This window comes from Diplotaxodon limnothrissa, linkage group LG6 (genome assembly GCF_057381915.1).
Source record: "Diplotaxodon limnothrissa isolate DT_005_m linkage group LG6, D_limnothrissa_male_GT1.1, whole genome shotgun sequence".
Classification (NCBI taxonomy): Eukaryota; Metazoa; Chordata; class Actinopteri; order Cichliformes; family Cichlidae; genus Diplotaxodon; species Diplotaxodon limnothrissa.
Window position 1 is genome coordinate 19,666,210 of NC_140601.1, and position 142,905 is coordinate 19,809,114.

The window sequence follows — 142,905 nt, forward strand, 5'->3', positions numbered from 1 at the left end:
GAAGATGCTCCCTTGGTCTCTGCTGTTAACTGGAATGAGGCATCATTGTTCGGGTAGAGCTCATTCTCATGCATGCATGCTGCACAGGATTAAGAATGACTGTAACCTACTGAATTTTCAACTGATTTTCAGACAGTTTAATCTGTTACAATAGCTAGATCTTTATTCATAACACAGGATGATTAATTGAGTTTAAAATGTGGGTTTTCAATCCAAAATAATTTATGCAGTGGTGACACCAACACCACAAGAAAAAAAGGATAATAACAGCACTAAGAAACATGAAAGAAAGACACAAGCAAAAATGATTATTATCATTTGTGGGTTGACCCCCGGCCACATGGCAAACCGTTTCATTCTGCTTTTTGCCTCACAAATACAATAGTTTGATTGCAGTAACACTGGGTTTGAATAAAATTTGTATTTTTCTTTTCTAATATCTTTCTTATATGCGTGTCTGTATGTTTACTTCTCCACCGGCTCCCCTGAAAGAAGGAAAAACGATTAGTCGTGTGCAATGAAACCAAAACACAGAGTTGAAAGGTCCTGAAATGCTCTGCGGAGCAGAGAAAAAAAGGAATAATTATTTGTGGGTTTATCAGCGACATGCTGAAAGAATACAGACAACCACTCGCTTCACTACATAAAGTTATTTCCATCTGTTTTGTTTCCATTTTTCTATCACTTCCAACCTTTTAGAAAAGTCCTTTTTATAGCTTGATCCGCTGCGGTTTTCCACTACTTTGTAGCCTGCAGTGTGTTGCTGAGATGATCTTGACACTTCCTCTCACTTGCCCGGCACACAGGCATTGAGAAGTACTTCAGCTACTTTTTAACATCACAACATGCTGGAGCCAGTGGCTCACTGGTCTGACTATTGATCCAAGTCACCACATCAAGGTGAGCATCAGTGCTGCAGAGTCCATTGTGGGACCTCATCCTGAAAGAGCAGAGCTGTCCACAGCTCTAGGCGATGCCCAAAAGAGTGACAAGTGCTGAAACCACTTCAAGGGGGCTAACAGTGCCCTCAGCCCTTTCTAGTCCTTGCTTCAAAGCTGAGAGCAGGCTCTGGCAGATCACCCCCTCCTTTTACTCCCACCCTCACTCCCTCTCTTTATGGTCCTCTGGGGTAGCTGGTCCTATTCTTCTCTCTCAGGGCCGTCAATGTCAAAGCATGAGTGAGTCCGGTCAAAGCTAGTCCCCCTCCCTCTAAAACACACACACACGCACACACGCACACACGCACACACACACACACACACACACACACACACACACACACACACACACACACACACACACACACACACACACACTTGTTTTTTCATTTCTTCCCTTTAAGTTTTCTCTTTCCCTCTGATGCACAGGTCCCATCCCCTCTGCATGACTAGCCCTCACTGACAAGTGGAAATCACAGACATCCTACTGGCAAAAGATGGAGAGTGAAGAAGACTTCAGAAACGTGTACCCTACAGCTATCAGTGTCCTGAACTCAAGAATGAAGACACCAAGCACAGCTCCTTCACTATATACTATAAAAACTAGTGAGACATGTTCACAAAAATTTATAGGGGGTTAGAAAACAGGGTATGGTGCATGGTGATTTTTTTTTTTTTTAACTTTCTAAGATAAATAAGTGATAGAAAAGAGGGAAGAGAGGGAGCTTTACGTTGCCAAAAGGGACCTTGGGCTTTGCCCTGTGGGCATGGCAGCTTTCATTTTCCTCTTTCCTCCTTTGATATTCCCAGCCGGTTTCCGGAGTTATGATTGAGTTTCACATATTGGAGTTATATCTGGCAGCCAGACTTGTTTATCTGCTGGGGCTGATAACTGTACTGGCCTGAGTATGAAGCAGAAAGTGAGGGGAGGGAGAAAGAGAGTGGGAGGGAGATACAAAGAGACAGACCGCTCGTATATTCTCATCTCCTCCAGTCTTTTCTCATTGATTTAGCATGTCTTCATCAACAGTCTAACCCAGGTATGGCTTTTTTTCTTTATCTCAAACTACAGCTAGACCTCTGGTGTGCACTCAACAGGAGTAGCTGCCAAACGTTTGTCAGTCAAGCAACTGAAAAAGGACTGAACCAGATCAAGGACAAATTATGTTTTGGGAGATATACCAATATTCATTATTATATGTTTAATTGCACACGTCTGTACAGTGTGGTTGGACTTAATAAATCTGCTATGTCTTCACAAACATCACAGATTGTTATGCACTAAATTTGCTTTAGTACTTTAGGACTTATCCCAGATACTCGGGATAGAATCAGAAGAGTTGCAGTTCTAGTTGCTGTAGGTTTTTAATATGCCATTAACTGCAGAGGAGAAATGAGTAAGGGGTGTCAGGGGTCAAGATACAATTTGTTTCTGTTAAAATTCACTAAATGCCACGCTATCTTCAAGACAAAGACTGCCAAGGACTGGCTGTTGAATCCAGCTGAAAGGCAAAGTGAGACAAAGAGACTTAGGGAAGGTTGACAGAGGGGGAGAAACAAAAGGAGGACTGAGGGAAAGCAAAAGAGAGAGAGAGCAAGCAGTGCTTGCTGGACCCTGACTGCGTGCGAGGCCTCAATTATTCATGCGGCAGTGCACATGTCAAGAGCTCACAGACAAGCACAACTGCAAGGCCGAGCGCAAATCAAACAGCGCATCCGTGGGCAATGCCCACAATGCACCTGGAGGAACACACCTCGGCCCATTTCTCTGTTGTTCTCGGATAAACAGAGAACAAGGCTACCTGAGCACTGCCTGATTCTCCTCAAGAGCCAAGAGCTGCTGGAATAGTCTTTGTTTGTTTGTTCTCCTCACCCACTTTATTTACTTGTTTCTTTTTCTGGCAGCAATGCTGGTGCCAGTGGGTTCCATCTTTTCATGGCTCATTAGCCTGCTGTTTCGTTCACTTTATTTCTCTGAACTAGCTATCATGCCCTTAGTGTTGTTTAAGTCCACTGCCTCTTTTTGCCAGTCCCCAACATGTCTACATTAACTACAGCTGAGGTTCGTCTCCTCAAGTGCTGCAGGTTAACGGATGGCTCTCGACTTCCATTCTCATTTTGTTGAAGTTTATCGACCACTGCCTCGCTGTCTGCTCTGCTTCTTCTCTCCATATACTCCCAAGCCTGCTTCTAGTAATACAAGGTTTCTTTTTTTTTCATTATTATTACTATTGCAATTTTCAAGGCTCCAAAAAAAACCCTGCAGGACCAGGAATTGCAGTAAAATACCTCAGGAGACTTGGAAGGTTAAGGTGCAGAAGCACATTCAGAGATTTGTGTTTAATAGATTAAAATATGTTTTATCTACTTCATTATTTGCCTGCCATTGTGCTCATTGTAGCTTCTTTTTTTTTTTACTGTGCTCCAGCCAGGTAGGCATGATTGACATATTTGTCAAGTCTTCTTTATTTTCTGTCAGCGCAGAAGCAAGAGCGGTTTTTCAGAGGTTAATATTTGCCTGTTAGTTAAGGAAAGGTGCTGATTGATCGAGCTCATTCACAGAAAGATGATGTTCCCATACTTCCAAAGCTCCAGTCAAAATGGTTTGAATCAGGCAAATCTTAAAATGGAGTGCAGTAACAAAAAAAAACACAAACATACTGTCTATTAGCCTTGTAGGATGTACTCCAAATATTCTCTTCACTTTGCATGTCAGAGCTGCATAAGAAAGCTCAGTTATGATCCAGTTGCATAAGGTTTCTCATGTGACGTCTTGCACACATTGCTCGAGATTTGTCCTCCATAATGGACACAACAACACAGCCAGCTGCAAGGAAAAAATGTGTTTGCACCCACTGAGTGGCAGTGGTTTCTGGAGGTGGGTGCTGGGTGAGATCAGTTGCACTGAAGCTGCTGCACTACAAACCTCCCAGTGATTGCTGTGGTTGATTACAGGTTGCCACAATTTCCTGCAGTTTTTCGCGTTTGCGTGCAAACACTCGCTAATTACTAGCTGAGCAGCGGAAAAGCTTGAAAACGTGGAAATGGAGAAAATTTGCCTTCAAAGTAAAAGTTGTCCCTCAATTTTTCAAAAGGCACAACTTTAACTTTGAAGAAAATGGTTGTTGTTCCAATTTGTGTTGCCTTTTTTTACAGTTTCACCGCAGCTTGGAGAGCAGCTGAACAGTGTTTGTAGACAAGTCTTTCACTTCCTTGCAAACTACAGGCATACAGCAATGTGCTGGCAACCTATGCAATCAGGAGGTTACTGACAATCAATTAAAAAATAGACAGTGACAGGTGGCTCACTAGGGAAAAATGACTCTCTAAACCTGTGTGAGTGGGTCCTTGAGATGCATTCCATTTCATTTCCCAGTCTCTAGTCAGAATTTTCAACTGGAACGCTCACTCAAGTCTGATTACCAGCTTGGAAAGTTGGAGCAGCCCCACCAAAACCAACCTCACAATCCAAGATAGCAAGAGTGCAAAGAGTAGTAAAACTGTAAAACTTTTCATCTCTACTGCCTCTGTTGTGTATTTGTTACTGGCTAAATAAGCTATACGCAGAACTCTGACAAGTGCAAGCATAGCACTAGATTGTTAGTGATGCATGAATGGGCCTAGCTTGCTAAAGTGCAAAATAAATCCTGTCTTGATGCATGCTCAATCTTCCAGGTAAGTAAATCTCCAAAAGTTGATTCTGTTCATCTGGAAAAACTCCAGATGAACAGAATCAACTTTTGGAGAAAACAAATCCTGGTTTTTCTTGGTTTTTGGTAGAAAGTGCTCAACTTGGGAGTGACATCACTCCCAGCTCCAACTTCTGAGATAACGGAAAGCGAGATAACTCACTTGGTACTTCATTGTTACCTTGATTGACACATAACGTTAATGTCACGCAGTTAGCAGCAATGTGTCTGCGAAACCTGACACAAGGGTCAGATTCTCAGCACCCTGTCTGATTGTTGATGAAAGCAGACCAGGCACACTGGGTAATGGGATAGCTGCCTAAATTCTTGAGATGACTATAAAGCCCCACCATAACTGTAAACTGTATATGTACATGAATAAATTGCTTTGGAAAATAAACGTTTGTTAGAATAAAAATAAACATCTAGACGAGTGATCAGAAAAAAAAAACTAATGATACCATACTGTTGCTATGGATTTTCCTCTTCTTTATCCAGGAAAAAATACCAGGAAACTGGCTGTTTTGCTCAGTTCCAGGCAAACATTGGCAGTTGTGTTTGCAGTGGCACGCACTGCCTTCCATCTATTTTTACTGTAAGCCCATGAGATGGAACAAGACAACTCCTCTGTTGTCAACAAGCTCTCACTACACTTTTCTTCAATACTTGAATGCATTATTGGTATAATCCCTCTGTGTGGTATCGTGAACTGAATTTTCACTGGCCTGACAGACATGAAAAGTGCATGACACAGCTTTAACTGAGGAGTGGCTCAGGGAGAGAGAGAGAAAAAATCACTTCCTTGAGACATAATTTTACCGGTCAGTGAATCCTATTTCTTTCTTCAGGGGGATTTCTAACCTGTAGTAATGGAGTAATCTAATGTGTTTCCTTTGGAGCTGAACTGCTCAACATCAATTTAGAGGTATTTTCAGGAGAGACCACATGGGCCATTCTTACATTGCCATGCAACATTAATATATTTTTGAAGGTGATGTGGCCTTTTGTTTTTTGTTGGGTCACTTTAAAGCAGCGCTGTTTAGAAAGAGGGTCTGGATGATGATGGAAGTACACACAACAAGGGATTTTCTGAGGTTCGAATTCAATCGTAAACAGTAAAACAAGCTTCACAGGATCATAAGGAACAACACAGCAGAAGGAGCAGGTGTGCATAAAACACAAAGGATCACTCTCACCATGTTCCCACTGTGGAGGCTTGCTTTCTTAATGATACATATATATATATATATATATATATAGATAGATAGATAGATAGATAGATAGATAGATAGATAGATAGATAGATAGATAGATAGAATAAAAGAAGTGAAATTTCAAGAGCAGTTTTTCCACATGATAAAGAAATCTTTCAGCGTGATGACTTTTTGGGCTTAAATTCTAAGAAATAAACATGTAAAAATATTCTGGTAGGTCATTGTCTACATGGTCCTGTAATTTTCTGTTAATTCGGTGTTTTTTGTGGAACCTTTGGAAAAACATACATTTCTATAGTCAATAGTCAAAAACAGAGATTTAAAAAAAAAATTGATTTAATTACCATGGTGTACTATGAATACCTATGGGTAAGGTCTACAAAAGAAGCTGCAAAGCCTACTAAAATACACTGAAAAGTCCAAAAATTTATGTTTTCCTTCACATTGTTCAAAGTCATCCAGTGGGCCAGACTTGAGTTTTTACCGGGCAAATTCTGGCCACCAGGCCTTATGTTTGACACCCCAGCCCTAAAGCATATTGCACATCATGCAGTACTAGTAAAGAATTTACTGAGAGCTTAAAGCCAGTGCGCAGCAGAATCGTTTTCTAATAGTTTTCTCTACAATCGACATTCTTTTTGCAACCAAGTCATGCCACGGCAGGACATTTCTACCCTGTCTTTACTTTTCTGGTCTAGAGGATATTTTTTTCTTATGTGATTACTCAGAAACGTATCTGCAAGCTTGTTTTTCCCCATAAACCCGGAGTAGCCAATCTCTGTGTTCTCCTTGGTGGCAAATGAGGGAAAAGCCTAGCATGAGTTCAATATGCAGTGTATTTTGTGTAGGTTCTGATAAGAATGGCTGCATGGTTAATAAAAACTGACACACATAAAAATAAATTAATTTAAACAACTGGAAATACAAGCAGAGAAACTAGTTTATGTGAACTTTAGAGATGATGGGAAATATTTCACCAGGTGGCCTACTGGGTATCATTAAAGCAGAATTTTGCATTTTTTTAATTGCATCTTAATACATCTTAAATCAAAGATTATTAAATGTATAGTTAATGCACATTTTGCACATGGGTTTGCGAATGTTGTTTCAACATTTCACATTATTCTGTATATAAAATGTATGCGACATTTGTGGCATGTTTTTAATTGATTTATACAGAAATATTAAAATGACACAAAATTAAAAAGTCCTGCATAAGGTCTGTAAGCATTCCCCATCTGTATACATGTAGCTGGCGGCTGTTTGCTAGGGGATAGTCCAGGATTCAGTATGTTTTGCTCCCACTGGCTGTTGCTACAGTTGTCACGTCAAAGCTAAGATTGATTCAGTGTAACTCACTGCTTTCATAATGAATTTCATTGACTGTCCATGGTCACTGGGCGCCATATCACCACTAGTTTTATCTAACTTTACATGGACACTTCTAACCAAAGCTGCAGCCCATTCTCAGTGCCTGAGCATCAATTGCTGCCATTTCATAAGAGTGCTTACAACTCAACTCTAGCTGGATTCAGCAAGGAATAGCCTTCTCTAGTTTCTTTTTTTGTCCATGATGCTGCGCCATACCAGGCACCTTATGCATGGCAGTGTTTGACACTGCAAGATAACAGCTCATTGATATAGCCAGGTGACAAAGGGAGACTTCAAACAGCTCACTAAATAACCAATAGGCAGTGTTGGGGAGTAACGGAATACATGTACCGCCGTTACGTATTTAGAATACAAAATATGAGTAACTGTATTCCGTTACAGTTACCGTTTAAAAAGGTGGTATTCAGAATACAGTTACTTTGTTGAAATAAATGGATTACACTGCGGTACTTTCCTGTTTCATTTTGTCGCGGGTCAGGACTGTTTGGGTTTTGTTTGACAGCTACGTTCTTTCGTTCCAGGCGGCAGCGTTACGGTTGCCATGGTTACAGGGCGACGCTCTCTCTCTCTTTCTGCGACTGTGTGTTTCCTGGGTGAGAGAGCGCCTTTTCGTTGTTGTTGTTGTGCTAAGCTAACAGGCAGAATGCTACAAGCATAGCTCTAAAGAATGTAGCATCATGGACAGTGTAGTCCCTGTTGCAGGGAGAATGCACTGCCATACACGTTATGTGTCTGTGAGCGCGAGGAGGGAGAAAAAGGCGAGTGGAAAGGTACGAGTTGTCGTCGAGGAAAAACGGGAGCTGGAAGCATGTAAATATAATAATAACCACTGCAGCCAAGAAGAGTGCCTGACGAGCCCAGTTGTAAGTAAGCTATTAAGACTCGACTGTACTAGGGCTGCCACGATTTGTCGACTAGTCACGATTACGTCGACTATCAAAATCGTCGACGACTGATTTAATAGTCGACGTGTCGTTTGAAGCTTTGTAAGATCGCAAAAGACGCAGGAATAATAGCAGGATTTAAGAGTGTAATAACGGACTGAAACAGAAGATGGCAGCACTGCATGTACAAGGATGCCAGCTGCCGTTAAACCCCGAAGAAGAAGAAGCAGCTGTGTCCCAGAATTCATAGCGCGGCCCAGCTTAGTTTCCAACAATGGCGGTAGCTAGTTAGTTTTAATATTACTCTTATTATTCTTTCTGGGTCACAAAATAAACGTTTAACATATTTTCAGGCGAGAATGTAGCTGTGTAAACCTCAAATATCGGCTCAGTTTATCAGGACACCACATATTTTCAAAAGCGCTCCGACGTTTTCGGAGACGTCTGTTACCCACTAGCTCGATAGCTAGCCGGGGGCTAGGTCACTAGCGCCGTGAGAACACCGGACTCCCGGCAAATTGTTTTCAAACCCACTGCCGTCTTTCGCGACTCAGGTTAAATATATATGAGTCACTTAGATAAATTAAAAATGTTGTTGTTTGGCTTTTTTTTTTTTTTTAGTATTTTATTTGTTCCTGAGTAAATCGGTTTGGCTGAGATTAAAGTTATAGTTTTTACACAGCTGAATAAACGTCAAGCAGACAGCTGATTATCAGAAGTGTGAGATGCTGGAGAATATACTCCGGTGTCCTGTTATATTTTAGATAGCAAGGAGTTTATTAAACTTTACCAAAACAATCTGCAAATTTCATTAAAATTGAATAAACTATCATCTTGTCTTTATTTTTAGTTAGCACCTTAAAAGCTTAAAGCTGTAAGCTAATGATAGTTATATAAGAGCAGATGCTGCTGGTGCAATAAGCTGTAGTTTTACGTCCAGTGGATGATGATCTGATTAGTCGACTAATCGCATAAATAATCGGTGACTAGTCGACTATCAAAATAATCGTTTGTGGCAGCCCTAGACTGTACACCGTGTTCGTGTTTTCCTCCGAAAACAATAAGTTCCGTTGGAGCAGCCTTTCAACGCCTCTCTCTGTCTCTCGCAAGAAAAATTGACGCACACAACAAAGTAAAGCTATTTTTCGGCTATGAGCCGACAGGGACCCCGCCGTATTAGTCAGAGGTCCCTTTACTACAGTTCGGAGTCGCGGACCTTCAGTAATAGTAATAAATCACACAGCAATAGTACATTCACGTTGTTGTAAAAAGCACGATAATATATTAAGTAATCCAAAGTATTCAGAATACGTTACTCTCATTGAGTAACGTAACGGAATACGTTACAGAATACATTTTGGGGCATGTATTCTGTAACGGAATACATTTTAAAAGTAACCTTCCCAACACTGCCAATAGGTAGTTATGTATGAACATACACATGAGGAGGAAATTAAACGTCTCCTGTAACTCTTAGCAAGAAAGCAAATAAGCACACCCTGAAATGATGAAAATGTGTGGAACATTAATTAGCACACTTCCAGTGAACTGCCAACCTGGAGTTAATCACAGCCCCACTGACCAGATAACTGTCTCACAAACAGCGACACGTACGCACAACTCTTTCCCACATTTCTGCACGCAAGCAAAACAAACTACCAAGTAAACATCGTCGGCCACCTTAGTCTGCCGTGTGCAGGGGCGAGCTGCACTGCGAAGGCACCAGTGACTGCTTTATCAGCATGCCATAATTTATGTTGTGTTAATTAGGTCCCTGTGGCTGTGGCTGGCTGGTAGCAGTGTCTCGTCCCACAAAGGGGAGAAGGGATAGAGAGAGAAAGAAAAGAGAGGAGTAGCCTTCGTAGACACAGTCACATTAACATGCCCTCAGCAATGGCACCAAACTGAGATACAGGCGTCTCATAATTAATGGTAGTGAATTATTAATGTGGCTGTCCTCAATATGTTTGCATGCTGTGTGTGTGTGTGTGCGTATCTGTGCAAAAACCCTTGTGATTTTGCATATTTACCTGCAACCTCTTGTGCGGTCTGCTTTTCTTTTTTTTTTTTTCCGACTGAAACATTCAACGTGGGGTTGGCTTCTTCACAGCCTTTCCGTGGACGAATACGGTCATCCAGAATCCAGAGTGAAACGCAGCTTCTGGAAGGCCCCAGCTCAGCCATCCTACCTGCTCATTAGCTCAGACCGAGGTCAGGGGGTCAGGCAGGGGAGAGCTGTGGCATGCTGGCACTGAGGTGCACAGGGGCCGACACACAGGCATACCTGCAGGCTCCGCTCCTGTGTTATTAGCTCACAGACTGCTGCCAAGTGCCCGTGCAGGTCGCACACTATGGTCTACTACAGGTCCTGTGAGGATCCTGTGTACACACAAATACACTCACTCTAAACTATGAACAGTAGAATACAAAACAGAAATGGCTTAAGGAGAGCATTTCCCAGAAAGGGGGGGGGGGACTTTCCCAAAACACACACACAAACACATATTGTGAGACAACATAAAATGGAAAGGCTGAGTGGTATTAAGATCCATATTGACAGAGTAGAATCCCATAAGCACCTCAGTTCTCTCTGTATGTCAAATATTCCTCCAGGTGCGGATAATTCAGTTTTACTACCTTTCCTTAAAATTCAATTGCACAAGGAATCAAGTCTTTTGATAGGATAAAACACACACACACAAACTGGTGAGGTAAAATACTGTTTATGAGATATATTATTTTTTAGATCTATTTAATTTTTCACAAAATCTGTTCAGGGCGTTTTGATTGACAGATGTGGGGGGGGGGGGAATCACAGAACATAACATTTCTATATGTTTTCCAGCAGTAAGCACATGATTTTTATCTCACAGTGCTTCATGTCGCAGCAATAAGGGTCCTGGTTTGAACCTCTGCTGGAGGGTCCCTTCAGATGTTCTCCCTAAAGACATGCACGTTAGGTTAACGGGTTAAGTCGTTTGTCCCGTGTTTCGCTGGTGACCTGTCCTGACTGTACCCTAGATTTTGCTCAGTGATAGCTTAGAAGGCCTCCAGCTTCTTGTCCAACTTGGATAAGTGGTTAGGAAGGGAATGGATGGACAAATGATCCTCTCCTCCCTTACACCCTCGCACATCTTTTTTTGGTTTTTCCCGACCTTATGTCAACATTGGACTGAAACCCTCTCCAGAGACATTAAATATAACCACTTGGCAATTTCATGAATGCTCTGTGAAAATCTTCAAACTTCCCGATGTCCAGATTGCTCTGTATTTAGGAATGGTGGTAGCCAAGAAACATTTTTTTTTTTTTTTTTTTAAATTTGGAAGTGTACTGCTCAACCTACCTTTGCACTCTGGACTAAGAAGAAAAAATGTGAAAAAACATTTGGCATCAGTATTAATGACTCAAGACTGTGCTAGAATTTATCTTTCCAGTTTAATGTTTATATTTGTAAAAAATATCTGGGTTTGTGTTACTTGATAATGATTATTATTGTTGTTATTATCGCCCTTTTTTTTTACATTGCAATCAAATCTAACATCACTGCAACATCAACTCCATACAGTCTCACCGCCGAACAAAGTTCTGTGATCTTAAACATATCACTGAAGCTTTATCAGGCAATGGAATGTGTGCAGTCGTCATTGTCATCCAACAGAGACACCCTCTTGAACTATAGCGTGTGGCTTTAATGCAAAACCAGTATACATGACCTGTGCATTTTCTGTTGTGCGTTTCTAAATTATTGACGCTATGGTTGAAAAGTGGTGCGAAAAGACTTCTTTTTAATATTTTTTTCTTTAAATAATCCAGTCTTTGTGCAACCTGAATAGAAGGCCCTCCATTTCCACAGTTGAAATTTTATGGTTCTTTAACTTATGTAATTTCATTTGATCTTGCACTGAGTGTTGCGGCACTCGTGATGCATTCCAGAAAAATAAAACCATTTCACAACCAGCGTGATACATAATTTATGCATCTCAGGCAACAAGGGAATAAATATGCCTTTTGAACACACATTACAGAGGCATGGCCTGACAACAAGTAGTTTTATTTTTCCTTTTACATAGCGTGTAAGGAACATAATAAAACTCCCCCTCAAGACATTTAAATTGATAATCACCACATAGCTTTAATATCATACAGACAATAAATAATTAAGACAAATGTCCATTCGGCGTATTTCATTAACTCTCTTTTAAACCTCTCCTTATTTTCAATCTTTCTGACCTTGAAACACTTTAATCCACTGATGTTAAATGAGATAAAATCATAATTATGGCAGCTGAGTCTGTTATTTAAACCAGATCAAGGACAAGAAGGACTTTGGGGATCGTGGGATGTAGTACAGATAGCCATGTAGTTGGAGTAAGAGAGGGCTGTAAATGGGCCAAATCCTCCTAGACCCTTGTTACTTTGTTAAGGTGTATTTTAAACCCATAGACCATGAATGTCTTTATGAACTAATATAGAATCTTTTATACTCAGGACAGGAAGTGTGTGAAAATAAGTAGATTCATAGCAATCCACTCAAGTGAGATGAAACAGACAGCCAATGGTGTTGATGAAAACTCTCAAATCGTGGCTGTTCTTAGAGTCAAAAGCGTCCTCATGCAGACCATTCATAGTGTCAAACAAAGGATGTTTGAATATACTGTATTATTATTATTGTTATTATTATTATTATTAACACAATTTATGTCGTCGCACCAGTGGAGCTGAACGCAACCCAATGCAACACTATTTACCATCTGTGCTCTGGTATTTGGCACCGTGCATGCATTGGGGCATTTTATGCAACTCTTGCATCAGTGAACTGTGAATAAAAAAACAGTATTTGTCTTCTCGGTGACTTGATACAAGTGCAAGAATGAAGTAAATACAGTTTTTGTTATGACCTGACAAAGTGCACCTGTCTGGTGCGGATGGTGTGCAGAGGTGTGTTCACTGTGTGTGTTTGTGTGCGGCAATGGTGCTGCTGGTGGTGGATGGTGGCCTGGCCGGCATCACAGCCACACACTTCAGTGCTCCCCCCATAAGTAGCCACCTTAGCCTGGCTGCAGAAGTACAGGAAAACCACTGCAGGAATAACAAGTCCAAGATGTTGGATAAAATCAGGTCTCTATCCACAAAAGTCAAGAATCAACATGAAAAATGTCAATGTTTGCGCAAAGAGAAAAAAAAGACATCTTAAAATATACATTTATTCAGAGCCTGGGCAAGATCAAACAGCAAAATTGATCTGCTCTTCCTTCAACCCTTGCTCTGCTCCCTCTCTTCAATTCCACTCCTCACCTATCGACTTTCTGCACAGGCCATCGCCATGACGACTCCAGCTTGGCCTGCTGTCACCTCTCCTTGGGCCAGAACCCTGACTATTATGGGATAGGGTTCATTTGACTGCCGTGGGCAATGACGTGTCTGGCGAAGTGCACGGATCCCATTTCACACACACACACACACACACACACACACACACACACACACACACACACACACACACACACACACACACAAAGGTACACACAATCATAAACTTCTCACCTGGCCCCTCTTGGGTGAGATACTGTTTCCCTAGGGGTCTCTTGGACCACAGACTATGGCCTAATCAAGGTTGTGAATGTGAGCCAAACTAATGCTTCAATTCTCCTGGATCTACTCAAATTGATCTAACAGGAAATCAGATTACTCACTCTGCCCCTTCAAATTTAATTATCAATCTGTGTCTGTTTCTTTGCACTAAAGACGTTTCAGGAAAAATAAAATGAACGAAATGAACAAAGTCAACGTCCTGTCCTTAAACAATAGCTTACTTAAGTGCTTTCTGCTTGCTATTTTGCTTTTTGTTTTTTATTCCTTCTTTCCTGTTTTCACTGACCATCAAGACCATTAGTCCTAACACTTGGCACTTCAGGGATGGAATTTTTGATGTTTAATATAATGAGGAACAATGGTTACAGAATTGTATCAGATATAATGTATCACATGATTGCTGCTTTAAGAATAGGCAAATAATAAATCTACACTTTAAAAGCGGCACTTCATTTTTCAGTAGGAGGTCATTTATAATGGCTTCAATTATTTGAACAGTTTCAAAACATTATTGCCAAGGAAAACTTGCTACTGTTGATAAATACATGCCATGAAGACAAAACCACAGATTTGACATAGTTCGGAAGTGGTAAAAGCAAACATATGTGATAATGAATCACGGAAAGCATGGATAATATATTTATTCAATTCAATATATTTTCACAATAAAAGCTAATATTGTGTTATTTCTCTCAAGCCGATTTAACTGAAATTATTTTTTAAGCATGTCAGTAATGTTAAAATGTATGTATAACAAATCAAATCTCTAAAATCCCTCTGGGCTGCCGTTCCTGTTCTCTAAAGAAAGAGTCACAAAAATATCTTATTTTAAAAATTATTAAAAAATAGAAACATGGAAAACACTTCCATAGTGTATTTTAGTGAACTCGACATCATCTGTTGTAAAAAAATTTAGCAACACCCATGGGGCCTTCACAGAGGCACATATTACTTGTGCAATGTGCGTGAATACACTCCATTTTTCCAAAGTGGTGAATCTTTGCTTTTGAAGGCCTATCTGATTTCCAACCATTCATCCGTCCATCCATCCAGTGAGTGCTGGACCCAGTTCCAGCTGACTGGGTGAGAGGCAGGTTACACCCTGGACAGTACATCATAGTGCTTACAAAGAGAAAAGGTGAACCATTCATGCTAACATTCATATCTATGGCCAGCTTAGAATCATCAAATAAGTTAGCACGCATGCCTTTGCACCCTGTTACCTGCAGAAAGCCCTGAGACAGATTCAAACTCACAACCATCCTGCTTCAAGGCAAGTACCATGCGTCTCTCCTTTCCCGAGATGCTCTTTTTCCTTGAAGTCCTTAAAGCAAGACTTACCACTCAGGAACCATGCTGAAAAACCTCTGGGTGATTCTGTAGGCAGCTATTTCAAACATTATTTAAATTAACTTTAGTTTCTTTGGTCACTTGGATTTAAACACTACATATATAGATTAGTAAAATCTTACAACAAAAAATAAAAATAAAAATGCTAAAAAGGTTTTTCTGCAAAACATAAACTCTCATGAGTTCTTTCACCCATATCTGTAGGTGCAAGTGATTAAACCTGATTTTCTTAAGCTTTCTGAAAGTTCAAATGTAATGCTGGCATTCAATCTAAATCATATTACAACAGGTGGACAAAAAACAAAGGAATATTTAGACTTTTGATATGCTGTAGATAAATCAGTTGATTAATTAATTCTGTTTATATTTGCACTGTACACCATCTCCCACCTTTTTGAGCAACCTTGATTTTCATTGAATTTTGAAATGTAGTCTAGTTTAGAGAGTGGAAATCCAAAATTCACTTCATCTGATAAGCGCTGTTGTCACTGGATGAGCACTGGGTTTGGTCCAGTGGTGCAGATATGGATGCAACAGCTCCCGTGGAGGCAGATCTCAAATTGGTCAGAGAGGAGGATCGATATCACCAGAAAGAGATTGAGAGAATGATGGGCATCCCAGGATACTCAGGGAAGTAAATTACATTAGAAAGTTAGACATTGATTCATGATGAAAACAGTAGAGAGGAGGGATAAAAACAGCCAAAGGGAGCCTTTTCCCCCCCAAGATGAGTCAAATCTTACATTTATGAACCCTCAAATTTGGATATATGAAATTATTGTTTGGGTTTTTTGTTTTTTATATAAACGATGTGTAGTTTTTCAGTCAAGGAATTTTAAACGGTAAGGTTCCTTTGGTTGTGACAAGTTGTGACAATTATAATTTGACTCAAAAGTCGCTAAAACACAGCACATGATTAAATATGTAAAACAATATTTGATAACTTTTTCTTTGAGATTATAGGAAGGTAGGAAAAATGATGTGCATTATCCAAATTATTTACTTCAGTATTTGTTTTGTTGAGGTTTTGTTTGTTTGTTGAGGTTTTGTGTATAATTTTAATATCTGGGGGGAAAAAATATTTCTTGGGCTCTTCTTATGATTTCTTTACAAAATCTTGTTGTCTAAGGTTAAGGTTAAAAAAATAAAAAATAATAGTATGTCAGAATTGTAGTTATGTACATGTGCTTCAATAAGTTAATAATTTAATATCATCAAGTCTGTCAAACCACCTTGAGGGCCACATTTTTCAACTCCAGAGTAAGTCTATCTGTGCTCCAGTTCCTTGACCCAAAGCTCCTCCTCTGGTCAGAGCTCACTGATAATGCATTTCTTTTTTAGAACATTCTGCTGATGATCTTGATCTGCCTCCCTGTAGTCCACCATGAATACTATTCGCTGCCCACTTATTGTGTAATGTGACAGTGTAGATGTAGGTGACCAGTGGGTGGGCCCCGTGAGATCCAGCCCAGAGGTCAGCCGGTCACTGTCCCTACGAGGCAGCCCTGCCGTGGGTCACCTGCTGCCCGCTTTCCCCTCATTATTTATCTCTCCCTGGCAGTTCATTCCTCTTCCTGTCAAAGCCCCTCCTCTTCCATCTCCCCATTTTCTTCTCTCCTCTGCTGAGTTTGGCATCAGTCCTCCAATCCTTTCGCCAATACCGGCTACCCAGGCCAAGGTCCACTGAATCACCAACTCCTGTCTGGGTCATATGACATCGAGGTTCAGGGACCTTTCTTGTGATGATGGCCAGGCCACGGTCCTATATGTGAAAGTCCACTGTGCGAGTTGCTCTGTTTGGATGGCAGGGCTCCTCTCAGCGGCCCACGAGAGGGGTAATTACTTCCCCGCACTGGGCTTGGAACTGGACTCTTTGCCCCCTTGAGTCTCCGAGGACTGGCTGGGACGCGGCACCCCCTTTCATTAGGAGAACAGCTTATAGAGGGAAAGTCTCTGAAACAGACAAAGTGAAGGCCCTCCTTCGGCCGGTGATAAATTGGTTTGCCTCACAGGCGAGGTGTGAAGGGGGGGGTTGGCGAATGACACTCAGAGGACATGAAAAGGATGAGGAAGTCACAAATACAGTGCAGGAGAGGAGGGACTGTGCAGATAAAAATATCTTAGGTTGAAGGTACAGAAGGAAAGACATGGAAGAACTGCTTTTTTAGCAAAGCAGGTCTGCTCTGGGCAGCGCTCATCATGCTGGGAAGCACACATCAAGGTCAGAACCCAAGTGGTGGGCATTAATATCAGTGTGGCGCATTAAAAAAAACTTCACAAGGAAAATAACTGTTGTCATCTTCTCTTGGTCACTTTTCTCAACTCCAGTTAGAGCATTTTATACCTTCCCCTACCTCCCAGTGATCATAGGCAGTATGAAGTGACATGGTGAGCTGAAAGAGGAGAGGGGTGAACGTGTAATTAGCAAGTGGTTTTATAAGAGTGCTCTTTGATTTATAATTCAGCATAGCAAGAACCCCTGCTACCCAGGGCTAGTGCTCCTCTGAATTAGCCCTGCGACTGGGAGACGTAGCAGCGAGGAGTGAGGAAGAACCTCACTAATTTGTGTTCTGTTGAGCTGGGTTTGAAAAAAGAAGAAGACGTGAGGTCCATACCTGGACATCGCATCGTAAGATACACCATAGAGGGGTTTAAGGATGAACTGCTATGTAGGCCTCTCACTCCCTGAGAGAGTGAGACTTGCAGAAAAGTTTAGCATCCCGAGCACTGCTAAATTGTGATGTGAATCTTACCCCACTGATCTGTGAGTGACAGCGTATTAATAAGGGCGATGCTACAGTTTTCAGGTAACACTTGTGTATGAAGTTATTTTCTATGGGAATTGAGCAACATTATTCCCACTCTAACTGCGTCTTTGATAAGTGAGGCTTTTTTTGTCAGCAGTGGCCTCGTTTTTTCCTCAGCTCTGCATGCTACATACTGGATTCTCTTTAGTTCCCCATGGGTCCAATGATCCCCAGATCATCTATATTCTGATGCCCTTATGAAGCTAATGTGCTGATTTTACGTTTTCAACCTGCCATGATCCCCCCCAATCCCCTCTGTTCCCTCCGTTTCCTCTTTCACACTCAAGCGAGGATCCGCTACCGCTTTGATCACAGTCCCCCGTTAAAGGTTTAAAACGTCTCAATTCCTGACGATTGTTGGGGCCTCTGTGGTTTACTTTAAGCATTTCCCTATGCCCCCTGTCCAAATTCACTATTGCTAAATGAGGCACCCTTTCTCCCAAGCTTCCCATCCCTGCGCTGCTTTCAAGTTCCCCCGATTGGGTGCCGCAGCTGTAAGCCCTAGATTTTGTCTCCTCCATCTTTGTCAAGCCCATTTGCCAAATACAAAAAAGACCCAATAAGCTAGGTCTTCATTGCTGCTCTCCAAAGTAATCCCCAGATCTCCCACTCTCTCGAAAATCAATGCAAAGGTTGAGATGAGGTGAATCTCCCTTCTTTAACTCAGCGTGCTGGGAAGACTCTTATGATCACTTTTTTTTGTAATCGTCGTGCCTCCATGATGAAACTAATTGTCCTATTTCGTGCACTCCTCAGATTTGCAGCCTTGCGATTGTCCTTTATTGCCACGCTTAAAAAAACAGAGCAGCTGAAGACGCTGGCGTTAGTCATAGATTAAGTCGGAGTCGAACTAAGTTTATTCGTTTGCGAGCACAGGACTCCGAAGCAAACTTTGAACAGCAAAGTGCTAACGACTGATGTGACAGAAAAGAATCGCTTAACTTAGCAAAGGAAAAACATTAAAGCGTGAGCCTCCCTGTTGAATGGCTGTCCTGTATTCACTCACGCTGTACCTGAAAACACACACAACTTTTCTTATGTGGGATATATGTGAGAAGCAGCAGGGTTGGATGTATCTCTGTAAATTAAATTAAGACATTTAAAAGTGGTTGAAAATTTTAATGTTGAATGTTTGTGGGATTGGATGAATGTAACAACAAAAATTTTATTTTAACTGAGACATTTGAATAATTAACGTTCAGATAATGTTTAACCCTGGCACTGACATATTATCACCTATATAAGTCACCGTGTTCTGAGTGTGCAGCCCTGCTTCTGAATCCCAGTGCAGATTTCACTCTTCTTTTACCTCCAACCTTGCCCATCCGTCATTTGGTGTTGACTGGCACCGTCAATGGGTTCATCAAAGCCCCTCTGAAATTAACTGCCTGCTGCACGTGATGATGAGGACTGCAAAAGTGAACCAAACAAGTAAAGGCATATGGCTAATTTATGGTTAAGGGCACTGATAACCTATCAAGCTGAGGGAAAATCCACAGTCATTCCCTTTGGATTGCTTAGTATAAATAATAATTTTAGCATTCTGTTTGATTTATTATTAACACAAATGATCTGTACAGTGTCACCTGCCAATATTTTTACTGTTACTAATCAAGCTGTTTACTACCAAATAGATTTTGTCTTAAAAAAGTTCAAATCCAGCAGTTTACATTAATTATATTGATAATACAGAGAGTATGTTAGAAACTTAATGCAACAAGTGTTAGTACATCTTTCCATACTGACATTAATATCTTTCTGTCTTTCGTTGCTTTGTGTGTCAGCCTTTATTTTCCAATGAGGATTGTGCTGTTACACAAATTGTTGAGAGATGTTCTGCCGTTCTTTGGAGTCTGTTTTATAGCTGCTCTTTGCTGGAGGGGTTGTGTTGCTCCATCCTTATCTTTCAAATACTCCAAATGTGTTTTATTGGATTCAGGTCTTGTCCAGGTCATATTTATTTTTCTTTTATCATCTTTAGAAAGTCTCTTGTTTTTGCCAGTATGATTTGGATAGCTACCAGGCTTGAATATTTCGCTTTTGCTGAGCTTCACCATTTGGGGGGTTGTCTTTTCAGTCCCTATTTTTATTTATCCACATGATTTATATTGCCAACTATAAATGCTATCTCCTGCCTCTGTGCTTAACTGCTGGAGTTATGCATTTATTGTATTAGACAGGTTTATGCAAAGCATTCTGGACCCATATGACCACACGAAGAGTGTGTTTCTTTCACGCTCTTCTAGAATGGCTACTCTTGTAATATTGTGGTAATAAAAAACAGTGTTTTATTTTCTATAGGAGGCTGTAGCTCAGGTGGCAGAGCAGGTCAGCCACTAATCAGAAGGTCGGTGGTTTGATCCCAGGCTGCTTCCTGGCTGCATGCCAAATATCCTTGGGCAAGATACTAACCCCGTGTTTGCCTACTGGTGGTGGTCGGAGGGGCCGGTGGCGCCTGTGTCCAGCAGCCTCGCCTCTGTCAGTGCGCCCCAGGGCTACAATGTAGCTTGCTATCGCCAGTGTGTGAATGGGTGAATGACTGAATGTAGTGTGAAGCGCTTTGGGGTCCTTAAGGACTAGAAAAGCGCTATACAAATGCAGGCCATAGATGTTTTCCTCTGATAACCCCTGAATTTAATGCCACAGTTGTGCAGTGACGTTAACATGTTCTCCCTGTGAATCTGTATATTGTACCTTCCTCTCACAGTCCACAGACATGCATGTTCGGCTTTTTGACTATTTGGTATTTTATAACGTGCTTAAAGTGTTTTGAAAAAAAGGCTTTAGGAATGCATGGCTAAATGTTAAACGTGGCTTATAGTTTAACATGCTTTGGCTGGTCAATAGGACTAGAAAGGCAGAAAGGAAAGTGTCGGTCCATTTGCATTTACACTGTAGGTCATTCTCATTTTATACTGCCTGGCTGGAGGGTCCATATGCACAACACATGGAGACAGAATGAAAGCCCAAAAATGGATCTTTAATCTGAGTCAAATGCAGAAATGCTGGCAGTGAATGATGCAAGTGTGGGGCAGGCACCCCAGAAGGTCGTACACGAAAATTAAAAATGAGGAATAAAACAAACCACAAATTGGCAACACTAGAAAACAAGGTACACAAGAAAATGTGCAGAAAGCTGGACTAGTGCAAAACGGGTAGTGAATTGAGAGTGAAGCAGGTTTGGACAACTTATTTCCCTTAATAAAAGAAATAATCACTTAAAAACTGCATTATGTCTTCACTCTGGTTATCTTTGTTTATCTTTAAAATTTGTTTGATGACCTAAAGCATGTAAGTGTGTCAAATGCAAAAGGAGACTGAATGAGTGAATGAACACAGCTGTGGCACAAGAAGGGCGACAAACAGAATGAAGGCTAGAAGAAGACCGTAGTGACGTTCAAGATAATCAGGAGAAACAGGAAGTGACTAAACTCAACAAAATTATACTCATCACTGCTGAAGCCACGTTTCTAGGAAAGACAGACAATCAGACTTTTTTCTGTTCTTCTAGCAGTCTTATTTTCAACGTGGAGCCATGTTCCGCGTCAGTACATAGAAACTGGTCCATAACTGGTCATTTCAGTCATGTTCCTGTAAAATCAACTTACTGGAAATCACGGGCGCGATTAACCACAATTTTTTTTTAAATCTTGTGTCGGTAACCACAGGTAAATTCACTTTTGCTTAAAGTTTCTACTTTGTGGCTGTATTTTCCAAAAACATACCTTCAAAGTATTTCTTGTCAAAACCATGCCTTTATTGAGAGGTGATGCAATTTTCAATCAGTTAGGCGATCTTGCACATCAGTGTGCCCGTTTCTGTTACAGAGCAACACTAACATGTTTGGATAACACCTCAGCTCAGACACAAGCAGCCGTGGTTACACCAATCCAAACTGCTGCCTCTGCATCCGTGCGGTTTGGTTGAAAAAGAGGGGCTAGTGCTGGGACAGCAGAAATTCTGCCAGCTAGTCTTGGCTAATGTCAGCCTGATGGAGGCTCCAAACCAGTGGGGTGGGATGTACCACTACAACCCTCTGCCCTATGGTCTACCATTATAATTAATATGTTGTTGTATCAAAGTTGAAGCATTTGCCTCCAAAATGTCCTGCGCCCAGCCCCCTTATTAAAGACCTGACCTCCAAGCAGCTGAAGGTTGCTCTGCAAACTTGGCACACCCCCGAGCGAAAACATCTGCTTTCCTCACAGGCAGGACCGCCACGGACCCCACGTCTCAGCTGGTTCCCACAGCCCAGCGAGAGAGCCCTTCCCCTGTCCTCGCGCACTGACCCCCACATTTATAACCACACCCCCACCGCCACTGAGACCTCCTTAAGCCTTGGGCGCAGGCCTGGACCTCTCCATCACCTCGCCCCTCCCCTGTCCACATGTAGCACTGTGCCAGTGTGGTCACTTTACTGCTGAGAGGACTGCTCCTGTCTTGTTATCCCCGCATCAGAGCCTGTCGAGAGGAAGGGAGGGATGGAGGGATGAGAAGGAGGGCAGTCGTGGAGGGAGGGGGGAAGAAGGCATCTGCGCTGCTCCCACAAAGCGGCGACTGTTGGAACGCTGACAGAAGCATCTGTCATCCCCTGCCTTCACACATCCACCTGCTGTCCTAGTCCCTCACTCTTTCCATCTTCCTCCTTTGTTTCCTCCCACTTCCTCGCCACCTTCCTGCCTTTTTGAATGTTTTGGTGATTGTGTGGAGCTCTTGGGCGTCTCCTTTAGAAGTCCCATACTCTGAACACCCACTCATTCTCACTTTTAATGAATTAGAGCTTCAAGTGCGGGTCCAGACTGCATTAAATATGGCACCTGTGCTGGGAACTTTTCTTTCGTCTGGTGACTGCTTTCCACTGTACTTCTTCATCTCTAATCATCATAGGCTTTCTTTGCCAAGTCAGTGCCAAATTAAGCCATATTTATTAACAAATATTGCCACGGTGTTAATGAATGTACTGACCTGTCTTGTGACTACTTTATCATTCTCCAGTGGCACCCCGGCCGTTCCCCTAACATGCTGAAGGGTTGCCAGCAGTAAGGGGAAAGATGCCAATCCATGTGTATGACACACATACATACACATAGACACACACGCACACGCACATAAAAAGAAAGCACAAGCTCAAGGACACCATCATTCATTCAAGTCAGGAGAAGGTGCCCTTCAGATGATGCCACAGAGGAGTGTGCAAAAACCCAAATCGATGATTTCATCAAAGTTTGACTGGGAAAAACCTTTGTACATTTTCAACATTACTCGTACTTACACTGAAAGACAGAAGATAGTCTTGCTTGGAATTAAATTCTGCTCATTTCACTCCACACTATGGATTTTGGGGGTATTTGTTTTTGTTACAAAGGCTTTAAGAAGGGGGGGAAATGCAGCTTGTACAGATTTGGCAATCTGGAGCTACAAACCTGACAGACGTGGACTCTAATTTTTGTCTTAGCAGCTTATCTATATATTAGGGATAGGTTTAGTCAAACAACCAATGTGCACACGCCTTCAGATACAAGCACAAAAAGCTTGATTGCACATGAAATATGCACGAGCTTAACCAACTTGCACAGAACAGAAGTTTTATTGTGTAGATTTAAACTTTTTTAATTAATGTAATTTTAAATCTAAATGCAAACTATTCCGATGTTTTATGATACTCTACTGGAACACGTTGTTTTCTTAAAGCTATTTTTTTAAAACCCCCATAAGAGGATTTTGTGGCTCTGCTCCCACTTTTGTCCTCTGATTTCAGCTACACAGCCACTGAACAATTATTCAGATCTTTTAATTGAGTAAAAGTGGAAACACCACAGTATGAAATCACTTCATTAGAAGTAAAAGTCCTCCTCGGAAAATGGAACTCAAGTAAAAGCTGATTTTATTTTTTTGCAAAATGTGCTCAGATAAATACGAGATATAGTGCAGTTACAGAGCATGCACACACCTGTGAGAGACAGCACTAAGACGATAAAAGCTGGACTGGTTAAGTAGTGGTGTGGCTAATGGGGTGAAGAGAACAGGTGTATTGGCAAGTGTGACTGAAAGTAGTGGAAAAGTCTGAGGCCATCTAGTGGCTGGCTAAAAAAAACAGGTCTAGAAAGTGTTGGAGGGGTGCATGAACCTGGTGGGGGGAGTTGGAGGCAGGGACAGGGGCAGGAATCCTGTCTGAGCTACGTCAGCTGTTTCATACGCTGCTGGCTTCATGTTTTTAAAATGACATTTTATGTATAAAATATTAATCCATGAAATTCAAAACATTTTTTTCAAATACAAAACCTTATTGCCAGCATACATTTTTATGGCATTTGTGATTTTATTATTTTTGCCTTCCATGGGTTTTGCATTATGTTTTTTCCAACACAGTTGGAAACACAGTTAACTCATAATAGAACAAAGTGTTCTTTTTTCCATGGTCGCGATTGCACTGCTTAATATAAGGTAAGGCTTCATGGACTTTGTTTTTCTTTGCAGGGAACCTTTCTGAACACCTGCTTCCTTTATTTGGAAAACTAACATAAAGTGCCCTAACATCAGAGCTCACCTGAGAGTCAGACTTTTACCTTTTTGGTGTCTGTGTGTGCTAGTTAAGCAGCTCCATTTGTCTGTGGCAGCTCTGTGGCTCTAAATGCTGCACAGCTTCCATGAAGTCCAGCTGTCTCCTTTCTAGGCTGTCTCATTGTCATGGCGGTCCAGAGGACGGCACTAATGTAGGGAGGTGATTTTGAATGGCAGTGGTCATATATAAAGTAGCTTCCCTCAGCATGAGCGAGGACGCCGCGAAGAAGAGAGGCAGGTTAACAAATGAGTGAGGAAGGATTGCAGGACTTTGTGGCCCTCAGAGACAAAGTGGGTTGGGATGTTCTGCCAACTCCTCGTCTGGCAGGGTGAAGGATACACATTCACGTCCATGCACATGCACACATCTTGTCATCTCTCTATACCTTCATCCCCGGGCCTCTGCCATAGCCGTGTGTCTAAGCAGGAACCCCACTAAGCTGGCTGGGATCCAACTCTAAGGTCTCTCACCTCACAGGCTGGGCAGGGGGCCTGGTAGCTCCTGTGAGTTATTCCTGGGCATGGACCTGGGTTCCACCTCGTTCTCTTCTCCTTTTTTCTCATCCACCCTCCTCTGGCCCACACTGGCCTCCTCTTCTCACTTATCCCCCTCTCTGGGACTAAGTGGCTGGTGCATCTGTCCTTCAACTATCAGCATCTTCTATTGTCTTGATAATACACACAAGCACACACACTTAGATTTATGTACACTTGTGTATCTGTATGGCCACAAGTGCTAAGGTCACCTTCATTTACCTACAACATTTGAGGTCTTATAGTAGTATAAAGTGCTTCAGAGCCTTGTGGATGACTTATGGAAAGATATTTTTATTAGTTTGATAACTTTTCCTACAGTACATTTCAGCCTGTATATAAAACATGGAGGAACAAAGAAGAGAATATTTACATTTGTGAGAAAAGCTGATGCAATAATAGGCTACATTTATATAGTCATATGAGTGTGTTTTATATATGTCTGTGTCTGTGAATATTGCCTGTAGCCAACTTTAGAAATAGGTAAATATGCTACTCTCCAGTGTTTTATCACTCTTAATTAAACTGCCTTTGTATAATAGTGAGGTCCAAAAACTAATTTCAGAAGCTTTTGGTCAGACAGAGCACATCTGAAGACTTGCATTAAGAGCCACGAAATTAATAAGGAGATTTAAGCAGCTAACTAATCAATTAAGAGAACAATCTGGGCATCAACTGATAAGAAAATAGCAGTTATAACTCTAAGATTAGTTAGTAAAACAGATGAGCTTGAAACTCTAAAAAAGAGATTCCAGTGTCCATTGGTAGTTTGCAATATGCACTGTAGTATTGAACTCCTCATAATACCAGGAACCGAAATTTTTTTCATGGGAGTGTAATAAAATGAAGACCACACATAAGTATTTTACTGTAATAATTACAAACTCAGGACTGCGTTCAGTCAATGTGTTATACCTAGATTTGTCCACTAGATGTCACTAAATACAAACCAAATTGAGTCGGGACGTCAGCCATCATATTCCAAGTGATTACCACATCAAGCACAGGCTTTTGCACCTCGTGATGCTGGTTTACAATAAAATGAGAAAATTAAAGGCCTTTTTTGTCTCTCAGGTAATATTGCATTAAAAATAAGATTAAAATATGCCATCCCTGTATGAGAGATAGATGGCATCCGCAGCATCAGGACCAGCTGCCGACCTCCCACTCTGACTCTCATGTCCCAGGAACATGTACTGAGCGATCAGACTGTTGGATCAGAATTAACACTGAATGTAAATGTTTAGAATTCTTGTATCTTTCCTTAGTCCGACCCTTATAAGTTTCCATAGTTACAACTTTGAGCGTCAGCGCTTATCGGTTTAAGCTTTTATATAAAAGCGCATGCGCAGACGTTAACGGCTACTAAAGCTGCATCCATCCCAACTGGGTACTAGCGTTATTACCCCTCAAATACATGCTGCACAAGACTCCAGGTAATCATCACAAGCATTTGGCGTTTATTTAATTATTGTAATGGGTTGAGCTCGATTTGATACACAGAGAAAAACCCAGGTAGTGGCTTTTAATTAAAATCGACTCCCCCCGAACTGCACTGTATTGGTACAGTCTATTGACGTCCTGCGCGGGAGCGGAAAACGTGCATCCGAGTGTGCGGAAAAGGAAAAGAGCAGGTTGTTTTCTTATTAACAATTCTGATATACTATCGATTTTTCGAACCGCAGCAAATAGCCTGCTTCCCCGCGGAAGTCTCTAAACGCTAGAGGTCAGTGGAAGAAGCTGTTTTGTTAGCAATTAATGGCTAAACGCTAGCTAGCGTGTGTGTTTGTTGACGAAGCGTTTCGCTTTGCTTGCATCGCTCGCGCGTGTTAATACACCGGGCTTTCACTTGTTTTAGCCAGTGATAAGATTAGCATGAACACATCAAACAAATCCATATAATATACGGCTGTTTTATCACAGCAAACGTGACTGTCATATTTGAATGAACTCCGGACTCCAGAGGATGTTGGTTGTGGTTAGGGGAGGGGCATTGAATGAGGGTTTCCCATTGGTGAGAAGACGCATCACAATGTGGTACATTATATTGATGCAAGATTAAATTTACTGATTTTTCCAGCTTGGTGATACGTCCAACATGACTCGAGATTGGAAACCTGGCGATCTGATTTTTGCCAAGATGAAGGGTTATCCACACTGGCCTGCAAGAGTAAGTGCGATGCTTATATTGTGGAAAGACATACAAATAAGGCAGATCGTGTGCAAACAAGCACCCAGGCAAATAAGCCACTACCATTTACAGCTGTAAGCAAACACCTGCTTTTTCTTATGTCTTTGCCAGATCGATGAAGTACCCGATGGTGCAGTGAAGCCATCCAACGTCAAGTTTCCTATTTTCTTCTTTGGCACCCATGAAACGTTAGTAACAGGCAGCTTGACACCTCCTTCAGTTTGATGTACTTACGGTGTTCTGCATGTTTCATTTGGTCTGAGTGATCTGAAGAGATTCAACTGGGTAAACTTGTTGAAGATCTTTACAGAGGTTTCACATGACGCTGACTCAAAACTGTAGAAGGATACATGTGACATTTTCATTGTATTTATGAGTCATTGGAATGACCGGAAGGTGACTTCAGTGGTTATGGAAGTACATTTTGTTATTTTTTAAAACATTTTTAGAGACCTGTCAGTCCTAGCAGTGCATGTACTCACCGGACTTTATACTACACAGCAAAAAAAGTATTAAATATACAAACATCTTTTTCTGCAGTGCATTTCTTGGCCCCAAAGACATTTTTCCATACCTCCCTAACAAAGAGAAGTATGCCAAGCCTAACAAGAGAAAAGGATTCAATGAAGGATTGTGGGAGATTGAGAACAACCCAAAAGTGGAGCTTACTGCACCCAAGGTATATCCTCCTCTTTTCTTTTCTTTTTTGTCTTCTCCAAAACCTGTCCCAGTATTTGTCCTGCAGACATCAGGGCATTGGGATTGAATATACATTATAAAACTTGTTGCCCGGCTTTCTGTTTTGCTGACAAACATAAGTGGGCACCAGTTTGCATTCAGAGCATTTAGCCTTTAGCTACCTAAAAACTCAAGTATGGTTTGTTTACAGGAATAGTTTGGGTCATATTTGTTTAACTTCAAAGAAATTACCTGTTTCCTGCCGCCCTGTTCGGATCATCTGACATTACTGAATGTGCACAGCTACTTCTGAGCCCTGTTCGTCTTGTGTTTCTTTTGCCCAGTTTAATTTAACCAAATTCCTTTTTGTTTGTATTTGAAGCCGGTTCCCCCTCAGTCTTTTGGTGAGAAGGATTCAGACAGCAGTCCAGAAGGAGAAGAGGATGCAGATGACAAGGTGATCAAAGCCAAAGTAAGTTTTTCTCTTCAGATCCCCCTCTGCAGACTGTATTTCACTTCACTGCACTCACCTTCTGCTCGTTTGTCCCTGTGTCACCAGCTTCTATCCTTTTGTTTATTTATTTGTTTTTTTGCTAGCCCTCAAGTCTTCCTCTTGCCTTCTTTATGATGAAAACCATATGACTGCAGCCAAAGCTTCACAGATTATTTGCTATTCTTTGATAACTGCTTCAGAGGCTTTTATGCCAACAGTTGTGTGTGTGTGCAGCAGAAGAATACTCGCTAACTTTTCTCCCTTTCAAGACTCGTTCACCCCACCACGCTGCGTCCTATGCTGTGTCTTGGGTGCATTCAGGTTCCAGGAAGTGAGGCTGAGCAGGAGAATGAGAATGAGGAGGAGGAGGAGGAGGAAGGGTCTCTGATCTCTGAGCAGGGTCATCAGGACCAGGATGTACGTACTTTGCATGTTGTGACGCCCTAAAGCGGTGCAGGTTATTCTGTTCTCCTTGGGAAAAGCATGTGACACCTGGTGCTTTTATTTAATTGGTCGAGTTTTTGGTTTGTTTGTTTGTTTTCCTGTTTGACTCAAAATTCTTGTCGTTGGCCACAAAACTTCCCCGGTGCTGGACGTTTCGATTGGAGAGCCTGGTGTGGGTTTTGCTGTTTTTAATGATTTTGAGGTGATCGCTGATTTAGAAACTGATAGGTTTCTAAGAAAGCAGTCTGTTTGTTTTCACTAGATGAAATAATAATAATAATAAGCTCAGGTAAGGTCAAAGCTACCAGTGGAAATGGCTGTAGATCTAATCTGTCTTCATTCAAGACCCAGTTCTGTGTGCGGCTATAAAGAAAACACAAAAGTGTAATTTCTTCTTCGTCTCTTTCCACCTCTGACGTCCTGCTGCAGCGCTTTGCATTTCCTGCTTTTTCCTATCCATATAATGCACAAGTACTGTTTTCAATCAGTTAATGGTATTTTATTTTGCATGGCTTTCTGTGTACCTTGGAGAAAGGTAAGTCAGGACTCATAATTAAATTAAATTAAAATACATTATTTTACTATGACATTCTTCCTGCTGTGACTGCTCACAAGTTGTCCTATTTCTTTAATAAATGCTGATTCATACTGAAGTTTTCATACCCCAACAGAGTGTAGTATTTCAGGTATACCCTAGATGGTGCCACTGACACCCCCTCCCCCACTACCATCACAACCACCACCAAAGTCAAAGACAGATTGATGCTTTCTTTTTCTTTTTCTTTTTTTTTTAAATCGGGGAGGACATTTACCTGCTCATTCTCTTACTGCTACAGCTTTCCTTCTTATGTTAATGAGATAACAAAGAAAGCTCAAATTTGATGTGCGTTCTGATTAAAATAACTGGATGTGTCAATAATTTTAGGACTCTGCTCAGAAAGAATCACCAGATGTACCTAAACCCAAGCGAGGAAGAAAGAAAAAGGTTGGCACTGGCTATTAATTTGTTTAGTTTAAAAGAAAAAGTATAATAACAATAAATTATAGTTTTTTTTGTTTTTGTTTATTAATTGGTCTTTAGTACTTTGTTTTTAAATTATTTTATTTCTTCCTGAATTTCAGAGTGATGCTGACCAGGAGAATGACAAAGATGATGTACCAGCAAGTCCTGTTAGTCCCACCGGTAGGCTGTTTGTTTTGTGGTGCTGGTATGATAATCACGTAGGAGCAATGAGAAGTTAATAAATCAGAAGCTCATATTCATGACAATACATCTAATACACAGGAACGAGGTGGGAATATACCCATTACAGCTTGTAGCCTGTATGATATATACATTAAAGTTACTGGCAACTGTTAACAATGCATTATTATAGGACTGGACAGCTGTCCTTCATAACTTCTGCATATGATCAAAATGAATCGTGCGTCTGTGTGTCTCCATTCATGTGATTAGGTGGAGAAGGCCCTAAGCGAAGAGGCAGGAAGCCCAAGAGTGAGAAGTTGCTTTTGCTTCAGCAGCAGGAACAGCAAGGCTCCGGCAGTGAAATGTAACTACATGATTATCAACAGACACCGTACAAAATTCACGCAGACACAGAAGCTTCATGCTTTCTTTGCACAGTTTCTGCAGTGGCTCTTTGATGCTCTTCAGCCTGCATAAGGGCCAGATCCTGAAACCCCGATTTCACTGGAATGTTAAAAGCCAAATCGGCCCAGCAGTATAAAAACGGCATTTTTCTCTTTCTTTTTTATTTAGGGAGATTGGAGAGTCAGACAAAAAGCGAAAGAGGACAACAGAGGACAAGACCCAAAGTGGAGAGGAAGAGAAGAGGAGGAAGAAGGAAGGAAAGGACACAGAAGTAAAGGAGCCTGAAGCTAAGAAGAAGAAGTCCAAGGATGACAGTTCCTCTGGCTCTGACGATGAAGAGGCAAGTATCTATGCAATTAGACTCTCCCACTGCCATCATTGTTTCTGAAAGAGGTGTCATAAAAACATGCTTTTGAGTACCTTAATCTCTCTTAATCTCAGAAAAATAAAGGCAGAAAGAAACAGCAAAATGCAGATGTGGACAAAGATGTGCGGCGGCGGAAAGCTGATGAATTGAGAGAGTACGTTTATACACAGTAGTCATCAGAAGCTCAGAGCAAATGATAAAATGTAATCCTGGATAGAGTTATGACATGTTGCATTTATTGCTATCTCGTAGACCAGGTAGAGATGAAGAGAAGAAAAATGAAGAGAGGACAGGAGCCAAGAAAAAAGGTAATTTTGGCGGTCAAAACAAAAAACATATATATTCATATTTTTGTGGCAAGCTAAAAGTCAATTGTAGGTGCAAAAAGATTTTAGTGACCAATCAAAATATTTTTTATTTATATTTCAGTAAAGTTTTTTAAAAGTAGTTATTTAAGAATAATCATGTTTTCTTCCCTTTTCTTTCTTCACTTAGAAATGTCAACTGACTTGAAACTGCAGAGACTGCACAGTGAAATCAAAATTTCACTGAAAATTGACAACCCTGTAAGTTCACATCACTCAAATCTTACATGTTACTCAGTCCACATTTCTCTTCTGACAACTTTATGAATCAGTGTTCTCCTGCACTGAGCTGATGAAGACAATGCTTCATCTAAAGGATCCATCAAAGACTAAAATAGTATTTACCCATAGACGCATACTTTTCTCATTGTGGTTTTATTGCACTGTTTAAATTATGCCAGAATGCTTGGACTCTTATGTGGGTACCTTAAGGTTAAGAATAAGCCTGCTACTCCATCCTTGTTAATGCGCTCCTTGCATTATTCAGTCCGTCGGGGCTCAGATCTGCACATGAGCTTTTACTTTAGTTCACTCAGTTTTAACTGGGCTGTGGGAAAACATAACTGGCATTTTTCCTCCTATTTTTACCCCTCATTATAATGCTGATGTGGTATTGGCATCACCTCAAATTGATACCATAGGTGTATCTTCTAAAAATCTGTATTTTTTCCATGTGATCTATATTTTTCCCTGTCTCTTGTCACTAGGATGTGAAGAAGTGTCTGGATGCATTAGATGAGATTGGTGCCCTTCAGGTCACAACCCAGCATCTGCAGAAACACAGCGAACTCATCGCCACGCTCAAAAAGGTAACAGCATGAAGGAGTCTTATTTTGGATGCATTCTGCATCAGCGTTATTTCATGAGTGGTAATGCCTTCCTTATTTGTTCATGTCCTAGATTCGCAGATTCAAAGCAAGCCAGGATATCATGGACAAGGCCACCATGTTGTACAATAAGTTTAAGAGCATGTTTCTGGTTGGAGAGGGTGACTGTGTGCTCAGCCAGGTGCTGAACAAATCTTTAGCTGAACAACGGCAGCACGAAGAAGCAAAGAAAGGAGCGCTGAAGAGGGTTGAACAAGCCAAAGAAAATAATTCGGGTACAGATCATCACATTCTTTCTTTCTACCTTTACAGTAGCTGTTTAGCATGCATGGGCCTATATATTTTTGGACACTTGCAAAATGTATTTTGCAAAAATGTTGCATCAAAGCAGAGACAATCTTATTATGTTGTGATTGCAGCCATTCCTGGACTTTGTGAATGCTACCATGGTTGTGTGTGTTTCATTTTTGTATTTTAGCCTTGTTGTGCTGGGTGGGAGATGAGCACAGCTTTTTAAGATAGACCACAAACATTATCAATACATGATCTAACATTTCACTAACTGTCTTCCCTTGGAGCATATTTCTCTTACTTTTGTGCTCTGTTTAAGAACTACCATTTTATCTAAGAGCTTTCATAAGGGGTATGTGTTTTGTGAATAACTTTGATCTTTATCAGATTATAATCTTAATCTTGAGGGATTCTGTTGAAATATAATTCTAAGAACTTTGACACCAGCAGCTCCTTGTACTTGGAAGCTTTATATATGGTCCTTGGAGCTTGTATATTTTTTCCTGTATTATGCCACTGACATTGTATTAGAAAATCTGCCTGAGGTGTCAGTTATTTAGGGTTCTGTCTTTGTAGTTCAGGGGAGCCGATCAAAGGTTTATGAGTGAGTCAAAGAGTCAACGACTCACTGTGGTTTAACAGCTCCTCACCACATTAACTGTCAATGCAGACATTGGTATTAAAGCTGGTATAACTGCAGCATGTGAGCTCAGTGAGAGAGGTTTTCCACTTGACTGGTGCCAATAAAAGTTTACCTTAATTGGAGGTCTTATCCATGCACGCCTCGACTTGGTTTTTCGGGGCGTTTTCCAGTAGGTGATAGTACCTGCTACCAGGCACTTTTTTACTACCTACTCAGCCAGAGTTCACAGTGATCTGAAAATGTGATGTCAACAGACTGCACACCACTGATTGGCTAGTCAACTCAATAAATTACTCAATAAATCACAAGAGTTTCTCCCACATGAAAATCAACATGAGGGGAAATGGTGTCATAAAAAAACACCACTGTGGTCCTCGAGTCTGACAAAAAGCCATAAACTGAGCAGCCGGTATACCATCGCCTTGACGTCCCCCTTTGTTTTGGCGTTCTTGCAAATGACATCACGGGACTGTCAGCTGATATAACAACCCCACGGATATTAGGTGGTGCTCGGTTGTCATGAAAAACGACCAAAACCGAGTCAAGTCGAGCCAAATAGCCCAATATGATGGCTGCTCTCCATCCAGTGATTTGCAGGATTGTAATGATTCTTTAGGACTGATGATGCAGATCTGTTTCCCTGCTGCGGAGCACCACACACAGCTCCTGGATGGAACATTTCACAATAAATCAAGAACATCACTGATTCCTAAACAGAGGTGCAGTGCATACAATGATAAAGTTACAGAGTGATATGAAGATATTTTGACCTGTTTTCATTTACCAAAATATGCCAGACTGGCAAACAGGCACAGATGCTAAAAAGCATGTTTCTACAGAAAGTAATGCACATTTATTATGGGTTGATACAGATGGTATGTAAAAGGTCTGAAAAGTGAAGTCTCTGTGCAGGTGCCTTAAACCTGCATTTGCTGGCCACCAGGAGCCGACTCCTCTGGCTTCAAGGAAAACAACCCTCGCCTCCCATTCTCAATGACTAATGACTGCCCCGATGAGATGATTTTAGTCCCTGGTTTGGAATCTTGTTTATTACAATGTGACAGTCATTTAGGAAATTATGGTCCCCCACTGAACTTTAGAACAAGAATGAAACAAGATTGCTAGTTGGAGAGTGTGCAGTGTCCCTCAGATACTTGTGACATATGCTTTTAAAACACTAAGATGGCAAAGGCTAAAGAACTCAGATCAGGGTTTCTCAAGACAATGTCACTAACCAGTAGGTGTAGTCATGGTAGCTGCATCCATCCTTTATATACAGTATGTTGTCTGATGGATTTTATTCTTATAACGGTGAGTAGGAGAAAGTTTTTATCAAATTGTGTGGAAATGGCAGAAATAACAGAAAATGTCAGTTTTCTGTCAGTTAAGGCAACACAGATCTCTTTCCATTACGTTAAGCAGAAGGTTTGCGCTTACTACGTATTCAGCCTTTAAGGGCGTGACTGAGCCCTGGGCACAAGCTAGTGATGATGGTAACTGGTATATGGAAATAAGATACCTATAAGCTATTTTGATGACTGCAAGGGAATACAGTAACAGAAATGGGATAAAGTTGCATCTAGGACTTTCTGCTCATTATTTTAAATTCATTTTGAACTTCTAACACACTTATAAATACCAGTAAACAGAAACAGTGATCCTTTGCTATCAGCTTCTTCTCCCCTTCCCAGGGGGACGTCACAGGATCAGTGTGGTTTGCATCCTTTCCAGAAAAACTAACCTTAATTACCGCATCCTTGCTTGAAAATACAGTACTACTATCAAAATGTGTGCCTTTTATGAAAGGTCTTTTTTTTTAAAGTGCATAGCATGTCAAATGGATAGAAAATCGTATTTATTTTTGTAAGATCCTGACCGGTCATGTGCCATCACATGCTCCTGTCATGGCTCAGGTTGTGCAGCGATGACTCTGTTTGACTCAGCCTGTGCGTCTCTGCCGAACAGACAAAGTGACAAATGGTGATGTCGGCCCCGACGAGAAGAAGCAGGAGATGGAGAGAGAGAGGCTTCCCGAAGATGCTTCAGCAGGAGAGAATCAAAGGTAGCTTTGAGAACACAAGCTTGATTGTGATCCTCCTGCATGCTTGATGGCCTCAACAGAAACTGTCAGTGTAAATCAGTTGAACCCATTAGTGCTGGTTATATAACTCCAATTCATAATGTATACATAGTTTTCAGGGCAGTGCCACACATGTGGGTTGTTAACTTTTTCCCCCTCTTGGTCTATTATACAAAAGGTCATCCTGGAAGGTGCTGTGTGATACCTGCCCACTCCCACCTCGTCTTTGAGGTTCATACAAGTCACAAAATCAATGAAGGAAATAAAGCCTTTAGAGCTTATTTTGTTATGTGCTGATTTGATAAAGTTTTCTTACTTCCATTAACAGAATCAAGGCCCTTGCCTCCTGCTCATGACTTAAAGTAGGCATTTGAAAATGCATTCAAATATTTAAGAGATTTGATGTTAAAGGGGACTGGAACTTCTGTTCCTATGTTTCTGTTTTGTTTTTGTTTTTTTAAATAAAGAGCATTAGTAAAATATAACATTGAAATTCAGTTTCTCAAATACACTGTAGCTCTTGATCATCACAGTCTAACACAGAGTCAGTTAAACTGCAGGGATTTCAGTCTGTCCAGTTAGGAAGGATCAAGCACTGTGATTTCATCTGCTTTGGTGCAAATTAAATACAGGTGCACTGGAAAATAGAATAGAATAGCCTTTATTGTCATTGTACAGAGTACAACGAAATTGGAGTGCCACTCCCTTGGTGCAAGTTTCAATAATAAATATAAATGTAAAATATAAAAAGTACAAAAAAACAATCGTAAGTACTCAGACAATAGTATGTACAATATATACAGGATAGCAGCATTAATATAATGACAGTATGAATAGCAGCATAATATAATGACAGTGACGGTATGGAATAGGTTCAATTGTTTTTGTGCTTATTTACTACGGTGGTAGCTCTGGGAAAGAAGCTATCCCTGAATCTGTTTGTCCTGGTTTTATGTGACCTGTACCGTCGGCCTGACGGTAATAGTTCAAACAGTTGGTTGCTGGGGTGAGAGTGGTCCTTGATGATATTGCCAGCTCTGCTGAGGTACCGAGAGTTTGCAGTGACCTCCAGGCTGGGCAGAGAGCAGCCAGTGATCTTCTGGGCTGTGTTGATGACCCTCTGCAGTACTTTCCTGTTCGCAGCTGAGCACCCTGCATACCATGTTGTTATGCCGTACGTTAGGATGCTCTCTATGGTGGCTCTGTAAAATGTCACCAGCAGCCTCTCCTCCAGGTTGTTCCTCCTGAGCACTCTCAGAAAGTGGAGACGCTGCTGGGCCTTTTTAACCACCGCCGTAGTATTTGCAGTCCAGGAGAGGTCATCAGAGATCTGCACGCCCAGAAACCTCATGGAGTGTACCCTCTCTGCACAGTTCCCGTGAATGTAAAGTGGGGCCGGGTCTGCTCTGCCCTTCCTCAAGTCCAAGATAAGTTCTTTAGTTTTCGTGGTGTTCAGTTGGAGGTTGTTAACTGAACACCACTCAGTCAGTCTGTTGACCTCATCTCTGTAGTCCGACTCATCCCCCCTTGAGATGAGTCCAACCACTGTGGTGTCATCCGCGAACTTTATGATGGTGTTTGAGAGAAGAAACAACAAACAGCATCCCCAGGCACATGTATGATTTTGAATCTAGCCTTCACAAGGGTTGATGATTTTAGTTTCCATTGATTGTGCACAAGTGCTACATGAGCCATACATGTTAGAAGGATAACGTTTGGTCTTCCAAGGATTTTTACTAAAAATAAATGAGTAAATATAAAATATCAAGACTTTATCCTCACTATTTTTTAATGAACTGTTTTAACCTTTATCCCTTTATTCTTTATTTTGGACTGTAGTGCCCCGAAAACTCAGGAGTCCACTTGAGTGTCTTGCAGGCCTGAAGAAGGGAGATTTGCTGCTGTAAAACTGGGCTGATCACGTGAGATCTCGTGCCCAGTTTGTGACTGATGACAACCACTGGTTACCAGTTTAATTGATTTGTTGTTGTTTTTCTGCATTGCTGCTGCTGAAAGCTTTCATCAGCCCAACTCCAGGATCGCGACTGAGTGCATATATTTTATTTTTATGCTGTCTGTAATCTTTAACTTCTAGACACCTTCTGCTTAGATGCATCTGTTTGAGTAGTGACACGACTTGTAAATCTGCAACCTTGAGTTTGTCAAACTTTAACGAGGATGGGAGAGAGTTAGTGCGGGAACCATCTGGTGGGGGTGGGGGGTGGGGGGTTCAGCTGGTGGAGATGGTTTTGATTGTTGGAGCATTTACTGATTCGACAGGTGGATCTTAGCCTCAATTATGGGAAATACAGACGATTATCTGTAGGTAGAAGCACCTTGAAAATGTCTAATAGCAGTAGATGTGTTAACTCTGTAAAGCGTGTTTCATACATGTCCACTTCAGATGCACGAAAACATAATTGTGGAGATTGCCAAAGTTTCTAGCCAAGAAAATGCTTTAATTTCTAGTCAGCGCCTGTTTTAGGTTTTTCTTTTTTTGTTTTTTACATAGATGTAAATAAGAGTATTTTTGTGCCTGTCTGATGACCTGTTTCAGCATCCAATAACAAAGTGGTAGCTGTAGTACAACTGTAGTTTTTAAAGCTGATAGCACAGATATTGTGTGATAATATTAAACAAAGATTAGTCCACTTTCTGTCATCTGGATTTTTCTTAGATTTTTTCTTTTTGCCTGTTTAACCATAGCGGTTATTGTTGTTCTGTTGCTGCCATTTAAAAAAAGAAAAATCAAATAAACATGTTGAACTTGGATTGTGCGCTTTTTTTCTTGGTAAACCAATGGATGTGTTAGCTGATTGTGTTTGACTGTGTTTGTGTTTGTAAGAGTCACTCAAAGCCGAAAGGCTTCATCAAAAGCTTAGAAGTACTGTGTAAAAGTCTTGAGCCATCCTTCATTTCTTAATATTTTTGCTAGAAAAATGGGACAAAACTGCAGTGATTTATTCAAATGTGTACAAAAATACATGAAGGAATAGTATATCCTCCTGAGAATCCCCAAACATTGATTCTGTTCATCTGGGCTTTAATCAATGGTCATGAGAATTTGTATATTAAGGATCAAGGAACTGACCTCCCAGCCCATTGTTGACTTATTTGAGCAACCCTACTAAGTCCTGATGTACTAAATGGAGGACATACAGGGTGTTCCATTGATATCTCATGTGTTTGGGTGGACTCCTTTAGCTCCAGAGAAGGGAAATCACAAAAAGTTCAATGGGAAGATTGTTTTTTCCTCAGTTCTCAGGAGGATATAAGGCAAAAAGTTCTTAAAATTCCAACAACCCTAAAGTCAATAGTTTAGGTTTAGTTACCTTTATTCTTCAACAAAGCCTGAACTCTCTTAGGCAAGCATTTATCTAATTTCTTTAAGTAGTCTTCAGGAATAGTTCTGAGGTCTGGGCTCTGGGGAGGCCAATCCATGACCGATAGTTTTCCATTGTTTTTCAGTCCAGGTATGTTTTTTACTGCTTTAGCAGTGTTTGGGATCATTGTCCTACTGAAAGACTTACCTCCGTCAATGTACCTCCGTATATGATACGTACATGACACTGAATTTCAGTCCAGTTATTGTGCAGTTTAGCATACCTCTACCTTTTTCTCTTAAGGATGCCTTCTTGACAGCTGCTTTTCCACTGAGGCCATTTCTGATGGTTTCAGTGAACAATAGATTAGCCTTAATCCAGATGCATCACTCGGGTTCTGTATCAGGTATGTGCTGGAGTTTTTGTCTGTTTTCTAAGGACTTACGACACCTTTTTCAGCATCAAATTCAAGCACTTTTTAAGCACTTTCAATGTCCATTTTCAAGCTTTTCCAGCACATTAGCAAAAAAAAGAATGCATGTTTCACTTTGCATCACCTCAGTAACGCCATGGAAAAATTAAAACAAATCATCCTAGGTTGATTTAAATACCGGTACCGTTGTTCCTCTTTTTGCTAAAACAAAGAAAAATGCAGCACACAAAAATAATGCAAAAGGAGGTTACCTTATATGCATATAGTGTATAAACTCAAAAAAACCCCAAAACATTTCACTTAAAAATTAAGATGTGGAAATGTGAACAAATTAACTTGTTAGAGATGTCATATTCAGTAAAATTCAAGACTTTAAGAATGCACAAGCATCTACCTAAAATCTATTTATTTAATCTATCATCTATGATATTATTATGTACAATTATAATGTATTCTTCCTCTCCCTTAAATAAACAGGCAGCCTTAATATTACCATTTTTTCCCCCCTAGGTGTTGCCAAACGCACCAAGTTAATACTTGAAAAGCTGCAGCAATACACAAAAATATGACCAGTATTCTAATTACTTGGTGACAACTTTGCTTTTAGCCTTTAATTGGCTAGTTATGTAGTTCACAGCATATTCCATAAATTACCATGCCATAACTAACTGCTTTAGTAGCGCTGCCGTATTGCATCACACATAATACACATACACAACATACACATACTCAAAAATGATTTACTAGGACTTACGCAAAAAAAAACCCATTGTGAAAAGGTGCAAATTCTTCATGCAGACTACTCAGGTGGGGGCGGGGGTCTAGTCTGTACAACGACTAGCCCAGAGAACACTGAATCACTTTCACAAAGCCTGGACAAAGCTTTGCTCAAGACCACTTGAAAAATAAAAAAGTTTGACTAACTGGAAACAAAATACCAAATGGAAATGAGAAAGAAAAGGGGGGCGGCTCAAGACTTTTGCACAGTACAGTATAAAGGTGACAAATAGACAGCCTTTTAAAATTGTCATCTCACTAAGGTCGAGTTTCTGTTCCGTGTCACCCTCATTGATTTGAAGTACATCAAAATGAGTTAAACAAGCTGTATAAATGTCCACCAATCAAACATAACTCGGTTACTTTTAATGAATTCAATCAATCAAAAAGCTGTTTTGTGCATTTAAAAATCAATAACTTTACACACACAAAAAAAAAAAAGACAAACCCACACACAAGTATGCTAAACATTAAACTGACCGTGCTGCTGTCAACTGAACTGTTTATCAGTAAATGTTACTGTTTAGCTCAAAGAGGAAAATCAAACCCTAAAAAAAAAAAAAAAACAGTTTTGATGACGTTGCAAGTATCAGACCATTTCCTTCTGAAATATAAACCATGTAACTGTATTATACAGCAATAAGTCATGAGAACCATTAATTAAAGGCACCCCGGTCCACATAGGGATAGGCCAAGAATTCTCCCAGTTTATTACCTTGAGCGTCGTAGTGCATCATACGAAAGCATTTGTCACAGAAGAGACATGGGTCACTCGGAGCAAACTGGTCGTTGGTGGTATACCATCTAGAAAGACGAGATACGTGATCAGCCTTTAAAAAAATAAAAAATAAAAATAATAACACAAAGCTTCCGTTGTTTATGCAGCGCCCTGATGTCTCCTCACCTTCCGATGAAAACATGGCAGACAGCACACTTCTGGGTGAGGACTCTGTGCTTGTGCGTGAGCAGTGGGTACAGATTCTTGTCTAGACAGTCGTTCTTGTGGGCCAGTCTGTAATGGGTAAAGAGCAGGGAAGAAGACGACATTCTCACAGGCTCTGAGCGGTAGGAACACAGATTTGTCTCACATTCATGATATCAGGAGCTGCTTTCATGTGCGGTCGGCCTGCTTACGCCAACGCTACATAAGCTCGAAGATAACTACGCATCCGTTAGTCTTGTGAGAAATGTTAAATCTCGTCTGACAATGCATCTCATTGTCAGATGGGATTGCTGCAGCTGACAAATCCACCTCCTGTACTGCAGTAGTAATCAGTTTATTACTTTACGGTTTATTAAGCACAGGGTTTGATGTTAACTCAAACCAGATAGGCATGAGTATTTCTTATTCATACCAAGCATCTTATTCATGAGGAGCAGAGATAAGCTAAAATGACCCTGTTTGGCTGCATGCTTATTTGGTTGTGTGATTATCTGGATGTACTTTACTGTGAACTCCACCAAACAAGAGCCGGAAACTATTAATGCATTACCGGACTAACAGAAGATAAACATTTCGATGATTTTAGCTCGAACTTTTCAACTTTGACTTGGCCGTATTATCGACAGCTGAAATGTTCAGGTTTTAAGTTGCTCACTGGACACAAATAGAAAACTCGAGTTTATTGCACGTGTGTGTTTCATGTTTGCACAACAGCAATAAAAAGAAATAAAAATGACTTTGTTGTAATGAAAGAGCATCCATTAAAGCAAGTAAAGAATAGTTCCTGGTTGAACCTGGAATCATGGTGTGCACCAAGGTGTGTATTGTTAGGTGAACTGTTTATTCTAAATTGGCTGAAGGTGTCAACAGTTATCTGCCTCTCTGCATCTGCCTGTGATTGCCATTCACACTTTCAGCTTTAATGCATGGGGTTCAACAAAAATCTTGCACTGTTTAGGAACTGTAGCCTTTTTTATATGTAGGGTCTCCTGTTGGTTGAAATTTTTGCTAATAGCCAATAAATATTACTAATTCCTGTTATCCCTTGTTACAGAGCGAGACGTTAGAAAAGAACCAGGTAAATGTTAATAATCAAACTCTTTCACCTTGAGCTATTCAGCTGATATCTATCCATTTAATGTTCACAGGACACAGTGGGCTAAATCCTTCTTGATTTTATGTAGTGGTTCAGTAAGCTTCCTAAGCCTCCGTCCTGGTAGAGCCAACAGTACTGCTAGAAGCATGAAATTAAACCAGTTAATCAGTTATTTAAACTTCAGGGGGCCTAGTTTCATTATTACTGTACTAATTCATCTTAAAGACAGCTGTTATTCAACTGTTGCTGAACAGAGGTGCAGGTGTATAACGCAGTCTCTCTGTAATTTGTTTGAATTGACAGCAACACACAGAATATGACATAAATGTTATTTGAGGTTGTAATAGTTATAGTAATAGTGATATATAGTAATAACCAAAACTGAGCAAGAGTTGGAGTGGGCTCTGTAAAGAAGTTGAATCGCAGAACTAGACAATGAGTAGCACTAACCTAACATCTGTGATGATGACCAGATGTTCGCAGTCGCCCTGGTGACAGTAGAGATACGGGAATCCCACTTTGACTTTCAGATCCTCCAAAAGTGTATCCTCCATCTTGGCCTGGCTGTAGGATGGGAAGTTATGGGACTTAGCCCATTCAATTGTAGTCCTGCATCATAAAGCAAGAGGAGATAAGATGAGAAAAGATGTCTGTTATTCATCCAGAAGTTGGCAAATCCCCTTTTTATAATAGTTAAAGATTAAGTTAAACACAGCAAATGTTTAACAAACAGTATCTATGAAAGCAAAGAATAGTTTGTAGCTTAAAAAAGAAAACACAACAAAACAATTGTATTAGGGTAGAAATAAAGCTGAAATCAGAGTAAATATAATAAAGTAAAATAAGTGAAATAGAAAATAATGATAATAATGATAATAATAGAAAGATTTTAAAAAGTGAGCCGAGTTAAAAATTAAAATATAATATTTGACGTATATTTTTTACATGAGTTCCATGGTTATTTCACAGAATGATACATAATTTTGCACAAGAGCGCTTATGTCAGTGATGGATTTATTAAAAGCACAGCAAATATCAGATGACGAGTCCTTTCAGTACCTCACCACAACAGATTAGCCTGAAAAAGAAATACCAGGGGAAAGATACACTTCTTAATATAAATTATGCAAAACTTTGTGGATTTTTAATGGATTTCTAACATAAAACAAAAAACATTTGGAAAATCTCAGTCTAATTCTATTCTAACTGTAAAACTGTGCTTTTTACAGGCCCCCAAATCTGCTGTCAGCAAGCCGACATTCAAATATCTATATTCGATGTTAACTTGAACTACACTCCTGAGTAAATATTCACAGAGCCAACAAACAAAACTGAAGGACCGAGCTTAAAAAGTTTTCTACTTTAAAAATTATACCAGAAAAAAATGTTCCTGATTGGATCTTGGGAGGAGGCACAAATCTATTAAGTAGAACTATCCTCTGTCAGATCTGAGATGATCAGCTGGGAAGTTGCTGTTGGGCAATGCGATAAAGTGCTTAGTGTGTGCTGAGGTGTAGATCACAACGCTTTGTGACCTTAAACTAAAGTAGATCTACAGTTAGCTTCTGCTCTTTAACAAGCTTCATGAGAATGCTACACAACAGACCAACATGCACTTTAAAGGGCTGAGCATTTCTGGAGATTACGTCCTCATCGATTACTTCAACTGGATTTATGTCTCTAGGAAACAGATGACTGTATCGATACGACTGTAGGTTGCAATCCAATGAATAAAGACACAAAAAATATCAAATCTGCTAAAACTGTTGTCTTTATTTACTGTGACAGGTCTACGTTTTATAAATGTGAACAGTTTGCAACGGTCAGACTAAGTACACTCTTCAAGCTTCTATCTTTATCTGCTTTCATAAGCTGCAGATATCACAGTAATTATTTGAGCGTTTCAAGTTATTTAACAAATCATTAAATAGAACTCTTGAATAGACCTGGTATTCATAGAAATCCTGCACAAAGCCAACATTTAGATATTTTATTCCATTTCATTTTATTAACCTTTCTACGGCTCTCAGCTCCAAGCCCAGGTCACTCCTTAGACACAGTTTGCAAACTGCTGAGCACTGTAGAGTTATTAAACATTACTTAAACAGATCTAATAACTTTATTGTTTGGAATTCTTTCCAGACATGTAGGTCCATAAGGTTTTGGGCAGTAACCTAATTTTTGGTATTTTTGCCTCTGCACCAATGCACAATGCAGATGTGAACGAAGTGCAGACTTTCAGCTTTAACTCAAGGAGCTGAATAAATATATTCTATTAACTATTTAGGAATTACAGTCATTTTTATACAAAGTCTCCCATTTTCAAAGGCTCAAGAGTAATTTTGAATTTTGGACCTAAAACTGTACTTTAAGACTTTAACCGCTTTTACAATTTACTCAAATAAAAACTGAGAACAAATTTAAGGTGGCACAGAAGAAGTTAGCATTGATTCCCACCGTGTGTGTGGAGGTTTTACTTCTGCCTGTGCAGGTTCTTTGTCTTCCTCCCACAGTCCAAATAGAGGCATGTTAGGTTAAAATGGCTATTCTGGTTAAGTGTCAGCGGTCGTTTGTGTCTCTGTCTTAGTGACAGACTGTCAACCCTGTCCTCTCACCCTATGACAGGCTGCCAACCTCCCGCAACCTCGATTTGGACAAGAAAATGGTTGACTGGACATACAGACGAATGAATAATTGAAAAAAACAATCCAATCTAGCGATTGCTTGCATATATGCCTGCAAGTGTTTTGAAATGAAAGCCTTGTTAAGAAGTTAAGGGTTTTCAGCCACTGTGGAGTCAGGACTGTTAATATGAAACGATTGCGCTAAATTTGTTCAAGTTAAGCACCTTGAGGGGGCCATGTCAGGGAAGCTTGCGTGTTAAACTATGATACATTTTTTCCTAGGTCAGCTTTATTACGTTTGCAATTCATTCACTCGTGTTGCATTTCATTTTCAGAGGAGACACATGAGTGCAGTTGATAACTGTTTTGACTGGCAGCCCTGTGCAGGTGAAATAAAAAGATGTTCTACTCTCCAAATAAGAGCAGATTGCAATAAATAATAAACTCAATGATCTCTCTTTAAACTGCCTATTGAGTGAGTCATTGCTTGCTTTGTCACAATCAACCCAAGACAAAAGTCAAAGCAACATGAACAAATGAAAATGTCAGAGTTAGTCTTGTTTACAATTACTTGACCACTTTCTTTGGTCAAATAAATAAATAAATATGGTAAAATGGTAAATGGCCTGTATTTATTTAGCGCTTCACTAGTCCCTAAGGACCCCAAAGCGCTTTACACAACCAGTCATCCACCCATTCACACACACATTCACCCACTGGTGATGGCAAGCTACATTGTAGCCACAGCCACCCTGGGGTGCACTGACAGAGGCGAGGCTGCCGGACACTGGTGCCACCGGACCCTCTGACCACCACCAGTAGGCAACGGGTGAAGCTTCTTGCCCAAGGACACAACGACCGAGACTGTCGGAACCGCGGCTTGAACCGGCAACCTTCCGATTACCAGGCGGCCTCCCAACTCTTGAGCTACGATCGCCCGAATAAATAAAATACCAGCCTTCTACAGATTTAGGCCTGCTGCCTTCAACTGTTGTAAAGGTCCTGGTTAAGAAATGCATAATCTTTAAAGCTTCCTAAAGAAGGAGGTACTTACGAGCTGATGTCCTGGCACTCGGGAAACCGCATGTCATTGTAGAAAACTCCTTCAAAGAAGAAGAAAGCTGACTTGTAATGATCCTGAAAAAGAGCACATAAAATATTTTTCTCTAGCTTACAACAGATGCATTTTTAAATATATACATACATGTATGAGAGTCCAGTCACACTAAATGTACAGAAACAGTTACATTTAGATACGGAGCACAGCAATATTATTCTGTTCGGGTCCTGTATTTACCTTGCTGATGAATTCTGGAGCTACGTCAGGCGTGTTGCTGAACTCTCCACACACTTGCAAGTCACTGACGCAGCAAACAGCATCCCTGAGCTCTGCCAAGCTGTGGGAACCCGTCATCAGGAGAGTCATGTGGGGTCTGACGTAGTTAAACTGCAGGAAATACGCCATTAAATATAGTATTCAACTACAACACACAACACAGTGGCTTTTAAAAAAAAAACAAAAAACAGTTTTATGACAAAAGAAACAAAAACAAAAAATGTAACCCTTACTTTGTCGAACACAGCTGGGTAGTAGACATTGATGGTTAGAATGATCTCTCCTTCGGGAACCATGTCAGTCACCGTTTCTGGTTTCCTGCCAATGGTTAGGCGCTCCTGAAAAATAAGAGAGAGAACCAAGCCTCACGTTTAGATACAAGATGAAAGAGAAAACTAAAAATGTCTGGGAACCTGTCAAGAAGCCCCAGGGGATAATAATAAACACCTACTTTAGAGCGAACAGTAAATGCAAAGGTTAATTATGTAATCTCAGTCCCTAACTAAATTCACCCACCAGTTCATCTGCATAGAGGTCATGTCTGTTCTTTTTAATCTTTTTAAGAGAAGCTCTGTGGTCTTGCCTCTTCTTTCTTTGCCTGTATTAAAAAGAAAAGAAGAAGCAAGTCACATTTAAAATTGCATTACGATACTGATCAATCGCATTTTTCATTTGTATGAACTGAAGTAAGGTCATACACTAGTGTTCTTAATGTGGGATCTGGAGGTACAACTTCTGTGTCAGGCTGCTGATCTTCAGGATGACATCGAAGCGAATCAACACTTCAAAAGAAAGAAAAAAAACAAAGTCATTTGACTGTCTTTGGTAAAAAGAACAGATCATCTTCACAGAGTTATCAGGTGAGAGTCATGCGAGTATCAGAATCGACAGGACTTTTTTTCTTTGACGTTTTGTTTCATAACGGCCATCGTTTTACTTGCAGCTCAATTCTTGTTCCGGAGTTTGCACTAATTAACGAGCCTACTGTGAAACTCCTGGACTGAAATCAACGTTTGAAATAATCATTTATTTTAAAAGCAACCTTCCAGTGACCACAAACGTCATGAGACACAAAAAATAAACATCACCCACTGTCATTAATAAATGTCATTTTAGTCACCAAAAAAAGGATAACAGCCGATAAATCGGCCCATCTCTGTTTAGTTTACAGACTGTGGAAGGAGTTTATATTTTCACACTGTTAAAGCTGGCATTCATTTCTTTAAAGAAGAACTAATAACGTTTTGTTAACTGGATAAAAAACAAAAAATAAAACATCATTTAGTTTTTATGGAAATTATAATAAAGATTTTACAAACTATACAACTAATCAGGGAAACATGGATCTATTTATAATTACAACTGACTTAACCCCATAACCTAAAAAGCTTCAGTTTTAATTGACATTTTTACACGACTTACTTGAACGTAACATGTACGTTGTTCTATATTTCAGTGTCTTTACGCCAACCTTTGCAGTTGTTTTCCCTCTATGTTTGACCACATGGTGGTTTTTGTTGTATTTTACGGTAGTTTATGTTTCTGCCGCACATTGGGACACTCTGTAACTCTTAATTCATAGTTATATAAGTAAGTGTTACAGACCTCTTCCACGTTTGGTGTGTTTACTACCAGTTTTGGGACAAACTAGATTCAGCTATCAGCTATTACACCTCATTATGTAATTTAACTAGTATTCTTAATATCAGTTTACCATTACAATTACTGCAACTGAACTTAATTACCATTAACATATTATTATGGTGCACATGCCTGGTCTAAATGTTTATCAAATGTTGATCTCGACTACCTGCACACAGTCTTAAGTTCAGCCATGGTTTCCGCACCGACCCCCATCTCTTCGGCAAAGTTAGCAAGAAATGCGTCCTCATCCGCCTCCTCATACGAGTAGTCGCTTGGCTTCAGTCTGCTCAGCCACTCCTTTTTAAAAGAGCCTATATGAAATGGTTTTGTATTAACATCGGGATATTCGTACTCCGGGATGTTCACGTTTGCAACTGTCGTCTGCTCGGACGCCGCCATGTTTCCCAGAACCCAAAAGTGCGCCGAGAATCTTGGGATATGTAGTTTCAGCGCTACAGTGCCGTTTAGACCTTGTATGATTAGGCAAACGGGAAAAATATTGGACAAAAGAAAACCAACAAACAGCTTTCCAAACATCTGTTTCATATATTATATAGTACTGTGCAAAATCCTTGAGCCACCCCTCATTAATTTGTGTGTTGCGTCCGAGGAGCCGGACTTTGTTGTAATTATTAAAAGTGATCTTCAGCATTAGTCCTCCAGGGTTTGGACACTGGTGGTAAAGGCTCTAAATACTACATTTTTGGTTCAATTTTTGTCTCATATACTGTATTTCCATGTGTTTGTGCATGTTTCAGCAAATTGCTGCACCTCTGTCCTACATCACAATATAAAGCCTCAAGGGGTAGCTCAAGACTTCTGCACCCTTCTGTATCTACATCTATTGTACTTGCTTTTTTTCCCCCTCTAATGTATTTTTTTTTATTATTTTTTTTACATGGTATTACAGTCCTGTTGTGGACAAGAATGTCAGTACAACAAAAAATTGAGGAAAGGCTAAAGCTAAATTTGTATTAAAACAGACTATTTATGTTAAATGACAATAGTGAATGAGGCTATTTAGGCCTCCTTTCTTTCTTTCTTACTAAATCATCCATGAACTGCTCTTCTAGTATGCTGTAATACCTCATTAGATTGATTCGCTGAAGCTTGAATGAATGTGTGTGAAGTAGTCTGGCTTAAGAGTCAAGGAAGCTGGTTGGTAAGCAGACTCAGCAAACATTTTAAGTTCCCAAAGATAAGCAGTTTATTTACAGTTACCTCCATAACGTGGAACTTAAACCAAACCATCCCAAACTAACTCACGATAACTAAAAACCAAAAATGACACAAACTGCGCAACAGCGCTCACCTTTCCTCCCTTATCTGAACCAACATGAGACTGACTATATATAGGACTGTCAATTCACCTTCAATTTGTCTAGCCTGTACCACTAGCTTAAGCTGCTGAATCTAAAACACAACACAAATAGCAGAGAATCACAAAAGGCTCACTGCTCTCCTGATTAACCCATTTAAACAGTTAAATGGCTCTATATAAGAAAATATTCTCGACAAATCACTCCATAATCCAAGAGACAAGCAAAAGAAAACATTGCTATGGAAAAAAAAACCCTCCTCTTGGTTTAGCCTGGGGGTGTGACACGTGACATCATCAGCACTTTAAAAGTCAGGGACTGCTAGGCAGACCCCTTTCCCCACACCTTTCCTATAATGTAAGACCTTCTGGTAACGCAAAACAAAGAAAGAATGGTAAGTATGAACAAATGGGTTAAATCTGCTACATAATAAAATATAAAGCAATATATTATTGAATATTTGTTTTAATCTGCTGACTGTTTGATTCTGACTGCAACGTAATGCTTGGGGGGGGAACAAAAACGGTATAGTAAGTAAAGCAATGTTACTTTGGCCATAGCTAAGCATAGCAAATGTACATGTAGAGAATGTGCTTTGGTATAAAATGTTGACACTTATTAGACAAGTGGTGAGTAGAAAAGTCTCCTGACAGCTCACTCACTTTGTCACAGTGTAGCGCAGCATGAGAAATTAGGAGGAAAAAAGGAAGTGATTTAGTTATGCAGGGACGTCACATGTATGCAGATAATCAGAAATTGTAACCCGTTCCAAGTAAAACACCCTGCGTACCGCCACAGCGCATTTACGCCACATCAGCTGCATGGGGAACAGCTGGAGGGATGTACCCCTCGATGACAGTCTTTTGTATGGGAAAATGTTTTCCTCGGGTTCTCCGCCTCCCATTCCCATGCACTTGGTACAGTTTTGAGATAAGTTGTACTTGACTATCTCCTTTTCATCTTTTCTTTGGGTTACCATTTTCGCTCAGATTCATTTATCTATTATCGCTCATCTATTGTTATATAACAAAGTCAAACTGGGGCTGATTGTCAGGGCAAAAGTTGAGACATTCATTCGCTGAATGTCCAGGAAAATATAGCAGTACATTTAATGTAAAATGTCTAATGTCACGCCTTTCAGTGTAGGAAGAGAAGTGCTTTTAAGGAGAAAAAATAAAGATCTCGGCATTGCAATGCTTTGAGGCAAATTTGTGGGCTGGTCCTAAAAATCCAGGCCACACCCAACGTCTTACCTTATAAATGGCAAACTACCGTTAGTCTGCGCTTGGAGTCAGTGTCAAGACTTGTTGACTTGTTGCTACAGGGAAAAATATCAGACCTTTTATTTTTCAGTGACTTGGTTTAACTGCTTTTTATTTAACTCAAGCATCAAATGGAGGGTGAAGACAATTCACTACAACAGGTAGGTTCCCTCAGTTTCTCTAAAGTAATGTAATGAAAGAGGCGAGCTTTTAAAGGTGAGTGAATTTCAATGGTTATTTCTGGCTTAAGTGCTTTTATTATAAGTTTTATTTTGCATGTTACTTTGAAATATTAAAGTTACATGATTTCAAAATAATAACACCCAGTAAACCCAGTACCAAAAAGCCTTGAAGAAAACTCTGGATAGTTTCATTTGTTTAAGATGCTGTGGCAAAGGGCTTTACTGTGCAGGTTAATCAACACACTGAATATCAGCTCAGTGAGAACTGAACTGAAATGAATTTTAAAAAAAAGCTAACTTACACATTTTGGCAGCTTTGATTTCAAGTGTCTCTGCTTGTTTTCAGGTGGGTTTGAAGCAGCCCAATGAGGATGCAATGTAAGTGACATCATGCGATGAATATGCTTATTGTAAGAGTTCTAATGCATTTATCCTTCATATTTCAGAGTTATGGAACAAAATTCTTTAGACTGGCTCCATCATTTGGTTTTTGTTATTTTGATTTTGAATATTCATTTTTGACTCTTTGGAAAAAAAAAAATTATTATTATTATTATTATTATTCAGATTGCCTGAAGAATTGCCTAAAATGGCTTTGGAGACAGCATTGAAAGAATGCTTCACTGCCCTCAATTTCTTCCTGAACAACAGGTTTGCCGATGCACTGGCTCTTTTAAAACCCTGGTAAGTCACTGTTGCTCTAACAACCTGACTATGTCCCCTTTAATTTGTTCATGTATTGGAACTTTATGACGGTATTTGGATACAGGTTGTATTTTTACTGTGGATTTGCAAAAAAATCCCCACATTTTGCTGCCTTCCTATCCTCTAGGAAGAGTGAAAGCATGTACCATGCGATGGGCTACAGTAGCATTCTGGTGATGCAGGCCGCTGTGACTTTTGATGCAAAGGACATGGATGCTGCCATGACATCACTGAGAGAAGCCTTGCAGGTCTGCCAGAGGTATCCCAATAATTAGAATGACCATTTGATAAGGTGTAAAGTTTTAGGATCTCTTTGGGTTGTTAAAAATCAGTTTCTTAACAACTTTAGATTTCGGAAGAAAACGGGACTAATGGAAAGCTTGGCTAACCTTTGGTACAGACAACCAGCTGACAATCTGACAGAAGGCGAGTGAATTACTGTATCTGCTGACTTTACAGCTTGGGGAATTAATGAATTTGATCAACATGGTGAAACATGACATTTTAATGGCTGTGTCACCTTATCTGCCATTTATTAAACACACAAACAAAACAAGACATTTGTAATTTTTTTTCCACACATAACATGATGTTGCATTTCTCATTATCAGAAGAGATGCATGCAGAGCTGTGCTATGCTGAAGTCCTGCTGCAGAAAGCTGCCCTCACGTTCTTGGATGAAAGCATAATAGGCTTCATCAAAGGAGGGATGAAAATTCGACACAGTTATCAGCTTTACAAGTAAGAGGTTTGGAGGCGGTGTTTATAATAGAAATGGCCACCAAAAACATTTTTATAATTTTTTTTTAAAAAGAGATATTTTATTATTTGAATTAATGTAAATGTTTTTCCAAACCAGGAATTGCCAGGCCATGGAAAAAGTCACAAAGGATGAGGAAAAACAGAGAAGCACACACATTCATTTTAGGGGTGGGGTCAGCATGGGAATTGGATCATTCAATCTGGTGAAAAAATAAGATTTGTTCCAAAATATTACAAAAAGTTTTATTTAATATATTTAGTAACAATGTTATATTATTTTTGGTTTATATTTTGTTACCAGATGCTGTCTCTGCTTCCATCCAGAGTCCTTAGACTGATGGAGTTTTTGGGCTTCTCTGGAGACAGGGTAGGTGAGACCACATACATACCAACAGAACTCAATAAGTGTGGACAGCAAGTGGAAGTGGGTCTGGAGAAGTGGAGTTATGCCATAGAGAAAAGAGGAATGAAAGTTGGTAGAGACAGAATACATGTGTGAAAGAGAGGGAGGCAGGCGGAAAGGTGAAGCTGTAGTGAAGGTAGACGAGTTTAATGGATGTAGTGAAGGAGGACATGCAGAGGGTTGGTGTGACAGAAGAAGCTGGGGATGGGGTGAGATGGAGGCCAGTGATCTGTGTTGACAAGTCCAAATGGGAGCGCCCCAAAGAAGTTGTCCTGTCCTTAATATTTTGTCAGTTAAAAGAACTGAACTGTCTCACAGGAAGTGGGTTTGTCAGAGTTGAGAGAGGGAGCAACTACCAACAACCTGCGCTCCATCCTCAGCACCCTCACTCTGCTGATGTTTCAGCTCTACATCACAGTGATACTTGGTGAGCACACTGTAGGCTGGGGCTGTTGCTTCTCCTAAATTCAAAAATCGTGTCTAATCTTAAATAATACCAAAGTTATCATTCATTTGACTTTAATTAATGTGAAAATGATTCTTTAAGGGACTGCTGATGTAAACCTAAGTGAATGTGAGGCTCTGCTGAAACCCTACTGTGAAAAGTTTCCTAATGTAAGTTGTGGGTGTACCTTACTACTTGTGCAAATATTAATCTTTTAATGCCTTTTAGTGTAAGAACTCTGACATTTTTCCTTTATAGGGGGCTTTAATGCATTTCTTCAGTGCAAGGATTGCTGTGCTCAAAGGAAACTTCACATTTGTAAGTACTCATGATGTCTAATGTATGTATTTATAGAACTTTCTCTCATGTAGTTATTGCTCTGTGTAGGCCCAAGAGAAGTTCTTGGCATGTATTGCATCGCAGGAAGAGTGGCGTCAGATTCACCACCTGTGCTACTGGGAGCTGATGTGGGTCTACTCCTTTGAACAAAACTGGTTTGAGGCCTATCGATACGCCAACTTGCTCAGCAAGGAGAACAAGTGGTCCCAGGTATCTAATGTGACAAAATCTCTTTAACCCTGTAATCACATTACTGATTCTTTTCTCTATTGAAACCTTTCTGTTGCTTTCTTTTCCCCATTTCTAGGCAGTCTATGTATTTCAGAAAGCTGCCATCTTGAGCATGATGCCAGAGGAAGAAGTGAACAAGTTCAATGAAAATGTGGTGAAATTATTCAGGTGTGCAATATACACTACATATACACTAACGCTCCTTCATGCATCTAGGATGCAGCAGTCTGTCACTGAAGGAGCTCTGCAGCTCAGCAACATTTACATGCATGGGGTGGGAGACTCTGTCCATCAGAAGTTATTTTGGCCAGAGTCCTTCTGTCTCCCACCACCTGCACTAGGTCCAGGGTGCATCCCAGAACAGCTGGCCTTTCTGATGTATACTAACAGTACTATTTAGTTTGTATCAATAAATAAAGTCACTGAAATGTGGTTTGAAGGCAGGTGGAGGGCCTCAGGCTGAGATTTGCTGGGAAGTCGATTCCAACGGAGAAGTTTGCAGCGAAGAAGGCCCAGAGATACTCCTCTTCCACCCCCGTGAAACTTGTCGTTCCTGCTTTGGTGAGGACACGTTCTCTCAGTGAACTGATGTGTTTTTGTTTTTTTTTTTGCATTTGTAAGCAACAATCATCTGTTACCGCAGGAAATGATGTATGTGTGGAATGGCTTCACAATAGTAGGCAAAAAACCCGAGCTGACTGAAGGAATCCTGTCAACTTTAGAGAAAGCAGAAGAGCAGCTCAGAAATGATCCAAGTGAGGAAAATTTTTTAATCAGTGGATGTTTTTTAATACTGACACAAGGCTTACAGTTTACTGTGTGATGTGCAGACCCATCAGAGTACCACACAGGCGATGAGTGCGTTGTCCAGCTGCTGAAGGGTCTGTGCTTAAGAAGTCTGGGACTGCTGGTCCAGGCTGAGATCTGCTTCAATCATGTCATCTCCAGGTGAGCTTGTCTTGATGTCACTGCAATACACCAGAAGCATTCGAGTGGGAGTCTACTGAAAGTCCTCAGCAGAAACTTTTACTTCAACAATCCCTTCAATAGACTACTTTTCCAAGAGCTGATCTGTTTAATGTCCCACTTAGGGTCTTCTGCAACCAATCAGCACTGGGGATGAATCGGAGGGGAGAGCAGGTTAATAAGGATGACAGTAAATCAATGGCAGAATGGTAGATGTGCTGACGCGTTAATGCATAAATAACAGGCATATTATTTACATTTTTTAACTCCTCATTGACCTTTTAACAACATTTAAATGTTTCCGGTCTTCCCTGACTCTTAAAAAGGACGAACACAACTGGCATAACATGTATTGCGCAATACATTTTAATCAAATGTTTTAATAATTGATGATAAAGCAGATTTCTCTGCTTGATTACTGATTATTGATGCATAAATATCTTATCTGGACAATTTTACCTCCCTGTGGTGTTAAAAATAAATCTTGCTGCTGCTGTTGCTTTTTATAATGCTTCTTAACAGACAGACTGAAATGACTTTTGTTTTTTTTTGTTTCGTTTTGTTTTTTCTTTCAGTGATGGTGGCATCAAGCATGATAGCTATCTGGTGCCCTTTACCATGTATGAGCTTGGCCTATTGCACAAGCAGAAAGGTGAAATCAACAAGGCCATTGCTGTAATGGAAAATGTCATGTAAGTCTTTTCAAACAGTCTTTTAATTTGAATACAAATAAACTTTGAAGTTACCTTAAAAACAATGGACAAAATTTCAAAAAGATGTTTTAAGTTTGACGTGTTATCTAAAGCACTTTGAGTGCCCAGTTAGACTGGAAGTCTGCTATATTAACTCACCAGTTGCTTAAGTAATTACACTTTGAATTTCGGTCAACCAAACAAACCCACACACGCAACACAACGGCTACCTGTTTGTTCTAGCAACATCTAGAACCTGCTGCCATGTTACATATTACTGACTCTTTTTATTTTTTTGCAGGACGAACTACAAGGACTACAACATGGAGTCAAGGCTGCATTTCCGCATCCATGCAGCACTCAACACCATGGGCTCCTTTGCAGCCAAACTTCCACCATCACGCACGGCAGCTTAAGAGATCCTATTACATGAAACTTGACAGAAAAAGGGCTTTAAACCTGACATTGTTTACTGTTTCATTGTCTGTTGCCTTCAACTCTGAAGGTCCTTGGTCTTCTGCTCTTGGGGAGCTCTTGGAAAAAACCACTTTTCCAAAGCATGCTGTGGTTTACTTTGCAAATAAATTAAGGGTTCACTCCCTGCCTGTGCTTCACTTCACCTGGTCGTAATGCTAAATCTGCAAATTATTTATTTTTTGTTGTCATTATATTTATGAAAATATAACCTATTTAGTCTATAATTAAATGAGAAACAAGCAAGCAAAGGCTCCAGCCTGCCTTTATGATTGCAGCTTACCTGGTATTTTAAACAGCATGCCTGTATCACAGATTGCAGCTTAGCCATGCTCTAAGGTCCTTCTGTACAGCTGAGTGCCAGATGAAACAAAGTACTGGGATTGGCATTTTCAGAATAAATATAATGTTCACAATCCTGTCTGCTGCTTGTGTGAATGTTTCTTCTCGGGCCTCTTAAAAAGAGAATTTAATCTCAGTAAGATTGAGTTAAGTGAAGATTTCTGTGGAAAAATAGCATTGTGTTTGTGCATTTGATTACTGAAGGTGAAATGGCCTTTGATCAAATACACGATTCCCACATGCATAATCTATACAAAAGTACAGGTGAGGTTGATGAAGTAAGGCAAGGCTGAGATTGTTTGGACAAATATGCTGGCCAAAGGGTGTTGATGATAGAGGTGCCAGGCAGGAGAGAAAGGGTAAGACCACAGAGAATATTCTTAGATCTAGTGAAGGACAGCCAGGGGGTGGGCGTGACAGAAGAGGATGTTGGGGAAAATGATTTGCTGTGGCGACCCCTAAAGGGACAAGAAGGAAAGAGGGGAAAGAGATACATATAGATCCATATATATTAACGTGACCCGAGCATGCTTCTTTTAAAATGTATGTTTACATGTGTAAAAATAAAAATAATAAAAAATGAGGACTGAAAGTTTAAAGTCTTCTCACATTTTTCGGCACTAATTTAAATCTCATTAACACAGCTGGTTACAGCTTTCACATTCACCAGATTTAAATCCCTTTAAATTTAGATGGTGACTGTGGGAGCCGTTTGACTAAGGTGTATTCAATGTCATATTCAAAAATGCAGTTTGAGACTATTTGAACTCACATGGTTTGTTATCCTGCTGGAAGCAGCCATCAGAAGACGTGTACACTGTGGTCATAAAAGGATGAACATGATCATCTGTTTGCTGGCAGGCTGTGGCTTTTACATTATACTCAGGTGGTACTAAGCTGCCTAAAGCATAACAAAAAAATATAGCTAATACCTTCACACCACCAGCCGCAGCCTGAAAACTTGATACAGGGCAGCATGGATACTTGTTTTCATGTTGTCAAATTCTGACCCTACCAACTGTGTATAACAACAAAGTTTTAATGTTGTTTTAATTAACCTTAATGTGGTTAATTGTGTATATATAATATTGATATCCAAAAATATTCATGTTATGCTAATAAAAAAATACTCTGTGATATTCTGTGAGGTTTACGCCTCAGTAACCCTCTGACTGGCGCTGCTGTCAGTGCCGTTGACCACGTGGTATGAGGTGCTCAGCTGACTGCCGGGGGAGGAAGAGGAAAGAAGATGGAAGGGAACAGAGACGAAGCAGAAAAATGTATAAATATAGCAACAAAAGCTCTCGAAGCCGGTGATAAGGAGAAAGCGTTAAAGTTTCTCAACAAAGCAGAGAAGCTGTATCCGACTATCAAAGCCAAAGGTAAGGCTGTTTGTGGCTGACTTGTACGTTTAGCTAACCAAGCGAAGGAACAACCTGCTCCTCATCCGCTGATATTGTGTAAGTGTTAGCATGTAGCTAACATCTGGTTACATCGGTTCGTCACAGGCCATCTGTTGAATAGTATGTAACAGTGTCAAACGTTTGTCAGATTACTTAACGTTTTTCAAAACTGCGCTATGTTTTATACACAGCAACATTAGAAACACACGTTTAAATTAGCCAAGATGTGGCCTGACAGCTAACCTAGCTTGCGCTTTCCTTTGGGCTTATCAGTTAAAAAATGGAATTTATAGTTCACATTAAGTTAATAACTAACTATTATCCCGTCGTGTTTTTTAAATAACGCCTTCTAACTGATGAAAGGTCTTAGCTAAATGACGAAACGTCAATTCACCAACAAGCCATTCATTCAATTTGACCCAGGCTAGTTATCGCTACTAGTGACGTTTTATCTCAGTAGTAAGCTGGTTTTCGTTTATTTGTTAAGCTGTTATTTCACTTTCACTTCATTTCGGCACACATTTTTAAAGTATCTGGGGATTTAGGGGCAAGAGCGAAGCTGGAAATGTAGGACGATGTGTATATGCTGTCCAGGCCACACAGCCACCCGGTCAATCCTTTAATTGAGTGATTGACCAGGGAAAGGCTTGAAGTGAAGGCTAATCTAGGACACACGACCGTCTGTGGGATGACAGTAAACCAGTAATAAGGATGAGATTGAGACCGCTTTGGATTATAGTTTAGAAAAAGTCTTAATTATATAGCATTGTGAGTGCTTACATAACAACATAGAGGAACTTGCTCACTGATAATTAGTAACTCCTCCGCTTTTAAACTGTAACTCGTTGGTTGAAATGTGTCTAGCTGTGTTCCTACACTGTCAGCATTAGCAGTGTGTGTGTGTGTGTGTGTGTGTGTTAACCACTGCAGTTTTCAAGATGCCCACAAGAAGCTTGGATAACTTGCTGCCTTTTACTTGTTAGCCATGTAGTCTAACATTAAAAAGCCCCCACTCATGGCACAATTCCACAAGGAGACATCCAGCATAAAAAAAAAGGCTAAAAATATAAGGGAGCAGCTGAAAGTTTCTTTATCTTTGGATGTTTAAAACAACCTCTGAAAACAGATGACATCAGCTTTTGGGAATAAAAAAAAATCTAACTTTGTGACTTTATTGACAAAGCAACACATTAGAGAAATAAATATAAGTTACAATAAATTACAACTTTAAAACGGTAATGAAAGTAATTGGTTGGTGCACAAGATGTGCACTAAAATGCGAAGATCATCACAAAGATGTGTAGCTAACACTTAATACACATTATAAAATTGCATAATGAAGAAAAATATGAATTAGAAGTTCTAAACTGTGCAGCTAAAGAATAAAAGCCATACTGTTTAGGAAAATGTGGATTTTGTGTTTGAGGGTGAGTCGACAGAGTCTAGAACTCAAGTCCCTGGCTGTTATCTTGCTCACGCACTGATGTTATTACTGATAAAGATTAAAAATTGCTGGCTGAAGTAATCCTGAGTATGCAAGGAATTTCTATTAAAAAGGTGGACTTATTATTATTATTATTATTATTATTATTATTATTATTCGTGGATTATTTGTGCTGGTGAAATGTTTTTGCATTCACAATGAAGGCCTGACGGAGCTGCATGTAGAGGGTTTACAGTCTCATGAGCACTGCAAATGTAGTTTGTAGATAGGTTTAACCTTAATGTGGTAAAGCAATGTGTCAGGTCCCCTGATATTGCTACTGCAGCTTTGCTTGTGGCTGTTTAGCATGAACTAATCTCGTGTGGGTTATGGCTACAACCCTGTCTGTAGTGCATCTATTCACATTAGAGAGGATATTGCTTTTAAAAATGCATATAAATGCAGTATTATTAATATTCAGCCATGACCACTGTAGGCAGATTAAATTTTGGCAGCTGTAAAATTAGATTTGTGAATTTCCAGAGCTGCAAAATATAAGCACATTACTAAAGTATTGGCTCAACAAAAGATTACACTAAAGAATCCACTGTTTTCATCATATTTGGTAGCCGAGAGGGCTGTGGGAATTTGGCGAATATGGGGAATGTTGCACCATTTAGAGGACAGTTGCACTTACATTTCCTGAGTAATGTTAATGAATAATGCATTAATAAACAATTGAAAACTTTTATGCTGCTGCCGAGTCGGAGATAATTGATGTGCTATATTGCTGTGTTACTTTGTTTGCACGTCTTTGCACTTCACTCACCAGGTCTGGCGTTCATGTCCTGTTGAGGATTATGCACGATTTGCAAAAACATAACATGCATTTAAATAAAATTTGATTTACATGAATTAATAGTGGCTCAAGAGTTGGGAGTTCGCCTTGTAATTGGAAGGTTGCCGGTTCGAGCCCCGGCTTGGACAGTCTCGGTCGTTGTGTCCTTGGGCAAGACACTTCACCCGTTGCCTACTGGTGGTGGTCAGAGGGCCCGGTGGCGCCTCGCCTCTGTCGGTGCGCCCCAGGGTGGCTGTGGCTACAATGTAGCTTGCCATCACCAGTGTGTGAATGGGTGGATGACTGGTTGTGTAAAGCGCTTTGGGGTCCTTAGGGACTAGTAAAGCGCTATACAAATACAGGCCATTTGCCATTTAATAGCGCTGAGAATCAGCATTAAGGCTTTCATTCATATTTTATCTTTGCATTATTTCAGCTATAGGAAGTCTGTTAAAAGTGTGGAAATGTAATACACCAGACAGCATTACTGTCTTTTAACGTGTCTTTGTTCCCTCTTCTTTCAGCTTTGTTGGATGCTTTAATGAAGAATGGGAGCTCAGCAGGTAATGGCACATATCGCAGGAGAGCAGCGGAAAACTCAGAAACCAATGGTACTCAGTCAGAACGAGAGAACCCAGGATCTGGAGTAGGTGACCCGCCTAAAAGCTTCACGAAAGAGCAGGTTGAAGGCGTGCAAAGGTGAGACTCGCTGTGCTTCGTTTTCCACTAAAATCTGTCCCACTTCAGTCGGCTATTTTTGTGCTCTTCAGCTTTGCTGCAGTTGGCTTTGTGACAGCACCAGTGTTTCTTGGTTAAATGGAGGAGAACAGATAGGACACTCTAGTCTCAGCAGTGTTGTGCACACATGGCTATTGCTATGGGAACTTCTACATCTTGATAGGTTTCCCATTGGAATAGGCCGGTATTTAGCAGTGTGGACTAGATACTGGGTAACTTTACATGTGGTAATTTTAGAACATTAGAACTAAACAAAGAGAAAGGCAAGCATAGCACATTTACCCAAATCCTCAAAAGATGTTTATGGCAAGTTGAGTTTATTTCCAGGATAAACATGCTGCTTGTATTACAGTTAAACTTAGCCACTCTTTCCCTTGTGTTTTTCTGTTAAATCCATTGGGAGACTTCTGTGAGTTAAATATTGCATCATAGTTTCTAGGAAAAAGAAACAAGGGTTGTACACTTAGTGTATATTAAAGGTGTCTTATTTGTGTAGTTCATCTGTAGTTCCACTCCACTGTTTTGTAAGCTTGGTAATTCAATTCAATAAAACTTTATTGATCCTGAAGGTTGACCCCTGAATTATAACATGGTTTGAGAATTTCATCATATACTTTATTAAAATCCAGTTAATTTATTTACTTTTACTCTTTTCTTTTTGTTCTGGTTCTTACGTAGTGCTTTTCTACTCTAAGCAGTCATCCAAGTATGAATTGCTTGGATGACTGGATGAAATTCTCACTCATTCATATTCTAATAAATGCATTGGAGGCTTGCCCAGTATTTGGCAAGCAGACTGGAGCAGACCAGGATCGAACCACCAACCTTCTCATAGGTGACCTGCTCTACCATTTAGCCACAGCCACCATCAATATTCTAAAGTAGCAAAATGCAACCGTATAGTTCTACATTTTAAATAAAGTAACTTTCCAAATAATTGTGCATAAAATTGAATTTAGGTGTCGGGCACTATTTTTGTGTTATTATGTAAATTAAAACAAAAAAATGTGAATAAAATCATTTATATGTTCTCATTTTGCCTGTTAGCACATCTGCTAAAACAAGAGCAAGACCGATATAATATTTGCCTGATATTATCAGCTTATAGTAGATATTTGCTATTGTATTGGCATTTAAAAACAGCAAATACATAAAAATGAGCAGGCCTCTTGGTCATATTCTGACTGATCACATTGCATAGTTTGTCACCCAGAGGACACTCTGCAACTTCCCTGCTGGCAACACATGTTTGTTTTCACAAACCGAACAGCCAGCTAATGTTTTAGTCTGAGGTGTCAGGCAGACTGTAAATGAATAAGGAACACATAACAAATGTTAGGGAAATCAGTTCATGTTTCTTGCGTTTGAAAGAAAAAAACTGTTGTCTGATATATCACAATTTTCACTTTTTAAATGGCTAAATATCAGCGCTGGTATTGGTCAAACATTCTACATCAGTTGGGCCCAATTTTCTCCTTGACTGTCTTTATAAGTTTTAGTTCACTTAACGTTTGTTTGTGTAGTTTATTCACCTGAATTTGAAAAGTTAATTGAATGAAGTCCTGATCCAAATAATTAGAAAGAAAATGTTTTTCTTCCACTTCACAAAATTGTGTTTTGCCACAATTGAACAGTCCTGGTACTACCACCCCACTCCTTCCAGTTTAGGCATTCTGGAAATTTTAATTTCTGCGTAACAATAATTCAGTTGCTCACAATTTTAGATGAATTTTATCATCACACCTGCAGTTAAAAAGTCACACAAAACATTTAGCCACAAACCTACATTTGAATGACTTGGTTTACCTGATGTGTGGCAGCTAGGCTGCTGACATGCATAACAGACTCAGAAAATAAGAGATGAACTCAAAGTTGTGCATTTCTCTGCCTGTGTGTGAAGCACAGTGCTGCAACATGTTAAAGAGCACCACCTCTGCTCCTGCCACAGATGGAGAGAAATGTGTTTTCTGAATATGAAACACAAAAATGCATCTTTTCAAAACTGAGAACAGTTTAGCTTGTCGTCTTTGATTATGGTACCCACAATTACACATGCAAAGTATAAAAGATGGATTCCTCATCTTGCACTGACTGCTTATGAAAAGCTTTGAGTGCTGAGATATTTACAGTGTAAATGATGAATTCTCACCAGGCCCTTATCAGTGATGTGTGTAGAATCTACAAAGGATGGAAACTTAACTGCTGTGGCATCAAAAGGTTATTCGTGCTCTCAGGTGTTCAGTTGTGGTTAAATATCACACATCTGATCGATTGGGGCCAGGACCATTAATATTTTAGTGACAAAATGTTCTTGCTTCAGCCAGAAGGTGACAGGAAAAGAATGTGAATCTGAAAGCTTTTTATTCCATTCACACATTCTGTTTCTGTCTTTCAGAATAAAGCGGTGTAAAGACTACTACGAAGTGCTTGGTGTCAACAAAGAAGCCGGTGATGATGAGCTTAAAAAAGCCTACAGGAAACTAGCGCTCAAATTTCATCCAGACAAAAACCATGCACCTGGTGCAACAGAGGCCTTTAAAAGTAACTTTGTTATATTTTGCTTTGAATTGTGACTTTGATTGTGTGATGGGGACTGTTTGTTGTGTAGAGCTGACCTCTGGTTCACAGGAATGACTTGCTTGCTATGAGTTTTGTAGCCTCCCTGCTTTTGCCCACTGGACACAAGTGGCAGAGGATAGCTGAATTTCCTGCAGATTTCCTAAAAAGACTGCAAAACCATAGTTCAACTAGTGGGCATAAGCAGGGAGATTAAAATGTTGAGGTGATATTTAAAAATGATGAAGCACTCTAATACAGCGGTCCCCGGGCCTCGGACCGGTACCGGTCGTGAGTTGTTTGGTACCGGGCCGCGAGAGTTGAGGCTCAGGTGTGAAATGTATAGTTTTCAGGGTTTTTATCAGTTGTCAGCGTTATTTTGTTATCGTTTTTATCATTTACTCTGTTTTCCTTGGTCTTTTCACGTGTGTTATGAATAAATTTTCTTTTTTTCGGTACCGGTACTAGTTTTATTTTGTTGTATTTATCCCCGACACCTTAAAGGCCGATCCGTGAAAATATTGTCGGGCATAAACCGGTCCGTGGCGCAAAAAAGGTTGGGGACCGCTGCTCTAATATATTCTGCATTAATTTTTTTTTCCTTTACCAAAAATATAAAGCGCCTTGAGGCAACTGCTTCTGTGATTTGGTGCTATATTTAAAAAAAATAAATTAATTAAATAAATATAAAAATTTTTGAGGAAGAAAAGGAAAAGAAGAGATTTTCTAACTCCATTCTACTAACTCTGCTCTCTTTTCTAGAGATTGGCAATGCATATGCAGTACTCAGCAACGCAGACAAACGACGGCAGTATGACCTGACAGGAGGAGAGGAGCCGAGCAGCCCAAGTCACTCACATGGCGCAGGCTTCGACTTCCACAGGGGCTTCGAGGCTGACATCACTCCTGAGGACCTCTTTAACATGTTCTTTGGAGGCGGCTTCCCATCCTGTAAGTGTGCGCATCAGCACATAAGGACACAAATGCAGAAAGAATTACTTGTTCTAAAAAAAATTTTGTTTTTTTAAAATATATTTTTTAATTGGCATGGATTTCTGTTAAGGGAGACATGAGAAATGTCATTTTGTAAAAAAAATTGCATAAAATGTTCAAAATATTAAAAATCCGACTGGTTGTTTGGGTACCTGGTGACAAAGGTCATACCCTTGTGTCTGACCTCAGCTGTGATATTTTAATATTCTGCAGCCAATGCACACACTTTCACCAACGGCAGGACAAGTTACAGCCATCAAACGGATTACAGGCAAGAGAGGACAGAAGAACGAGGAGATGTACGTAGACTGCTCACAATTTCTGTCTTAAATTTCTAGAATTCTTTTTTAACACTTTTCTGTTATCACAATTTTTGTTGACACTTGATGGCTCTATAAGCTCTGTACTAATTTTAACATACTCTGTTTGCCTCTAGGGTGGTTTTTCAATGTTTATTCAGCTGATGCCCATCGTGGTCCTGATTTTGGTGTCATTGCTGAGCCAGATGATGGTGTCTCCTCCACCCTACAGTCTCTATTCTAGACCGTACGTGTACACACTCTGTCATTACTGACACCTTTATACATGATAAGGTGTAATTTCATGCATTACTTGGAAAATTTAGCACAAAGAGTAGTCTTGTAAGACATGTTCTGTGCTCATCTGAGCTTTTTGAAGGCTTTCTTGAAAATTTAGTTCAACTGTGCAATTTGCACAGCTGGGTCCTTATTGGGAGCCGCGGGTTGTTGTTTTTTTTCTTTCTCTCACCCTCTCTTTCGCACTTTTCCGCTTCACTTTTCCGAGCCTTGTGCTTTGCACTGGGAAGGGGGGGGGGCGGTAGAGACACTCGCAGTAGCACAGGAACAGAGCAGGAGGGAAAGAGAGCCAGGGACAACTATTTTCAGTTGCGGATGATAAAGGATTCAGAAAGTTTATTCATGCAGGCCCATATGACAGAGAATGTGCATCTTTTTGTTTTCATATTTTTTTCATATTGCATTGTGGTCTTCTTAGAGTTTTGAAACAAAATGTGTCACCATATGTGGAAATTGCTGCTGTTAAGAATTTTTTACCTAAGCTTGTGCCTCCCATCTCCTCCAGGTCAACAGGTCAGACCATAAAGAGGCAAACAGAAAACCTGCATGTTGACTACTACGTCACCAGAGATTTCAAGTCAGAGTTTAAGGGCTCAGCACTGCAGCAAATTGAGAAAAATGTAGAGGAGGACTATGTATCAAATGTCAGAAATAATTGTTGGAAGGAGAGACAGACGAGTAAGTAACCACAGTTATAAATTCACACTCAGAATAGTTTGTGCTCTTGAAAAAATGTGACACAGTTTCTTCCCCCGTCTCATCCAGAAACAGACCTGCTTTACGCCGCTAAGGTATACCGGGATGAGCGAATGCGCAAGAAGGCAGAACTCATGACCATGGATAACTGCAAGGAGTTGGACAGACTAAATAACCTCTTCAGAGGTGGATGAAATGGATGCTTTTAGGTCTTGTAAATCTATATGAATAGATATGTATGTTCATTTTTTTTTTTTTTTTTTTTTTTTTTTTTTTTATGAAGAGTCTTCAAACTTTAGGGCACTTGAAGATATAATTTAGCTCTATTGTTGTGCTTTTCCCCCCTCCTACTCTCATCCTCCTAACTTTTCTTCTTCCTCATTCCACATTCCACTTTGGCCCTTGGAATCGCCTTGTTATGTTGTAAATGACCAATCTACACACAATATAGAACGTCTCAGATGTTTTTCTTTAAAAAAAAAAAAACCAAACAAAGAAAAAAAACAACTCTTATTTAAGTGTGTTTTCCTTAAAATGGGAAAGAAAAGGACACTTGATTGTAAAAGGCATGTGCGCTTTGAGTAGTGACAACCTGAGAGGCATTCTGCACAAGCAAATTAATGTTAGACCAACAAGCTGCTTCTGGCATCATCTGCTTGTCATAAACATCAAATGGGAAACAATAAGTTCACCTGGAGGTGTTGTCCCCACACACAAATCAGTTTCTTCAAGAATCACATTTAAGAAAAAAAAGAGAGAGAGCGAATGCTTGTCTTGGCTCCTTACTCACCTCCACCTGTGGATGAAGATCCCTGGATCATGAAGAGTCATCACTGACTTTGCTACTAGAGAACATTTTATATCGTCCAGTCTAATATGTGACTTTGGTTGGAACTAAAGATGAACGAACAGTGAAACTGTTACTCATAACTGGTTGTACATTTTCATTTTTGAATGTTTAAAGTTTATGCAGTTATTTAAGTAACTATAGAAGGAAAAGGATTTTTCTTCAATGCTCGCCTGATCATTTAAATAAAATCAAATTATTAACATATCCTGAAGGAAACTGTCTTTGAATTATGATGAAGAGTTCGGCGGTTCGAATCCACTTAACGGCTACCCTGAGGTACCCCTGAGCAAGGTACCGTCCCTACACACTGCTCCCCGGGCGCCTGCTTAGTGGGCTGCCCACTGCTTCACTGAGTGAATGGGTCAAATGCAGAGAAAAACAAGTAATTTCCCCATGGGGATCAATAAAGTATCCATTAAGTTGGTTTAAATTACACAAAAACCTCCTCTCATATATCAAGTGGTGTGTGCTTTTAATGGATCTACTTTTTTCCTAACATAATTTAATGGTTAATGTTAATTTTGTACATATGTATTTTACAACTGACAGTAAGCTTAACCAGTCAGGCGTTTGACCGGTACCTCAGATTTGCACTGGGCCTAGTTCTGTGAAAGATGTAGACTAGCTACAATCTGGTTGCTCCCAATATTTTCACAGTCTGTAACAGGTAATCAGGTAGGCTGTGGTAGTTGAACTGTGGTGTTTAGTTGGCACTAAGGGAGTGCAAAGAAAATATAGTAATAATATATGCTTTTGTTTACGCTAAATTCTTGACCCTACCATCCAAATGCTGCTGCTGCAGAAATTTGGATTGATCAGACCGGGCAATGTTTTTCCTATTTTGGTGACCCTGTGAAAATTGTTGGCACAGTTTCCTGTGTTTATGTGACAGGAATGGCACCTGGTGTGGTCTTCTGCTGTGTAGGCTACTTGCATAAAAGTTTGAGGTGTTGTGCAGAACACACTGAGCTCTTGTATACTTTTCACATATAATTATGTAAAAGATTTTTTTAAAGTTAATTATATTAAGCCCTTGAGTGCATTTTATTTTACTTTATTTCAGAAGTATGTGTAATAGCAGAGTTTCTACCAGTAGTTGGTACTACAGTCTGCTGTGACCCATGGATGATGTAAGGCGAAGGTACGTTACGAAACATAGTTAAATATTATTTTTAACATTTCTATAACATTTAAATTACATAAATTCGAACGTTGATTCTGGACCGAAGTAGAGACGGCGATACAGACTAGTGATGTGTCGGTCGCGAACGAAACGGATCTTAGAGCCGACTCTTTGAAGTGAACGACGCGAGCTGGCTTTTTATTGGGAGCCATGGGGGTTTTTTTTTTTCTTTTTGTTTTTTCTCTCACCCTCTCTTTCCCAATTTTTTCCGCTTCACTCCGCAAGCGAGCCTTGTGCTTTGCACTGGGAAGAGGGGGGAGGGGCAGTATCGTAGGAACAGAGCAGGAGGGAAAGAGAGCCAGGGACAACAACATCACATTAGAAAGGTATAGTAATCATCCACAACTATTTTCGGTTGCGGATGATAAAGGATTCAGAAAGTTTATTCATGCAGGCCCATATGACAGAGAATGTGCTGCATCTTTTGTTTTCATATTTATATTTAATTGTGTTGTGGTTTGCAGTGTTTTATGTTGTTCCACTTTAAATTTGTTTCAAAGGAAAAAGCTGAAAATTTTAATAGTTAAAATTTGAAATTTAAATAGGTTTTTTTTTGTATTATATGATTTATTTACTACATTTTATGTGGAGTAAATAAATAAAAGTATATTTATGATGGCCCCTAGAGAGGCAGCACATAAAAACTCCGAAGCATGCACAAAACACAACAGAAGTGCCCCAGGATGCTAGGGGCAGTGTTGAGCTTTTGTTACCTAGTGGCTACACAAGCCACGAAGTACCAACGACCGGATTTGGTGTGTGGTAGTAACAGGTAAATGAACTTTTTTTTTTTTTTAAATTATTTGAATATATCATATGTGCTTTGGAGTTTGTACGCGCTTTGTCTCTAGCGGCCACCGTATATATTTATATATAAACATATATAAATAAAACCACTTTTTTTTTTTTTTACATTAGTAATTCCTTTTCTGCATAATTTTATATTGTTAATTAAAACAACCTGAAGATTCGGATCTTTTTAGTGAGTCCAGCCGAAAGAGCCGGAAATCCCATTACTAATTTTTTTTTTCAAACTTTATTTGAAATTATAAAGCGAACAGCCAGTCATTCCAGTTCAGTTTGTACAGTAGACATACAGGGCAAATAAGAGTAAATCCCATTTCTAATATAGACAGCGCACTTTTTCTTTTAACGTCACCATAATTTGTTTACCAGCGGTCACGTGACACCACCAAACCCGGAAACGACATCATAGCTCATGCCACCTATGTGTTTTCGGAATGAAAACAAGCTAGTGTGACAGTTAAAATGCTATCAAGACAACGTATTTAGGAATTAATCAAAACCAATGTGCAAGAAAACGCTGCTTTTTGGCCCTGACGATAAGTAGACCATGAAGTACCCCAGCTACATCTGTGTCTTTCTGTTGGGTTTCTGCTGTTGCGGATATTTTTCACGAGTGTCTGCTAGCAATCACGAGCCGGAGACTCCAGACTGGAGGATGACTCTAAAAACCATTCGCAACGGGATCCACAAGATTGACACGTACTTGAATGCAGCACTGGACTTGTTTGGTGGGGATGACGGACTGTGTCATTACAGATGTAGTGATGGTAAGCTAGGTCATTACTCCAGCTTTCAAGCTCTTTCTCCAAGTTAAGAATGGGTTTATGACATCTAGAGTGTGTAATTTAGGAATTTCCCTGTTATTAGTCAGGCTTGTAAATTAATTATTTATGCCACAACTTTCTCTTAGATCAGCTTGAAAAGGGTTTGCGTTAATTTAATAGTTGGCGCGACCATCTTCAGTCCTGTGTAGAAGTCTCAAACAACCCTCATCTCTTCATACTTTCTTATGAAAAGAATGAGAAATGAATGCAGAAATGAATGAATTGAAACATGTGCAAACATACATGGAAATGCAGTATACAACGCAAAAACATAATTTGGTATCACCTGCATTATTCTTGAACACAGCCTGAACTCTCTTAGATAAGTTTTCTTATAATTTCTTTGGGTCGTCTTTGTGAATATTTGTCCAGGCTTCTTGAAAGGCATTCAAAGCTCTTTTCTGGATGTTGGCCTTTCCTTCTGTTCTCTCTCAAGATGATCCCACACTGCTTCAATAATTTTGACATCCGGGATCTGAGGAGGTCAATCCATGACTGATTTTTTTACACTTTGTTTTTCTAACCAGGTATGCTTTACTAAATTGGTACTGCATTGCCAATCAGACGCTTTCCAGATTATAATGCATGGTGGGTCAAAATGTGATGGCAATTTACTGCATATTTCCATCAGTTTCGAAAAGACCCAACACCACTGGCTGAAAAACATCCTCAAAGAGCTTCCAGTTTGTTGTACTGATGGTTGTAGACACTCCCTGATGTACCTCTTTCCTGACCACCTCTGTATGTATTGACACCCAAAACATTTAAACTTGGATTTTTCACTCCACGAGACCTGTTCCCACTAATTTTCAGTCCAGGTCTTGTGTACCTTGGCATACCACAGCCTTTTCTTCCTGTTTCCCTTAATTAAGATTGGCTTCTTGACAGGCATTATTCAGCTGAGACAGTTTTAGATGAGGCTTCAGCAAACAATAGATGGTCAGCTGATGCAAGATGTATCTCTCAGGTCCTGTGTTAGTTATGTCCTTTAAAAATAGCTAAAACTTTTAAGATACTGTACATCAGCTGTAGAGAGGCTTTTTCATGCGTGCCACTACTTCTTCTGTCCTGCACTTGTTGAGTTTCCCCAATTTTTTTTTTTTTAAGGATTCCCTGAACGCCATACTGGTTTTTAGCTAATAGCTCTTTGGGATTCAACTTATGGATATAAAAATACAATCATAGGCTTGTCAAGCTGTGTTATCTTTAGCATTTTAACAGATTCAATTATAGTAATGGGAACAGAAGCCTGTTGTATTTTTGCAACAAAGAGACTAAAAATACATTTTCATTTGGTGCTTCTTTGCTAAGTTAAGCTTCTTTTTTTTTGCTCTTTTTTTGAGTTAAGACCCTTTTTTTTGCGTGAATGGTGAAAATGGCCAGGTCCAAGGCTTGGATTCAAGATGAATGAAAAAGCAGAAAGACCTTTGAAAGACTTTCAGAAAGGCCAGAGAACTATTGCTCGAGACCACTTTAAAAATGACAAGAAAGTCTGGGTTATTGAAATTAAAATATAAAGAAATGAGGGGTGTTTCAAGACATTTGCACAGCACTATCTGTGGCACCGCTAGCCTTTTTTAATTATCTGTAAACATGTAACCTCTGACTGCAAGATAACAGATAGTTGAAGAGTAAGAAATCTTATCAACTTTGCTCCTGTCTCAAAGGGTACAAGCCGGTGCCTCGTCCCGGGTACAAAAATCCACCACCCAACGGATGTGGTTCCCCCCTGTTTGGAATTCAGGTAGTTCAAAGCGTGTTACCATGTGCATCCAGCATGCTGAAGGGCATCATTTTGTATATCATTTTATTTGTCTTATTTAAATACATTGAGTATACACACAGAAATAGACACGCAAGTCCATAGTACAAGCTGCAGTTTGTGTAAAATGTAGCTAAACTGCTTAGGTCAGTATTATTGGCAGTGTTGGCTCCAGATACATTTGCTTCAGAAAGTATTCACTTCACTTTTTGCACACGTTACAATTCTGTACATTTATTCTTAAATGGCTAAAATTGGCATTTTGTTACCATAATATGCACTTAATAAATGTCATGTAATAATCCTTGAGATAGAAGAACACGTGTTTCAAATTTAATCTATATGACACAAACACCAGTGTATAAAAGATACCATAATACACGCTGAAATCCAAGGAAGTCTTTGAAAATATTCACAGTAAAATTCAAAGTTCCTGGACAAAGAGTTGACCAGAAATCCAAAAGTTTCTGACCACAGCGGGTCAGACCAGAAACTAACAGAATATTGCTGGAGTGGTCTGTAGATGATGAACAAGGCTGTAGAAACATGTTTAATCAACTTAATTAATACAGTTAATTGAATTAACTTCAGCAACAGAGCACAGAACTGCAGTACTACCGTATTTTCACGACCATAAGGCGCACTGTGCTAAAAGGCGCAGTCTCAGTTATGTGTGCCCTTACTGTATTTAACACACACATAAGGCGCACTGGACCATAGGGCGCATACAAGTACCGTATGCGTATTTAAAAATAAAGCGGGAGCAAACGTGAATTCGGTACCTTACTCACATTTCTATTGCCGGTAATCGTCATCATCAACAACACACAAGCATACAAGTGTGCATATTTAAAAATAAAGCAGGAGCAAAACTGAGTTTGGTACTCACATTTTTATTACCAATAATCGTCATCATCAACAACACACAAGCATACAAGTGTGCGTATTTAAAAATAAAGCAGGAGCAAAACAAAGTTTGGTACTCACATTTTTATCATCAATCAAACCCATCGAAGTCCTCATCCTCTGTGTCTGAATTGAACAGCTGCGCTAAATCTCCATCAAACATGCCAGGTTCACTGTCTTCACCGTCAGAGTCACTTTCCGTGCCGTGCGGCTCCTCGGAAACGATGCCGGCTTTTGCGAAAGCTCGAACAACAGTGCCAGCAGACATGTTAGCCCAACCATCTACAATCCATTGGCAAATTGTGGCGTAACTCGCCCGGCGCTGCCTTCCACTCTTGGTGAAACTGTGGTCTCCACCGGTCATCCATCGCTCCCAGGCCGCTCGCAGCCTTACTTTGAACGGGCGGTTCACACCGATGTCCAGCGGTTGAAGTTCCTTTGTCAGGCCTCCCGGAATGACAGCAAGCTCACAGTTCATTTGCTTCACTAGTTTTTTCACATCGGCTGTGAGATGGGCACGCATAGAGTCACAGATCAACAGCGATGGTGATGCGTGGAAAAAACCACCTGGTCTCCTTACATACACCTCCCTCAGCCAGTCTTTCATCATTTCCTCATCCATCCAGCCCTTTTCATTTGCCTTAATGATGATTTCTGCTGGAAACTTCTCTTTAGGCAAAGTCTTTCGCTTAAAAATCACCATAGGCGGCAGTTTCTGTCCATTAGCATGGCAGCCAAGCACAACAGTAAAAGAAGACTTTTCATACCCCGTTGTGCGTATCGCTACCGTGCTGGTCCCCTTCTTCTCCACAGTGTGACTCACCGGGATGTCAAAAGTGAGCGGGACCTCGTCCATGTTTGTGATGTGGCTGGGCTGGATGTTTTTGTCGCCGATGTGTTTGCTGCAGTAGGAGCGGAAGATGGCCAGCTTTTCCTTATAATCCGCTGGAAGTTGCTGCGCTACCGTAGTCCTGGTCCGGATGGAAAAATGGCACCGTTTCATAAAACGAAAGCACCAAGACGGACCTCCTTGGAAATGTTCAATGTTCATCTCTTCAGCTAGTGAAACTGCTTTTAGCCGAATGGTGACCGTCGAAACGCTTCTCCCGCTCGCTCTTTGCTCGATGATCCACCGCTCGAGTCTTTCCTCCAACTCGGGCCACCTCGCCTTATGTCCGCGGAAACTCAGCTGCGTTTTCTTGACCTGCCGGAGCTTGTTTTCCAGCTTCCTCCATTTGCGAACCATCGATTCGTTAATCTTAAATTCTCTCGCCGCTGCTCGATTTCCATGTTCCTCCGCGTAGCTGATGGCCTTCAGTTTAAACTGTGCTTCGTAAGCGTGTCTCTTTGCCATTTTCAGGGTTGTTAAAACAACGATGTCCTGCATAATGCACATACCTGTTCTTTTTGAAGAAAATCTAAGACTTTTAAGTGCGCCTTATGGTCGTGAAAATACGGTATAACATTTACAGAAGTGTGCATCTCATTCTGGTAGTGTCCTTCTCTAGTCAAGTCCAAAACGTGTGTATAACCAACAGCTGCTGAGTAACTGATATGTGTTCATCCAGTTTGACGTTGGCATCCCGTCCATGACCAAATGTTGTAACCAACATGACCGCTGCTATGACACCTGTGGCCGGGAGAAACACGACTGTGATAAGGAGTTCCAGGTCTGTCTGGAGAAAATCTGCAGGAATGTGCAGAGGACTCTGGGATTGGCCCAAACTGTCCAAGGTAAGAGAGCAGTGGTTTAGGAAATAATTTTAAGAGGTTGTGCAAAAAGGCAAACAGATTTTGTGGACTAAGTTTGCTTAGGTGCTACGTTTGGAGATCTTTATAGAAATGAATAGAAACTCAAGTAAAAAACAAATATATCATACCATATTATAGAGTAGTTTTGCATGTCATACAATACAAATCTGTTACAACTACAACATACATATTTGCTCTCTAAATCACTTGTTTGTGTTATGATTTGATTGGCTTTATTGAACATGCCGCTCTTACAGCCTTGTAAGATTGTAAGAGTGCTACGTTAGTAAAATTGGGAGGTTACTTTAAAGAACCTGTGAATCACCCACAGCTTGTTACACAGGTGATAAAACACATCTTAAACAGGGGGAAGTGCACTGCTTCAATCTGTTTAGATTAGCCAGTTAGCCAGACTCACTGTCACCCCGTGACACTTTATTTAAACAGAGGCATGGTGTTAGCAACTCAGCTTTTACAATCCTAAGTTCCTTTCAAGCCTTTTTCCTGCTTTTTTCACCATTTTATTCCAGGAAGTAATAAAACATGCTATAATACTGCACAGGAATGATGAATATTCCGAATGACTTGAAGCAGTCATTTTAGTATTAATAAAGTTTTAGCAATATGCATACTATAGCTGTAGCGGAAAGGTGTAAATGGAGAAAAGCCTCTGAGACCCAGCTGTTGTTAATGGTGCAAAAGGCACTGTTCAGTCATTCTTCTATTATTGATAAACTGAAGAAATTAAGAGTTTTGTAAGTGGGGTGATCTAAAAATCATTTTTGCTGTCTTTTTGTCTATATTTAGGACTAGGGGAAAGACCTTAGTCAGCGATTAATTCTATAATTAATCACTTAATCGCAGCCTACGCTGCTGTGTCTGTGAACACAAAAGTTATTCATGGAGTTCTACGAGGTTCTGTATTGAGTCTGATTCTGTTTATATTACCAGTATGCATGCTTCCCTGAGACAGTATTATTAGAAAACAGTTTCAGTGCTGTGCAGACTCCAGCTTTATTTATAAATGAAGCCTGATAAAAAAATTCAATGAGTTAAACTCCAGTGATGTATTAAACACCTGGATGTCCTGTAGTGTTTTTCTTATAAATTAAGACAAAACTGAGGTCATTATATTTGGCCCTAAGTCCTATCGTGTTATCTCAGACTGCAGGCTTACTTGTTTTTCCTAGAGTTTCTAAAAGTTGAATGAGAGGCAGAGCTCCCAGTTTGAATTTGGAACTCAGACACGTTCTCTAGTTTTAAGATTAGATTGAAAGAGTTTCTTTTTGATAAAGTCTGTGGTAAAGCTTGGTCAGGTGACCCTGAACCACCCTTTCAGGATCCCTTGCTGCTGTTCAGGCTCCTGCAGGATGTAATGTGATACACTGTGAGCACTTCTTCTCTACTCATCTCCTTTTATTTAACCCCACAGGTTTATATGCCACCGCAGCATGTCATTACATTTTTGCCTTCTCTCCTCCTGTTTCTTCCTCTTTTCTTTCCACTCTCCTCTCACCCACAACCAGTCATTCGAGATGGCTGCACCTCACTGTTTCTTTCTGTTAAAAGGGAGTTTTTTTTACTCCCGACCATCATAAAGTGTTTGCTGTACAGTTGTTACCCCACAGTTTAAAGCACTTTGAGGCAGCTGTTACGCTTCGGTGCTATATAAATGAGCTTGAATTGATGTGAGCTGATTTTTCTGTTCATATTATTTCTCGTGTTGCCTGTTTTACAGCATGTGAGTCAGCAGTGACTTTGCTTTTCGATGCAGTTATGCACTTGGGATGTAAGCCTTACCTGGACAGTCAGCGAGCGTCGTGTGTGTGCCAGTATGAAGTAAAGACTGAGCTGTGACGCCACCACAGCCACGAGACTGTCAGCTGACCCTTTCAGAAACTCAACACTAACAGAAGGATGCTAGCAATAAACTTTCTGTCTTTCTTAGATGTTCTCAGGGATAGAGCTACTGGGTTTGCACTAATCTGTGTCTGTTGCCTCCTTTTTTAGATGGAGAGTGGACAATTAATATCTTTCCTATGTCATTGATTATTTATATATATTGTTCAGGGTTTCTGTGGTTTGCCTTTAAACCAGCAGTTTATTTTATATTTCTGTGAAGTCTGCATAACTTCCTCAGAAGTTTACATTAAAAAAAGACTGTGACCATGTTCAGTTTGAACACTTCTGACTGAACTGTTTTAATTCAATGGGAAAAAAAACTGTTTTTACCCCTCAGCTGTAAAAGGATAATGAGTTTTGTTTTGTTGTTAAAATTAATGTACGGTTCAGCTTTCCCTGCCTAAAACATGTCATTTGTTGACAATGAGAAATATATTAAGTATATATAAATGTCGCTTCCAGTACCAAACCATTATTGGTTACTTTATTTAATTATAATAGGTGGAGCTGTTTTGGGTTTTTTTTTGTTGTTTGTTTTATTTGTTTCACCCACCCCCAGAGATCAGTTCAGCGATTTCTTTTAAACTCATCACAACCTGAGTAACCTGCTAGAGCTTCGTCTAGATTTCCTGAAATCGCTTAATTTTCAAGATGTCATTAGCGAATAGTGAACTGTAAAAGAAAACAGCACAGCACATTTCCCTTTTCTGTGACAATAACAAGAACTTGTGATTAAGTTGATGTTTATCTCTACCGTATCTGAAGTGCTGACTGGTGCAGATGTGACTTGTAGAAACATCTTTTAAATTTGCAATAAAAATAGTTGTGCTTTAACTGTTACCTTGTTATCCATCGTTTTTAAGTAAATGAGTCTTTAAGTGTCTAAGGTGACATGTTTTAATCATATCTATATATATGTTGGATGAGGCCAGTGAATTTGCACAGGAGCAGATCCATCTACTGTTTGCAAAAGCCTCATCAGAAATGGTGTCAGTGGAAGGAAGGGTGGCTGTCAAGAAGCCATACTTTAATGCAGAAAAGTACCATTATGTTTTGATCTACCATGTAATACTGGAAAGTGTCTTACTGGCATTAGCTATATTTTTCAGCGTGACAAGGATCCCAAAAAGAGTCCCAGAAGTCCCAGTTCAATAAAAGCATACCTGCATAGAAAAACACACAGTGGAAGACTATCAATCATGGATTGGCCTCCCCAGAGCCCGGACCTCAATATTATTGAAGCAGTGTAGGATCATCTTGACATAGATTAGAACAAAAAAGCAACCAAGATTCAAAGAAGAGCTTTAAATGTCCTTCAAGAAGCCTGGAGAACTATTCCTGGAGAAGTTTTTATAGCAAAGATCAACCCAAATGAGCTTTAATTTACACCATACCTAAAAAAAAATGACAAAACTCAGACTTGGAGGTTGTCAAGTCGGTGATTGATGAGAGTGTGTTTCATTATTTTATTTCATATAAGAATGCAGAATGTCAAACCACACTCCAAAATGGACCAAAACCTGCATCAGACATCCTACACAGGTGACCCAGCTGAGGTTGATCAAGCCCTGACTTGTGCCCCAGCAGAAACCACCCACAGGTCAGCCCTTTTAATCAAAACCCAGCTTCACTCATGGTTTTAATGGCCATCTTCTTTGCCTCTCCTGTAATAAAAAACCTGATACAAAATACCCAGCCTTTTTGAGCTGTGCTGACAGAGGGCCCTTTCAGTCTCTTCTCAATGGGCTCTTGGTACTTTGCATGTTTTGGCTCAATTGCTTCTTCCATATCCTCTTCCCAGGGCACTGCAAGTTCTGGCATAGTCAGCTGTTTTGTCTCTTCAGAGTAGATGATGATCTTGTGTAAACCTTAGCCCTTTGTTCAGATTGATATGTAACTGTCAGTCGTAGGCCACAGAGAGAAGACTTAGATCCTCAGTTTTGATTTTGGGTAGGGTTTCTTTCCAGCTTTCATAAAGGCATCATCTTTATGGTGATGGTAAATGCTTTATGATGGTAAATGCCAGACTGTCTGCTCAAATATTTTTAGTCTGGTTTTCTGGTCTAACTAAAACATAACAAGAGAAAAATCAATTAGATGTAGCATGATTTTTATACATGGGAAATAAACAGTTTAAATAAAGGTACAAAAAAAACCCTTGCTCGCAGTAGTGAAATTTTATTTAAGCAGAATAACCATGAGTTGATTACAAAAATTCAATTTAAAATTTTTCAGATTAATCAATTTTTCATTAACTAAAAACGTTAAACACTGTAACCTAAAATCATATATATCTTGATTAAGAGGATTTTACTTTTTCAGTTATTCCAACAAAAAACGTTTTCCTTTGGGCACATTTGGAAAGACATCTTTATGATTTTATTAAAAACTACATTAGGGGAAGTGAAGAAGGGGAGACTTCCTAGAAACTCCTGAGAATATTGTCGTCATATTGGTTCCTGATAAGATTGTCAAGTTTTCACCTCATCACATTAAACAATCTTACATACTATTAGCCTGACACACACTGACAAAGCGTTCCTGTTTGACTTTCCACTTTTGATATCAATATTTAAAGTTAGGTAAGAAAACAGCGCTTCCTTGTGGTCACTCGGTAGCACTACAGCTTAAACGAACACCTGCTGCAAACTGCTCCCTTTAACCGAGAAGGGTCTGGCTGCAGCCAGGTGCTCCTGTGGGCTTTAACCACCAAGAACAACAGCGGAAAGAAACGCATGTTGTGTCAGGTGATCACGTGACAGGATGAGGCAAGGCGGTAATGACCCAACCTCTTTAGGCCAAACAGCAAAAGCAAAGATTGAAGAAATCTTTGCTTTTGAGAAACTGGGTACAACTGGGTACAACATGTATACTGCAGTGCAAGTTTGGCTGTCAGAGCAGCCCGTACGCACCAAACGTTATAATGTCAACTGAAGTTTGTCATTACAGGCTGTTCAAAGGTCACACTGACTGTGGGTCTGAGCAGGCAGTTGAGTTGCAGCCTCTGTGTCGGTATCTGCTGCTGGCAGTAGAGACACCTCCCCTGCCCCGTAGGAGCACAGAACAGAGTGCTGCAATCCAATGAGATTCCGGTGGGCGGGGCTACAGCCTGGTTCTTCATTCATGATTTAATCTGGCAAATATGTTTTTCTCGCTGTGTCAGTCGGAAGAAAGGTCTAACAGGGCAGGAGACTATTGTACAGGTAACAGATTAAGATTTTTGTTTTAAATTGAGAATAGACGTGTGACCCATACAGGTGCTGTCACACCTTTGCCTTAAATTTGATCAGGTCAGTCACCTTTTGAATCAGGTGCCTCATGTTGTATCATTTACAAAGTGAAAACTTTTGTTTCTTTATGACCTTCCCAGGAAGTGTTCCTACACAGACGACCACAAACTAACAATATGACAGGTGAGCATTTCAATGCTACAAGCTTCTTTTGAAATAGGGAAGAGAGAATATTCCTACAAAGAAAAAGTGAAACAAACTGTAAAACAAAGCCAACAGGGTGACTTTAATCATCCACTTAACTTTCCTTTTGATTTGACTGTCATGCAGATAATAATTATAGTAAATATCATTCAAAGTGACTTGATGTCTTGAGGAAACTGACCTGCATAAATCTATAAAAGTGCTTCATATGCATGAATGGATATCCAACAGTTTCCCCCTAATTACCTGTGCTGGATTTAAAAATAAATAAATAAATAAATAAACAAATCATAGCTGCATGAAGGTTATTGAGGTTGGATTTTGCTGTGTCGCAGAAGATATACAGTTTATAGAGCGACAGCAGCATTCATGTCAAGACACCTTAGTATAATACATTTCTGCCTCAATGCCAGACACACCCATTCTGCAGAATGGGTGTGGAGAATAGAGCTGTTCCACACGGCTTCTGGTCTTTCAACAGTCTTTCTCCACCTTCCTCCGCCTGTAACCCAGCTATTGACAACTATCAGGACTCTGAGTGTATGGAAAAATGGCTACTTGACCCCAGCACTAGCAGCACTTATAGCTCTATGGTTTAACAAAAAAGAATATTGCAGTATTTAAATAAGCTGTAAAGCAAGATTTGCATTATTACACTGCATTATTATTTTGTAATTCTTGCACTGGTTATTTACGAATGTGCTTTTTGATAATGTGCACAGAGAACCAAAGACAGAATGAGGTCACCATTGAAAGGTAAACACTATTAGCTGGAAAATCTTACTTTATTCTGGTACCAGACACTGAGAATGTTGCCTGCATTTACTGCAAATTGTTTACTCTAAAATCAGCTCCTCGGATGGTGCAGAGGAGTACCAGATGGGCAACAAACGACAAGGTCTTGCACTCATTTTTAACCAGAAAGACTTCTTCTGGCGCCTGGAACTGCCTGAGAGGCGTGGAACCAATGTTGATCGTGACAACTTGGAGAAAAGGTACAACCTTCTAGCTATCTGCTGAAGAACGAGGAAACCTGTTTTTGGCACAGCTTCATGCTCAAGAGCATGCCAGCACGTGTTTAGAGTTGTTGATCATTTTTGTGGTAAAACTGAATATTTTTCTTCTTTACTAGTATCGCCCCAGGGCTGCAATCTTTTACCTCTGTGCCCCAGGGAGTGCCAAAGACAATATGTCATATGCTATATTTTTTTAAGTTCACAGAGAACTTGGTGATTGTTTTTCTTCTTAATAGTGATGACCCTGATCACAATCCCCACTACAGAGTGTGATCGTGGCCCTATAGAGGTTGATTTCATACTGGTCCAAGTTATTCCCACTGCATCAACAACTGAAGAGATGGTTGTGGATTTTAGAAAGAATCCTATGACCGTCTCTCCTGTGGTGGTAATAGCTGATGCTTTGGAGTGTCTGCAGAAGCAGAAATATTGAGGCATTGAAATTTATAGGACTCTGAAAAAGGTCCAATCAATCCTGATCCGAGCAGATCCTTGTCTAAGGAATTTATATTGCTAATAAAGAACAATAAAAAAAATTTTGACCATTGATCTGCTAAACTAATCAACTCATTTTCACTTTCTGTTCAGACTGAAGGATCTAAACTTTGAAGTGAAATGTCACAATAACCTCAAGCTGGAGGCAGTCCTAGATGAAATCGCCAAAGGTACCCACATAATCATTTGTTTCTCTCAAATGACCAGCATGCATCGAGATGGACAAAGAAAATCATCACCATAGTTTGAGTTCTTACATAATTCAATTTGTTGCTTTGCTGCAAAAATATCTTTGTCAAATCCAACTTTCGCTGCAAGTTTAACAAGTACTTGTTGTCCCACCAGCTGCGGAGGAAGATCACTCAGATGCTGATTGCTTTTTGCTCGCCTTCCTGAGTCATGGAGATGATAACCACGTTTATTGCCACGATGGAAAAATCAGTATCCAGGAGATCACGTCCAAGTTCAAAGGGGACAAGTGCCCGGACCTTGTTGGAAAGCCAAAGATCTTCATAATACAGGTACAAAACACAAAAACCCATACGAGTCCATCAGATTAACCTGGTGTAGCCATTTTTTAAAGATTCAACAGGTTTACAGTCATTCCAACTCATAACGTAGTCATGAGTCTCAGTCTGGATGTTTTGTTGTGTTGCATTCTTTGGGATGAGAGTTGGGTAAACAAAACTGTCTCATATGTGCCAGAAATGAGTTCCACCACTGCTGTGTCATCTGCAAACTTGACATTGTGGCTGAGCACTTATAAGAGAGTAGAGTGTGCAGCAGGGGGCTTATAACACATCCCTGAGGAGAGCCAGTGTTGAAGATGATGGAGAAGGAGGTGTAGGAGGAAGTGAAGTCTGTCAGTCTGTCTTCTGTTTGTCAGAAAGTCCAACAACCAGTTAATTTGATTTAATTCAACTGGAAACCAATGTTCATCCCCCATCTCCAGGCATGTCGCGGAAAAGAGTTTGATGTGTCAGTTACAGTGACCGAAGCTTCTACGATGGAGTCTGAAGAAAAGGTGTTCATGGATGCCAGCACCATACAGACCCTCCCTGCTGGGGCTGATTTCATCATGTGCTATTCTGTGGCTCAGGGTGAGTCTTCTGGCATTTGACTAAACCTTTTTATTTTTATTTTGACTGAGAGGAAATATCAAAGACACAAAGCAGAGTGTTTTTTTTCCATAAGGTAGAAATGTGATGTTAGTATTATTTTAAAGGCTAGACTTCTGACAAATCTTCCCTGCTTTGGTAATGCTCTGAGTGTGTCACCGTCATTACAGTGTCACAAACTATCCAACTCTTGCTATACACTGTTTGTTTATATGTGCTTGTAAGCTCATTTATTAGTGAGCAAAAACTGAACAAATGCTTCAATAGAATTTTATTTCTTAAGTGAAACCATAAGAGTCAGCTTAAATAAATCCTGGTATAAAATATTTCATAGCCCTCAGAAAATCTGTCCTCTTTACTTTTACCTCGACATCCATGTTCATTTTTGCCGTTTTGCTGTTGTCATTATTTGTTAGGCTACTACTCCTTCCGGGAGAGGGAAAACGGTTCGTGGTATATCCAGGATCTCTGTCAGCTGCTTCAAAAGTATGGTGATAGCCTGGAATTCACAGAGTTACTCACACGGGTCAACAGAAAAGTGTCACTGAGGAATATTCCAACACCATGTCAACCAAGATTTATCGGGAAGAAGCAAATGCCTTGTTTTGCTTCAATGCTCACCAAGAAACTTTACTTCCAACCAAAAAAGTAACAATGACACACCTCAGTCTCAAAATGATCAGGTTTATATTTGTTGTTCAACTATGTTGTTCTGTGTCCTTATTACTTTTAAGCTTTAGTGCTTGAATTGCTTTAAAATTGCATGCTGATTATGAACCACAGTCTTTGTAAAACTACTGTACTGAAATGACTCTAGAAGCAACAGAATGATGCTTTAGTGCACAGAAATACATTCATTTTGCCTTATTTTATATCAAGTTCAGAACAGTTTACAGTGGACCCTTCCACTGAAAAGACAGGGAGTCTTGGCGGTTGAGTCAGTTTCGACTTTGTCTTTGAGCCAGTTATTTTTCAGACGAGACAGCTTAGCAATCAGGAAACGAAATCAGGATTTTTGTACACATTAGTTTCATCCATACATATCTCACTGTAAGCCTCAGGGATCCAGTAACATTAACAAACTGTCTAAACATTACGTAATCACAGTGTTTCCTCAAGCTTATCCAATCCAGTCCAATTTTATTTATAAAGCACTTTAAAATACCCAGCACAGGAACAAAGTGCTGTACAGAAAATAAGTTAAAACAATAGAATAACAGAAAACAGCAAAATAAATAAATAAAACACATAAAACATAAAATTAAAACAGCCCTATGTTAAAACAAAAACAAGATAAAACAGCATCGAATCACCTAAAAACAACAAAAATAAAAAACCAACATCTCACGTGGTGTCAAAGGCCAGGGTAAAGAGGTGGGTTTTCAAGAGTGACTTACAAACAGATAAAGAACTGGCCTGTCTAATCTCTAAAGCTCGTTCCACAGTTTGGGAGCTGCTACAGCAAAAGCACGATCTCCTCTAAGTTTACGCCCAGTCCTAGGTATCTTCAGGAGCAGTTGATCAGCTGACCTGAGAGAGCGGGTGGGTGTATAAGGCTGTAGCAGCTCAGAGAGATAAGATGGAGCTAGGCCATGGAGGGCTTTAAAAGTAAATAAAAGAATTTTAAAATGAATCCTAAAAGAAATCGGCAGCCAGTGAAGTGAAACTAAAACAGGGGAAATGTGCTCAAACTTTCGAGTGCCAGTTAAAAGACGAGCTGCGGCATTTTGCACCCTCTGTAGATGGCTAATATATGATGCGCTGACCCCAATATAAAGTGCATTACAGTAATCCAGCCGAGTGCTAACAAAGGCGTGGATCACTGTCTCAAAGTGCTGCCGTGAAAGAATTGGCTTTATTTTTGCCAGCTGCCTGAGGTGAAAGAAGCTAGATTTTACCACTGCCTTAATTTGATTATCAAACTTCAGATCACAGTCCACTTTGACCCCCAGGTTTGTGACAGTTGGCTTAACATACTGTGCCAGGGAATCTACATACACATTGGGGGTCTCAGTGGGGCTACCAAAAACCATCACCTCTGTCTTTTTATCATTGAATTTTAAAAAGTTAACAGACATCCAAGCCTTAATGTCATCGAGACACTGAAGTAATGGCTGTGTAAGATATCTGCCTTTTTTCTTTAGAGGGACATAGATCTGACAGTCATCAGCATAAAAGTGGAAAGCAATGCCGTGCTTTCTCAGTACAGAACCAAGAGGAAGCAGATATAAAGAGAAGAGGAGGGGGCCTAGAACTGAGCCCTGTGGGACACCACACAAGAGGGGAGCGGAGGACGACACATAGTCACCAAAGCTGACACAAAAAGTTTGCCCCGTCAAGTAGGACCTGAACCACTCCAGTGCTGTGCCCCTAATGCCCACCCAGTGCTCCAAATGAGAGAATAAAATGGCATGATCCACGGTATCAAACGCAGCTGTCAAATCTAAAAGCACAAGAACAACACAGTCCCCAGCATCAGTCGCTAAAAATATGTCATTAAAAACTTTTAAAAGGGCTGATTCAGTGCTATGAAAGGGTTTAAAACCAGATTGGAAAACCTCTAAAACATTTTGCTTTTCCAGGAAGGCCATTATTTGGCTGTAAACTACCTTTTCAAGAATTTTGGAAAGAAAAGGTAGTTTGGAGATAGGCCTGTAATTTGCAATAACCGTAGGATTAAGAGCAGGTTTTTTAATCAGGGGTTTGACTACTGCATGTTTAAAATCTTTAGGGACAACACCTGACATCAGACTATGGTTTACCAGCTCAAGAACCAAAGGACCAACTGTAGGTAACACCTCTTTTAAAAGTCGAGGAGGGACAGCATCATTTGGAGATGCTTACTACTTAAAAAAAGGGAATTTCTGTTCTGTAATGTGTATTTGCATTTACACATTGACAGTGTATTTTTTTGCATTACTTTAATGATTTTATGGATTTTACTTACTGCTTTGCCCTCAATAAAATTTCTTACTTTATTAGTTTTCTTGCATTAAGTGTGTGTGTGTGTGTGTGCGTGCGTGCGTGCGTGCGTGCGTGTGTGTGTGTGTGTGTGTGTGTGTGTGTGGATTCTCTTATTTGTCCTGAAATGGTTTAGAAGCAGGTTAAATGAAAGCAAAACTGATTTACAGCAAAGAAGTAAGTTTTATTACTTTTCACAGCACCTTGCAAGATAAAATCACAAGGTGCTCCACATCAAATACAAACAGCAAAACAGGAAGGAGACATTACTACAAAATAAATCAAAATGCCACCAAAGTGTTCAAAATATGAGTGTCTTCCACGTCGAAACCACTGAGGTGACCTGGGAAACAGTCCGTGCTTGTCATACTCAGTATGAGATAAATGCCAGTAGCCAGTATGTTATGTGTTTTACTTCCTTCTTTTCCCAGTGTTTGCACTGAGTAAGAAGTCAACAGGCTCGTTCTGTCTGTCATTAGATTGAGATTATAATAATTGGACAATCTAACTTGTGATTTAATCTTTAGCAAAGTCACAAATCTATACAACTTGAATCATCCACAAAAACACTTTTCATGTCTTTATTGTGATTTAAACACTGAGTAAGAATTCATGATCGATAGTAAAAAGGTAAGTGTCCTCTTGACTTTTCCAAAGGTTAGTTTTTCAGGGGAGACTAACAACCTACCATCCTGAATGCTGCTGTGAAACAGAACTAAATTTGCCTATCATTGGGTGATGTAAATATTCTGCTTTCCATAGATGGGTTGTGTACTGTCACACGACTGCCAGTCAACTAAACACAGCAGAGCATGGAGGAGGGGGCGGAGCAAAGCGTGAGAGGAGGGGTGTTTGCACAGACCTGTTTTCAAATGAACGGGAGCAATAAACTGAACTTAGAGGAGAGAATCAAAGTAACAGTCTTTGTGCTAGTATCAATCTCATACCAGTACCAGTGTTGGTATTGATGCTATTAATATTTACACTGGTCCACCCACAGTGTTACAGATTGTCTAGGCGATCCTTGTTGGGATGCAAGCACGTCTCCTCTCTGAGATGTTTACAATCCATGACATGAACATGCATAACAAAATAAACTTGATCAAACTAATATTTAAAACCATATTTATTTTCTGATCAATAAGCAGACGTTTGATTTCTCCCATGATGAAGAACAGCAGTTAGGCTTTGCTGGTAGAGGATGATCGCAGGCACTGAGAGAGCAGTTTATTAAATCAACATAATCATTCTTATGTGATTCACGTTACATTTAATCTGTGTCACTACACTTTAACGGTTGTTTTCAACCTGATCTAGTTATTCAGGTCTAAGGTTGCTGATGCACTGATAAAAGGTGATCTTTAACTGTGGCAAAAAAGTCTTTCTTATCTACATTACTTCCTTCTCCTCAGCATCATAAATAAATAAATAGCCTACATCTCCCACCTCCTTGTCTGGTTTACACTCCTAATAATTTCTTGAAAGCTCCTGTAGGACACACAAAGGCTGGTCTAACGTTCAGCTATATTTGTTATCAACGATATCTTGTGCTTTCTGTATATCAGCTGGTTGATCTACAAATCTTTGGACTGCAATCACCATTCTTCTCTCGAGCAGCTGAAACTGTGAACACTTCTCCATTATTGTAGTTCACAGTCAGTAACCTATGTTGATCAAACATAGGAAGAAAATAAATAAAAAATATTTAAGTAGTAGGAAATCGTAAGCACTGAGCTACTAAACTGCTTAACTGAGTTTGCTCAGTATAAACTTATACTTTCACAATCATCTCTGTAGCAAAATCATCACCAAACACAGACATCTGTGGTAAAGTGATACCACTGCAACCTTTCATCATCTGCATACATGAATGAATGACCGTGGGTGGAGATTTCTGACAACTCAGATCCTTGACGGAAGGCAATACTTCAGATTCAACAAGACAGCTGGGGGCAGGGCTACAAAATGCCTCTTTAGGATGATTTGACCAGATAAATGTGTTTTTCTCTCTGCGTCAGTCGAAGGCAAGGTGATCTGCGGACATGTCTAACAGGGACGAAGACGAATGTGGAGGTAACAAATTACAATTTTTGTCTTTATTTTTAAAAAAGACACCTGACCTGTTTAAGTGCTGTCACACCTTTAATATTTTTTTAATTTCCTTGAGGCAATCACTATGTTACTACAACAGGTGCCAGGTTCTCTATGACCTTCCCATTAAGTTTTGCTACAGACACAGTAGAAACTGAGAATAAGGCAGGTGAGTATTTCAGACTGTGATTTATATAAACTGAAAACTTATTTTGAAATATGGAAGAGAGAATACTTGTTCATACCAAAGCACAAGTGAAACAAAGTGCAAAGTTACAAAATTTTAAAAAAGTATTATTTTATTATGGCAAAGTCAACATTGAATTCAAATTAAATAGGGTGACATTGATCTAATTACCTGTGCTGGATTTTTAAGGTGGATCTCAACAAATGTTGATGTCCACAGTATTCTGTCCACCATCCTGTCATTTTGTACTAAAATATGTATGAGTGTGGAGTAAATATGAAACACACAGTTCAAAGTAGAGCCTATGACCATGATAATGTGCTGTCAGGGGCTGGGCCTGTGACCCAGCATGTTCATTTTGTATTTTTCATTTCTTATACTGAAAATATGTTAAGTCTTGTGTTAGTATTATCGTTTAGGATTTAGTTGAATGTTATTCTAGTTTAAGTTTTCATCTATGTCCCCTTGTGTGAGTCTGTTCTTGTCTTCTGTGTCAGTATGACTTGTATTTCGTGTCTGTGTTTCATGTTGTCAAGCCTGTGTTGTCATGTCTACGTCTCTCCGTGTTTCCTGATTTTTTTTATTCTTGTGTTTCTTTGTTCAGTGTGTTTAGTTTTACTCTTTCCCTGTGATGTTGTTATGTTCATTTGTGTCAGCTGTTTCCCCAGTTGTGTATTTAGTCTCTGTGTTTCATTCAGTCAATGTCATCTGTGTTCCTTCCCTTCACTTCACATCAGGTTAGACGTTTTTCATGTGTTTGCTCAGGTCATGTTCATGTTCTTGGTTTTTCATCATAGTTATTTGCATGTTCCTGCTCAGGATCATGTTCCTGTCAGTAGTTATCATAGTTTAATGATAGTAATCACAGTTTAGTTTGCCCAGTTTAGATTTTAGTCTAGTTTTTGCCCCCATTCGCCTTTTGCCTTATTCTGTGTATTTATGTCATCAGCCACAATAAAAGGCTCGCTTTTTGTTTACAGCTCAGTTCCATCTCCTTCGGTGTCTGCATTTGGGTTCGTTTCCTTAAACACACCGGCTGCTCAGCCATGGCACGAACTTCAGAAACAGAAACAAAAACTGAACCAAATGAAATTCCTTCTGTCAAATACACCCATGCCACCCTAAGTCTACCCTACAGTATATTATCTGTAGAGTAAAGCTGTCCCTCTCTGTCTCTATTCTTTTAGCAGCCTTTGCCATCTTTCACCATGCATCACCCAGCTGTTAACAGCTATCAGGACTCTGAATGGATGGAACAATAACTGCATGACCATATTTGAGACAGAAGTAGAATAATTTCTGTGCATTTTTGGCCATTTTTTTTGTTAATACTGTAATGACAACTGTCACAACAAGCTCAATTATTTTAATGTGTGTGTGTGTTTGTGTGTAGGTGGTTGGTGATACACAAATATGTCCATACCGTCCCATGTTCTTTTCAATACAATGGTTATCATTGGTAATCATAATCATCAATATTTAGATAAGTTGTAAAGCAGGACTTGGCTCTGTATTATTATTATTTTGTAATTATTGCGCTGGTTATTTATGAATATGAATTTGTTTTTCAATAGTATGCAAAGAGAAACAAACAGAGAACACCTCCTTCATCAGAAGGTAAATTCTTACTTCCACCTTTTTTGGCTATTAGCTGGAAATTATCGCTTTAATCTGGTACCAAACACTCAGACACACTGCATTCATTACTCTTTTTTTTCTGAAATCAACTCCTTGGATCCTGCAGAGGAGTACAAGATGTGTAACAAACGACGAGTTCTTGCTCTCATTTTTAATCAGGAGAAGTTCTTCGGGCGCCTGGGCTTGAATGACAGAGTTGGAACCAGTGCTGATCGTTACAACTTGAAGGAAAGGTACAATTCCCAGCTATCTACTGAAGAAAGGGAAACACTGTATTTGACACAGCTTTGTGCTAAAGAACATGCCAGCACTTGTTTAGCAGCTGTAGCTCCTTTCTGTGGTAAAAATGTGTGAGAATTTCCACAGATTTTTCCTGATAATGAAATGTTATTGTCTCTCCTCAAGCCCCTTGGTGCTGATTTCACCTTTGTGCTCCAGTTAGTGCCAAAACCAATATTTGACGTGCTATATTTTCACAAATTCCCACTGTAGAGAATAATGTCGGTCCTGTAGTGAAGAGGTGATTCTAAATAGACTGATGGATGATCTGTTAAACTAATCAACTCATTTTCACTTTCTGTTCAGATTGAAGGATCTAAAGTTTGAAGTGAGGTGTTATGATAACTACAAGCAGGTGGATGTCCTAGATGAAATCGCTAAAGGTACCCACACAATCACTTGTAACTCTCAAATGGAATGCATCCAGGATGTACATGAAGTTTGACTTCTCCCATAACTCTTTGCTCTGCTGCAAAGATATATGTGTCAAATCCAACAATTCGCCGCAAGTTTAACAAGTACTTGTTGTCCCACCAGCTGCGGAGGAAGATCACTCAGATGCTGATTGCTTTTTGCTCGCCTTCTTGAGTCACGGAGAGGATAACCATGTTTATTGCTACAATGGAAAAATTTGTATCCAGGACATGATGTCCACGTTCAAAGGAGACAACTGCCGGGACCTTGTTGGAAAGCCAAAGATCTTTATAATACAGGTGCAAAATACACAACCCAGTCAAGTCCATCAGATTATGTAAACCTGCTGTTATTGTCATCCCAAAAAATGATGATGCATGAGAATCACTAAGTAATGAGGTACTGGTGAAACAGCACTGCAAAAACAAGCAAAACTCAGTAACACAATGAAAAAAAGAATACAATTTAAAGAGCAGTGAGTGTAAGAATGCAAGAAAGTGAAATGTGAGTACAAATATGAACATAAGATAGAAACCATAATGTGTAATGTGGTGTGTGGGTACACACATGAAAAGTCTCTGATGTGTGGCAGAATTTATACATCTGAACTGATGTTGATGTCTTCAGTTGATAAGAGAAAGGGTGCTGCTGAGTTTCTGCACACACTCGTAGAATCTTCCCATCAGCAGCAGAGCAGGTTCCACGACTCACAGGTGTGAGGATGCTCTCCACTGAACTGGACTGTGGAGAGCATCAGTAGATACAAGTGGGGCTTCTTTATTAGCCTGCTGAAGTTGGTGTTCAGGTGAGGCCGTTGTTGATGTTTATACCCAGGAACTTGAAGCTGGAGATCGCCATAAGGGGCAAGAGAGCTCTCAGCAGCTTCTTTTAAAAGTTCATTAATGCCACTTTCATTTTCTTAACATTAATGGAGAGGCACTAATCCTCCAGATGTTCTTCCTGCAACCTGTACTTTGTCTCATAGTTGCTGGAAATTAGTTCCACCACAAACTTGACAACGTGGGTGCTTGGGAATGTGGCTGAGCAGTTATAAGGGAGTAGAGAGTACAGCAGGAGGCTCAAAACACATCCCCGAGGGGAGCCCGTGTTGAGGACAATGGGTGAGGATGTAACGGAGGAAGTGAGGTCGTCAGTCTGTCTTATGTTTATTATCAAGTCCAGCACCCAGTTAATGCCAATGTCCATCTTTAATCTCCAGGCATGCCGTGGAAAACTGTTTGATGAAGGTGTTACAGTGACCCCTGCTGATGCGGTGGATGGCATAGTGGAGGTGTTTGCAGATGCCTGTGCCATACGCACCCTCCCCGCCGGGGCTGATTTTATAATATGCTCTTCTGTAGCTGAAGGTGAGTCTTCTGGGATTAGACTGAACCTTCAGCTTAGAGGAGAAGTGAAAAAATTGCTGGACAGATTTTTTTTAACCATATGAGTGACCCTTTATGAACCCTGTGTAAAGTATTTGATATATCATAAACACACTAGACCACCTGCCATGTTTTGCTGTTTTTGTCATTTGATAGGTTACTACTCCTTCCGGGAGACTAAGAAAGGCTCCTGGTACATTCAGGCTCTGTGTGAGATGCTCCGAAAATATGGCAACTCCCTTGAATTCACAGAATTACTCACACTAGTCAACAGAAAAGTGTCGATGAGGAACGTTCCAAAATCCTGTGACCCACAGCTTGTTGGGAAAAAAAGCAAATGCCTTGTTTTGCTTCAATGCTCACTAAGAAACTTTACTTCCGACCAAAAAAGTAACAATGTCTCACCTCAGTCTTTAAATCAGCTGATTTATATTTTTTAACTAAAACCAACATCTCACCACAGAAAACAAAAGATCTTTTATAACGCTAATTAGGATCCTCAATATTTCTAGTGACAGAGTTCTTATAAAATCATGGGAACATCCTCTAGATGTACTATCTATGTATTATAGAGGTACATCTATGCTATTTTACTTAACGGTTACAACTATAGCTGTCTCCTGAGTAAGCAGCCACTTAAAGTACTGATTTTATACAGTTGTATGTAATTCAGATTTAGGCTGCTTTTTACCCCACTTGATTGCTTTGCTGTTAGTTACACAGTTTGGTGATATCAGCTGTTGAAATGTTTCGCTACTTGAATTTAACAGAACTAAATGAAATGTAAATCCAGCAGCAATGTTTTTTTCCAGAAATGATGTTCTAAATACTGAAACGGTTTAATTTTGGAACTGTTTTCTCTTTAACTGTTTGTAGAAGCAAGAATGTATCAACATGTGGCAGGATGGTGGGATGTTCAAGTTAAAGGTGTCCCAGCCAGCTGAGCTGTAGTGAAACTAACTGCATCTTTCTCTTGGTTGTCCGATTTAATTCCATAGAATTAAAATAGTTTTTAAATGTAATTCTTCATATTACTATTTAGGCATCACAAACTGGCATTTAGTTACATTATGTCAAAGAGGAGGCACACATTTCTACAGATGGTGTCTGAGAAACTGATCAACTAGCATCTGGTTTGCTTAGTGTCAACAGCCAGTTGTTTCCCAACTTATCATGAGAGGCACATGACGTGATAGCTTAGCAATCAGAAAATTGGTTTTTGTACTCATCAGTTTCATTCTTACTTTTCTCACTCTAAGCCTCAGGGTGCCAGTAACACTTACAACTTGTCCAAGCACTTCACAATCAGAGTGTTTCCTCAAGCTTACTACTTGAGGAATGGAATTAATGACCTGTCAGCAGTTTATGGTACATGTACTAATGTGTATTTGCACCTTAGTGATCACACTAGCGTGAAAAGTAAGAGGCTGTGTTTTTTCTACTCTAGTCAAAAACACTTGTAGTCATGATCCCTGTGAAGAAAAAAGAAAATACACCAAATTGCACACAGACTTTGGTCATACTTTGTGAACCAATGAGATTTTAGTTATGGCTTTGCCATCGTTAATTTTGTTTTAAATAAAAATCTCCATTGTTTTTGTGACAGAAAGTGTGTGCGCATCCTTTATTTGTCCAAACAAATTCATTCAAAATACAACCAATTCAAACAGACTTGGGGAAACATTCATTTCATGCCATTAGTAATGCCTGTACTTGTCATAGTGTAGTAATTTGCCCATTGTTCCTCTTCCTTGTTTCCCCAGTGTTCGAGCTGAGTTTATATTTTTTTCAATTAATGTTTTAATTAATTGTAATTAGTAATATTAAAGGTGTTACTGAAACTTACATCACAGAAAATGATGCAATCTTCATATGATTACTGTACGAATAAAGATATAGAACTTTGCTGTAGTCTAAAGATAATATCGGAAATTATAATGTGTGTTTGTGTATTGACGTGAAAGTGATTATGTGTTGTTATGCATACCGTTTCCAACAGAGGGAAACAGAGCTTCATTTAACATATTTCCAATATAAATTCCCCATATCTCCTAAAACTGCCAAACAGGACATTATTACAAAACACAGTAAAATAAGGCGGTCAGTATCCACTTCCTTATACCATGAGAAAAACGGAACATATGATGAGTTGGCAGTGTTAGCACATCCCCCCCTGCCCTTCCACAGAATGTAACTGAATGCGATGGTAAAGCTGTGACTTGTAGAAGCATCTTTTTAATTTGTTACCTGTCATTCGTTTATAAATATGTGGACCTTTAAATGTCTCAAGAACAATGAAGTGTACTTTATGTTTTTAGTCATGTATGAGATGAGGCTCGTAACATAAATCTGGATTAGGCTTTTAGCCCACTTAATCTTTTACTTTCTTCTCATGCTCTTGTCGTTGTTCGTGATTTGGTAGTTGCCTGAACTTGTTGCAATGTTGCAAACACGGAAATACTAGTCTTTAAATCTTTGAATGACAGATGCGAGAGCCAATAGGTGAAAATCGGAGCCAACGAGATTACGGTGGGCGGAACCACACCCTAAACTCTTTTTAGGGTGGGCTCTACGACGGTGAGGTTTTCTTCTCACGGCGTTAGTCCGAAAAAAAGACGAACCGTGAACATGTCTGACAAGCAAAAAGACGACTGCGGAGGTAATAAATTTGCATTTTAAAAAAATATTAGAAACAGACAGGTGACCTGTTAATTTGAAAGCCGAACAATACGTGCAACGCTACTAAGTTTCGATCTACCCTGAGCTCAATGTATTTTAAACTGTTTGGTATGCTCTATTATAAATGCTTTCACACATTTACTATAAGCGTTTCTTTACGTCAGTCACCACGTTAGTACAAAGTGTATCAGTTTTTTTTTTAATGTAATAGCAATGAAGTCGGGACTTCACTGCTCCTCCTTCTCTGACTTTCTTAGGAAGTGTTGCCACAGACAGCAAACCAACAGGTGAAAGCAAGCAAGGTGAGTATTTCCTACCGTGAAGTATATAAAAATTCTAAAAAAAAATTTTAAAACATGAACGACAAAGTACTTGCTCATACCAAAAGCAAAAAGTGAAACACTAAAAGCTGTAAAATTGTACAAACAATGTAATAAAAGTAATGTTTGGTGGCTGGTGAAACAAACAGGGCATGTAAAACAGCGTGTGATTAATCATCAGCTCAAAGATTTTTACTATCGCTTTCATAGCTGTACCCCTCAGTCCAGGTCAGGAAGCTGCTTTATGGCTGCTTTATACCCAACATTTTTTCTCCTAATTATCAGTGTTGGACTTCCAGGTGCACTTCCAGAGTTTTTGTTGCTTGCTTGTTTTGTATTCAGCTGTGAGTTTATTTATATATGTGAGTAACTAATAACAAAAGCAAAACATCTAAAGTGATGGTAAAGATTGCCTCAGAGCCAGGTTATGGAAATAAAAATGAGCAAATCGCCCTCACGGATTCACTTTAACAAAGGTTTATTTACATAGAACCAACAACAGTCACCTCAAATAACCTTTTACCTTCAAATACACCCATTCTACCTCATTTGCACAAATACTATGCCCTATGTATCTGTAGGGTGGAGAATAGAGCTGTTCCTCTTGGGCTTTGTTCTTTTAGCAGCCTTTGCTATGTTTCTCCACCCGTCACTCAGCCATTGACAGCTGTCAGGACTTTGAGCGGATGGAACAATGGCTGCTTGACCCCCACACTAGCAGCACTTGTAGCTGTACTCTTAAACAAAAACAAAAGTCTGAAAAGCTAAATCCTGCTATGGATAAGTCCTCTGCTGTGTTTTCTTTTTCCTTTTCCCGCATGGTTGGAGGATGAGGTTGAGGGTGGCTCCTCCCTGTGCCTGTTTCTGCTGGAGGTTTCTTTCTGTTACAAGGGAGTTCTTCCTTCCCACCACTCAAAAGTGCTTCCTCATAAAAGATAATTTGATTGTTGACGCTTTCTCCTGAATACCGTAGGGTCCTCACAGTATAAAACACATTAAGGCAACTGTTGTTGTTATTTAGCTCTGTATAAATAAATGTATAAATATATTTATAAGTATTTATAAGTATAAATTGAATTGACTTGAATTGATTTTCACTACACAAAATGTTTCTCAATTACAATATTAAGAAACCTAATTTCCTGTATTAACAGGATATTAGAAATATGTTAATGGTCAAATTCATCTTAATTATTTTAAGACGTTTGCGTGTGGAGTTAGTGAGGACAGCCTGAAGAAAAGGAACAATTACACAACTATGATATTGTCAAGTGCATTATTGATGCAGTACTGAGATTTTAAAATATCACGGTTGTCGTCTGTGCTCGGTTTATTCTAACACTCTTACTGGCGCATTAAGCAGGTAGTTACTGGCACAGTACGATGTAGGATATTGTCATACATGTGTTACTACTTTCTTTCCAATATCATGTTTATCATTAACACTGGCATGTTGCAAAACTTGGATAAGCATAAAGCAAGACTTGCTACAGCATTATTATTTTGTAGTTATTGCACTGGTTATTTATGCATGTGCTTTTCAATAGTATGCACGGAAAACCAAACAGAGACCGACTCCTTCATCAGAAGGTAAATTCTTACTTCCACGTTTTGTGGCTGTTACTTGAAATTCTCACTTAGATTATTGCGCTGTATTCATGTGCCCAATTTTCACTCGATATTCAGCTACCTGGATCCTGCAGAGGAGTACAAGATGGGCAACAAACGACGAGGTCTTGCACTCATCTTTAATCAGGAGCGCTTCTTCTGGCGCCTGGGCTTGAATGACAGAAATGGAACCGATGCTGATCGTTACAATTTGGAGAAAAGGTACAACTTCTAGCTACCTGCTTAAGAAAAGGAAATTGCATTAGCCCACGCTTTCATGGCAGGTTTAGATCTATTCTGTGGTAATATCGTGTAAGAATTTCAAATGTTTTTTTCCTGGTTATTAAATGTTATTCTGTTCTCTGTTGGATTGCCCTGAGGCTGAGTTATTTCACTGCGGTGCACCAGGGAGTAGAGATGGCACGATACCACTTTTTTATGTCCGATACCGATACCGATATCATAAATTTGGATATCTGCCGATACCGATATGAATCCGATATAGTGTTTTTTAATCAACAAAACTGTTTTTTAAAATATCTTGCTGCATTTTGCAAGTCTGCAAGTTCATACTCAAGTTTAAAACAACAACTACACTAAAGCTATTCTGTTATACCTGTATACAAAAAAAATATTTCATAGTTCAGCAATACTGATCAATCTAATAAACTTAGACCTACACCATCCTCCCTATTCTGGTATTTTAAAGAGTACTGAGCGTAAATATTAAGCAACCTAACTAATAGGGTTCCAACTCCCAGCAACAACAAAAATAAATAAATAAAAAATAGGGAACCACCCCTCACGCTCCACCTCATGATGCTTAATCAACGTAATCAACCTTAATTTGATGCAGTGTGAAAAAAAATGCACAGAAATCAATTCTTTTTCAAGAAATATTAAATAGATTCAACATCTTTCTTCAACAAAATTGCAGACTGCACAGATGGTACCTTCCCAAAGTAAAAAGTACTATAGCTTACTAGGGTATATATATTAGACTTAATAGTCACTATATACAGTAATTGACTTCTATTCATTTTACATCAAATTAAAACTTTGGGTGTCAGATAATTATTTATTAAAAGCTAGACATTTTAAATGAGAATAAGAAAGAAAAGTATGTCTTTGTGCCCCCTTTTCCCAGTTAATGCCCTATCGGGCCCCCTGGCTAAACTTTGCTAGATCCGCCCCTGCACAGTTACCAGCCGTCAGCTACGTAGAAAAAGATCCTGGTGTAGAAAGAAATATTAAATAAATTCTAACAACAGCTTATCAAGCTTAAACGTGCTGCTGTTGTTCAGCCGCTGGTTTCCTCTTTCTGGTGCAAAGTGGACCAAAAACAAACAAGAGAGACAGACTCGCGACAGAAAAGCCGATCAGCTGATCATTTAAGCAGTTTCACGATTGAAGTAGCAGCCGGAGAGCGAGAGGCAGTCGCTCGTTAAGCTTAACGTGGGAATGCTTTACAAACATTCAGAGATGGACTTACACACTTGCTTTACTTCTCTCGGGGATAACTTTGTCGGAGATGAAATGCCGGGTTGCTAGCAAAGCTCCACATGCTATCCAGACCACCGATAGGTCCCGCATGCCACAGCCGCTCTATCACGTGATGCATACTGCTCCGACGTGCTAACGTTCTGAGGTGAGTTACGGCGTGTTGCAAGTTTTGTGAGGTGCTTTCGTGATATTTAATGGATCGGATTACATTTTTTATTTTTCTCCGATATCCGATCCAGTAATTTAGGTCAGTATCGGACCGATACCGATACGTAATATCGGATCGGTCCATCTCTACCAGGGAGTGCCAAGGACAATATGTGCGCTATATTTTTAAGTTCACAGAGAACTCTGTGATTGTTTCTCTCCTGAATAGTGATGACCCTGATCACAATCCCCACTACAGACTGTGATCGTGGCCCTATAGAGGTTGATTTCACACTGGTCCAAGTTATTCCCACTGCATCAACAACTGAAGAGATGGTTTTGGATTTTAGAAAGAATCCTATGACCGTCTCTCCTGGGGTGGTAATAGCTGATGCTTTGGAGTGTCTGCAGAAGCAGAAATATTGAGGCATTGAAATTTATAGGACTCTGAAAAAGGTCCAATCAATCCTGATCCAAACAAACCCTTGTCTAAGGAATTTATATTGCTCATAAAGAACAATAAAATTATTTTTGGTCCTTGATCTGTTAAAATAATCAACTCATTTTCACTTTCTGTTCAGATTGAAGGACCTAAACTTTGAAGTGAGGTGTTATGATAACTACAAGCAGGAGGCAGTCCTAGATGAAATCGCCAAAGGTACCCACATAATCACTTGTAACTCTCAAATGACCAGCATGCATCCAAGATGGACATAAAAATCATCAAGAAAATCATCACCGTAGTTTGATTTCTCCCATAACTCTTTGCTCTCCTGCAAACATATCTGTCTCAAATCCAACATACAGCTGCAAGTATAACAAGTACTTTTTGTCCCACTAGCTGCGGAGGAAGATCACTCAGATGCTGATTGCTTTTTCCTCGCCTTCCTGAGCCACGGAGAGGATAACCATGTTTATTGCTACGATGGAAAAATCAGTATCCAGGAGATCACGTCCAAGTTCAAGGGAGACAAGTGCCAGGACCTTGTTGGAAAGCCAAAGATCTTCGTAATACAGGTACACACTAGCCGAAATCAGTCAAGTCTATTAGAGCAGCGGTCCCCGACCCCCGGGCCTCGGACCGTTACTGGTCCGTGAGTCGTTTGGTACAGGGCCGCGAGAGTTGAGGCTCAGGTGTGAAATGTATGGTTTTCAGGGTTTTTATCGGTTTTCAGCGTTATTTTGTTATCGTTTTTATCGTTAACTCGGTTTTCCTGGGTCTTTTCACGTGTGTTATGAATAAATCTTCTTTTTTTCGGTACCGGTACTAGTTTTATTTTGTTGTATTTATCCGCGACACCTTAAAGGCCAGTCCGTGAAAATATTGTCGGGCATAAACCGGTCCATGGCGCAAAAAAGGTTGGAGACCGCTGTATTAGAGCATGTTAACTTGCTGCATTACCTTAGTTTAATGCTCCATCCATCCATCTCCAGGCATGTCGAGGAGAAAAACATGACGATCCAGTTACCCCTGCTGATGCAGTGGATAGCAAAGTAGAGGTGTTTGTGGATGCCAGTGCCATACACACGCTCCCTGCTGGGGCTGATTTCATCATGTGCTATTCTGTGGCTGAAGGTGAGTCTTCTGGGATTTGACTGAACCTTTTGCTTTTTATTTGGGCTCAGAGGAAATATCAAAGACACTGAACTGAGTGTATTTTTAATCATAGGGTAGATATGTGATGTTAGAATAATTGTATCCTCAAATACATCTAATAGTTTCTTCTGTTTAATATAATTAATAATAATATAAAGCTAAAATGTCTCCACTTGGCTACCAGTGACACATGATTACAGTGTCACAAACTGTCCAGCTAGTGTTATACACTGTTTGTGTATTTGTATTTATATGTCTAAGCTCATTTATCGGTGATCAAGAGCTGGACCAGTGCCTAAATAGGTTTATTTTTCTTAATAAAACAGTACAATTGAGCCACTATAAATCCTGGTGTAAAGCATTTAACATTTCATAGCTTTCTAAAAATCCATACTTCTTCCATTTGCATTTTCTTCACCTTCCATATTAACTTTTCTTTTCAATATTTTTTAGGTTATTACTCACACCGGGAGACTATCAATGGCTCCTGGTATATCCAAGATCTGTGTGAATTGCTCCAAAAGCATGGTGATACCCTGGAATTCACAGAGTTACTCACGCTGGTCAATAGAAAAGTGTCCATGAGGAGTGTTCTGAGAGCTCGTGACCTACACGCTATCGGGAAGAAGCAAGTACCTTGTTTTGCTTCAATGCTCACCAAGAAACTTTACTTCCGACCAAAAAAGTAACACTGTCACACCTCAGTCTTTCAATAAGCGGGTTTATGTGGGTTTTTTTTTTTAACTAGATAGGGCTTCTAAACAGGAATTTACACTTGGCACCAGATTATGACTAAATGTATATAATTTTCTGCATCACCATCTGAATATGAACACATGCAAAGTGACCATCTAATGCAGTTTATTGCTTCATTCAGCGCCTGTTGGGCTCTATGGGGGTCATATGTAAAACATGTTTCTTTGGCAAAGAATTAGTGTTGTTCTTATGGCAAAAATTTAAATAACTAAACAGTGAAAACGTGGTTTCCAGAAGATTAAAACAAACAAACAAATGAACTCTTTAATCTTGGTCAGACTTTCCCAGTTATCTCTGAATGCAAACCAATAGTTGGGATTATAATGGAGTCTAACCCAACAACCCCTACAGTAACTGATATTTGAACTGTTGTTGGAAATAGAGATGCTGTTTTACTTAGCGAGCACAACTGTGGCTGTCTTCTGACTAAGTTGAATATCCATCCATCCATCCATCCATCCTCTCCTGTTTATCCAATTCAGGGTTGTCAGGGCCAGCTGCCATAGGTCGAGAGGCAGGGCACACCCAGGACAGGTTGCCAGTCTGACTAAGCTGCTTATGACACAAAATATAACAAGATCTAATGAGTTTATAGAGAACATCCAACTGAAAATCAGTTGTATATACCTCAGGCCTGTAGTTGTGTCTATCCATCTTGACTGCGTTAGTAATGAATTAATTACAGAGTTTGGTGATATCAGCTGTTGAAACGACCACTCTGCTTGAATTTAACACAACTAAATGGCACTTATCTTGTAAAACATAAGGACCCAGAAATATATTTCTCAGATGTCCACTTTCAGGAATTATTTCCTGAGTATTAAAAAGAGTTCATGTGGGAATGCCAGGATGTTCAAGTTAATGGCTGAGCTTCACTGACAGATGGCCACACATTTTTTTTGATGATCAGATTTAATTCCATACAAAGAAAATAGTTTTTAAATGTGATTTGTGGTTTTAGTCCTTTAAGCATAATGAGACAACTGACATTTAATTTTATGATATAAAAGAGAAGGCAGACATGCCTGGAGCTGGAAATGAAGAAAAGGCACTACAGGCCAGAGGAAAACTAGCAGAGATGTTTTGTTCTGGGGGACAGGGGTGTGTAAAAGGCCACAAATTTGCCAAAACAGGCAACATTAAAACTACTGTCATCGTTTAAATACTGCCATTGATGGCGTAGCTGTGTTAAATTTGGTATTCCTGTTATTTTTTTCTATCCCCGTCCATGTGGATTACAACCCATCTGTATTCAAATTATGATGGTTATGAATCAGTCTTTTTTGGCTGCTTCGTAAAACTACTGAAATAACTTTAGTAGTACAGAACGATGCCTTACTGCACGGCAGTGCGTTCAGTTTGCCTTCTTTTATAACAAGTTCAAAGCACATAGTTTACAGCGGCCTTGTACACAGAGCTTATCACCTTGAAGCTTGAAAACTCAGGGAGTCTGTTTCACGGGTTTTTGAGGATTTTTTTTTTTCAGCCAGACAAATATTTTCCAGTTCATCTTCAGAAATAGGCGACATGCAGTGCATTCCACTTAAAACTGGAATTTCTTAGTTCTTAGCTGGAATTTTCCGGTGGAATGCTCCTACTCATCAGTTTCATTATCTCACTATAAGCCTCAAGTAGCCAACACTTTAACAAACTGTCCAAGCACTACATAAACAGTGTGTTTCCTTAAGCCTTACTGCTTTACAAAGGGATTTCATGTTCTTTATGTGTCAGTAATTTATAGTACATTTACTCCTGCATATTTGCACCTAGACGACAATACCAGTGTGAAAAGTACCTCAGGGAGGAGGGTGTGTTCTTTAAAGTTGTACTTTGGACCTAAAACTGTGTGTGGCGTGGGTGTGTGTGGCGTGGGTGGGTGAATACGCCAGAATAAACAACAATGCTGTATGTTTGTGGTCATACTTTAGTTACTTTACTTGCCCTCAATAAAAAGGTGTTTTATAAAAATCTTCATTGCATTTGTGTTAGAAAGTGCGTTTGCATTCTTTATTTAATAATCCTGTAACGGCCACGATGCAGATTTAATCAAAGCGCTTCACAATCACACAATCAGACCAGAAAGACACCAGATTCAAATGAGGTTTGGGAAACATTTCATTTCATTAGCAGTCAATTTTTGTTCTATTTTTTTTTTCTTTTGATATATAATTGGCATCATTATTAATACTTAAAGAAAACAATTTCATGGATTTGAGATAAAAAGATGCTATTATCAAAATAAAGCAGGAAAATTAGTTTTGTTTTTCCTCTGTTAAAGTTTGAGGGACCATCATTCATGGCTTGGCTTCATTTATGGCTTTGGCTGGATTTGTTCAATTGGTAGCTGGAGTTGGGTTGGATATCTCAGACGCCTCAGGTCTTCCTCCACCTGAAACGCAGAAAACAGAAAATCAAAGACTGTAAAAGCAGTTGTTCATACCTTTTGCAGGTCTCTGAAAACAATTTATCAGAGCTTTTATTTTTGGCTGATATTTCCTTTAATAATAAAAAAAACAAAACAGTTCCTTGTAGATTTGTTTAAGAAAAAAAAAACACATTCAGTAACAAAGATTCTGACTATTTAGTCATTTATTGTAAAACAAAACAGTCAGCCAACCTGGGCCAGCTTGTCTTTGAGTTCATTGTATTTTTCCACGTTGAATCTCTTTTTCCTGGCCCCCTTATAAAAATAACGCAGGAACTGCCTGTCCTGGGCGTCTGGGTATACATAATCCTGTAGGAGAGAACAAAGTAGGTTAATTATTTAAAAATATATCTGCACACATGACAATTTTACACAAATGAGCATTAGGTGTAACTAAAATTTGTTTTGTTGTAACACTTTAGATTTTTTTTTAACATCTAAAGTGTAAGATCAGCCTTCTAAAGGAGGTTATTATCATTTCTTGGGTCTAGAGAGTTAGGCTAGATTTTATGGTTTTTTCCAGACTATTAACTGGGCAGAGAAAATTGATGTATTTCCCAAAATGTGATCTTGAAATGATCAGAATATTTAAAAGGAAAAGCATTTTGAAAGTCAGTGAAAGTTCTGGTACGTGACTTGCTGAGTAATAGGTTCTAACTGCTAGTTGTCAGTTACCCTGATAAGAAGTCAAGTTGAGCCATATTTATTTACACTACAAACAGCCTTCACCCCTTCAGAGCAATACAGGACATCTTTATTGTAGCTTCCATGTTGTTTTCACAGTCCACAATAAATCGCACGCCCAAGTCTGAAGGAACAACTTGTGAAATGGCCTGAGGAGCACCTGTCATCTACACCTAGAGGAAAACGGTGAAGTCAGTCAGGTGTCTCTGAGTCTTACCTGTTTGGTGAGGATATAGTAGGCGAAAGCTGCCATGCTGGTCGAGTAGGTGATGAAATACGTGACGGGCTCCATGACGTCCCACGAATAGACCCACCAGGTGAGCCAGGCCAGGGCGCCGCCCTGCACGGACAGCAGCGCCAGGCCAATATACAGAGCCCTGGATGTCTGGAAGTCTGCTTTACCGGACAGGTCTGCCTTCATCTTTCACCAATAAAATGCAGAGAAAAATGGGTTACCAAGTCTTTAAGGCTGACATGTCATCATTACCTTTAAATGAAGCTTTCAAGCAAGTATAACAAGGTATAAAGTAATTTCATGGGTGAGTGGTTGTTGCAACACATCGAGTACCTTCTCCAGAGGAGAAAGCTCCTGTTTGAGGTTGTCCAGTTTCTCCAGGAGCTCCCTCTCCTTCAGCAGCTGGTGTTCGGGCTGGTGGAGCGCCGTGTGCAGCAGGTGCACGACATGTTTCATGTCCTCCAGCTCCATAGCGTGCTCAGCAGATGCACACACTGCAACGGAGGCGCAACAGGGCAGACAACGAGGAGAAAGTAAAAGTGAAATATGAGAAGAATGGAAGATAATAACCACATTTTATCACCAGGATCAAGTGTAATTGGAAAACTGCCAAATGGAGAATTTATGAATGGAGATAAATGTACCCCTTTCAGGAGCGCAGATATTATAAACTGCATTGTTGATGACAAGCTGAAAGTCCTTGTCCAGCAGGGCATCGATCAGCGTGCCGTTGGCAATGCGCTCCCCATCTGTCAAAGCAAGCGCTGAACTGAATTAACTTTATCTTTTATACCGTGAAAAAAAAGGTTTGCTGGCAGAGGGACCAAACAAATTCAATAGAACATGAAAGAAACAAAAAGTTTATCAAATAAACCCCACGGTGATGGACAAAGTCAGTAATTTACACCTTAAAGAATGTAGTTCAGCACTGCATAACTACAGGTCATGTATGGGAACGAGAGCTGTGTGGAAAAAAGGTCATCTGCTAATCTCTGCTGCTCTGGTCTAACATGTCCCGTCTTCTAAAGTGATAAAAATCTTTGCCACAACCTGCCTCACCTGTCTCCTTCATGGAAAAATACACTTTTCACAAGTTACCCTTAAGGTAACTTAAGGAGGACTGCATCAGATACCCGTCCTAACCGCTCTGGTTCCCATACCAACTCAGATGTGAGTGGCTACAAAATGATTAGAAGTTTGAAAAGGAAGCGTGGAGTACTGTTACAGAAAATTGCCCTATTTTTCTCCACTGTGTCAAAACATGGCACGCTCAAGGCAACACATAACTTTGGTGAGAGACACAGGTGTGTGAAGATCGTGTAGACCAGTGTAACCTTGTGCCACTCCCTCCTGCTCACTGAGGAGCCACAGAGGTTTGCAAGACTATCTGCATGTAAAATACACTGCAGTATTCCCCAAAATTGCACGGTTTATGAATTTCTTTTAAAAGCAATGATCTGTGCTACAAGATCATAAAACAGACACCGCCCTGTTTTAAAGGGCAGGGAACCGTGACCTATTGTACTACAAACAGCCACAGGTACTCGCAGTGGAAGGTGATTAACTGATAACTGCTCAGTGTAAATGTGAAAATGAGTAAATGATTATTGTGGAGGCATCTTGCTTGACTGGCTATTGTTCATCCTTTTTGTGCGCAACCCGGCGAACCAGACCGACTGCACCTGTTGCATACTGAGCATGTCTTACCTTTAGAGAGAACTGAGGCGGTAGCTCCTGGGTCCTCTTTCTGCAGATCGCCGATCAAGTCGCCCACGCTCATCAACATGGGCCTTAAAAAAAACAGACACTTCTCATTCCTGGATGGCAAGGGGACTTCCAGAACCAAACGCCCATGTTTGTACTTCAAAGATGCAGCTGCTGCACAGTGAAGGGGGTGGGGGTGGGGTATGGACAGTTTAAGTGTTAAGCTTTGCATTTATTATTCCAATTATGTGCACAGATAAGGCCAGTCTAACCACCCACAAGTAAAGTCACAAACCAGGTGCACACGTGTGACATAAAAGTTCAATATTGTGTGGATGTAATAACATCATATTACCACTAGAGGGAGCATTTGTAGCGTAGAAAAGAGCTGGATAACTTCCAAGTGGAGGCCTTCTGTGCTGAACCTGTAAAGAAGGATATGAAGGGAGAATGAATGAAAGGAAAGAAATGACTCAGTTTTTTTCTTTGTGTTCTCACGTACACACAGACACACAAACCCCGCCCTTGGCAAACTGTCATGTCAGCAGATGTTGGAGAGTAAACAGATCCACGGAATACTAAAAGGAAGCATCCAAACAACCAAAAAGAAGCACTTGGAAACCTTCTGCCACAAGCCAGTTCACGGTGGTGCTTAATTACACCATGGCTTCCTAATATGCTTTTATGTCACAAGGAACAAACTGATGCATGACTTTAATTCTTTTTGTGACAATGGTATTAAATGCTTAAATGAAAAACAAGTGCATTTGTAAATATGAGACGTACTGTCACACAGTGAGACCTCAGGTTTCTCCCAGACTCCTGAGTATGGAGAACACATCCACTGAGAAGTTCATTATTCTAATCAGCAGGAGTACTTCTTTGTCCTACGCTTGGCATTCACTGGGCGTAGTCCTTCTGCCGTCTTTTTAATGCATGCTTGTATGCCTACACAGTGCAGGTATTTAAGTTGCAAGCATAATTTAACACACTAAATACTAAAGCGCACTAAATCTGACCACAATCTGCACACTCAGAAAGTCAGAAGGGTTCCCGCTTGGATACATCTTCATCCCACTAATGCCCAGTGATGCTGCAGACACTCTCCCATCCCTTGACCTTCAAGCTGGGAGTTTGGTCAATCAATATTACATTAAAGAAGAACAAGGGAGCTGTCCGTTTTCATGAGAGGAAGGGGGCAGGCAAGTCTCCTATCACAGGAACATAGACACGAAGAGACCAGATGTGCCGTTTCTCACGCAGCTTTGGAGTGAGCGCTTTAAGAGGGAAAACGTTTTAAACGAGCAATAAGTAACACGCACTTTAAGCTGAAGCTTAGCCTAAAACTTTTAGTACCGCAGTGGTTCAAGCAAACTGTGAAAGTGCTTTAAAAAGTTACTGACAATTACCTAAAACCTCAGGATACAAGGGCTTGTGTATCGGTTATGTATCACACAATGAAGAAAAATGTGGACAGCAAGAGTGAAGCAAATTGGTCCCATGAGTCAAATTCGAGTTGCTCCAGATAGAGATAGAGAGCAATTAAGGGCTGCCCACACTTGCGGTGAAACCAATATGAAGGTGCCTTCTGTCTGATAGCACACACTGAAAAATGTCTAAAAGCTGCAGTGCACTGGGTAAGGCAACCTGAATAAGCTGTAGTGTCAAAGTCTCAGCTTTCTTATCAGGACTGTAAAAGACGTCGAATTAGTAGAATGAACAGGAACATCGTGAGATCCTGACACTCCCTCACTATAATTTGCCCGTAACAAGTTAAATATCCATTTACAGCGCGCCTCCCCTCCATCCCTTATAGAGACCATCTACAACATATCCACTACCCCTCCTCTGCACACGTCCGAACCACCTCATCCTTGCCTCTCTTACTGTGTCTCCACCCTGCACAACCTGACTTTCATTCCTCCTCTCTCCATCGTATACTTGCTCCCTACTCTCACTACAGATCATAATGTTGGCTGTGAAAATCATAGTCCACAGAGACTCCTGTCTGACCTTACCTGTAAACCTGTCCTTCACCAATGCAGACAAGGAGTCCCACCCCTGCTGCACACCTCAGCACTGTCTCACTGTCCTCATAAATGTCACGCACGACCCTTTCTGCCACTCTTGACTTTCCTCAGACAATACCACACTTATTTAGCCTTTAAATGTTCAAATATACAACATTTGAGAGGCTAAAAACATACTTTTGCTTCCCTGCTAACAACTCGCCCAGAAAACACTGCGGGTAGACCCACAAAGCATGCTGTAGGGCAGTCCACATTAAACCACAGGTAACCATTTGGGCCTGTATGGGTATGTCCACATTAAGGCCATAACCTACAGTGAGGGACAGAGCTTTGTTTTAAGGGCTCACAAGCGAAAATAGATCGACAACAAGTGGCCCAACACACCCAGAGAGATTTAATATTGATAAGTGCTTTGTGTGCTGTTTTCAGGCGCTGCCAAATTTGACTTTTCTCCCAGTCACATTAATCCCGGAAAACATAACCACGTTATCCAAAGTGGCCAGAAATAATCTAGTTATTCTGTCACTACAGAGTTAACCTCTGACACCAAACACCTTCCCAGCATATTTAACAACAGACTAGGAAAACCTTTTACTTGCCACCTCTGCTCCAACAGTCATTGTGCTTCATTAAACTGAGAGTTGCAGGCATTCACTGCCAACACACACGATAGGTGCTTGAAATAAAATGCATTCAACACTAGACTCGCATTAGCAAACAGTTCAGGCCAGAAGCGGTTTAAGGGCCGGTGTGAGCGCAGCGAAGGTTTTTGCACTCTTTGCGCATCGGTGATCTGCTAATGTGAAAACAGCAGAGCTGAAGTTAAGCATTAAGGACGAGGACAGACTGTTTGCTGAATGGGTGTGTGTGTGTGTGTGTGTGTGTGTGTGTGTGTGTGAGAGAGAGATCACTGACCGGAGACAATTCAACAGCTGAGTGCCTACAGGCATTTTATATTCTGTGTACACACGTTACCAATCCCATTTTTAAATCAACACAATGTGGCTACCATGGCAGATAATACAGCTTCAGGGCTGTGTAATGAATAATAGTCCACTTCCAAAGCCATGCTCTCAGCCCTCTGTTATTATAGGCTCTAACACACTGCATGATAAATACTGACCTTCGTTTGTCTCTTACCTTCCTGTGGCAGCTACAAAGAAAAAAACCCATTAAAGAACAATTTGGGAATGCTAGCAAACCGATCAACATTTACAGGGTGACAGATGACCTCCAAAGTCAAGGTCAAGGTCAAGGTCAGATTTATTTATATAGCACATTTCCAACAGCCGATGCTGCACAAAGTGCTTAACAATAACAATAAAATTAAAAACTACAGTGTAATACAATAATAACAATAGAAACAATAAAATAGAAGAATTGAAACAATACTAACTAATTCAGATAAATCCAAAATGCTTGGGTCATAATGTGTTAAAAGCCAGAGTGTAAAAGTGTGTCTTTAGTAAAGATTTAAATTGCTCAAGAGTTTGAGCAGATCTAATATTAAAGGGGAGACTATTCCAAAGTCTGGGACCTGCCACAGAGAAGGATCTATCACCACGAGATTTGAGGTTAGTCCGTGGAATGGACAACAATAGTTTTGAACTAGATCTCGTGGGTTTTCCTGGAGCATAGGCAGAGAGGAGCTCTGACAAGTAGGGGGGGGCTCGGGCGTTGAGTGACTTAAAAACAAAAAGTAAGAGTTTAAATTGGATCCTGTAGGGGACAGGGAGCCAGTGTAAAGAGGCTAAAATTGGGGTTATATGCTCTCTCCGTTTGGTACCGGTTAGCAGGCGAGCAGCAGCATTTTGAACCATCTGAAGGCGATGGATGGTGGATTGTAGGGTTTGAAACTGAAAACTGAGGCCCAAATCAAATGTTTTTATTTGCATTTTCAATTTTCACCTTGAAATAGGCAGTGTTTGAACATGAATATCTCAAAAACTATTACAACCAAAAGCCTGAAATAACACATGGCCTTTCTTACCATAAAGAAAATGGATCAGAGCTGTAACTGGGACAGAGTGCCTGTTAGTGTCATTCTAATTTAACCTGAGTTTTCCAGCTCTTCCAGGACATTGTGCATGCCTACAAAGATTGTCTGGGAAATGAAAAACATGCACTTATGTAATACAATTACTTCTTAATTATAATTACAGTTCTATCTGGAAACTTTTTTCTTTGGGTTAGACTATCTACTGATATTCTGTTTCTGTGGAACAACTTGACATATTTGCTCAATCCAGCATGAAAGCTGAATGAAGATTTTCTTTATTTTTGTATATAAAATTTAATTAAAAAAATATCATTTTGCATTAGTGTTCAGTTGCAGGTCCTGGTTCATGTTTATGCTATCTTTAACAGTTTTTGAGACATTTATGTTCAAACATATTATTATTATTATATATATCCAAATATCTCTGGACCGTAAAGTTGTTAAGTAAATTGTAAGCGGCTGAGCAGAAGGTCCCATGATGATTTGTAGCTGTCACGGGATCAGTGACTGGTCTCTATGGCTGTGTGACTGAGGCTTTAGCGATCAATTTCACAGTGGCTGCTCACAAATTCCGGCAAACACTCGCCAACCAATCAACAAATACACATTTCTCAGTTCCACTGACCCAAATTAATGGAGTTTAAAATTGGCAAACAGTTATCAGCTACAGCTGCCTGTGCTGGCATCCACCTCCCAATCAGCATGCTTATTTCTCCTGCACAGTTTGACATGTTAACATGGTGGCATATGAAGATTGAAACTTCCACTTTGGCTTCATTTTCACTGAGCTCAAGTTTTACTTGAGCTACTCTAGTGCAAACAGCCGGGCCCGCCCATAGCTTATGCAGCACACATACATGACTGGTTATCCCATCCTGCAAGTTGAAGACTGTAGTGCCTGAACAAGCCCACACATGACAAACACATGAGTAACAGCTAACCGAATGCCTCTCATGGCACAAAACACGCCTGACTCGGAGAAACGATTGGGCTCTCTGCTTTGGCAGAAATTGCCATTGCCTAAATTTGTCTTCTTATCAAAACAAAACACACTTCCCTGATACGCAGCGCATCAATATTCAGAGCGCAGAGTGGTCGTTGTCTATCTATTGTCCTTCACACATTCCTGGAGCTGCAGGGAACATCACTGCACATCTGCCCCTCATCACCGAATCGTTTCATCCAACTGTTCTTTCACAGAACAATCAGCTGAAGGTGTATTTACGCCGTGAGCTAAGCATTTTTTATTTATGTCATGCAAACAGGGAAGGAGGAGAGAGAAGCCGGGCGGTGAAAACTTGGGAATATGGTGACAATCTGCCAGCCTCTCTCCTTCCTCACGCAGAGGCTGTGGCTTGCTGCTCCAGTAATGATCGGCGTCTATCGCCAGCCTCATTTTCCCTGCAGTCTTCCATCAGTTCCCTCCATTATCAATCCTGTCACAACTGAGCTATGGCCTCCTAAAGGAATCGGCTCCCACTCTGGCCACAGATTTGATATTGCCAAGCAAAGGGGAAAGAGATTTTTGCCGTCGCATAAGGAATCATAAGAGAATAACTTACAGTGTCTACCCAGTAGGGCTGGGCGATATGACCCAAAATTCATATCTCGATATTTTTTAGCTGGATGGCGATATAAGATATATATCTCGATATTTTTTTTAAAGCCATAAGTTAAGAACAAAAAGAGAGTTCTTAGTCACACTGTGTCCCAGATGTCACACGGGCACTTTTATTTACATACAGCGTAGATGTACATGAAGAAATTACTCAAAAATAAATTATCAGCATTTATTAAATAATCATGGTCCATAAATAAAAGAAAACAATGTTGTTTTTGTGCATAACAAAAAGCTCACAATTGTGCAGTCAAAATGTAAACTAATAGACGCTGAGCATAATAACAAAGAGACAGATTTCACAGCTGCACCACGTCTCTGAACAGGTGCCATTTATGGTCCTTATACACACACAGTACGTATCACTCCGCGAGGCTCCTCCCCGGTAGCCGTAATCCTCCGACATCAAGCGGTGTAGCTCCGTAGCTTAGCAAAGTCATATTAAAACATTTTTTGACAGATTGCTGAGCGCTGTGTACCACATAAAATCGGTTTGTGGTCAGCAAGCACAACCAGAATTCATACATAAGGCGCGCTGTCGATTTTTGAGAAAATGAAAGGATTTTAGGCCGTGCAGCTCCTCCGGGCTGCATGTCGTTAGCGCGGTTAGCTCGTTAGCGCGGTTAGCTCGCTAACACGTTGACGCCGTCCAGCCCCACGCACGGTAACTCGCTAACGGAGATTTTCCGCTTTCATCTTGTCATTGCCTGCAGGTGAAGCTATGGGGGAGGGGGAGTTGTGTTCAGTGAAGGAGAGGCGAGGCAGAGTAACGTTGCGTAGAGACAAAAGTGGACGAAAGAGAGGCAAACCTGCGGCTCCACAAGTATAATTATAACGTAACATAGACTATATCGATATAAACGATATTGTCACATCTTATATCTCGTATGAAAATATATCGATATTTTTAAAAAACTCGATATATCGCCCAGCCCTACTACCCAGCATGACCCGAGGCATAAAGAAAAATGTGCAAGCGTGATAAACTACGGCTGCCAGGAGGAGAAATTGAATTACTCTGTGTTGCCATTATGATTGAGAACAGCCAGCACTCTGGCATGAAAACGATTTGCATTGAACCATTTATCTTCTCCTACTCAGTTAATGATCCGGATCGCTTAAGAGAACAAAGAGAAGGTGGGAAGCGGGAAGAAGATGACTGCGGGGTTGGTGTGCTGTACGAACACGAGGCTGAGGTTGTGTTTCATGCAAATACAATGAATAAAACGTTTTGTAACACTATTAGACAAATAGCAGCACACACACAAAACCAATTTCTCCAAATCAAAAATGGCTTCTGGAAATACAAAGTGAGCTTTAAAAGGAAGGCGCAACAAGCAGAGCGTTCCCATCTGCGACCACTGTACAACTGCACTAAAAAGGGCGGAGCACGTACTCACATTTAGCCCATTTAATCTTACAGTTAGTCATCTCTCAGTCCAAACGTCCACATTTTAAGCAACTCATCATTCCCCAAGCTTATCTCAGCAAAGAGTGGTACAACTTTCAACCCTGAATGCCACAGAGAAGGAGCTGAATACTGAAAAACATGGAGGAGGAGGAAAAAAACAGGAGGGCAGAAATTAAGGAATTCATGTGGTGTTCGCAAAGGTCCAGAACAGACGGATCTAAAAAAGTTGATTAAAAAGGAGCAGAAAAACAAACGCAAAGCCGATACAAAAAACCCTCTGAGTGATTCACATTAACACTTTAGTGACACATGGCTTAGCAATGCTTCATCACAAGGTCGCAACAGGACAAGAACAGCCCATATAGATGAGTATCAGCTATAATGAGTTTACTTATTAAACCCTCAGTGAGAAAAATGCCCTCATTTACACGAGGATTGAAGAGGAGTTTACTTGTGACTATAAACACCAGAGCAACTTTCACTACTTATCACACACAGTGCAGTGCTCTGATGGGCTGTTATCACAAGACCATAACAATGCAGGGTCAACACCGTCACACCCACTGTGCACATGCTTCTGTAAAGACAGCGGCACCATTACCATGGTATTAAGCGAGCTACTGGAATGTTCCTTTGACTGGATGTGCTTTAAATCTGTTCTAAGTTTATCAGCGACTGTTGTGGCACAGATTAGGAATAATATGTTTTTTTAGCTTTATGTGTATTAATGCTATTGTAAAAATATCGATTGAACTGAGAACTATTATTATCTAATTTTAGATACGCCTGTAGATGTGGTCAAGCTGAGCTGCTGAAGTTCAAACCCAGAATCAGAACAGAGAAGAAAGGTGGTTTAAGTGACTTTGAACGTGGCATTGTTGTTGGTGCCAGATGGGCTGGTCTGAGTAGTTCTGAAAATGCTGATGAGCCATCTCTAATGTTTACAGAGAATGGTCTGAAAGAGTAAATATACAGTGAGCTGCAGTTCTCTGAGAGAAAAAGCCCTGCTGATGGCCAGAGTGCCGATTGCTGACAGGAAGGCAACAGTAACTCAAATAACCCCTCGTTACAACAATGGTATGCAGAAGAGCATCTCTGAATTAATACAACGTGGAACCTTGAAGCAGATGAGCTGCTGCAGCAGAAGACCATGCCGAGTGCAACTCATGCCGGCTAAGAACAGGAAACTGGCTGCAGATTGGAATAACGTTGCCTGCTGCAGCATTTGGATGGTAGGGTCAGAATATGGCATAAAGATGATAAAAGCATGGATCCATCCTGCCCTCTTTCAATGGTTCAGGATGATGGAGGTGGTGGTGTTATGGTGTGGTGATATTTTCTTTACGCACTTTGAGGCTACGGCCTTCCTGCGTATTGTTGCTGACCATATGCACACCTTTATGACTGCAGTCAATTTGATTTATTTAAAACATTTGATTATATGTAAAGTCAATGTGTTTACTGTGTTTACTATATAAACATAAAAAACTATGTAGGTCTACAGGCAACAAAAAGTACAATATGTTACAAAGAATTCCCCCAACCATAAAACTAGAGCCTGCATCGATGCCAGTGGCCCATCTACTTAATAAATTCTATGTTGTTCTATGTGCAATCCACCAGTTGCTGATGGGCGAGCCAACATAACACAGAGGAAGGGCATTAGTGTAATGGCAAATGTGTTATTTTTGTACATTTGTGATAGTTTTTTTTACTTAACAGAAAAGTGTCAAAGTGACACTGACAACGACGCTCTCTTTTCATGTTTGACGTAACACAGTTTAGGAAGCTTTTATGGTAACAACATGTTTACTGTTTCACTCCACACACGAATTACGCAAAGAGAGGCATGTCCGTAAAGACAAATTACATGAAAATTACACGTTGTTTTTTTTTGTTGCTTCATTTATCTAGGGCCTGTTGTCATTCATTATCTGATCATTTTCCAATTCAAACTTTTCTATTAGCTCAACTTCTTTACTCCTCTCAGGTCACCCTGCCCCACCTTTTCAAGCTGAAGAAGTGCTGTTGCATAACCTCTGATGACACCTTGCATAAACATGTAATTTTCCCCCTCTTAAGAAGTAAACTTAGGAAACTTGCTGTCTGACATCACATCATGAAAACGAGTTCTAAAGCTCGCTGCACTCTCACCAAACCACAGTACTGTTCTTTCTACACATTATTGTATTGAGCAACGGCTTCCTCTTTAAGCAACGCTGGACCACAGATGACGAGATCAGTTCTTGATATCTGCTGAGCCTTCTTACAATTAACAGTCACTTTATTTGTTGCCCTAATGAATACAAGTATCTGCATCTGGCATGGCCACACTTGGTTGTCAGGCTTCTTCAAATTAGATTTTACAGTGTTTGCCTGCCCAGTGCCAAGACAATAAAAAAATGAGCAAATAGTTATGCCTAATTTATCCTACCCCGGTTGTGTCCTTTACTAAATTCCCAACTGCATGATGCTCAGCGTGGATGACACTGTGCATCCGCCAAATGCTGATTGTTCAACTAGTCGGCCAGAGCAGCGGCGGATTTCACCGGGAACGGGAGAACATTTTTTAGAAGTAGGCTGCAAACAAACTCACTTGCAGATGACTTTATCATGTGTCCTGCCATTGCGCCTCAAGGGCTGTTCAAACAGACCCGTATTATAAATGCTCCCAAAAGCCTGACGTCTCATTTTAGCATTCAACACATATTCAATACACTAAACTAATGCTTTTGCGTTTTTTCATCCTGCTTAGCCCCATTGATTCAGCACTTTTGTGGATGCACAGAAACAACGCTGATATCGATTCTCTCATCTGAATGTGTGAAACTGCAAACAACTAACAGCGAGCAGCACTTGAGTTTCCTGCAGGCCAGTCGGGTTTCTCTCAGCCTCCTGAGAATTAAAACATCCTTGTGTTATATGTTTACCTGTATAGCATTACAGCAGTGACGGAGAAGCCCTAACTCCCTGTCACGTCTCTGGTGAAACTTTTGCAAAAAGGTGATATTGAATGTTTTGTCTCTAGTGGAATCTCAACAGGGAAAGGCTTGTGTTACAAATTCATAAAAGACGTGGCCTGAATATGAATATCGCCCTATAGACACCCAAAAGAGATCATATCTGAATTCTGAGCAACTTAGGCCACAGGCTGCTCACAGTGCTTAGTAGCTGTACGTACTCTTACACGGTGGTTTTGAACTGAGGATTTATGTGAACCTAGCTTTCTGCTGTCTCATGTACAATCTTCAGAGTGACCTCTGCCTCCTGCACTCAATCAAGTCCTCTGATACACTGCATTGGAAGGAATCTGATTAAAAATTGGCAACTCGCTGTGTGGATTCTAAAAGCCAGATCTGTACATTTGCATGCAGCCATGCTCTCTGCTTTTCTAAGTGCATTACATTCCTATTAAAAACATTCTGTGGCCCAGCTGCTCCTTTACAAAAGACACTTTCACTCTGAATGGCCCGTTTTTGGGAGGTAATGTAATTTAGATTCTCCTCTGAGGTTGATACGTTTCTGGCTGGGGAAAGAAAATTACAAAAAGCAGAGAAACGGAACATTTTATAGTCTAACTGAAATCTATCTATCGCTCAATATAGGCCGGTCTACAGAATGAGGAGGTTAAAGACCACAAAACCTTTGTGGCAGAGCATTCCCAGTCTTTATTGTTTCACTTCCTGTCTTCTAAACTGCCAAATAAAATGGAAAGAAATTCTGAAAACGACTTTATAAAACACACTAACTCTGTTCTTTTTGCAGCCGATATGAATTGTATTCTTTTTGCTGAAACATGGGTTGCTGTAAGGATTTCGCTTACTGAAGCTCCACTTTTATATACAGTCCAGTCTAAAAATAAAACTCATCTTAGTCATTCTGGCTTGTAGGAGTGAGTCACTGCATCCTGCCCCTCTGACAGCTTCCTTTTTCTTCCAATCCAACAAACTCTATCTCAGCATCCATCTATGGAGGCTCTGATTGCACCGAGCAAAACAGAAAAAAACAAAACAGTGTGCACTGTTCTCCCTGCACACTCACAGATTTGAGGCACCCTAATTGAGATCTGCCTGCCTGCAGCTGAGCTGACCAAAGCAATTTCATGCAGCGAGCGATAAAAGATGTGGGCTGAACTGGTGCCTTAATAAAACTGTGAGTAAAAGCTTCACTACAAAAAATAAATAAAATCTCAAGATGATGCTGTGATGGAGCGTGGGTTTTCACTTTCTGCAGCATTTCCCTGCTGCACTATTTCCTGACTGTGGGCTGGACACGTTTGTTGATGGGTGACTGCATGCAGCTATACGTCCAATACCAAGTATACGTCCAATACCAAGTAAATACAGGGCCAGTATTGCCAATACCGATACCAATACTTTTACTCTATCATGGCAGGTTTTGTATGGGTGAGCAGTGTCTCGTGACTTATGGGACGAATCATTGTCCATTTGCAAATTATGAACACATTTTAATGATCACTAAATCAATGTGATTTTTACTTTCCACAATAAATACCAAAACAGCTTTTCATATATTTTGAAACAGTTTTTAATAGCCTGAAATTTTAATCTACCTCTCCTTAAAGCACTTAATAAATCAATAAATCTGAAGCTAGTAGTACAGTATAGATCCTATCACTAGTATCGATCAGACACTTTTGTATCGATAGCCTCGATATTTGGATCGATACTCCCAGATCTTCTGTACAGGCTCCGCAGGCATAGAGACGACAGGAAAACGAAAAAAAGTTTTTGAGAAGCGCTCAAAATAGAGACAAAAACAGCGTCTTGTGCTTCAACAGGAAGCCACGGCACACTTTACACTGTGACGCCCACGAGGGACTCAGAGTACAGCGTTTATTTACCTGGTGTAGAAATGTAACCGGGCGAGCGGGTCTGAGACCGCAGCGTAGGGTCTGAACACTTCCCACGAGTCCCGTCGCAACTTTGCACACCGCCCGCACCGAAGCCATCGTCAGCCGGTAACCGTTTTTAGCCGCCTCGCTGGGGCATGCCGGGAGGAGAGAGGTCCAGGACGAGTGCCTCAGAGCTCCGTGTTTCACTTTAAAACGGGCTGCTGTCTGTGCGTATAGCAACAGACAGGAGGATCGCTACGGGACCCGGAGGAAGAGGAGGAAGAGAGCAGGCTGAGCTGCATACCATTTCCTCCTGACTACACCCGCGCGCTCTCTGCCAGACTCCGCTTCCTTTGTCCCCCACCCCTCCTCTTTCTTTCTGTTGGGTCTGTTTTGCGTGAAACAGCAAGTGGGAAGCATATGCGCCTGCCAGGCTCACGGGACTGTAAGCCGACATCCCAAACATCACCCCCTCTCCTCTCACGAATCATCACGAGTTGGTCTGATCGCTAAAATAACAAATTTATATGAGGCTTATTAGGGCTGGAGCCGTTGTAACGTTACACTTTGAAGTCTTCATAACTTCAAAGGGTGAACTAGGCCAAGAGCTCCACTTTAAGCATTCCACCCACAAATCGATTTCCTCTGATCCCACATTAAAATAGGCCCTTAGAGATAAAGCGAACTTTCAAATCACGGTGTTACGTATGAGCAAGGACTGCATTTCAGCTGTCAGCCAACAGGGGGAGCACATAAAAATAATAGATTGAGTGTTGTGCAGAGAGGTATCCTGCTGTCCAGTGAGGTTGGGCTCATAGACCATAATCTACTGCAGTGCAAGCAGTAGGAAGCTGTGCACACAATGAAAAATGTTCACACTGCGTTCTGTGTATCATCCCCAGAGCGAAGTATGTGCTACGGCTGGTGTATTGTGTCACAGAAAATGCGAGCATAATCGAGACAAATGGTCTTGAAAGCAGACAGGTCAGATAAATCTGTCATGAACACTCCCATCCGGTGATTTATAATACTCCAGTCAGCCACAATATTAAAAGCACTGACAGGTGAAGCGGCAATGTAAAGTTTTTTTGAGAAACCTTGGGCCCTGGCATTCGTGGTGGATAATTCTGCAGCATTCCACCACAATGCGCGACTGTTTAGAGAACAGGTCCAGAGACCCTGAGGCGAAACACAATGGATGAAACAGCCTTCGAGCTCTCAGATCTGGAACAGGCCCCACCAACAGACACCTCACACTGCAGCCCACAGGAACTGGCAACATCCCAGTGCTACACACTTCAGCACAGCCCTGTAGGTCTCGCTTTCCATGCCTTGAAGAATCTGAACTTTTTTTCGGGGGTGGAATACACTAAGTTAGGGAAAAGCTGTAATAAATGCTGAAGGTAATGGAACAATGGAACATTACTGTCATTAATCACCACTGAGTTTAAAATATTTACCTCCACTGTGTATGCATTTCATTTTTCTAAAGTACCCCACACACTGGACCAAATGCCAGTCTGGAAAAATGCACTTATATTAGCCTGTTCATTAATATTTAAGTATACCATAGTTAAGGCAAACACTTGATCAGCACAGTGTAAGCTGTCTTTTTAACCTGCTGGCCTTGAAGCGTGACAACAGTGACTTTCTTTGAGCGCACAGTTGAAAATTATGTTCTGCACATTGTGGCGTCTTCTTCTCTACTAGATTTATGTGGCATTTTATCAAACAGTAACACAATGGACCCTCTTCTATACTAAGAGGGGGGGTGATTCCTAAAAGCCACTCTTCATTTGTCAGAGATTCTTTCTTCATGCAATCTGCTTTAGTCCACAGTGGTGAGTCTTTAAAGACTGGTGAGAGGCATCAATACTCCCAGAGAGAAGATGCATGACGGAAAGGCTAGATGAAATCGATATGCTCCTGTGGCCACTGAGGCTGTTTTACTGACAGATTACTTTGATTTAAATGTGCATTTGTCCAAGATTTTGCAGACAAACTGCAAGGAATTGTTGCCTTATTAGCACACACAGTGAAATTGAATGCTGTTTACGGTGAAGTTTTCTGCTTAGTTGTTGTTGTTCTTCTGGTCATCTGTTACCCGTCACCTGCTGCTAGATTTATGCTCTCGTTTTGGCCACACGCTGGTGGATTAAGACTGCAGCAGGGCTCTCTCGCTGAATGAAGTTATTCAGGGGAAATGAGCCAGGTTTCATTTTCTAATGAGTTGGCAAATGTGCTTCGGGCCGTTGAAAGAAGCTTCACTTTAATAACAAAATCTGCTTGCACAGAGAATTATGTAGTAGTTAATTATTTAATAGCGAGGTGATGCATGGAGTGATTCCATATCTGTGATGACAAAACGTTGAAAGTCCAAGTGATCACCGAGCGGGAATTAACACATTGTAATTTATGACTTTCATTTTATCTTCATTTAATGTTTGAATGCCCTTCTAAACTACGAGCTGTTGTCTCCTTAAAGCATTTTTCCACTATGAAGAATGATGAAAGAAGAGTGAAGATATTTTAACAGCAAGGCTATAAACTGGAGAGATTATATCTCTCGGCTGGCCTGGGAACGCCTTGGTGTTCCCCCAGACTAGCTGGAGGGGGTGGCTGGGGAGAGGGAGGTCTGGGCTTCTCTGCTTGGGCTGGTGCCCCCGCAACACGGCCCTGGATAGGTGGAATATCAGGACTGGTGTACTCCTCAGAAGGTTTGTATCTTATGGATACTTGGCACCATCTTGTGGGCGCTAAAAGGAACATAATTTCTGCAAAATGAGACTGTCTTTGTGACTGTAAGATAGTCTGTTGACATCACTTTCACACATTGTGTGCATTCTGAGTTTGTGACAGATTCAGAGTTTAAACAATGACTCCAAAACGAGTCCAAAATAAACAGTTGTGTCAGTTTAAGTATTTTAATATCTGTAAAAAATGTACAGGATGTGGATGGGGAGGCTTTTGCATACCTCTCTTTTATACTTTAGCTGAAGTGTGTGCATCACTCGTGTAATTCCTGCAACATTTGACATTTATGAAACGTGTGACTCCCCATAAACAGTGTGGCGGTGGTCTGATGATTTAGGAGCAAAGTGTGTGACAGTCAGTGCTCCTTTGTGTTTCTCGCTCTTGAAGTTTTTTTGCAGCTTTGCTGAGATCAAGTTTCCACCGAGGATTTTAAAGTGCTGTGCACTGCCCCCTTAACCTTTAGTGAAGCTGCAATTTAACACCAAGGAAATTGTTCTTAGCTTAGAGTAACTCCTATATTATATAACATACTATAAGAATAGTATGTTTCCCATCCTCACAGTCAGCACTGATATGGTGTAAAGCTTGTTTCTAAAAGATGAAGTGAATGTTTCCAAGCTGTTTTCTTAAAATGTTATTATCATTATTATTAGTAGTAGTAGTAGTAGTAGTACACTTAATTATGTTATCATTATTATTATCAAGGTAGTCGTGTGAATATGACTATTTTCATCAGCTACCTAAAACATCTGTTCTGATGATCATTAAAAATAATGACTCAAAAGTAATATATCAACAACATATTCAACAATCTCTTGTACCAGATTATCAAAATAAGCTACAGTTGTCCTTTGACAACCGTTTCAAACATTAGCCCTTCAGTTACTAGAGCCTAAACTAGTATCTGGCAGTTTGTAGTCACATTATGTGACATTATGTGTTGTGCCTTTAAAACCTAAAATAAAAAGTTTGGTTTCCTGAATAAAAATAGTGGGGTCTTCTCTGAGCCTCCACTATTTTTTGGAAAGAGTCCTATGAATAAATGGAAAAAGGACTGAGCCATTTGTTAAACACAGCAGCTGAGTGGAGTTTTCAGCTCCAGCTGCTGTTAAAACTGAAGAACTACAGATGAAGCATCAGACAACGCACCATGTTCCCGGGTCTATGTGCTTTGGTCCGTTTGCTTTAACAACAACAAACGTGGATGTTCTTTGTGTGATTTACTAACAGTGAGCTAATCTATACAGATATACACTATATACTACACTATATACACTATATAGTGCTCTTTCTCTCTCCAAGAGACCAAGTTGCATACGTGAGTTTTTTTCATGTGTAGGCCGACTGTTTTGCCTCAGTCTGTGCTGCATGCAGAATTCCAACACAGCCTACATCCATAAGTTTAAAAATCATAATGACAGCTGAATTTAATTCAGTTGCATCAGTTTGTGGGTGCATCAAATCACTGTGCCAGCTGCTATTTCACAGCGTAAAGAAAATGCAAAGCCCCTGACGCCCTGTGACGAATACAGAAGAAGAAATTCATAATCACACTTGTTACCGCTGTATTGGCAGGAAAAACATTTTAATACAAAATCACAAAACAACACGAAAAGACGAACCTGGAACTCTAATAGACAACAAAGAAAACAGAAAAAAGATTACAGATTTTTGTTGGAAATGTGTATGGAAGAACTGGTTAAGCGAGTGGTAAAAAAATCAGTCGCAGTCATCAGTCAGGAAGAAGTTGTAGCCATCTACACGAGGCTTACCAACAAGCTCTGGGCTGAAATCGATGATCAATTTGATGAAATTCTTTTAATGAAAGCTATTAAGCATCAACGACCATGTCGGACTGATTCCGTAGACCAGAACCATTGGTGTTCAGTTGCCGAAAAGTGGCGTGTGTTTGAGCAAGAATACGACATATTCACAGCCGCTACCCATTCCTATAAAGATGCCAGAACTAGAGCGTTCATCCTGGTAAATCTGGCCAGCTCTGAAGATATCGAGTGGGAGCGTGCCTTCGTGTACGCGGGGGAAGGGGAACACAGACGATTAATGACTGGAGCAAAATTGAGAGAAGACCCGGAATGTCTCAAACGCAAATTCCACGAACTGTGTAATCCTCAAACAAACATAACTATGGAAAGGCACAAGTTTAACACCAGAAACCAGCGACCAGATGAAAGAACATAGTCTTACATGAGTGACGTGAAAAATAAGGCAGGCAGTTGCGGATTTGGCCAGCTTAAAGACGAGCTCATCAGAGACATACTCGTTTGTCCCATGATGCATTGAGTTTTTCCTTTTCAGTCACCCTTTTCACTCGCTATGTGTTAATAGACCTCTCTGCATAGAATCGTACTTGTTATTAATCTCTATCTTCCACAGCATGTCTTCTATCCTGTCTTCCTTCTCTCACCCCGCAGCAGATGGCCGCCTCACCCTGGGCCTGGTTCTGCTGGAGGTTTCTTCCTATTAAAAGGGAGTTTTTAATAATAATAATGGATTGCATTTATATAGCGCTTTTCGAGACCCTCAAAGCGCTTTACAATTCATTCACTCTCACATTCACACACTGGTGGAGGCAGCTACAGTTGTAGCCACAGCTGTCCTGGGGCAGACTGACAGAAGCGAGGCTGCCATATCGCGCCATCGGCCCCTCTGGCCATCACCAGTAGGCGGTAGGTGAAGTGTCTTGCCCAAGGACACAACGACCAGGACAGACAGAGCTGGGGATTGAACCGGCAACCTTCCGGTTACAAGTTTTTCCTTCCCACTGTCGCCAAAGTGCTTGCTCATAGGGGATCATTTGATTGTTGGGTTTTTGTAGGGTCTACCTTACAATGTAAAGCGCCTTGAGGCGACTGTTGTTGTGTTGGTGCTATATAAATAAAACTGAGTTGAATTGAAAGTTCGCTCACACAATAACTAACTGCAACAACTGTGGGGGCAACCACGAGGCAAAAAGAGATCAATGCCCAGCAATGTCATAAATGCAAAAAATGGAATCACTTCCAGAAATGCTGCAAGTCATCACAAACAAGGGGATTTAAAAAGAGATCCGTAAACCACATTGAAATGCAAGCGCCCAGCAGTGATGAGGAAATGTTCTTTGTGAATGGGATCGATATAGACACTGTGAATCCCTGTTTTCTGTACAAGAATTACATATTCACCACTGTGCATATCAATGGAAAACCAATAGAGCTCAAAGTGGATACTGGCGCCAAATGTAATGTCATGCCAGCTGACCTTTTTGCACAACTGAAACAAGATGAAAAACTCCTGCCATCACAGAAAACCGTACTATAAAATCCTACATACATACTAAAAAAATATAGGAACAACATAAACGCTTTTTAAGGACATAAAAGTCAAAAAAGGCAGATAGTAGTAAGTAATAAGGCAATAAACCATTCTGAAAGCTTCTGTTAAAGGTGTCAGCGGATTACGATACATGATAAGAAACCAGGAGTCAGCCTGGAGATTCTTTGTCACCACTGAGACAAAAATTATTACATTATTTGTTATTATATTACATAAGAGTCAATAGAGATGATTTTATAGACAAAATTGATACTGCATAATTTAGAGATTACTTTCTGATTTTAAATTAGATCTTACAGTAAAGTACATCTCTATTTTTCTGTGATTAATGACAGATTAATGAAAAATCAGGCAGACAGTAACAGCAAAATAAATCTGTTTGCTAATGAAAGTTTGTGTTGAAGATGTCAACGGAGGAGACACCAAGATCTTTGCTCTCAAAGGTTAATCAGTGGATCTGCCCTGCCCAGATCAAAATGTGACTTCAAGGAGGAAATGGTTCATTGTACACTTGAATGACTGAAAGTTTATTACAAATTAACTGTGTGCTGATAAAGAACAACACACAACAGAAACCACGTTAACAAGTTTGCAGATGACACCACGGTGGTGGGACTCATCAGGGACGATGATGATGAGTCATACAGAGAGGAGGTGCAACGGCTGGCACTTTGGTGCAAGGACACAGAGGACCTGTGATGTGAACCAATCCTTAACACCTTCTACAGAGGCACCACAGAGAGTGTCCTTACCAGCTGTATCACAGTCTGGTACGGAAACTGCTACGCGTCCGACCACAGAGTCCTCCAAAGCCCACCAACTGTTTACTCCTCTTTCATCCGAAAGATGACTCTGCAGCATCAGGAGCAAGTCGGTGAGATTGTGCAAAAGTTTTTTCCCCCCCAAGTAGTCCAGCTCCTCCACACTGGACACAGGATAATCCAATGCTGTTTGTCTTCATCAGCTCAGTCCTGGTCCTGTGTATGAAAACATCCCATCACAACCAAAGGAGGAGGATGAAGCCCACTACAGCAGGGTCCACTTCAGAAAAAGGCATGTGGTTCCTCTTTATTCCACCGTACAGTCAAATCATCCTAGAAAACAGGAGTATTCTCATTATGCTGCTGTCAGCTTCAGCTCTGACGGAGCATCTGGTGTCACTCCAGAAGACACAGACTTACAGACTTACTCTACTGTGAAAGTTTGAGAGAGAGTGTTCAACAACTGCTTATCCAGTTCAGGGTTGTCATGACAGGGTACAACCTGAAGAGGTCACCAGAAACTCAGCCAACCTAATCAGAAGAAAAATGGTCAGTTGTTGACAGCTGTTAGAATGTGTACATGTGCTTCACTGAGCCTTACTGTGTCACTCTCTCTCTCTGTCACATTATTTGCTATTTCTCTAGTCTACATTTATTAGGAGACTAGAAGTAAATTACATTTATTACTATTATCTCTCTTCTGGCAGTGAGTGTAACAAAAACACATTTGAATGTTCTTTTTCTACCACAAGACACACCTTCTGTGTCCTTTTTTAACAACATACAAAAAACCCACAATAAATATCACTGACTCAATTATGTGATGTTAAGTCATATTGACTATTTGTTGTTCAAAATGCTTTTCATTGTATGCTTATTATCCGAATAGTTGTCTCATAAGCAATGACTTCAGTGTTATTGCTGTATAAATTACAAACAGGAAATGCTCTGTTAGTAAAATATATTTTCAATTGTTTTGCTATGATAAGATTTTTAAACTTCATTAAAGTACAAAATTATGATGATCTCATTAGAAAAGAAGATTGAAATAGTATAGATCTGTTAAGTGTTTGGTAATGAAATGTTCTTCTGAAGAGTTCAGTGGTAATAAACCAAGATGCACATTTAAAACTAACAAGTGTAATTTCACATTAACAATAAAATAACAGAGTTGTGAACATTTTTACTGTTTTAGTGAAGCTGCAAATGAGACAACTGCCACCAAAGCAGAATTCAACTCAGTGTTGCAGATACAGCAGATTCCACAAATTCATGCTCTATAGGAGCCACTATTTGGAAAAACTGAAGATAATTTATTGAGAAATTAATTAAGCCATTTGGCAATTAGTCTCCTATGATCCATCACGGCAGAACAAAAAGACAGTGGTGACAGGATTTAAGGTAGGACCCAGAGTCTAGATGTTGGCAGAGATGTGCAGTAACGCGTTACTTGTAATCTGATTACTTTTTTCGAGTAACGAGTAACGTAAGGGAACACTATTGCAAAACATAACAATGAAATACACCTTGGACAAATATGACACATCAATATTTCATTAGTGTTGTCACATCACATCCTGTAAGCATCGTCTGTCTGTGTCTTTTCCCTGAAAATGAATATTTCCAGCCAATATAGGCAATTCATCAACATGGCTGGAGTTATATACAGTCTGTATAAGTGTGGTTAATCTAATGAAGATTTGTAAGGAGACGGCAGTTACTGTGAATTCACAGCAGTTACACAGTGATTAGTAATAAACAGCCAGTGAGAGTGAGTGGATATGACTGTTCCCACCACTAACACATGACCATAGGCCACTACTAGATTAACTTGTGACACATCTGCACCTGCTGCTATGATCACATTGAGTAGAGGCTGAGTGGCTGCACTTACCCCTGGTACATCCAAATCTACCCACAAACATGTTGAAAGATGCAATGCCAGCAATGTGGATTGTCAACACTGAAAACAATCAGTAAGCAAAGACAACAGGGATCATTTGTTTCTGTTTATTTAGCACCCACAACATTTGTAGTCGCCTTCTGCACAGGGGAAGTCCACACACACCGTGTGGTACCACTTTCCACAGAAGGTGCAATCTGCAAGATTGAATGAGATTGTCAGGGTCATTGTCTGACTGTTTATTACTAATCACTGTGTAACTGCTGTACATTCACAGTAACTGCCATCTCCTTATAAATGTTTATTAGATTGACCACACTTATGCAGACTGTATATCACAACCAACTCTAACATGTTTGTTTGCAGAGGGAAGACACAGACAGACTACGCTAACGACATGTGATGTTACAACACTGGTGAAATATTAGTGTGTTCACGACATTTTTCGTATGGGCAAAAGTATTGATATCAGGATGGTGATTCTTATGTGTATGTCATTTGGCATTTTGTACAAATGTAGGCTGATAATAAATACATGATATCATTTCATTCATTTCAAAGGTTTATTTGCATGACGCACAAACAGACACAATTGAAAGGTACAAATGTGCATGACACGAATTCAAACGTGGTGCAGATGTGTGTCACAGGTTGATCTGGCTGTAGGCTGTGGCACTTGGCCAGAGGTGGCGCTGGTTGACTCGACTCCATGTTAGTGCACAAAGTAAACTGCACGCTGTAGTTGTGAAGCAAAAACGCTGAATTCGGAGAAATAAACCGTGCGAGGGGAACGATAACGACGACAAGAGTCTCCCGATCGTTTACTCTTGCTGTCCTGTGAACAACAACGGCGTGGTGTTACTTGTTTGCTGTTTTCGCGATCGCGTCGCGCATGAGGATATCACCAGGTAAACTCGCCACATTTTTAAACATTTTGTTGTTCAACAGCATCAAGACTGACGGAGTGTGTTTGAGACAACCTCACAAGTGTCACAGGTGACACATTTGGCGTTTTTTTGCTGGTTTGTCGGTAGCAGCTCCTGAAACGCAAGACTGCCACACATCTGTTCGACCAACGCCAGTTGATCTAAACGCCAGTAGATCTGGAACACCGTATCCTTCCACTGACCGCTGCACACCTGCACCAGGGTAAACCTCCGCCTACCGCAGTCCTGCTTTACAGGTGAAAATAGAGCAACAGGACCGCTGAGTCTTTGACTTTATTTATGTTCTGCTGTGTTTTACTTGCATCTATTTGAAAGAGTGAGTGTAAACAAAAAAAATATTTTATTTTATGTGCTGGAATGTTCAGAAAATAGGTTTAAATGTTAAACTCATTTATTCAACTCAGAGAATGTTGCATATAATTCAATTTTTGCTTGATGCATAAAGTTAAAAGATTAAAACTGATAAAACAAGTTAAAAAAAGAGACTTTTCCATTTGATTACATTTTGTATGATGGATTATGTAGAAAAAGTAGAATTGGGCTGAAAGAGCTATCGCTTTATCACCTCTTCAGGTTGTAAATCGTGTTTTTAAAAAGTAACTAAGTAACTAAGTAATTAATTACTTTTGAAAATAAGTAATCAGTAAAGTAACGTGATTACTTTTTTGGGGAAGTAATCAGTAATTAGTTACTGATTACTTTTTTCAAGTAACTTGACCAACACTGGATGTTGGTGATGATGAAGACGAGGCTTAGATGCAACTCTAGGTGACATGGGTGATGTGGAGATGAAGAAGAAGTGGGTTGCATGAAAGAGAGTCTGCAAGGGAGAATGAGATTTAAAGCGTGAATTTTTAGCACTGTCTACCTTTCACATTGCTGCTGGAACACCTGAATTTCATAATTGTAGTGTAAATGTGTAGTTAAACTTCTTTACACTGACTGAATGGGTTTTGCTAGTCCGAACCACTTAAGAATAAAGTCCTCCTACTGCAATAAGTGAAAGGAAAAGAAAAAAAATTGTCAGCACTTTTGGTTCAAATTGTAAGAAATATTTAAAATTACAGAAAAAATTTTTTTATTGTTATTGTAATTATTAGCGCAGAGTAATATTACACAAATTGTTCTTAGTAAATGTGTTTCCCCACTGAACAGGAGGATTAAAGTGTTTTGTAAATAATCCTTCAAAAACGATGTTTCATGTGCAAGCCAGAGCAGATTTTTCATAAGATAAGATTTTTTTTGACCAATTTTCAGAGCTGAGAGTGAAGATGAGTCCTGCAGTGGTGACAGAGTGTCAGAGAGTCACGCTGAATTGTAGTACCAGCTGTCCTCTGACTGACAACACAAACTACATTTGGTACTTGAACAGTCCACCTCTGACCCTGAGAGAGAACCAGAACAAACATCTGATCCTAGACCGAGTTATCAGGGAGAATTCGGGAAGCTACTCCTGTGCTGTGAAAACCAACAAAGATATCAGCTCTGCTCCAAAGACTCTCACTGTCCAAAGTATCACAGGGACATGGACACCAGCAGCTGCAGGAGGTTCTGCAGCTCTGCTGGTTTCAATACTTCTCACTGTCTTCTGCTGGATCAGGTGAGCAACAATCTACTCTGATACAGACCAGTCATTTTCAAATTCTCATTTGAAATCTCTTCTTCACTCACATATTAATTTATTTTAGCACATAGAATAAGGAGGACTTCCAGTCAGTCTCTAAGAAGAGAAATGTCTGACAACCAACTGCAGGTACAAAACAGGATTCAAATATACACTACAGTGTACGCTGTACACCTACTTACTGGTTTTGTCGCATCAGTCTGTGTCTCTGAGTTAACTTGTGTTTCTCCTACAGCTCCGGTCCGCAACAAATGCGCGTGCTCTTTGTGAGCTCGTTCCCGGCTCGTAACCAGCGCGTTCTGCCGTCAAGGGCGATCATTGGTTAAATGTGATCATGTGACTGATGCAAGCCAGATCCTTTTATTTAGCAAAACTGTGATTAATAGTTAAATATTATTGTTGAGGGGCACAGACAGGACTCCGCACGCACACACACATTAAAAATAATAATAATAATTTTAAAAAAAAAGTTGCCTCAACAAAAGGGCACTTTGGGCACCCATCAGGAAAGGGGCGGGTGCTCAAGCCCCTCTAGCCCCCCCTCTGCACATGCCTGAACAAAACCAAAACAGTGGGTAACTTCCTTGTTACCCTTGAAGGGAGTGTTCCCCGATAATTTTAATGCTTCTGTTTCCCCTGTCAGAAATATGGCAGCACTGTTAATGGGAGGGATGTAGTTTTTACCTTAACTGGTTTTAACAACTGGAAAGCAGCACTTGATCAAGACAAGGGGCTATGGCTGAATACATGAGTAGGGCACAGAAAGGAAATGGAAGGAATACCAAAGGCGCAAAACACCAGCTACTGGTGTGGATGTGTCCTGCTTGTTTAAGTTCAGTGTTTAGTTGTTGTTTAGAGGTATAGATGCAAATCTCAAACGCAGACTTAAACCTCGGCAGGCGAGCTGAAGCTTAAAGAGTATCTTTAATGAATAATGGCTGAAACAGTCCAAATAACAAGTCCTAAATGGTAACAAAGTCCAGGGAAGACAGGAGAACGGAAACAGGAAACACTCTGGGACGGGTAAAGACATGCACTGGCCGTTGGTTTTAAATACACACACTCACACACGTTGAGGGAGAATGCAAATGAGACACAGCTGGAGAACTAAATACACCTGAGGTAGGCGAAACAAGAGAAGTACAATTAAATACAAAGCACAAGACACCAAAGTCTACCAAAATATGAAAACTCCAAACACAGAGACGGAGACTTAACAATGAGAAAAAAGGAAAACAGTGGAGGCTGGAAACTATAACCAGGAACAGAACCCAGATAACTAAACTAAAGTAAAAAGGCCTGAGAATGTAGACATAAGCAAACCAACCAGGAAAACTAAAGTGTATAAACAATAACAAACTATGAGTCAAAGAAAAAATGACATAATAATAGAAACTGAAATTCTAAACCCAAACCTCTGGGACAAAGACCCACAACCACGACTAATAAAACTGGCAGAAAAATGAAATCACACATCAGTATACATTTCCATCTCCAATGTAAATAGGAAACACAGCAAGAACTACTAATTCTTGTTATATAACTTCAACAGCTGCAAATAAATCATCTTCATACGCAGACCACACACAAATTTGCTATTTTCTATTGTAAAGTTTGGTATTGTCTGTGTCACAGTTTGCTGGGGCAAGCCGTGTGGTGTGTGGAAATTAGGACCCAAGGTGCAGGCACGGCTGAGGTGCAAGTGAGCTTTATTTAAGGTTGGTGAAACAAACAGCAACGGAGTTGGCGAGGATGGGAACCAAGCAAAAACCTAAACTGGGAAAACTAACAGCACAGAACTGAAACTGGAATACACAGGAAAACACGAAGGAAGCACAGGGTGACGTAGGGAGGTAACACAGATGGACTGACGACGAGCACAGGTAAGCACACACTATATATACATGTGGAGGGGAACTGCTATGGGAGACAAGAAAGTAACCTTCACATTAGTGTACAGTTTTTTTGCTTTTGCATGAACAGTCTAGGAACTACAGAGATTTTTATGCACAGTCCCTCATTTTCAGTGGGTTCGTGTCCAGGTGAGGCGTGTTCTTTAATTATTCCTTGACAAATTAAGCAGATAAAAGATCTTGAGTTGACTCAAAGTGTTGAACTTGGTAGTTTTTCACTGGAACTCTCAATATGAGGTCCAAAGATATGTCAATGCAAATGAAGAATGCCATAATGAGGCTGGAAACTCCCAATAAACCTATCAGAGAGAAATTAGGAGCTTAATAGTCTGGTACCTTTTTAAGCTCTGCAACAACAAAAGGCCTCAAAGACCACTGAAGACAACTAATTGAAAAATTCTTTCCTTGGTTTTGAAAAACCACTTTAAAACATCTAACCAAGTCAAGAACACTTTTGAGCAGACAGGCATATTATTGTCAAAGTCAACAATCAAGAATCATGAATAGAAATATAGAGGGTTTAAAACATGGTGCAAAGTTACACTCAAGGGCAGGAAAGTCAGCTTAGACTTTGCCAGAAAGCATCTAAAAGAGGACGATCAGTTGCAAGAAATAATCTTTGGTCAGATAAAAACAAGATTAACTTGTACCAGAACCTTGGGAAGAGAAAAGTATGGTGAAAGAAAGGAATGTTAACCACATCAAACACAGTGGGATCATTAGTGTTTATTGACAATATGACTGCTCCTAAAAGCAGCCGGGTGAATTCTGTAGCTATGCTGTTCAGATTCAGCACAATGCTGCAAACCTGATTGGACAGCGCTTCACAGTAAAACGAATAATGACTCAGAGCATCCTGCAAAAGTGTCCCAAGAGTTTCTCAAGGCAAAGAAATTGTTCAGTGGCTAAATCAGTCACTTGATCTCAGCCCAACAGAGGATGCTTTTCAGTTTCTGAAGACAGAGAGAGACCTACAAACAGCAATAATGCAGCAGTCTGCTCTAACCCAAGGAAAGAAACACAGAATTTGGTGATGTCCGTGGATTCTAGACCTCAGTTAGCATCTAAAAATGTCTGCAATTCCAAAACAGCTAATGCAATACTTTTTTTAAACCCCTATGAATTAAAGCTGGAAGTCTGCAGTCTACTGTGGGGTTGTACGGAGGAAAATTACAAACAAAAAAACCTAACCTATCCAAAAATGTATGGACCAAACTCCTAGTCAGAGTCCTTATAGTGTTGGGAATTAATTGTTGTCATACAGGATAAAGTCCAAGTGCACCTCATTAACTGTAAATGTTTAACTGTACTTGTTAAAATAAAGTGTCCAAAAAAAAAATGAATATAGTCGGGTTAGGTGAGTTTAATGTTCACCTTACACACTCACTGATCTAAAAAGTTGAGCTATAGCTTTTCATGCATTTTTGTGGCCATGTTACAGCTTATAACTAATACTCAACTTTGTGATGCATTTCGGGACTCTGTGTGTGTGTATCTGCGTGTGTGTGTGTGTGTTGGCTGAACAGAGGCGGTAGAAAGTGGTGGGCTGTCAGAGTCAGAGGGACGGGCTGTTGTTTGAAGTGCCGGGGAGCATGGAAGTGAGGTAATTGCGTCTGACGGGCGGCGATAATGATGAGGCGCAGATCAGATCAGCTGCAGATCCCCTGCTTCCAACCCCCCGCTGCCTGCCTTCACTTTTCCCTTCTCCCCTAATTGACCGGGCTGCGTCTCCCCCGGGCCCTTTTGTTATTATTTATTAATAATTCATCGCTAAATAATTCACACCCTTGGAGCCGCAGTGTTAATTGAGCGGGGTGGGGTGGCAGTGCTGGCGGGTGTGTAAATGTCTGCGTGGTGACGGTGGAGGGAGGCAATGGGAAGCGGGTTTTCCTGAAGTTGTAGGGCAACAAAAAAGGAAAAAGGTTTGTTTTTTGTTGTCAAAAGGGATGGCTGCAAATGTTCTCAACTTTTGCATACTTTGCAAATAATAGGAAGGAAATAAACATTTTTAGGCATGTATTACTCTTTGTTGTAAACTGAGGAATTTGTTAGCTAAACAGCCCTCAGAATTTGTGAGAAGCAGATTCTAAGTGTTTTTACTGACAGACTTGCATTGATATATTGCTTCGAAACAAGTAATGTAGAACTGCAGATAGATGATCTACCAGGGAGTAGCACATGTATTCTACTTAAAATAAAAAATGCTGGGAATTTTTGGTATACCACAAACAGCATAAAGTCTAACTGTAATATTGTGCATGAAGACTTTAAATTGTCAAATGAAGTTTAAAGTTTTAAATAAATAGTTCAGTATATGTACACATAAATCATATGAGGCAGAAGCTTTGGCTTCAAACTTATCTAAATGCACTGCTGCAGAAACGTCAACAACAGCAGGTATCCTTAATATGCATCATCTCTTGTTTCAGACGATGCCCGTATAAGATAAACAAGGATTATTTTGTACAGTGAATCCTGTAAGTCAGTTCTAGGAAATTTTAAAAATTAAAATACATAACTAAAAATGGGCACAATACCCTTTCAGTCTTAAATACTGTCATAGGGGTTTGAAAGTAAAGGAGATGGTAGATATGCATGGAGATTGCATGCAAAATGTTATTGTTAAAAACATAGTTAATCAGTGGACTAAAAGAAAAACACGAAGCAAAAGTGATTACAATGAGTTTATAGCTGACCTGCTCAGAAAATAAACACACTATCAAGTTGGAAAACCTTAGTCTCACATATATTGAAACATAATCTGCAAAATCATTTAAGTTACCAGTCTTTCAAACCAGCAGTCATTCATTACTTATTGTTTTTATATATATGTAGTCTCACCAAGAAAAAGTCACCACCTAAGCAAATACGTAAGAGCGCTTAACTAGATCATTATTGCAGTGATTACTATGTTTGGGCGGACAACAGGTCATTTAAGACTAACTGATGCAGTGAGGACATGTTCAGGGTGTAGCCGGCCTCTGATCCTGTTGGCTCTAGCTCGCTCTAGCTATCCCAGCTTGGATAAGAGGAAGAACATGGCTGGATGGCTGGATGGATACAACCAGCAGCAACAACTATACTAGAAGATGTATGCCGTGGTTGCAGAAAATAGATTACTCCATTTTAGAAGGGTCATTAATAGTAAATTTAAATACCTTTCCACATGTATAGTACAAAGGGAACATCTGCGTAGCCTTAAAAAGAGCGCTTTCATGGAGGCTAAACGGAATAAAGGGCTTTGGTTTACTAAGGAGTCTAAAGATTAGACTCTGGAGCAGGTCATAGGGCTTTCATCAGTCCATCATGCCTACAGTGGCTACTGCTGTGATCTGGGTTTTCGTCAGTTGGTTCAACAAAATTATATGGCCAAAAAAAATGAGGTCAGCTGACTACCTGAAAACACTGAATAATAACGTTTTTCCATCAGTGGATTTTTCTCCTTTAGCATGGATGTAAGATGACTATGCCAGAGATCAAACTGTGACAGTGGTTCAGGAACAATGAGACATTATGGATTGGCCACCACAGAACCCAGACCTTAAACCCATTGAGAGTCTTTGGGAAGAGCTGCAAAAGATTTTACACACAGGTTGTGACGTTGCATAACTTATCAAAATGATGCTTGCAACCGAAGGCGGTCAATCGAAATTTTACAGTGTGTGACTTTTCTTCAGCATCCATTATTCCAGTCTTCATCACATTACTTTTGACTCTGTCTGAATAATCTTGCATTCATCAGCAAAAACGACCAGTAGAGGTCAGCCTCTGATCACCATAGCATTACCACATGCAGCTTTGCTGCTTCTCCTGTTTGCAGAGCTGCAGTTAATTTGAGATCACATGCTTTGTTTATGTTAAATTATTCATGCAAGCTTTCATTAACACCCTAAGCAAATACAAATTGCACAGCATACAGTAGAGGGAATCATAGCAGTCACACTGTGCCAAGGAATGTTTTCTTAAGAAAGTGTCTGCTTGCTGATTTGTAAACCAGCTTACTGTGTATTATTACTGCGAATCACACACTCTGGCCAAAACCCCAACAGCCGGTTCTTTTCGCTTTCTGCTTACTAACTAGTTTGCGAGTGATTAGAATATATAAAATATGAAAAGGTTAGAATTTGGACTGTTTGGCCCCTCTGGCTGACTATCTCATCACACTGAATCCAATGTTTAAATTAGCAGATGGTATCTAAAATTGAAGATGCTGACTGTTTCATAACAGGTTACAAAATCATTCTCTCTCGTTCTTCCTCTGACTCAAACACTGGCGCTGTGCCAAGTTGCTTGCTCGCCTTCTGAGCATTGCCTAGTTGCTAAATCTCTTTTAAGCTGAGCAATACATCAAAAATCAAAGCAACTGTGAACCCAGGCTTTTAAAAGTTTTTTTTTTTGTTGTTGTTGTTGGGGGAAGAAAAAAAATCTCCCCAGTTTGCATTTCTTAGGGGAATGGTTCATCTGAAGCTGTCGACAAGGTCCATACAAGTCTCCCGCTACCACTGAGCATACAGACTGTCTTTCATGCTGTGGTGGTTTGGGACCAAAGAGGAAGGGCCAGCAGAGAGGAATCTGTCTAGCTGAGCACAGTGTATACACTGCATGTATTTCTGTAGACATTGCTGTAGACTTCACTTAATCTAAGAGTACATCAAAGCATCCTCTGCTCCTCTTCTTCAGCTAAATCCTTCTTTGGTCCTTATTACCAAAGTGCTCATAAATGCCTTTGGGGAGTTGAAAAGAGGGGAAAAAAGAAAACACAAACAAAAAAACAAACATGTTTGCTTTTATCTCTCAAATAACTATTTATGCTGGTACAAATGAGCATTCTGAGATCTCATTGTATCACAGCGAGTGAAGATGTAAAGATTCCTGCTGATTGAAGGGAACAAAAGGAAGCGTGCAGCACAGCAAATTGTCTCGGCGATGACTGCCAGGATGTCATCATCATCATCATCATCATCATCATCATCATCATCATCATCGCCACCATCGCCACCATCGCCATCGTCTCTCTGAGATTAAAAGTGGGCTGCCACTCTTTAAAATGAAGCTTCTTGATTCAGCAAGTGGTTTCAGAAAGCGCCAACGAACATCGCATTAACAAATGGCTCGCGCCACTCCGTTTTTGATTTATTTTTGATGGCTCTGATGTGAGCTTGGTAGAGAAGGGACCGGGTTGTATACTCCAGCGGCACGCAGTGGTGCTGGGGGCCGGAGAGTAAACAGCCTCTCAGCGGTACAGGAGTCTTTCCATCAGGATAGAGAGTGTAACCCCATGGAGATCCTAGAGAGTTCTGAAGCCAGAGATGGTGAATAATAGAACAAAGTGAGGATGAGTCTTCTGAGGTTCCACTTCTCTTCCTCATCCCTCCATCGCCAGGGTGTAGGGATGTGTTTGCGTGCGAGGGAGAAGCACGGATAGTCGAAACTTCTCCATCCGTCCTCACTAAAGTGTAAAAAAAACTCCTATCCTATCTGACATGACTCTCTTTTTTTAAGTACATCACCAAAACTTTGTTCTGTAATTGTAAACTGGCACAGAGACATTTACATGACAGCATCCAGCATCTGATCTCATGGGACTGTGGGCCCCCTTCTCCATTTTTTCTCTCTCTTTGCTTATGAAAAATTCACCACAGCCACCCCCCACTCCTCATGTCTCTTCTGTGTGTCTCCAGCACCGAGAACTGACACACGGTAAACGGACGAGTATTCAAAGGCAGGACAAGGCTGGCTGTCTCCCAAAGGGGTCTTCTTTTTTTCACCCCCCTCACCACTGCTGACAAATCAAAACTCTTTGGATGTCACACGGGCCCATTGAAGTTCGGAGCCTTCTCTTGAGTGGTCCCTTGCCCGTCGATGGCAGGCTTCATTAGAGCTGTCAGTCATGCCCCAGCGACAGGGCAGCGCCATAGGGCACCCTCAGGGCCCAATCAGTGTTGGGTTCCCCGAGAAAGGGCCATCAAACAACCCTACAAGACGGTGCACCGTAACCCTGCATCATCAAGATTGGCGCTCATCCCCCGCCGATCACATGATTAATAGCTCAGCTCCACACTTTTTCAACTCTGTGTTTTTGAACTCGACGCAAAAGCTGCGGTCTTGTATTTTTAATCACCGACTTCCCATTGGCTCGGGTATGGAAATGAGCACCCTGGAAGTCTATATAGGAACGGTCTTATTGAAACTCTAATGATGAAGGAGAATGAAACTTCTCTCACAAACAGCTTCTCAGTAGTGGCAGTGGGAAACTGGAGCCAGTTGTTATTTTTTGCATCATTCCTGCCTGCTTTTTCTTTTTTTTCTTCTTCTTTTTTTTCTTCTTCTTCTTCTTCTTCTTCTTCCCAGTGTCTTGCAATTACAATGAGTCACATCATGCAATAAAAATAAATGAGCCAGTGGGCGCTTCTCTGTCCAACAATCTCAAATCCTGAAACAATGAGATATCCACGAAATCGCCGTACACAATTCAAGTACAGGAGCAAACAAAACCCAAACAAAACAAAGCAAACGTCTTTGAAGAGCGAAAAACTCCAAATGCCCGAGTTCCTTTCAACAATATACAGAGTGCAATATTCTCAGCACCAGTATGTTATTCAGAGCGTTCCTCCAAATATTTGGAGAGAAGGAGGAGAGATGAAACGGGGATAGAACAATGGGACTTTGGCTGTGTTATGGCGTTCGTGCACCTCGCCCCGCCAGCCCTTTGTAGTGTGTGTGTGTTGTGTAGTGTCCGCGTCCCCAGTTGGTCCCCCGCTTGTTCTGAGTCCAGGTGGAGTCTCAGTACCCCCCTCGACCCCACCCCACCCCGACCATAGTCTCCCTCCCCCCTATCTGCCTATCTCGCACACACCTGCTCCATCATCCACACACACACACACACACACACACACACACACACACACACACACACACACACACACACACCTTTTTGTTTTTCATGCATGCAAATAGAGATTGACTGTTTTTTTTATTCATTATTTTGCATTTTAAGCTCTTTTTTTCCCCTAATTGAATATCATTCTCTGATGAGGAGTGTGCTTGTAATCCAAATCTGACTTTACCCATAAAATAATTTATCCCTCTATAATGTTAAAACACTGAAATATTCCCTTTGATCTGTTTCGTCCAATTTAGTAGAAGTTATTTTGAGAATATAGATTTTTTTTTTACAAAGAACGTGATTAAAATCCTGATTATAAAAAGCTGAGCTAATATAATATACACAAATTATGTATATACATATTGATTAGATCCATATATTATTGATCATAAACAAGATTGATGATCTCATGAAGTGCTGTAGTCGGGCAGAGAAAGATAAAGCTGATACTAATTTACTCAGGCTCTCTTCTAACGGAAGTGGGTAAAATATTCTCTCTTGACTGGAACAGTGATCAACTGCAAAAGTTGTGCAGAAAGTCCCCCCCCCCCCTCCCCCACCCCCCTCATTTTAAATGCCTTTCATATTTAAAAAGTTGATCGTTTTAAAAAAAGATTGCCCCCAAAACAACATTTTATAGTGTTATGATATCAGCTTCATTTTATCTCATGCTCACATCAAATCCATGCGATAAACCGCTCCCCCCCCCTCCCCAGCGTGCAGTACCCAAATGAACCACCTGATGTTGCTGAGACATACGGTGCACAAAAATGAAGTTGTTGAGTATGGAACAAAGAAAATAAAAGTAATGAATCCTCTGTCAGATATTTGGCTTTGGGTACTAAGCGCTCCTCGTGTTTTTAGTAAAAGCAGATCATTAGCAAGTAACGGGACTGCAGACACCTTTTTTTTTTTAAATCCACCAATCAAAGGCAAATAACAGCAGAAAATGAGGCCTGACCTATATTCACTCTACAGCAGAATCCCACAGGAATGACAGGTACCGGGGCATCGTGCACCCTCCTAGCAGATATATTAACTCCACACAGGATGTGAGACTCAAATAAATATAACGTTCACCAGATCTCACTCTCTCTTTGTTTCAAATACCAACATGTAATCAATAAATTAAGCCGTTTGCCACTGAAGCTTATTCTGGCTCCCTGACTCTTACCCTCTCCCTGTGGGGGGCAGTTGTGGGGGCATCTATGGTCAGCGTGTAGAAGGCTGCGTCTGGTGGAGGTAATCCTCAGTGATCTGCCCTAATCTGTCACAGATATGCAGCTGAAGTGCAAAGAAGCTGCAAAAGAAGAGAAGGAATGGGGGGTGGATGAGAGTGAGAAGTGGGGGGGGGGGCAAACTGGATTATGGCAGTATGTCTGCATTAACTCACTGGCCTTATCTCTTAAATGCTCGGCAAAAACAGATTTGGCATGTGCACGGGGAACGGTGCGGCACGCAAGCTCGGATGTATGCGCGTGAGCTTATTTCATGCCAGCAGTGCAGGGCCTGTAAAAGTGAGTGTCCCTATAGAGAGAGACCCTGTGCCATCGAAAGGCTGGCAGCTATTCCCAGATGACACAGTTTCCGATTCTTCCTCTTTGGTCCGTGCTCAGTGGCAAATCTGCTTCTTGGAATATGGTTTCTGGATTGCCGGGCACTGATATCAGATCTCTCCCTTTTTTTGTGTGTCCCCATATCTGAGAATTACATGCTTTTGGACATAATTTTCCTGTTGAAATCACATGCAATTATGTTCTACATGGTTTTGTTGATGAAACTGTCTCACGTGGTTTGGAGTCTGATTCGCCCAGGAGCGCACACGTACGCAGAAACGCTCTTAGAATCTGCTCACAAACAACCGTTATGAATCTGATATGTTGATTGATACAGTGGCTGCATCTCCCCCTAAAACAAACAGTCCGGCAGACAGAAGCACGCACAGCCCTGCGCTCGTGCAGTCCCTCATCTCCAGTCATGGGAGGGTCACCCCTTTTGGCCCTGAGAGAGAGACTGTGTGGATGCTCTCATGTTTATGTTTGGGAGATTAGCAATGATGAAAGAATGCCTTTTCAAGTCTGGACTAGAGGGGCCTCTGTTCAATGCCCCACCCTTACACCATATGCACGCACACACATGCTCCCTCGCAGACATACGTACTCATGTGTGTACGTTTATACACACTTATAACTTTGTCGTCGAGCCTTACGTTTTAGTCCATCCACGGCCACATTACATGGTGCAGCCACATCCAAAGATATGCAACACAACCTGTACAAATGTACGTCTGACTGTGATTCAGTCATCTCGCCACAATTTGAGCCCGTGGAAGCTACGTTGACACTTCACCCTCATCTGTCCTCTTCCCTCTCATCTTCCCTTCGTCATTAAGGCAGAGTGAAAGAGCCTCATTGTTCTGCTCTGCCTGTTTGTAGTCTCTCAGTCTTTTCTCTAAGATTTTCCTCCTCCAGTCCCCTCGCTTCTCTCTTGCAGCCGTATGCCTGGCCCTGTTTAGTGCTTCTTCATCTTTGTGTCCTTGTGGTTTCGTGGATTATTATGTCACTTCTTCATTATTTTGGTGGTGGTGGTGGTGGTGGGGGGGGGGGTTCCCATGCCCACGTCAGGAGAAGACGGGCCCAGTAACCCTCGATCTTGCTTGTCATTATCTCTCCCTGCCAAACCAAACAGAAAAGGTTATGCGCTCTAAGGGTTTTTGAGTAGGGAATACCAGAGTTTTAGGGAACTATATGTTCAAGCAATTTGTTTCCTATTAGTTGTAATATAAACCAGCCTTTCTCCAAATAAAACATGGTTACCAGTGAGTGAATCACTCGCTGCCTGCAGCCCTCTTCCATCTATAGACTGCTCGGTCAGAGTCCCATGTTTCTCATGGTTCTCTCTTGAACTATTCCATTGTCTCGAGAGCATCAGTCACAGGATTGTTTGACCAGGTATTACGGGCTCCATTGTGTAACTTTTCTCTTTTTGCAAAGCTGATTCTGTTTTCATTGGCTCCCTTTCAAGTCCCTACATGGCAGTTTCACTCACTGCAGAGATTCGTGCTCGTCTTTAAACTGACTAAAGACTTTGATATTCCCCGGTTTTATTACCCAGCGTGGTGACTGTATCCAGCGCTCCCTCCTTTGTTGTCTTGGCAAGTAAACCGTTCATTTGTCAAATGGCTCGAGCCACAGATGTAATTGAAGTTTTTAGAACGATCTCTGATTGTGGGGGGCCCTGGCTGTTAAGATGCAAACTCCCTCAGGTCTTACCTACCAAACAGTGGAAAACACCTTTTCAGGTGAAGTCATTAGACAGTTGCTTTTTTTTTGTGGTGGCAAGATGAGGGTAGGAGAAATAGGAGGCTTCTGTTAGAACACACTGGAAAGTGCTTAATTAAACATAGATCCAGATGATAGTCATTATCTCCTGATTGGCTTGATAATGTGTTAGCACCGGGAGTGAGCGTCCTGTTCATGACACAAAGGAATGCTAGAGTGAATAGAAGGAAAAGACACACAAACGCACACAAAAAAAGATGAAAAGCTGTTATAAAAGGCACCTTAAAGAGTAGTAGACCTGGAGGCAGTGGCTTGGCTGCCTGCATGCAACCCGATATGGTCTCCGTGACAGCTGCTGATGCTGCTTGATGTGTAGACAGAGGTTGTGGAACCAGTCGGGAGCTATGGCTGGCAGCGTGCTCGGTTTTTGTGTGGGGTCGCGGTTGGCATGCTTCTCCCAGAATGCCACAAGGCAAATGATACACCATCCTCCATTTTTAGGATTGTTGCTTGCAGATTAAATTGCACCCCAACGAGACGTCTCAGCGTGCCGCGCCCGCTGTCAGTGACTGTCATGGCACTTGTTGTTAGTGACACAGGAATGGGAGCTGACCCATATCAGCATACCGTTAACACAGATCATTAACACTGCATGCGCCAGGCTGCTGCCGGGGCCTCCCAGCCTTCTGCTTTTTGAGTGAGGCATAAAATGATGGAAGCAACATGCTGCCTCAATCAGTGTCCTCGTGAAACTTGTATTACTCAGTACAGGCCTCAATATAAAGCCTATTTAGTGACCGAGGCTATACTCTGAGGAGTCAGGCCATATCGTGGGGTGGGGTACGTGTCTGGACAGTACAGCGGTGTGCAGATGTCGATGTGTAGTATTTGCTGTACACGAGGAGCAGATGGCACTACTGTTGACCCCTTCGTGTGTCTTCCTGTCCCCTAGCCGAACCACAGCGTGAGGGGGCCCTTATCTGGTCAAACTGGGCGGTGGGGAGGGGAAGGCTTTGAAGGCACGCTTGTGTGGCGATGTAATCAGGCAGACTGCTGTAGGGCCGCAAACACCACCCCCACCGCCGCTGTCCAAAACCCCTCTTCACCCCTCTGCTTTTCGAACCTTACAGAGGGATGCTCACAGCAAGCTCTGAGGCTCCTTGTTTGAGCAGTCGAGGCTCAGGAGAAGCCTTGGGAATTATGCGGAAGGCATCACATAGAGTTTTTACCGCTTCCCAATCATCAGTACCATCTCCTGGAGAATCTCTCAGTGATAAAACACTTACAGAAACCCGAGGGATTTGTAGCAAATTTTCCACCCTGGACAGAAAAATAAATAGAGATTATCTGTAGAGACAGTGTGATCCCAGTGGTCTTCCTTATGCTGCCATCTGCATGAGGACACAGATAAAGCCTCTCAGATATAGACTGGGAATAAAAATAAGAAAAGGCTTCTGATATGGGAAACATGTACAGTAAAGCTGTCACATTTACATTATAGGTCCTCAACAAAGCTTTGAAATGTTGCATAAATGTTTCTGCCAGCCGTCAAAAACAGCGTGGGTGTGTCTCCAAGTCAAGTGATTTCCACTGATGCTGTTTGACATGCTGTTGATTTATTTTGATGGACGCAGTGGGAAAACAGTCTTCTTATAGCTGTCAGTCAGGTTAAATGACTCCAGGGACAAAGAAAGATACTACTTCTACTTCCCCATATAAGAACATTTGCATGTTAGCAAGAAAAAAAAAGTATGCCAGCTCTCCCAGATTTTTCCAATTATTTCTCATGATATAAAAGACATAATTTTATCTAGCTAACCACTTCGATGCTTTCATCTTCCGCTAATATGTTCCACACTAGCATTGTAACAACACTCCACCACTCACAGATATTGATTTGGATTAGGCTCTGTCACGTTCGGGGATTGCGTAAATGAGGCTTCTTCTTCTTCTTCTTCTTTTTTTTCTTTTTTCTCCCCTCACTCATTTTTGTTCCCCCTCTCCCTGTCACATCTCCATGCTGCCTCCTCACAGGCCCTTTGATGTGCCTGCTTTAATTTGGAGCTTAATGGAATCTGTGGCACTGCTGTGCCTATCGGTGGCAGGATCACAGATCCCAGGGTTCATTGCGGCATGCCTCCATACTGGTGAGTGGGTGTCAAGATAGCCGTGAAACAATGGAGGAGGGCCTCTGGCCCTAGGAGACGAGCTGCATTTCCAATGCAGATATCAGAGTATCGGAAGTGCCAGTCGGGATATTGCCAGCGCGCTTAACTGGAGGAAGTGTGCAGCTCTCTGTTACAAACTGTTGACTTAATAAAGCATAAAGCATGGAGCCATTGTATTTATGCTGCCATATTATATTTGTGAACAGGGTGGGGGAAAGTGCAACGACAGTCAGGCGTAAACATGAAAGCAGTGATTCGGTAGACTTTAAGGTAATTTGTCATGCAGGTTGTGGGTATTGGTTGCATGTCACTGGTCCCAATCTTCCCCATGTTACTGTCGATCATGCATATTGCATTTAACTCTTGCCAGGTGTCTCTGCTGTAGATTATTTTTCCATATTCAAGTCCATACTCAAGTATAACCTCTAATTTAGACCATCAGGTCTGCACTGCTCAGAGTCCAGCAGTGTGACTGAACCTAGAAGAGATGTCAGGGATTTCACACACTTCACTCCAGACTACAACTTTCAATCCATGGGGGTTATAAATCAAAGCAGGTGGTTTCCTCCCCAAAAACCTCTCCACAGGATAGAGTGCTCGGGGCAGTCGGCTATGAGTGAGCGGTGATAAAAGTATGGCCATAAATCAATTTTTCATCCCTATCAAAGGCATATTTCAATCTCTGTATGTACTATTTAACTAGCATGCTAGTAAAAAAAAAGCTAGACAGAAAAGAGAACTAACTTCCATCTGTGTGTGGAAAGACGACAGGATCTGGGATCTAAGGCCTGATGAGAGTACGCCCTCAGCCATGCATTTGTACAGCATTCAAAGACCCTGGAAGTCATGTTCAGACAGTATGCGAGCTTGGGGAAATCCCCCAACGCAGGAGCCTTTATCTCTCCTCACATACTCAGCTTAATGAACTCTGCTGCATGTAATGGCAAATACAGGACCTGTGTTCGAGGTGTTTCACCTCCGTCTTTCATCCGTGTTTGCATTTGATGTGAATCTGCCAGACCTTAATGTTGCAGGGAGAGTAGTAGTGGAAGTAGATGCATCGCTCTGTCCTGTAATATAGCGTAATCTGGGTTACACAGAGGAAAAAATGCCATAAAAAAAAGAAAAGAAAGAAGTTTGCTGTGATCGATAAAATCAATGCTTCTTGGGCACGACGAAGAAAAACATGAGACATGTATGCAGGCAGTCTGTCAAGTGTTAGTTTGGGTGTGTTGACAAATCAGAGTTTGGAAAGAACGCAGCCATAAGAAATGTGGTCTGTTTAACTGGTGCTGTGTAATTGGCTTTCCTTGTGCACAGAAATCTGATCTCGCCAAACATCTCAGAGATTTCCGCGCGTGCACATTTCACATTTTGGTCAAGAAATTAAATATTCTTTAACAGTCGGAGCAATTCATTCTCCGAAGCAGCCACCTCTCCTGTGGGGTTCACATTAAAACGCTCTACTGAAGCTGATTTGAAAACAAAGTCTTTTTTTTTACCAGTTGCTACATTTATTTGATGTCTGACAACTCCTCATGCAAAGACATATATTACATCTGACTTCACTGCGATTCAAAGTAAAATATGTGTTTTTTCTTCTTCTCTTTCCCCCCCCGCTTACAGTGGTTTGAATACTCCTCATGCAGATCAAAACAGAAAAGTTCAATCTTAACTTTGGTCAAACTCAAATTCCAATACACCCGCCGGCATGTAAACAAGATTTGCTTTATTTGTGTAATACGGTACATCAAGTTCGAAATCGGTCACTCTGGACCAACCGCTGTTGGTGGAGTGAGCTCTCGTTTCCTGTCATCCTTCTCACGTCTCTCTGAATGAGCTCCATGTTTTTTAAGAGCCGTGAAGATAAAGGTGCACGGGCAAATTTCTAATACCGTGAAGCAGTTTACAGGCTGTCGGAGCACGCTCTCCAGGTGCTTTGATGTACCGACATGTGAACCTTTATGGCTGCTGCTGGACACACCACCTTAGTCAGCCCACTGCTTCCTGACTGTGCGCTGAACTGTTTGCACTCTAGCTCGCAAAATCGATGTGTGTAACGAACCCAACAATGAACCTGTTTTAGCCGAGCTATCCAAGCTGTCTGTTCCATTCAAATTTGACAGATGAGGAGGCTGCGGCGCTGCTGCTGCTGCTCTGGCTCTCTTGGCCCTACCTGTGCAGGAGAAGCCTCTCCTTCTGATGTCTGTCTGCAAATTGACTTGCCTTTTCAGGCTTTGACCCTGATGTCTGATGTAAGACCCAGACACCCACACATCAAAGGGAG

The 142,905-nt window shown here is 40.5% G+C and overlaps 8 protein-coding genes and 1 pseudogene across 9 annotated transcripts; 7 read left to right on the top strand and 2 right to left on the bottom strand.

Annotated features, from left to right (window-relative positions):
- Positions 1-26,561: 26,561 nt before the first annotated feature.
- On the top strand, positions 26,562-36,881 carry psip1a (PC4 and SFRS1 interacting protein 1a). The gene is made up of 17 exons (XM_085355832.1): positions 26,562-26,688; positions 27,043-27,132; positions 27,265-27,341; positions 27,694-27,832; positions 28,214-28,303; positions 28,646-28,741; positions 29,694-29,753; positions 29,891-29,951; positions 30,225-30,318; positions 30,528-30,699; positions 30,801-30,880; positions 30,979-31,034; positions 31,222-31,292; positions 31,799-31,900; positions 31,992-32,193; positions 34,818-34,914; positions 36,772-36,881. Exons 2-17 carry the CDS (start codon positions 27,061-27,063, stop codon positions 36,797-36,799), a joined length of 1,497 nt encoding a protein of 498 aa, XP_085211958.1. The 5' UTR covers positions 26,562-26,688; positions 27,043-27,060; the 3' UTR covers positions 36,800-36,881.
- A 3,124-nt stretch (positions 36,882-40,005) lies between these two features.
- On the bottom strand, positions 40,006-47,507 carry snapc3 (small nuclear RNA activating complex, polypeptide 3). Its single transcript, XM_085355833.1, has 9 exons — positions 47,275-47,507; positions 46,163-46,246; positions 45,981-46,062; positions 45,698-45,802; positions 45,426-45,575; positions 45,183-45,265; positions 41,955-42,113; positions 40,370-40,477; positions 40,006-40,269 (listed from the first exon to the last, which is right to left on the bottom strand). Exons 1-9 carry the CDS (start codon positions 47,505-47,507, stop codon positions 40,122-40,124), a joined length of 1,152 nt encoding a protein of 383 aa, XP_085211959.1. The 3' UTR covers positions 40,006-40,121.
- A 2,938-nt stretch (positions 47,508-50,445) lies between these two features.
- Positions 50,446-54,830, top strand: LOC146630428 (tetratricopeptide repeat protein 39B-like). The gene is made up of 16 exons (XM_085355835.1): positions 50,446-50,555; positions 50,704-50,835; positions 50,926-51,002; positions 51,188-51,317; positions 51,436-51,541; positions 51,640-51,705; positions 52,060-52,168; positions 52,289-52,356; positions 52,445-52,504; positions 52,574-52,735; positions 52,833-52,924; positions 53,197-53,317; positions 53,400-53,511; positions 53,587-53,704; positions 54,298-54,414; positions 54,716-54,830. The coding sequence occupies exons 1-16, from the start codon at positions 50,461-50,463 to the stop codon at positions 54,828-54,830; spliced, it is 1,680 nt and encodes a 559-aa protein (XP_085211961.1). The 5' UTR covers positions 50,446-50,460.
- Positions 54,831-56,474: 1,644 nt separating this feature from the next.
- Positions 56,475-65,374, top strand: dnajb14 (DnaJ heat shock protein family (Hsp40) member B14). Its single transcript, XM_085355836.1, has 8 exons — positions 56,475-56,612; positions 59,419-59,593; positions 62,028-62,173; positions 62,951-63,139; positions 63,395-63,480; positions 63,618-63,727; positions 64,283-64,455; positions 64,543-65,374. The coding sequence occupies exons 1-8, from the start codon at positions 56,480-56,482 to the stop codon at positions 64,665-64,667; spliced, it is 1,137 nt and encodes a 378-aa protein (XP_085211962.1). The 5' UTR covers positions 56,475-56,479; the 3' UTR covers positions 64,668-65,374.
- A 2,350-nt stretch (positions 65,375-67,724) lies between these two features.
- pla2g12a (phospholipase A2, group XIIA) lies at positions 67,725-75,238 on the top strand. Of its 2 annotated transcripts, none has more exons than XM_085355837.1 (4): positions 67,725-68,080; positions 69,805-69,881; positions 72,374-72,539; positions 74,296-75,238. In XM_085355837.1, exons 1-4 carry the CDS (start codon positions 67,861-67,863, stop codon positions 74,412-74,414), a joined length of 582 nt encoding a protein of 193 aa, XP_085211963.1. In that variant the 5' UTR covers positions 67,725-67,860; the 3' UTR covers positions 74,415-75,238. The 2 variants fall into 2 exon arrangements, with proteins under 2 accessions (XP_085211963.1, XP_085211964.1); XM_085355838.1 differs by having other exon boundaries at positions 74,332-75,238.
- Positions 75,239-77,591: 2,353 nt separating this feature from the next.
- LOC146630431 (caspase-6-like) lies at positions 77,592-81,949 on the top strand. The gene is made up of 8 exons (XM_085355839.1): positions 77,592-77,662; positions 77,830-77,872; positions 78,616-78,649; positions 78,745-78,888; positions 79,498-79,574; positions 79,750-79,925; positions 80,357-80,504; positions 80,939-81,949. Exons 2-8 carry the CDS (start codon positions 77,866-77,868, stop codon positions 81,172-81,174), a joined length of 822 nt encoding a protein of 273 aa, XP_085211965.1. The 5' UTR covers positions 77,592-77,662; positions 77,830-77,865; the 3' UTR covers positions 81,175-81,949.
- Positions 81,950-85,525: 3,576 nt separating this feature from the next.
- LOC146630432 (caspase-6-like) lies at positions 85,526-89,871 on the top strand (annotated as a pseudogene).
- A 2,178-nt stretch (positions 89,872-92,049) lies between these two features.
- LOC146630433 (caspase-6-like) lies at positions 92,050-99,930 on the top strand. The gene is made up of 8 exons (XM_085355840.1): positions 92,050-92,136; positions 92,414-92,458; positions 94,024-94,066; positions 94,163-94,306; positions 96,316-96,392; positions 96,576-96,751; positions 97,169-97,310; positions 97,785-99,930. Exons 1-8 carry the CDS (start codon positions 92,106-92,108, stop codon positions 98,018-98,020), a joined length of 894 nt encoding a protein of 297 aa, XP_085211966.1. The 5' UTR covers positions 92,050-92,105; the 3' UTR covers positions 98,021-99,930.
- Positions 99,931-100,191: 261 nt separating this feature from the next.
- Positions 100,192-115,302, bottom strand: LOC146630434 (calcium uniporter protein, mitochondrial-like). Its single transcript, XM_085355841.1, has 8 exons — positions 115,058-115,302; positions 103,491-103,560; positions 103,139-103,309; positions 102,076-102,180; positions 101,765-101,925; positions 101,414-101,617; positions 100,705-100,821; positions 100,192-100,476 (listed from the first exon to the last, which is right to left on the bottom strand). Exons 1-8 carry the CDS (start codon positions 115,163-115,165, stop codon positions 100,399-100,401), a joined length of 1,014 nt encoding a protein of 337 aa, XP_085211967.1. The 5' UTR covers positions 115,166-115,302; the 3' UTR covers positions 100,192-100,398.
- Between the last annotated feature and the right edge of the window lie 27,603 nt (positions 115,303-142,905).

Coding starts and splice junctions, on each gene's coding strand:
- psip1a (XM_085355832.1), top strand. CDS start 27,061: ATGACTCGAGATTGGAAACCTGGCGATCTGATTTTTGCCAAGATGAAG. Junction 31,035..31,221: donor GACAGGAGCCAAGAAAAAAG/GTAATTTTGGCG, acceptor TTCTTCACTTAG/AAATGTCAACTGACTTGAAA. Junction 31,901..31,991: donor TCATCGCCACGCTCAAAAAG/GTAACAGCATGA, acceptor TTCATGTCCTAG/ATTCGCAGATTCAAAGCAAG.
- snapc3 (XM_085355833.1), bottom strand. CDS start 47,507: ATGGCGGCGTCCGAGCAGACGACAGTTGCAAACGTGAACATCCCGGAG. Junction 45,576..45,697: donor ACCCAGCTGTGTTCGACAAA/GTAAGGGTTACA, acceptor TATTTCCTGCAG/TTTAACTACGTCAGACCCCA. Junction 42,114..45,182: donor GAGTGCCAGGACATCAGCTC/GTAAGTACCTCC, acceptor TTTATGATGCAG/GACTACAATTGAATGGGCTA.
- LOC146630428 (XM_085355835.1), top strand. CDS start 50,461: ATGGCTTTGGAGACAGCATTGAAAGAATGCTTCACTGCCCTCAATTTC. Junction 51,003..51,187: donor AGCTGACAATCTGACAGAAG/GCGAGTGAATTA, acceptor TCTCATTATCAG/AAGAGATGCATGCAGAGCTG. Junction 52,736..52,832: donor AGGAGAACAAGTGGTCCCAG/GTATCTAATGTG, acceptor CCCCATTTCTAG/GCAGTCTATGTATTTCAGAA.
- dnajb14 (XM_085355836.1), top strand. CDS start 56,480: ATGGAAGGGAACAGAGACGAAGCAGAAAAATGTATAAATATAGCAACA. Junction 62,174..62,950: donor TGCAACAGAGGCCTTTAAAA/GTAACTTTGTTA, acceptor TCTCTTTTCTAG/AGATTGGCAATGCATATGCA. Junction 63,728..64,282: donor TACAGTCTCTATTCTAGACC/GTACGTGTACAC, acceptor CATCTCCTCCAG/GTCAACAGGTCAGACCATAA.
- pla2g12a (XM_085355837.1), top strand. CDS start 67,861: ATGAAGTACCCCAGCTACATCTGTGTCTTTCTGTTGGGTTTCTGCTGT. Junction 69,882..72,373: donor CCCCCCTGTTTGGAATTCAG/GTAGTTCAAAGC, acceptor GTGTTCATCCAG/TTTGACGTTGGCATCCCGTC. Junction 72,540..74,295: donor ATTGGCCCAAACTGTCCAAG/GTAAGAGAGCAG, acceptor CCTGTTTTACAG/CATGTGAGTCAGCAGTGACT.
- LOC146630431 (XM_085355839.1), top strand. Junction 79,926..80,356: donor CAAAGATCTTCATAATACAG/GTACAAAACACA, acceptor CCCCATCTCCAG/GCATGTCGCGGAAAAGAGTT. Junction 80,505..80,938: donor GTGCTATTCTGTGGCTCAGG/GTGAGTCTTCTG, acceptor ATTATTTGTTAG/GCTACTACTCCTTCCGGGAG.
- LOC146630433 (XM_085355840.1), top strand. CDS start 92,106: ATGTCTGACAAGCAAAAAGACGACTGCGGAG. Junction 94,067..94,162: donor ACCGACTCCTTCATCAGAAG/GTAAATTCTTAC, acceptor CTCGATATTCAG/CTACCTGGATCCTGCAGAGG. Junction 97,311..97,784: donor GTGCTATTCTGTGGCTGAAG/GTGAGTCTTCTG, acceptor AATATTTTTTAG/GTTATTACTCACACCGGGAG.
- LOC146630434 (XM_085355841.1), bottom strand. CDS start 115,165: ATGGCTTCGGTGCGGGCGGTGTGCAAAGTTGCGACGGGACTCGTGGGA. Junction 103,561..115,057: donor CGGTTACATTTCTACACCAG/GTAAATAAACGC, acceptor CCTTCTTTACAG/GTTCAGCACAGAAGGCCTCC. Junction 101,618..101,764: donor AGCTTTCTCCTCTGGAGAAG/GTACTCGATGTG, acceptor TATTGGTGAAAG/ATGAAGGCAGACCTGTCCGG.